Raw genomic sequence first — 110,535 nt, forward strand, 5'->3', positions numbered from 1 at the left:
GTTCTAAAAAATTTCCCTTTAAGAAGTTTTTCTACAGTGATTTCCTTGCAGTGAATCCCCTGGAAACTACATTCTCTTCCTCCAAAATCCTGTTCTTTTTCTGATATTCAAATTGATTGGTAGAAAAAGGATGCAAAACACTCTGTAAAAAACAAGTTGCCTGATGAGTTATTAAGTGCATTATGTTTGTGTTCTCTCTGGAGAGGAGCAAAGGAGGCTCCTAAATACTGAGCAGGGGCACCAGCACCCACCTCTTCTCAGGACTCTCTCAAGTGCATGGTTCTGCCTTTTTTCTGGACCGGGTGGCTTTTTTGTCCCTTTTTCTCCAGGTCTGTCCTGGAAACCCAAGTACAGCATGCAGGCTTAGCCCTCCAACCTCATCCAGCCCAGCCTCCTTTTCCTGACAGCTCTCCAAGTAAACCTGGTGTCACTGCCCTCTGCTTGTCTCCGATGGGCCTCAAACATAGGTTTACACCGCGGAAGGAAAATTGCAACCACCAAATAGGTTCTCACACTTGACTTTCAAAGGAACAAACTCAGAAGACTAGTAAATCAGATCAAACTTCAAAGTCAGCATTTAAACCTCTCCAGTTCCTGCCAGCTGGAAGCAGCAGAGCACATACCTTGACCCTCACGTAGTGTCCTTTGTACCAGCCTCTCCCTTCTGTCTATAATCCTGTCAGGACAAGCATTGTGGCAGGCAGGAATTTAGTAACTCCTTTGTGCCAAAGGATCTCTATGGGTTATGTTGCCATTGCCCAGCAATGATACGAACCAGGAGCTCATTCCCCCGTTTTCCCATTTTGCCCTGATGCCCCTAAAATGTGCCCTCCTAAGGCATTTTTATCTTTTGTATGTGTTGGGACACATGCAATGAACTGTTCTGGAATAACTTATCTCTATCCTCCTTCAAACTCTAGCTCAGTATTCAATTCTAAAGATGTATTGATCTCATTTACATGCATAGGAAAATGAAATGTGTCAATATACATGTACTAACAGCTCCTTAGTTGAGGAAGGCATATTGTGGGAGTCCATGAGGACACCAAACAACCCTAGCAGATAACTTCAGCCTTAAAAATATGTGGCCTACATGGCATTACTCCTAGGGGAGTGGTCAACAGGACACTCATGAAACCCCCATTCACAATCAATCTGAACATATCTAACTGGAAACAAAGAGGCTTAGCCACCTTTTGGACATTCTCTCAACAGGCAATGCACCACCTGAAATGGAAATACTGAAATCATAAACTCTTTCCAAATTCATGGCCTCTTTATGGAGATATGCTGTGATGCAGACATAAAACCAGCAGCTGCAGAACAGTCACAGGCAGATCAGCTGCCTACCCCAGATACCTCATAGGGCTGTTGTTCGCTGCGTGATTCACACTGACTGTATGCAGGCTAAGTATCTGTGCAGGCAGATGAGTCAACAGGTTTCCACTGTAGGATTTAGTTGTCTTTTACCTTAACCCACAATATGCTAATCTTCCAAGCATAGTTGCCACACTTGTATTATTGTTATTTTTCTTTATTAGGCTGGATTGCTATGATCTCCCTCAGGAAAAGATGAGAGACTGTGGCTTCTCTCTGAAATGCACCATTTTATGACCTTTCCTTCCATTGGTTTGCCCACACACCTAATTTACAAGCCAGTTCCCAGTGGATGAGGCAGATTGCTGCAAGCCACCTCCCTCATGCTGCTGATTGCACAGCTCGTGGTGCTCATCACTGGGGATGACTGTCTCCTAAAGGTGAGTACTTCTGTACCAGCAAGGTGTCAGCCCTCACTCACTTCTGCCTTCTTATGCACAGTTCAAAGGAGACAGAAGAAGAGAATCCCCTCAGAGCTAAACTACAAAAGGATGCTGAGACGACCAGGCTTGTAGCTTAGGTAGGCAGATGTTTTAGCAAATGTAGATCAGTAGATGTACATGCAGGCAGGTCCCTCTACATTTTTCCTCACTTGTACTCTTCATATGCTATATGTCTTTAGTTGAAGGCTTTTTTGAGGCAAATCTGTGCCTTCCTGTGAAAGAGCTCCAAGGAGCAGCTATTAGAGTATAAGAAACAGGATGTTTCATAAGCACTCTGGTACAAAAACTTAACAGATTCTGCATCTTATAAAAAGTTTTTACATTCTCCATTTCTTATGCACCATTTGAAGTCAGGGACACAGCTATGCCTGAGCATGAGCATATGCTAAAGTGCTTTGCTGCAGGAAAGTGCTTTGTGCATCACCGCCAAAATTTCAGCATTCCTGAGCTGGCTCTAAGCTGGCTGGCTCAACTGCTGATGGCAGGACTGCTGCTGCAGCAGGGTGCTCAGGGCAGGATGAAGGCCAGAAAGTCTAACCACCTTTTCAGATAGGTTTTGCAGCCTTCCCAGGCGCCCCTGTTATACGTGCAGCAGGTAATAAGGTTAAGTTAAGGCAGCTCAGTGACAGCATAGCTATAGCCAGTTACTGTGTTCCTTATGCATCGGTGATCAAGAGTAACAAAAGCTGCTATTGTGTCTTGCCCCAGGAGCCTGGGTGCAGCAGGGCTTGCTGTGAGCTGAGCATGTCAGATGCCTGCTGAAGGGTACATACTGCACTTTACTGTCTGCCGAGGACAGAGAAGGACAAATGCGAAATTTCAGGGAATTCCCTCCAAAAAACAGTAATCTACATTTCCTACATCTTAAAACATAGGTCTTCCAAAGAGAAAGGTGGCCGGCTAATAGAAGTAGAGGCTTCAGACAGCAGTTGCAATGAGGTGGAAATATTTATTAATATGAAATTTCCTTCTCTATGCAAAGGAGCAGGAATAGACACTAGCACAGACCCTCCTCTTGCACACTGAGCACTTGAAATCGCTACAGCACAAGGGGAAGTGGACTCCTACACTATTTGCTCAAAATAAACTCTAAAATATGCACAGTGTTTTTTTTTAAGTGCCAAAATATGTCACGTTTTGCAGTAGGATTTTATTGTTTTTATCCCACTGATTTCACACCGTAAACATACAAAATCCCAGAACACTCGATCTCCAAACCCTTTCCTTGTCGGTCGCTAATAGCTCTCTCCTTTTTGTAGAGCTACAGTGACCTCCTGTGGCCACTGTGAGCTTTTCACGTTTCTAAGCTAAGAAAGGGAAAAACTGCCCCGTATTATTATCTACGTGTGACAGATGGGTCTGGAAATGAAGACAGAAATTGAATCCATCTACTCTTGGGTCAAAGCTGAAGACTGAATATGTTGTCCCGAATTAAGTAGCAAGAAATAAGTTAAAAAAAAAAAAATATCTAGCCATTTCTTTAGCCTTTAATTAAACAAGGTATGTTTATCTACCCATAAATTCTTCCAGCAGCATCTCTTCCCTTAGAGTTTAGTGACAGATTTCATGTCCCTTATCAAAGACGAAAAGCATAAAAAACTGTCAAAATTCATCAAACTGTAAAATAGTGAAAATCAAAATTCAAGTTGAAGAATGTGCAGCTAATACATGGCAGAAGAATAATGCAGAAATGTCTACACTAAGCATCTTCAGATGCTTTATGATACTACAATTTAAAAATTGTTTTGTGTTTCAGATTCTGATGAGTGCAACAGGTGCTCAGGTGGTGAACCTTTTCATGATGTATTGAAGAGTTTTTTGTGGGAGAAGGAATACAACTGTGTAGTCCGTTATATAGACTGCTGTATGACAAACCCTATTCTGTTAACAGCCCCTGCCATTTAGAGTGACATTGGTGCACACACACCACAAAGCCTGTAGGTTCAACTACGCACACACCTGAGACATGAGGGAGTTCCTGGCTGAATAAAGCACTGAAGGACGAATGTAACAGAGGCAGCATCAAACTGGGAAGCTTCAGCAATATTACAAAGTTCCAAGTAGCAGCCTGCAAATTCCCAAAAGGCAGGTACTAAAGTTGCCCAAACCCTGACAGAGCCCACTACGTGCATTGGTTCCCTGCATGGCCAGAGAAGCCTGCCTTCTGAGAGGGAAGGACTACACACACCGCGGTGTTGCTCTGGATCTCTGTTGACACAAGGTGGCCCTGAACATGCAAAAGATGGCCCGATTCCCATTTCTTACTTCCCCACACTTCAGCACATTCACATGAGGATTGTATTTCACAGGAGAGCAGAGGCCATTAGTGGGTTGGAAGTAAATTTCTGGCTGAAGAGAGAGGCACCTGCCACTGTCAACCTGGATGGCAAGGAGCAGCAAAAGAGAGAGACATGAAGTCCAAACAGACAAGATCAAGTGAGACTTCTTGCACACCAAGGCAGGCATTGCCCTCCTGTTGTATAGAGTTCTCAGAATTATCCCTAGGGTAAAATGAGAATGTGGAATAGAGTTTTGGATTCAGCAGAGACACAAATGGCACTGTGTAACCCTGAGATACTACACCAAGTGTAGCTTTTGTCTGTGATAATTCGTTCTTAGGCATTGCACTCTGAAAAGTGTATCACATAGGATTCTGTTGTCAGAAAGAAAAGATAGTGTTAACAGCTCTTGATATGCTAAAGTGCTTACTTGGATTGAGATTACTTGTTGCTCAGGCAACACACCAGTTTGAGTGCCTGTGGGAACTTCATCATTTCAGGAAGACAAAGATAAGGAAACCTGAAAACAATAAAAACTGGGAAAAAAAAATAATATTAATTAAAAAAAAAAAAAAAGATGGTCGAAGGATCAGGACGGCTGAAGTGAAATAAGGATGTCTGGAGATATAAACAGTGAGAGAAAGTTTTCTGGGTAGTACACACCTCTGTCATGTGAAAATTAAACAAGTCACTTCTTGAAAAAAAAAAGAAGTGATTAGCTTCACACTTCCCTTTGAAGACCTGAAGTATTCAGATAAGAAAATTTCTTAGGAATCACAGTAGGAGAAAATATGCAGACTGAAGTTACTGTCTGCATCTAATGGAGCTTGCAGCCCTGCATGTGATACTAAGTTAATCAGCAATTGCCATATAACCAAAGCCTATATGTTATGCAGTGAAAGTCTCACAAACATTGCTTAGTAGTCAAAACACTTGTCTGTATGCTAGGAAAAAAACAGAGCTGTGTTGATATCAGGAGCATCAGCTGCCAAATGTACGTCAGGTTTCAAGGATGCTTTAACAACAGAGTTGTTGGTATCTGCATCTTTCTAGAACAGCCACAGCTTCAAGGGATGATCCTCATAAGCATAAGGAATTTGCATCTCCTGTGGTGACCTGGTACTTGGCCAGCCAACCCCAGCAGACTGAACTCTCTCTGATACCAGAGGCTTGTCTGAGAAGTGCTACACTGCCTGGAGATAAATCCTCTGGAAATAAATGCTAATTATCAAAATTGACCTATGCAGTAAATTCTTCTAAGGACTAAGAGAGATCTAACAGAAACACTTAGGTATATAAGAAGTACAGTTCTCCTATTTTAAATGCTCGACTTAAACATTACCTCCCTGCAATATTAGGTGCTTGCCTGAAGGAGCAAGCATAAATCCAGACCCTTCATTATTATTACTGAGACACCCCAGAAAATTAACAGAAAGGCAATGCCTCCAGCGATCTGCTGAATCTTCAGAAGCACTTAACATCTATGCTTCCATCTCTTCATTTATATTACACAAAACTTCCACACCTCAGCAATGATCTAGTCTGCTTAAATTAGGTATCTGCTTCTCCCACTGAAAGTAACAGAAAATGTCTCTTGATTCAGACTGGAAGTGGTGGCGCACAATTTTAAGTAAGTGCCTAGCAGCCACAGCACTTATTTGAGAAGATGGAGACTCAAGTTCAAGTTCTCTTCTCAACCTGGAGCTAGGAGGGAATGATTTCCAATTTGTTTTTGAGGCTGAACTTCTCCATATCCAGAAACAGAAGAGTCATAGGGCAGACCCCAAAGACCTAGGAGTCCCCAACCACTACAGGCTGTGAGGAAAAAAATATATATATTAAAAAAAAAAAAAAAAAATGAGGACCAAGTTCATTTGTGGGCAAAGGGTAGAAACAGAATTTCTGTGTTTGATGTTGATGTGAGACCAACAACTATAGATGTACCCGATTGTTGTTCTTCCTGACAAAATTGCAGATAATTCACAGATAACCTACACCTTTTCCATATAGGCAGTGTTGAGATTAAAAATGGGGATCCTTAAAAGGATCATTAAAACTCATTAAAAGGTAGATTTCTCTTCACAGATTGTGTCAGACACTTTTTCTTATATGATTTTTTGCTACTTGTATTATTCAACTGCTATAGCTACTAAAAGGGCTACCTATTATGAGTTCACTGAAAAATGGACAGTAGGCTGAAAACAAGTAGTGAATACTGCTGAGCTATTTTACATCATTCAGCCATAATTTCTATATAATTACTTATTTCTGCATCCTTTTGCACAGCTTGTCCAACACATTTCTTCACACTGCATTTTCCTAATTAGAATTAGCTGGGAATCTTCTGACAAAGCTGGCTTGCCATAAAGAACACCACTTTTGCAGAATGTCTGTTTCAGTGAATGCACTTTGAATTAACTACTCATTTACCTATTGCACTGCTAGGAGAAAAATATTTCAAAAGTTAAAGAGTACACCATGTCCAAAGTTTTTCAGCCACCTTTGCTACAGTACTGGGTACCAGCCATCATGGAAGACAGGATAGGGCTCCTCAGACATTCGCTGTTGTCACACAAATCCCAAATGACTAAGTGAACCTGTGAAGCTTTTCATCTTAATTCAGGCTAAAACACTTCCCAGAAGCTTACTTCCTTTGATGAAGGACCCCAGTCTGGAAGGGAGCAGGCTGTCCTTGTGGCATGTACTTTAGAATATTTTAAAGTCATCTATATCAGGCAGAAATGGACAAGAAATTGTTCCTTAAGATTACAGTCACTGTGGTCCTCTAAATCAGATTTGCCATCTACCTCCTTCTGTGTCCTCAAGTTGTAAATCAAAGCAGCACTGTCCAAGATTCAATAAACTGGCATGGAACCATGCAATTTTCTCACTTTTTACAGCAGCAGGATTTCACTCTCAGGGCATCAGGAGCATTTTCTGTGATTGCTCACTATTGTTCCCCACTTGGGGAACATTGCTAATATTTTTCTTTTGAGAGATCAGTAAAAGAAATCATGAGAAATCATGTGTTCCTAATAAAGATGGTCTAATCCAGTGTCCAGAAATCCATTCAGTAACCCAGATGTTGTCCTCATACTTCTTCCAATTAATACAAGAGTGCTAACGCTACTATAAGCTGATGGGCTGCTGGCAGGAAAACAGCCAATATCTAAAGATCATTTTATTCCACTGCAAAGGCTGAGCACCTCAGGAAGAAACAGTCACTGCCACACACATGGGTGTAATAATCACAGGCATAAAGAGAGTAACAGCCTTGTATGTTTTCATGAACTGTCTTCCAAACTGAAAGAAATGTGAGCAGAGTCAGTTGCACAAAGGACAGATGACCAATAGCTGATTAATAATAATAATAATAATAAATTGATAATATACAATTTGGGTAATCCAATAATGCAATAATCTAACACTAGAGATTAATCACTTTTAACAATCAGAGAGTAATGATCTGTAGAAAAGCCCTGTAGTTATGGACCTCTCAGACCATGAGAGCACAGAATTTCAGTGTGCTCAGACCTTATGTCTGGGTAGCTCCAAACAGTATGCAGGATCTCTTGTCTTGATTCACTTGTCTCTTAATTTCCAATTACTGTTCTTCCCCAGAGACAGTAATTGAGTCATGCTGGCATATTTTAGAGCCTTTTCTCCCAGATAAACAGCAAAAATGTGGTGTGGTGGCCAACGGGTCTTTAGGAAGGGCATGAAGAGAGGACAAGGGGATAGTCTCAGTGTACACAAGGAAGAGACACAACACCCCGCTAGGCTGAGAGAGCTGGGTTTGTTCAGCCTGAAGGGAAAATTAGGGCTGGGTCTAATGGCTATCCTGTACTACCTAACAAGAATGTTACAGAGAAGAAGCCAGAGGTACACTGCAAAAATGATCAGAGACAGCTACCAGATTCAGTAGGAGTAATTCCAGTTATATATATGAAAAAAAAAAAAAAAAAAAAAAAAAAAAAAAAAAAGAGGTAAGGAGGAAAGTATGGAAGGAAGGAAGGAAGGAAGGAAGGAAGGAAGGAAGGAAGGAAGGAAGGAAGGAAGGAAGGAAGGAAGGAAGGAAGGAAGGAAGGAAGGAAGGAAGGAAGGAAGGAAGGAAGGAAGGAAGGAAGGAAGGAAGGAAGGAATCATCCAACCCAAATAATTCTGGAATTCCACTGTAACCACTGCAGTCTGTGTTTGGTATTGTTGGGTGGCATAAGTACATGAAAGGGGAATCTGAAATTTTATATTAGCCTATTGCTGAGTGTTTATACTCACAGGGTTTTTTATTATTTATTTACAGAGTGGCATGGATATAATTTGTTAAGAAATAATAAAATGAATTTAAATTCGCTTTTATGTGAGTAAATTCTAACAAGAAAAAAGCAAAAGAAATATTATTTTCACTGTGAAAAAAAATATACTTTTGTACTCTGCTCTTCACTGTGACAGTGGTTAAATCACTTGACATTTAGCTCACTCCTCTCTTTGCTCTACACCTGTGTAGCAGTATTTCCCTTACGTCACAGAGCTATTATAAGAATGAACATATCAGTTTCTGAAGTACATCTATGGAGCAATGACATCTTGACAGCCTCTATCTTCCTTTCTCACTGAACTTATTTCAGATCACCTAATAGTTACCAGGGTAATATCAGTGGCTATGAGTGGAAAAAAAAACCCATGCCTTTCAAGCCTCCAAAGTTTGAAGGGTGTCAGCTGAATCTGGGTCTTCTAAACCCCATCCAGTTTTCCTGTGTTGTTTGGTTACCCTATGCAGTATTTCAGATGATTATGTCACATCTGCTGACATACCCAATTGATCTTTAATGCTGACCACCATTAAGGAGGACACGCATGGAAGCCACAGGCTTCTTTGCTCACCTAGCACTGACCAGTGATTGTACAACAGTTATCGTACAACTGTAGTCAATTGCCAGTTAACCCATGGGTAGTTGTTTGAATATTACTTGGTAGTTGTATTTTTTAGGCTGGGCCTCTCACTGCTTCAAAATGAAAAGGGTTTGCCCTGCCTATCTACACTGTCACTGGAGTGCTTTTTCTAATGTTTTTGTTGTTGTTGTTGTTGTTGTTGTTGTTTTCAGTGTCTATAGCTTTTTCTTACAGCTATCGTAAAAGGCAGAAGCCCAGATTAGTGGGTTTAATAATAAAAATGCAACTCAGAGTTGAAACATCACAATTCAACAAGACAGATACAAAAACTCATGGGAAAAAAAAAAAAAGTATGGAAAAAATACAATGTTGAAGATGTTGCTACTCTAATGTTGAGAAGCAAAAGGCATAAAAAATCTGTAAAAGACCTTGATGGAGTTGTTATATAACAAGCAGCAGAATAAATCCCTTTAATGTTTGTTTGTTGGTGTGTAAACAAAAACACCGGTATGCAAAATTTGTAGAGTTAGCATATAATTTATGGAAAACTTAACAAATACTAACAAGTGGATGACAAGTAGTTTAAATGCATTGTTGGTATTGTTGCTCCATAAGACACTGGTTGGAGTATGGAAAATCTGAGGAATTGATTGAACCCATCCAGTGAATCCCAATTTGTATCTTCAATTAACATAATTAAAACAACATTCTGTAATATACTGTAAAAGTGTAAGTTTATACAGCCTCTCTAGCATTACTCATAGGTGGAGCTTTGACTCACAAATTTAACCGACTTGTTTTTTCATCAGTCTTTCAGAAATTACAGATGCAAATACCATGTGCATTAGCAACATAATGCACTGAATGACAACTTGATTCATTTGAAATATTAGAACAAAGAGAAAATGATTATTAAAATTGTGACTGACTTTAGGAATCTGTAATACTTGACATTCAACTGAGAGCCCTGTTCTCAAAAAGCAGAAAAAGTCTCCCCAGGCAAATGCCACGTATAACCTCTACCACCCATTGGTCATGGCTAATAACCTGCCCATCATAACGGAGGACAAAAGGCTTCCACACAATAGAGCAGCCAGGCTCTAAAGCTTTCCCAGGAAGCCTCACGCAGCGTTGCTAGACAGACTTGTGAGAAAGAGAAGTAGCGTTAGGTTACACTAAATATCACCACGCTGTTGGGCCTAAAGAGCCCAGTTCTGAATTTGCTTTACAAACACAGCTCCTGTTGGCTTCAGCAGGAGCTCAGCAGGGAACAACCTGCAGACCAAAGAGAAGGGCTCATTGGCAGAACAGCTCTTTAAAAAGTGATCTCTTTACTACTTTGCTGGAATCTCTCTTTTCCTCTTGGTCTGCGTTGCTTTGTAGTTCACAAGCTATTTTCACTGGTGGATTTTGGTGCATGCAGAGCCTTCTTACTCTATCCATTCAATCCTAGTGCCAAACCATTTATCTATGAAATATTTGTAAACAGAGATGCCTTTTGGGATGCAAGGATTATAGTTTCAATTGCAGTGGATTTGATGGTTGCAAATGAATTGGGAGGGAAGGGGGTGGAGAAGAAATCTTGAAAAGGCAGATCCATGTTTGCTCACTCTTCATGTAAACTCTGAACTATTGGTGTTAACCAAAGTATGAAAAATATTATTTCTGTACTGTGTTTTTCTACAGCTGTAATGTACTAAAGACATAAGCTGAATAACATTTGTAAGTAGAGGCAATACCTTATACCAGCATATGTCATCTAATTTTCTAGCTATACTGGTTAATCTAATAAAAATTCTGCATCTACCTACAAACCTTGTCACATGAAATTAACAGAAAGGGACTGCAAAATTTCCATTGACAATTTCCAAGCCAAACTCTCAAACATGGTCTCCAAGAAGAAGAGCCAGAAAGTCAATGTTCTCTGCTTCCTTTCTTCTCGGTCTGCTGTCCTGTGCTCAGACACACTGATTGCTCCAGTACTATCACAGAGTCATCCTCTGCTGGCTCACAGAGGATGCCCCCTTAGAGTCAGTGGGCCCAGACTTTTTGAAGTCAGTCTCACTGTTGCAACCTCTTCTCTTTCTCTTTGTGCATCTCACCTTCTTCCTACAGCTACCTTTTCTCTACACTCCTCCCTCCACCTCCAGATCCCTCCCACCACTTTCTCTTCACCTCCTTTCAGATATAGGATCCTCAGCTCCCACTGGACCTATCTTGGAAGCTCAGACTCTCCTTTTTCACAGAATTTTCACAGAATTTCTAGGTTGGAAGAGACCTCAAGATCATCGAGTCCAACCTCTGACCTAACACTAACAGTCCCCACTAAACCATATCCCTAAGCTCTACATCTAAACGTCTTTTGAAGACTTCCAGGGATGGTGACTCCACCACCTCCCTGGGCAGCCTGTTCCAATGCCTCACAACCCTTTCAGTAAAGAAGCTCTTCCTAACATCTAACCTAAAACTCCCCTGGCGCAACTTTAGCCCGTTTTCCCTCGTCCTGTCACCAGGCACGTGGGAGAACAGGCCAACCCCCACCTCTCTACAGCCTCCTTTAAGGTATCTGTAGAGAACGATAAGGTCGCCCCCTGAGCCTCCTCTTCTCCAGGCTGAACAAGCCCAGCTCCCTCAGACGCTCCTCGTAGGACTTGTTCTCCAGGCCCCTCACCAGCTTCGTCGCCCTTCTTTGGACCCGCTCAAGCACCTCGATGTCCTTCTTGTAGCGAGGGGCCCAAAACTGAACACAGTACTCGAGGTGCGGCCTCACCAGAGCCGAGTACAGGGGGACGATCACCTCCCTAGCCCTGCTGGTCCACCTTTGTACCACCTTATGTTCAACAGTGGGAACCTTTGTCCCCAAAATCCAAATATTAGGCTGGGAGTAAGAGCACATTCCAGTTGTCACTCATTTATCACAGTTCTGCTCAGTACTTTTCTCCAGGCTTCAAAGTAAATAAATGACAAGTATCAGTCATGGGAAGAGTTACAAACACTAGTATGTTCTAGAAGTCACCATTAAAAAATGCTCACATTTAATATCAAAACACCTCAGGAGGAAGTACAAGAGGAGTTAAAAAGGTAGGCTGACTGCACACAGAGCCCTCATACTGCTGAAAGAATTGCTTGTTGCAGCAGAGGTGGTAAAGCTCTGCATGGATGTTACCACACAAGCTGGGCTTGCCTCTCTAGACAACAGGGGACTTGAAGTTTTTTCACAGACAATTACAAACTGAATCTGAAATTTTATGATGTCCAAAGAATCATTTTATTAATCTTCCCAAAAGAAAGCTATCTGACTGCCTTCAAGTATGTTAATCTGACCTCTAAAATCAGGAACACACTGTGCTGAGTGGTGAGGAGAAAATATTTTGTTTGACCTGACAAAAACCCCAAGTCTGCCTATGTCTCAGGCACACCATGTCACGCTGGTTTGGTTTTCTACCTCTACTCACCACCAGCCGGCACTGCAAAACACTTCTCTTGATGGCCACTGTCGTTTTTCCATTGTTCCCTGAGCCCCAGATAATGGTCTATTTTCAGAGGGGCAGACCTCCAAGAATTTCAGATGTTTGCAAAGGGGAGCTGTGGATACGACATACTATTCTTATTCAATACCTTTTTGCAAGCAACAAAACATTTAACTCCCTGTTGCCTCATGTGTGCAGCTGTCCGTTGAATAATCCCTGAATCTAAATATAAAGTGGAAAGGGAGGAAAGCATAATCATTAAATCAGAGTAACCAATATATTCTCTCATTTTATTATGACAGTATTTCTCCCATTTTTCCTTTTAGTTAACTTAATGTCCTGTAAAGGCTCTTTAAAGGAAGGATTTACACACTGTAGTGGGAATGAGGAAAGATGAGATTTAACACCACAACTTTTAAATACAAAACTTGAGACTGTGGTAAATCTTCAAATGATTGGTTGATCTTGTAAGACACCGTTCAAAGCTGCAATTGAAAGACATTGGAAATATTCATTACACATCCCACGGATATAATAGTGAGACTTGTGGCAGTTATTACTGCTGACAATTTAGCACATAAAAGTCAAGAAAGCATCAGAAATACATTTCTTCTGTGTATAAAACTAACAAGATGAATTTAGCAATTCTTTAGGGATGAAATCTGATATTTTAACTTTCTCTAAAAATATCATTCATGCAGGTACTGGCAGCTGCTAACATGGAAATTATTGAAAAGAGAACAAGCTACAGAAGAGCTGAGACTGTTGCCCCCATGTAACTCTTTTTCAGATTGACAGTTTGGAAGGTCTGACTTTCATCCTGCCTTTCCTCATTGCCTTATACAACGTGATGTTCAAACTAGGGAAATTAGAAAGCACCTCTAAGTCAAATAGTGTCTGAAATCTGCCCACAAATTGGTTCTCCTTGTCCAACCTAAATTTCATAGCCCACAGAATAACAGTGTCATCCTTGCACAAGTGATCAAAAGTTAGCAGGAGCTCATCCAGGAAGGGATGATGGTAAACTACATCAGCAGCCATAATGTAGTCAAAGTGACACGAAGCTCTGGGAAAGTTCTTTTCCAGATCAATGCCCCAAGACAACTCCTTCACACAAGGCCGGTGCTTGCTTTTCAGTTTTGTATTTTGGAGAACATTGTGCTGAAGGTTTCCCAGCAGTTCTGGCAAATCAGTGGCAGTCACAAGTGCACCTGTGAAAGGAAGAAAACAAATGTAATCTTTGAATATACTCCAATATTGAGTAAAAGCCCATTCTCAAAACACACAGCACGAGGAACTGATTTTAGTTGGTAGCTCTCACTGGGGGGAACAGAACACTGTAACAGCTCCCAGTAGCTCTTAGACATTGTGCTTAAAATAAATATTTGGTTTACAGTAGTTATACTCTACAGATTGCCATCTAAATGCAGCTGGGCATGGTTGTGGGGAAATCAAATACTATCTGTGTCTTGATATCATTTTGGTTAGAAGTACGGTGAGAGATTAGGGATTGAAGATTGCCAGTTACTAACTCCAGAAAGAACGAGATCTAGGTATTGCCTCAGGTTCTTTCCCTTCAACATATAAAGAAGCTTTCTCAGACTATTGAAAGCTAAAATTCAGTTAAAATGCAGGACTTGCTGATTTGGATTACTCTACAAAAAGGTCAGGCTGCTATGAGAGAAAATACAACAGTGTCTGTAGCAGAAAACTCAAGGATCAGTTGCTCAAAGGAATTGCTGAACACAAATGCAAAGGAAGTGAGCTGGCATCAAAGAGATGTTCGATCAATGGAAGGTGATGCATTGGTCATGCCTGCATCTGGCTTCATCCTGTTGCCTCTGACATCTTGTCAGGTCACTAATTTCTTATTTTGGTCTCCTGCTTGACATTGCTAATGGCAACATCATCTACAGGGACCTGCTTTTACTGCACCCATGAATTTACAGTTTTACAGCCGAAAATAACAGAACAGGTTTCCAAGCAACCCTGCTGGAATTCACTTTTTCTTTCTCTTAGATTTCAAACAATTGTATTTTAGAGGAACTGAGCCCTCCAGTATTCGTATTAGAGGTGTTTCCAAGAGCTGAGGAGCAATGGTATATACTCACCCAATAAACTGGCTACTACGGAGACCAACCCAGTTCCAGCTCCAATTTCAATCACATTTTTGTCAACCAAATTGTATTGTTTAGAATTGGTTTCCAAAAAATAACACAGAACAAGAGCCTGCAGGGGAGGGAATCCATGAATATACTGAACAAATAAATGAAATAAAAACCTTCACTAAATATGCACAGTAATTTATAAGCATGCAAAAAATGTTTTGTAATTTCATGCCTTCTCAAATGAGCAATATTCATTCAAACCTTGTCCTGAAAGGATCACGACTCACTATGATCTTTGAGCTCTATAGGCTGACAAAATAAATGCTACTACATGCTTCAATATAGGCTTGCAAAGCATTACAGCCAGAAGGAATGACTGCAATTATCTAATCTGTCACGCTGCATAACATGAGCTGTAAAATTCCAGTCAGCAATTCCTGCTTATAACTGCACTTACTTCTGGTTGAGTTAAAATGTGTCCTTCACAAAGACTTCTTGATATAAGTACTGCTTGTGAGAGAAAATCCACAAGTCTTGATAGACTTTTCCAATAGGTAATTATTACTAACAATAATTAATTACCATAATGATTCAAAAGGGGCCAATAGATTTACCCCTATGCTTTCAGTTCAGTTTTAATGTGTGCTTTGTTAAGCATAACAAATCTTTCTAGCAAACAAAACCACTTAGCACTCTACAGCTGATTCCTTACATATGCATTCATAAACTGTGACTAAGAAGCTTCTCCAGCTTTTCTGTCCTGTCTCACACTGACCAGTGTAGAAATACTAATCACTACTTTCATTCCTCTCACAAAGATAGTTTCCAGCTTCTCCCACTTCTTGTTTCCTACACTTGGAAAAGTGTTCTCCATTGACAAATATGTGTTTTGGTTGCCACATCATCTGGCAGTACAGATGACCTCTTGGGAAGACAACTATAAGTGGTTCAGTTTGGTACTCCAAAATTAAGCTCTTAAACAGAATATTTCTTATTCTTTAACAGAATAAGAAATAGAAGGAAAGCAGCAGAAGGAATATTGATTCAGTAAGTGTTAGAAATTCAAACTTTTTGCTTTCTGCCTCAACTCAGACCAAAAATCAATGTCTTTTATATGAACTTGCAGATATCTCGTAATCAGCAAAGCTGTGAAATAAACTTGTGAGCACAAGGTTCCTACAAATTGTATCTGATGATTGCCTGACTTTCTAAAACACATCCTATTAAGATTTCTTGTTAGTTCCATATATTAGGAGTACCATTTTTTCTCTCAGTGTCTTGCCATATTCTGCTGTTACAGAACCTATGTAACCCAACTTCCTTTCCATGAATCATGCAGAAGCTTTATTTTCCTTAAAGTTTCTGCCTTCTTGACAAATCTGGTTGACATTTTTCAGATTTCAAATAGTTCAGGATGGAAGAGGAAGGGAGAATTTGAAGAGACAGAGAGGGATTGCCTTCCTTCCACAGCAAAACTAACTAAACTTTCACAGAAAAAAATAAAATAAAAAATAAAATAAAAATAAACATAAAACATGCTTTTCAGTACAGCCCTTGAGAGGCTGTACTGAATGAGAATGTTTGACAGTCAGCCAACCTTGCCTTGAAGACATGCACTGAGGCTGCTAAGAGATACTGTGTAAATGACTTGTCCAGTTCTGCTAAGAGAAGGAAAAGTGTTTGGAATTCAAAGCAGCAGTTTATGCTAACTCTTTGGCTGAATTATGGCCATACTTCTCAAACATAGTACTGTGTCACAGGCTGATACTGTAGGGACATCAATGAAGCCTCTTGGGTTTTAGTCCCCTCCATCCTATAGGAGCTCCCAGAGATCCTTCCCATTTCAGAGTTCTCTGACTACTACAAGTGTCAATAGTGTATCATGGCACCTCCCTGGCTGCAGCAGTTTTTTCACTCTTAATTCTTTTAAATTAGCTATTCAAAGACTATTAGCTCTATTGCACATGTTCAAAACCTTAGAGAATGTTCTTTCTGTGGTAGATATGTTGATAGTTCTTATATCTTTAAGGTCCCCTCCAAACTAAATCATTCTACAATTCTATGATATCAAGAGCCATGAGTGATATTTCCTGAAGACAAGGGTTCACTCCCACACAGATGTCTTGCTGTTTATGAAACTGGAAGCTCTGAGTGAATCTCTTCCCATGGCCGCCTATTCACAGGGTAAATTTCTTTTTCACGTGAGTAGGTCAAATAACTTGTGTAAGTGTTAATACCTTGTGAGCTCACATCACAACTGTTTCTGCAACCTAGATCTGCTTGCTATATAGCCAAATATTTAAGAAATGTTCAGAAATGTAATTATCTCAAGACCACCATATTTCCTTCAAAGTTTGCTTCTAATTGGCCAGTGGGATCAAAAGTTTTTGGCAGAAGAGGGAAGGGACATCAGAGCACACATCTAATGTGACAGGGGCACAACCAAGAAATAATCTTTTAAGCTTTGAGAACCAAGAATACACAGGAAACCAAGAATACATGGGAAACAAGGCTAAATTCAGGTTTGGGGGTTGCAGAATGGAGACAGAGAAAGCTTAAAATCTTTTCCTTGGTTTCACGACATGCAACAAAACATTTATCATGAAAAATAAATAAATAAATAAATAGTACTAGAATACTCCAAAACTGAAAAATAACAATACAATGTAAATTTTGTACCGATGGCCAGACAACTGCCCCGTAACAGTCAGTGGCTTCTGTAATCCTTATCTCATGGCCAGCAAAGTAAAAGCCTTCCCAGGCCTTATGAGTTATAACAGTAGGAAAAAAACGTCTTCTCATGATTTCTGCAACTATCTGTTCATCTTCTTTTTCTCCTGGAAGCACAAATACAAAAGGTCAAATGGACTGAGAGGGCTGATAATGAAACTACCAATTTATATTTAAAAGCTGATCTGGAAGCAGGAATTTGAATTATGTTCGTGAATAAAAATGCATTGTACCATTAATGTTTAACATGATACATGGGAAGTCTCCTGAATTCCAATTGAAGTTTACAGTTTATGACTACATAAAGCAATTTTTTCCTGTTTTGCTGAAGAAGCCAAGTTCAGAAAAAGTGAAGAAAAGAAGTGGAATGTTACCATATATTGCTTTGCAATTCAGCAATCCAACAGAAATTCTTTTAACTTTTTTCCACTTTAAGAGCAGCCAGCAGTCTGAGTATTTATTATCATGGTCTCATGTGCTTGCATTTTATTATTATTATTTTCCATATCCCTTTATTGTTCATTTTCCCCACATTATGGTTCTTTTGACAGTAAACAAAAGGAACCACAATATCATTTAAAAGTCTGTCACAAGATCCTAGCAACACAAATTATGACAGACAGGAGAGAACGCACTACTGTTGTCAGGAAAGCTTATCCACCCACCCCAAACGGAGCCTTGTAAAAGGGATTCTTTCCAGTTGGCTTGATATCCTGAATGCCATCCTTGTTGCTATGTGAAGGATATTTATGATAGCTAACATAATCCAGGACAACTCTTTTACAGGAGAGGATTCATTCGTTTTTAGCTAAATACCAAGCCAGCTTCAGTTTTGCCATCATTCCACAAAGTCACACCACCACAATGTTGTAAATAACATGTAAATGAAGCTCTCCAAAGCATTTTCTTAACAAAGTATAGAATCGTTCCAAGTTTTCATAGTAAATTTGCTTTCACAGCCAAATACGATCTCTTGGCAAATTAGCTAAAGCAAAACATGTTTACAAGCTGCACCTCCTAGAAAGCATGCTAGAGATTTGACAACTGGGTTACCATCTTTTCCAAACCAGAGTTCCTTTATCAAGCCCCCAGTTACCATCCAAATTAGAGATACCAACATCTAGATAACGTAGCACAGAAACAGCAGACACACTGGCTATTAAAATTAAAACATTTGATTTATCATCAGCATAAAAAGCCTTGGTCTATCATCCATCAGAAAATTTATAGAAACCACTCAGTATGGCATGGATGGCAGCTGTTGGCACTACAGATGATTCCACTCATTTTCTTCCCCCTCAAATCACTGTAGTCATGAGACATAATGGCCTTCAGTGCTGTCATTTGCTCTGCCATATGTTTTGGTATTTTTATTGCCATAACCATTGAAGAGAGACAACTCTCTCTCTCACCCTCTTTCCTGGAAGTTTTGGGCTTTTTTGTGTATCTTTGTTTGTTTTTGTTTTTAATAAATAAATAAAGAGATGGTATTCCAATAAATGACTGGGAAAAAATACTAGTCATGGGATACAGCAAAATTAAAAATAAGATTATATATATACTACTAGAAAGAATGTTATACAATACAATTTTATAAAGGTAACGTAAATAACCTTAACATTGAAACTATGATATTTTAAGATGTCTGGAACTAAGTAGTATGTGGCCAGCACATTAGATCTTCTGCAAGCCTTTAATGTTGAGAGAAAGTGCATATGTCATTGTGCCTGCCAGCAGGAAACTATACAAACATGAGTGAAGTGCCAGAGAAATGCTGCTCTGGGGCCAAATTCATCTTTTCTTATGAAAAAATAATATGAGGTTTTCTTATTACAAATATCATAAGTGTATTTAATTTACCATCCTGTGTCTAGGCATACTAGATCTAGACTGCTTTTAATCTTCTCTGACTGCTTAGAGCAGTCTGATCTTGTTCTGTGATCAGCACTAGCTATGAAAGTAAAAAGCTATTTCTTCTCTTACCTCTCAATTTTATTTTTTTTTTTTTGATTCTTCTTCCATTCACATCTGTTTTGGATTCAGTTTTGTTGAGAAACCCTAACTTATTAAGCCTCAACTTACAAAACTCCTGCCAAAAGATCTATAAAACTTTAGAATTATTACAGCTACCCCTCCAGTGTTCAATAAATATTTCCCGTTTATTTTTTTTTTATACTGTCAGTAATCTTTCTACTTAAGGTTTCCACAGCACTTACACTATTAAGAGTTTGTAAGCCACTGCTCCCTACCCAGGATAAGCTATCCACACTCCCATAAGAAGACTCCCAAATCCACAAATTAATAGCATCACTTAAATCTTTGGTCACCTTAGTTCTTTTGTATTTCCACAGGTGAGATATCTGGAGAAGTTTATGTAACAGTTACAATTCCTCCTCCCGTATTCCCCCTCCCTTTTTTTTTTTTTTCCTTCCCTTCAGGAAGATATTACAAGAAGGGCTGAAAAAGGAGGACCCAGGAAACTACAGGCCTTGTTTGTCTGACCTCAGTGTCAGGGAAGCTCATGGAGCAGATGATCCTGCGTGCCATTATGCAGCACTTCCAGGGCAACCAGGTGATCAGGCTCAGTCAGCATGGGTTTATCAAAAGCAGGTCCTGCTTGTTGAACCTGATCTCCTTCTGTGACAAGATGACATCTCAGTGGATGAGGGAAAGGCTGTGGATGTGGTCTACCTAGACTTCAATACGGCTTTTGACACCATTTCACACAGCATTCTCCTTGAGAAACTGGCTGCTCATGGCTTGGACTGGCGTATGCTTCGTTGGGTTAAAAACTGGATAGCCAGGCCCAAGGAGTCGTGGTGAATGGAGTTAAATGCAGTTGGAAGCCGGTCACCATGGTGTCCCCTGGGCTCATATTTGAACCAGTTCTCTTCAGTATCTGTATCAATGATCTGGACAAGGGGATTGAGTGCACCCTCAGTAAGCTTGCACACAACACCAAGTTAGGCACAAGGGTTGATATGCTTGAGGGTAAGAAGGCTCTGCAGAGGGATGTGGATGGGCTGGACTGATTGGCTGAGGTCAACTGCATGAGGTTCAACAAGGCCTAGTACAAGGTCCTGCACTTGGGGCACAACAACCCCAGGCAATGATGCAGGCTGTAAAGCTGCCCAGCAGAAAGGAACCTGGGTATATTGGTCAACAGTCAGATGAGTATGAGCCAGCAGTGTGCTCAGGTAGCCAAGAAGGCCAACAGCATCCTGGCTTGTATCAGAAATAACATGGCCAGCAGGACTATTGACCAACCGATGTCATCTACCTGGACTTCTCTAAGGCCTTTGACATGGTTCCACATGACATCCTGGTCTCCAGATTGGAGAGATACGGATTTCATGGGTGGACCATTCAGTGGATAAGGATTTGGCTTGAAGATCGCACACAGAGAGTGGCAATCAATGGCTCTATGTCCAAGTGGAGGCTGGTGATGAGTGGTGTCCCTCAGGTGTCTGTCCTGGGACCAGTACTGTTTAATATTTTTATCAATGATGTAGACAGTGGAATTGAGTGCACCCTCAGCAAGTTCACAGATGAAACCAAGCTGAGTGGTGTGGTTGATAAAGAAGGAAGGGATGCCATCCAAAGGGACCTGGGCAAGCTTGAGAATTGGGCCCACGTGAACCTAATGAGGCTCAACAAGTCTAAATGCAGGGTGCTGCACCTGGGCAAGGGCAATCCCAGACATGAGCACAGACTGGAGAAGAACTCATTGAGAGCAGCCCTGCAGAGAAGGACTTGGGGGTGCTGGTAGACGAAAAGCTCGACGTGAGTTGGTAGTGCACGCTTGCAGCATGGAAGGCCAACTGCATTCTGGGCTGCATCAACAGAGGAGTGGTCAGCAGGGCGAGGGAAGCGATTGTTCCCCTCTACTCTGCCCTTGTGAGGCCTCATTTGGGAATAATGTGTCCAGGTCTGGAGGTCCCAGCACAAGAAGGATGTGGAGCTGTTAGAATGGGCCCAGAGGAGGGCCACAAAGATGATCAAGAGGCTGGAGCACCTCTCCTATGAAGAAAGGCTGAGAGAGTTAGTGACATGCAACCTACAGAAGAGAAGGCTCCAGGGTGACCTCTCTGCGGCTTTTCAGTACTTAAAGGGGACTTAAAATAAAAACATGGAGAGCAACTCTTTGCTCAATCAGATAGTGACAGGAAAAAAGGGAACGTTTTTAAACTAAAAGTAGGGAGATTTAGATTAAAGGTTAGGAGGAAATTCTTCACTGTGAGAGTGGTGAGGCGCTGTAACAGGTTCCCCAGAGAAGTTGTGGATGCCCCACCCCTAGAGATGTTCAAAGCCAGGTTAGAAGAGGTCCTGAACAACCCGATCTAGTGGGTGGCATCCCTGCTTATGGCAGGGGGGTTGGAACTAGATGATCTTTAAGGTCCCTTCCAACCTGAGCCATTCTATGATTCGATGACAAGGGAAATGTTTGTCCCCCTATAGTCAGCTCTGGTAGGACCTTACCTCAAATACTGTGCTTAGTTTTGGGCCCCTCACTATGAGAAGCACATTGAGGTGCTGGAGTGTGTCTAAAGAAGGGCAATGAAGCTGGTGAAGTGTCTACAGAACAAGTCTTATGAGGAGTGGCTGGGAGCTGGGGTTGTATAGCTTGGATAAGAGAAGTCTCAGGGGAAACATTATTGTACTCCAAAGCTACCTTAAATGAAGTTGTAGAGAGGTGGGAACTGGGATCTTCTCCCAAGCACCAAGTGATAAAATGAGAGGCAACGTTTTCAAGTGGCACCAGGGGAGGTTTAGGTTGGATATTAGGAGAAATTTCTCCACGGAAAGGGCTGTTAGGCATTGGAATAGGCTGCCCAGGGAAGTGGTTGAGTCACCACCCCTGGAGGTTTTCAAGAAACTTAGATTTAGAAGCTTAGATTTAGAACTTAGTGGCATTGTTTAATGGTAGACTTTAGTACTAGGTTAAAGGTTGGACTAGATGATCTTAGAGGCCTTTTCCAACCTGAATAATTCCACAATACTATTCTGGAAAATTAAAAAGAGTATTTGTTTCATCAGAGACATATGTAAGACAGGCCCTCATGAGAAATTTAATCAGGACCAGGAGACTAATTACAAAATCTTTAGTCGGATTTGGTTACTTCCACGTAAGTCTCCCTTCACACTCCAAAACGAATTCTTATATTTTCTGCATTTTTTGTATAACTGCTTGCAGAGCGGTCATAACAGAAAAATAACAAACTAGCAGAACATGTTTTGTGAAAGAAGAAAATTGTTATCAGTGTGGGCAGAATCCAAGTACAATGAAGTCCTTTAACACCTGTAAACATTGAGAAAGTTCTGCCGGTTCTACTTTGACCAAACTTGGTACTAGATGTAAATAGCAGATAGGAAGTTACTCTCCTGGAATTGTTCATCTGTGTTAGTCCTTATTCACTTGTTCAGGAAGGTAACTACCTGGAGTTATGACTCAATGATTTTAATGATATTTAAAGATTGCAAGAGCTGAGTCATCAGTAGAAAAGGTCAGATGAGAAAAGGAGCCTTTTCTGACCCAGCTCCCAATTTCCAGCAATATTACTCGAGCACCCATAACAAAATGTTGGAATATAAAAGTCAGCTAGGACTGGTCCCTTCCTTCTTCATTTACCTGGATTTGAGTGGGTTGCCCTCACTCTTCCATTGTGATTTGGAGAGGCACGGTGTTTATAGAGGCACTGTATAAACATAGAATGATTTTCTTCAGTCTATTCATCTCTTTGCTTATGAATATAAGCACAGAAACCACTGGAATTCCACGTACTATGAACCTATTTACATTTAGAAGAGACAGTTTGACCCTATTCGTTTAACACAGGGAGACTCAGATAATTTTTGTTAATGAAACAAATAGCACACCTCTGGCCTTGAATTGTTCAATTGTTCTTGTTCACAAAGAAATTCCTGTCTATAGATGCCCCAAATCCTTCTTGAAACAGGATCTGAACTTCGCAGTTTCATAAGACTTTCTGCCTAATAGGTTAATGATTTAGAGATTCCTTTAAAATATTTCAGGTATGTTTATCATAAAAGTCTAATGTCTTTGGAGCATGTTCTTTGAACACCCTTGATTTTCAGTTGATATGAGGGCAGAAGGAGAGTCTCATACTGTTGACATACAATCTTGCGCTACATCAAAGACACCATTAAGAAAACAGTGTAAACATCATTCTCAAAGGCAAAGCAATCATCATTATTATAACTGAAATGTGAACGTAGCTTTCCAAAGAGACATAATAAATCATGTGGAAGACGGGAGTTCTCAAGTTAGTGGCAGGTTGGTTACAGAAATGCGTGACAAGCCTCAGAATCTCATGCAGGGAACCAGAGAATTTTGCTGACACATTCAAATGTCAGACAAAATGTTTCATACTTGCAGAAAAACTAAAGAAAGAAAAGGACATGAATTTTGCTGAAACTGAGATGGAGAAGCAGGGAAGGGAATGCAGAGAGAGACAACAAAAGTGTAGTCTAGGTCAGAATGAAACAAGCTGCAAATTACAGCATCTTTTTCTTTATCAATGAAGGAAATTACAAGAATGGGCCTTAGGCTAACTTTATCTGAACACTGTTTGCTTGGAATGAGTAGAAATAGTACTTGTTTAGAAATATGGTACATAATCATCTATTCTGTTTACACCACTTTTACATAAAAATTGTACTTGGGTAGTACACAGCTCCATTAGGAAACAGTAATCTTAAAATTCAGTTTACAAATGGTACCCTCCATCAATTATTGGCATACGTTAAATCTCCGCATAAAGAATGATACTTAATTTAATGCATTCTGCACTGAATAAAAAGGAAGCAAAGACAACACCATTAAATGGTACTTAAAATGCAGGAAAAGCAGCAAAGACAAAGGGGCCGAATTAGAATTAAATATATATTGATACCATTTATCTAGATATCTGAATTACAATGTGGCTTTAAACAAATGGAAGTAAAATGACATTTCCATATGGAAGCTGTGAAGACTATACTAGCAGTCAATATCTCAATTTTCCAACTCACTCACAAATAGTGCACAGAGCATCAAAACATCCTCTGAGTACTTTGTTAATGGATTAGGACAGCATTAATCTGTAAACGAATAGTTTCTCCCAGTGAGACACCAAAAACAATTTATAGAGGGGAAAAATCATAGATTAGTTTATTTTAAGTGCCGGCCTGACCCTATTTACTTTCTTAAGGTCAAATGGTGTCACAGCCCAAGGTGGTAAGTGTGTATGCAAAGGAAATAAGACCCAACCATCTTCTGCTTCTCTCCTGCTGGCAAAAGGAATGAAATCCAAGCCTTCAGCATGAACTTGACCTGACAAAGTTCAGCCCTACAGCAACACATTCTCCCCCTCTTCAGAAGCAATATACTCTCACCTGTAGAGCTTAGATTTAAGATTTAGCATTTTGAACTGTATTTAACGAGTATCTTGACGACCTTGTATCAACAGCTGCGATTAACCACATACATGGTTACTCTAAGACTTCTCAGCAATTGTCTCTGAGTTTGATGAACACAGGAGGATACCTGCACTGACACACCTGGTACAAAGTACCAGGAATTCATGGTAGCCAGGCTTTCTAAGAACTCTCCAGCATGGACACACACAGCTGGAGACATCCAAAGTAAAAATTCCAGATATATTTCATATATATAGCATATACATTACATGTGTGTGTGCACATATATGTTACATGAATATATAAAAATATAAAATAGCCATCTATATATCCCAGTGCCAAGAAGACACCTACAGAAAGATCAGTAAGAGCAGAACTGCAACTAGTTCCACAACTGTAAGAGATGACTGGAGAAGAGTAACCTCATTATAATGATGGGAAACCTCAAAATGTAGCCCTGTGATCTGGGTATTTCCAATGGCTCAGAAGAACTTTACCCCAAATGTACACTAGCTCCCACATCTAAGGGGCTCTGAAGCCTCCTATTTTTTACTGAGCTACTGATATCTCAGGATCAAAGCCCTGGAGCCCTGGTCTCATAAACATTACAGATAGCTCCATGGAAACATACACAGTCCTGAATCACAGAACAGTCCCCAAATTCCAGGTGACAGCACTTAAGTATCTTCATTTCCTTCCATCTATTTCACTCCATTCCATTGAAGCCTAAGGACCCTTAAAGGAAAGAGACAGGAGGGAAATTTAACCATGCCCTTGACTTTTCATAAGTCAGATGTAACCTTGACCTTTCTAAGAACATAAAGCAAAGTACTGTTCAGAAGATTCACTTATCTAAACTACATTATTATTTTTTTCCTGTTTTCATCCCTACTTACAAAGACAGCGATGATCAGGTAACTGAGTATAGGTATTCCAGTACGTTCATTCCATGCTCAACCTGCTGAAGTGATGGCAATGACAAGGTATATTATATCGATTAATCTGAGGTATTACATCAGTGTAATATAATGCTTGAAACTTCATACTTTGAAATGCAGAAATACAAAACTGCCACCCACGGGCAGCCTCATCTCAGCCAAGAGAGAAAATGCACTTTGCACATGGAGACAAGAACAGGAGAGGGGTATACTCTCTAGGAGCCAGTCTATGTATTTATCCAGGTTTGAGAGGTGCCTTTTCAACATGAAATTTACACCACTGATATCCCAGCCTCATGTAAGTCACAGGACATCTAAAGCCATTAGAAGGCTGCAAACAGAAGTACTGAAGGCAGACTCATGAACACATAATGAATTCAAATGTGCTGAGTACTTCCCTTATTACTTAACCGTGTTTGTCCATCATCAAAAACATCTTCAGGTCTATGGTCAGCAGCTATTTAATTGACAAAGATAAGTAAATGATTTCCCTTTGACTACAGAAGCAGGCTGTTTTCTTAAGTTGCATGGTTTAACATACATTATAAAAGGCTGACAATTTCCTAATAGGTAGGAAGGATCTGGATGAGTAATTTAGATACCATAAACTGTTGTCTAACCTAACCTTCCACATCTCTTACCTTGCCTTTTCAAAATGGCTTTGTGCAGTTGGAGTTCCTATTTTCTTCCAAAAACATGCCAGAAGACTCCATATACCATGGACAATGGAAGAGAAAGGACTACAGCAAAATACCTGCCAATTTTCCCCAGCAATAACTTTGGGTTTCTAAAAAATTTCTTTGAAGAAAGAGCTGAAAGTAACCTAAAAACATCAATCCATGAAAACATATGACATTTTTGTGAGGTAGTTGAGAAATACTTTGTTTATTGTTGAAACACAACTACTATTAAGGGGAAATATGTGAAAACCAAAGATGGGCACATGGCTGAGAGGGAAGAATATATTACAGATTTTTCTAAACAGTTGATTCATGCTTTGATTACTTGAGCGTTGCCACCAACTTCTGTTCTACCCACAGACGTGAAAGTTTCTGTTAAAGTTTACTAATGCCTTCATTATAAACAGGTTTACTTGCTGGGGGAAAAGAAAAGGAACAGAGAAGTTTTAAATCAAATTACTATATCTCGTGTTTACTGTACTATGTGAATGCTGTTACTTTCAGACAAAAGAGCTTAGAGGCAAGTTTCTGCAAGATAGCAAAAGTGTGAATTTAGTGAAAAGGTATTTTTAACATCATAGAATCATTGAATATCCCAAGTTGGAAGGGACCCACAAGAATCATTGAGTCCAACTCCTGAGTCCCCAAAGGACCACCCAAAAAAATCAGACCATGTGTCTGAAAGCGTTGTCCAAACTGAACTCCGCCAGGCTTGGTGCTGTGACCACTGTCCTGGGAAGCCTGTTTCAGTGCCCAACCACCCTCTTGGTGAAGAACCTTTTCTGATATACATCCTGACCCTCCCCTGTCCCAGCTCCATGCCGTTCCCTCAGGTCCTGTCGCTGTCCCCAGAGAGCAGAGCTCAGCGCCTGCCCCTCTGCTCCCCTCATGAGGGAAATGCAGGCCACCATGAGGCCTCCCCTCATCCTGCTCTGCTCTGGACTGAACAAACCAAGGGATTTCAGCTGCTCTTCATACACCTTGCCCTCTAGACCCTTCACCATCTTTGTAGACCTCCTTTGGACACTCTCTAACAATTTTATGCCTTTCTTATACTGGAGCACACAAAACTGCACACAGAACTTGAGGTGAGACCACACCAGCAGAGCAGAGAGGGACAATCCCTTCCCTCGACAGGCTAGCAATGCCGTGTTTGATGCACCCCAGGATGTGGCTGGCCCTCATGGCTGCCAGGGCATTCTGCTGGCTCATAAAAAAGAAAAAAAATTGTTAACTAATGGCGTTACTTCCAAACAGACTACACACACATATATATATACATATATATAAATGTTTTTTGATATTAGAATTAGAGATTTTGTTTGTTTGTTCAATACAGATATATAGTTTAAAGCTAAAAAAGAGGGAGATGAAAGAAGGGAAGGTAGGTAGTAGTAAAAGAGTCCTTAAACATAATATAAATAGGCTGACTTTTTAACCAGCACTGTTAATTGCAAAGTCCTCTATATAAAGAATGGTTTAGCATTTGAAGCACTCAAAAAAAAAAAAAAAAAAAAAAAGAGAGAGAAATTGAGTTTTGGGCCTTCTTCAGAAGGATTCAAATTCACACCTGGCTACCCTGCAGAATCAGGTGGATCCCCTTCCTTCCACCACCATTAAAGGTGGGCCATAACGAAAAGAAGACTGCAAGATTCATGGACAGAAGGACCACAAACAAGAAAAAGCCCAGCTACAAACTGGACACTCAGCTTTGAAAAGGCAGGCTTGGGCTCTGTGCTCTGGTCTTAGAATGTTTCTCCTATTTCATAGCAAAGTCTTTGAAGTCGGTGGAAAATGGTCAGCAAAAGTGGAAGAGAAAGTGTCCTTAGAAGTAACCCAGGAAGTGGGAACAAGACACTAAGTCACTCCCTCTTCCCAGCTGAATATCTTAACTTCTAAGTTACAGGGTTAAGCTGCTTCTCACTTGCCTCAGTTCCAACCATGTCCCATTTAAGGCATCTTTCTGGACTTTACCCAGAGACTTGAACTGATGGCAGGAATTGCCATCAATGAGGACATCTGTCAGGCAGGGGGAGGAGAGGGAGCATGTCTTTTATAAAACGCTGGAAGATATGTGAAGGTTACCAGGTCAGCATTTTCTCAGATATTTATGGATTAAAAACTGGGCCCCAGCCAAGTGAAGTGAGACGAAGTGTCAAGGACAAGTACGCCTTGCAAACTCTCTCTCCTCCTTTTGTCTCAGATATAAAATTATTCTGGGGTGAATGTGAATAATACAACTGTTGCAAAGTAATTCAGGTTCCCAAGAAATGAAGGAGGCAATGGTAGAATCTGATCTCAGAAAAGTTTAGCCAAGGAGAGTAAAAGCTAGTGATCTCAAGAGAAATTGTGAGAGGAATGAAGAGAAAAGAGGCATCTAATGATGTAGGTGTGATGAAGAACAGACTGGATAAAGGCACCAGGAAAGATCAGACTGGGTGAGGACCTATCTGTAAATTGGGAACTGGTAGTATTAGGAACCATGTGCAGGAATAAGGAATTTTAACCTAAAGAACTTGTGACAACCCAATTGAGATAACAGAAGATGGGTGGGAAGGGCAGTGAATAAAAAGGAGGTAGGGATATAGCAAATACAAAGAGCTCAGACTCCGAACATGCAGAGAAAGTGAACAAGAATCACAAAAAAAAAAAAAAATAGAGATTAAGACTGGATAGGTTAAGTTAATAAAATGGAAATGGAGAATGTGGAAGAGGAAAAGGAGGAAAACAAGGAAGGCACAGGCTGAATGACTGAACAGGTAAGTGTCCATGCAGCAGGTTCAACACATTTCCCTCCAACACCTGAAATGGAATTTAATATGCCAAAGCCTGGTGTCAGATTAAACTGTGAAACTGAAAAAATGTCCCATTTTCCACTGATGTCTCCTCATTTTCTTCAACTTTTGAACTTTTGTTAAACAAAGAAGAGAACAACCTGCTATTGCTATCAACAGTTACTGATGGCTGAACAGAATACGTTTCTGCATTTGATCTAAAGATTCTGTGCTACCAACTGATTTTGCGTGCATTGATCTGATATCCCCTAACTCAAGTTATTTTAATAATTCAACAGCTTAAGAAATGACATGCAGACTCACTTCTCCCTGTCCTAAATCCTGCATGAAGGAAGTATCAATACAACAATTCTGAAAGCCAAGCATGCAGAAGCATAGCAATACCTGTGCAACTTTAACTCAGCCTCTTGTGTACTATAGAATACGTAATGGCAGTCATCAATATTTCAGTCTTTAATAGTTTGGCCTTAAATATTTATACCTCTAGATATTTATTCCCCCAGCAATCATGCCTCATTGCATAGGATCAGCTTGAGCATTTCGTTCAAGTCAGGATAACACAATAGCAAGGGGAATTGCATTAAAAAATTATCCAGAGTAAGGCACTTGAACAAGGCTTTGTGTAACTGCAATCCATACCAAACCCTATCAGCCACCTTCTTGTGTGAAGTCAGCTTTCCAGAGAATGTCACAATCAGGGAGACTTAATTTTCTTAGCACTTCAGTCATAAGATGTGTAAAGACTCAGGAAAAAGCAAGCAGAAAGCCCTGCAGACAACAACAGAAACTTTCTGGAAGAAAGGACTTCCCTTGCCAGTGTACGTGAAAGAGTAGTTCTGGAAAAAGTAACATTTTTAGAGCAATTTTTTTTTTTAAATTGCAAATCAGTTCAATCAACTCTCTTCTACTATTTTTTTTAATCATTTCAAGACTTACAGCACATGACAGTTACACTTTCTAAATACAGTGGGCTTATTCAGAGTATACGTATTAAATTCAAATTTGCCTCTTAACATTATAAGAATTTCAAATTAGAATGATGTTCCTTCCCTACATTTTTTCTTTAGAAGCATGAGTTTCACCTTTATTTGTATTATCTTCTCAGGTCTCCAATGACATACTGCTCTGCTAAAAAATTTTTTAAATTTTGTTTACAGTCAACAGGATCAATGTTTTCATTTTTCAAAGCTTAGTTTTCCCTATTTTATAGGCACATTAACCATTATGAAATACGGAAATATCTTAACATGTGTTTTTGTGTTTAATTCTATTCAATTCAGAATATATTCATTTTTTAGTACTTTTACTATTCAAAAGTAAATACGTCTAGGTAAACTAGAATTCATGTGTTGCTCTTCAAAAAACAAACCAACTTTAATTTCAGTAAGCAAATAACTAGTTCTAAGCACCGCAGTTAGGCCCCAAATTTCTTTTTTCTCTGCCTGAAGGAAATTAAATATATATGAATAGAAGTCCTCTTTCAAGGAATCAACACTTTTCAAAAAAGTTACTACTTGTTCTTAATATTTGAAGACCAAAGAGCAAAAGCCAGATCACTCAGGTTTAGAAAGAGCAACTTTTTTGTTGGCAGGGGAAATGAGGGGGGTCACAGAGGAAATAGTGAGGGTCATCACTACAACACTGTCTCTGAAGGCCCCCAGGACCACCTTGCTTCGCTGAATAGCTAAGCCCCAAAAGCTTAGCTCTACTTGACCAGGAAACAGCTGAGATCTTAATAATAATTAAAAAAAAAAAAAAAAAAGAACAAATAAACCCTTCTTTGGCATTCAGCTGTAGCATGACTAGATCCCATCCCAAAACAATACACTCTTGCCCTAAATGTTTTCTAATCCTGGTCACCCCTAAGGATGCGATTACTCGTGGTGCTTCAGCATCTTCAAAATATGCAGCCATGAACTCACTTAAGAAAAAAGCTGCTAACTGTCCCTGAAGTTATTTGAAGATTAGCCTTGAGGCTGTCAAGATGGAAACTGAACTTGTAATAACTGATTCCACCTAACTGCCACTCCACAAACAAACCTCTTCTGAATAGCCTGATCGTAGCCACAGCTTCATTCCCTGGAACTAGTCATGGGCAAATAGCTGGGGCAAGTTGCCAGTCACTGATAGAAACTGCCAGGACCAGAGCATGCTGGCACAGCAGATATTTACTACATAGCTAGAATACTACAACAGCGCTATCTATTGCATTTTCTGTACAAGTGCCATAAACACAATTCTTCAGGAAAAATGAATGAGAAGATAGCTTGTCAGCAAGATGCCTTGTTCCTTCTACGTAGCTAAGTATACCAAGAAAATATAGTGAAGTAATAATGACTTTACCTGCTTGTCTTTCTATTTTTCTTATTATTTCATTATGTAGATTATGTTGTGATGTCGTCAAATCCATAATATGCCACAAGACATGGGACAGAAAAACAGAAGCCTGCCTACCTGGCAAAAATGAATTAAAATATTTTACTTTTTTTTTTTCCCCACATACCACTTCACACACACAGTTTATATTTGTTATGCTATAATTTGCTTATATTAACATATAGAAATATAAATATCTGTATTCAAAGCATAAAAGAGCCAGAAGTTGCAAACAAGTTTAACTGCTCTCCCCTTAGAGAGGGGGAAAAAGTGAGTAAATTCAGAGGGGGATTGCATGCTTTGATAAAACTGTTTTTATGAGATTTTAACATTAGAACTAAATTAAGTCAAGTTAGTAAGCTTATAATTGTTTGAATGGGAAGGTAGCAACAAATACTTGAAGAAGAAAAATTACACTGATCTTGAATTAACTAGCCTGGAAGGGAAGGAAACAAACAGTTAATAAAAGTGGCACATGAAAATAAGTAGGAAGCAGGAGCTGTTAGCAACATGAAAAACAGAATGCATATGTGCCTGTGTATAAATAGATGCAAGACTTACATACTCAGTAGAAAAAAAAAATAATAGGGAAAAAATGTCACAAGGCAAAACTTAAGAAGTTGCAATACATTATGATAGCAAAAAAGAACAATGTAATTTACAGTATGTGCAGAACAGCAAAAAAAAAAAAAGCCTCAAATTCTTGACATTTTACTACCACAAAAACACAGTTTACAGAAAAACAAGAGCAAAAAAAAGGTGCTCTGAAAATTTTTAAGTCCTACACTATAATATGGAAATTTGACTGATTTTTGCAGGACTGGTTACAGGGAGAATACAGTTAATAGTACAAAGATACAAGTAAATAAGGCAAACGGTCAATGATTATATACAGAATAAATAAAAATTAATATATTTATATATATATATAAAATAAATAAAATAGTAAAAACATAGGCTGAATATCAAGGACACTTTCTCACAGTGCAAAGCCTTAGATAGACCTACCTCTCAAATCACGGGATGAAAGTGAACAGTAGAGAACAACCCTGTCTTGTTAGGGAGGTCACACGATATTCTGTTGACTTTACCCTACAAAAGGCATCCAGGTTTCACCTTATCACTGTAGTGCCAGCAGTCATTAACCTATCTGAAGGTGAAAAAATAACTTATCTGGTTTCTACACATTACTATAGCATGTAAAACAAACATACTCCTATTGTATTTAAGTCCATCTATGAACTTAACAATAGCAACAATATTATGTGGGAAAAAGACAAATTCGGTAGAATTCAAAATCCTTGTATCCATATTAAGAATAGCAAATAGCATTAGAAACCAGTGGAACATAAAGCAGTAAATGTTACAGGCATTCATCAGCTTGTCATCTACCTTGGAACTATATAAAATCAAATTTTCTTCCCATTAGAAGATAAAAATAAAGGGTTAATAATCAGTCCCTTTGTATTCCGAAGTACAAGCAATGTTAACAGTATAAAATCACCTTTAAAGGAACACCTTTGTTTTTGATGGGTTCTATAGATTTTTTTTTTCCCTTTCTAAAATTACCCTTTAAGGTACACTCAAGTACACAACCTGTCTGCCTTAGCATATTAATTCAGGAGCACTGCCAGCAACTAAAAGCCCACAGGTACAGAAGAGCTCAGTTACTGACTTATACAAAGGTAAAATATTACAAAGTAATTTAGAGCCAAAAGAACAAGGCAAGTCACATCTACTGTATTTCAGTCAACACTACCTGAATCTCTTCCACTAGCTTTCCAATGATGGCACTCAAAACAAACCAAAAACCAAAAATCCTTACTTGCCAGGTAGTTTCCTTCCCAGTTAGCTGCCAGGCAGTCCCTGATAGAAAAGCTCTAAAGCGTGTGTTACATACTGCCAACATCCCCACACCAGTAGCAGTAATAAATCCTGACAGCTGCAGCAGGAACACAAAGTGGGCACAGGGCACCATGGCTCTCTGACGTAAGGGGACAGAAGATTTCATAACAGCAACAGGTATCTAGTCAAGGGAGCTCCAACCAATAAAGTAACCAACTTCCACTTGATTTTTTTTTTTTTTTTTTTTTGTGAAAACAAGACAGTAGCACAGTGTTAGTAACCTCTCATTGCCACTAAAAAGTAACTGAAGAGCAAAAAGTAATTCTTCAGAGACAAAGGCTTCTTCAAAGCACAAAAGGGCAACTTACCAACCAGCCGGGTGGGAATCTGTGGATACATAACCAGGCACTCTCAAAAGAATCTGAAACTGCAACAAGGTACAAAACCTGAAAAGTTGTAGTCCACTTTAAAGCCAAATATTTGATGTATAGACAGCTGTCAATGTACATAAATACGCATGCATCACTCCTCTCTTGTATATACAAGATGTAGATTTGCTCAACAGATTGCAGCCAGTTACTGCCACTAGAACAGAGGTGTCCTTAAGACCTCTCTTATTTTAGATTGTCATATCAATACAGGACAGGAGCTCTCTTACTTTACCAGTTTTTTTAGTAAAATTGGACTCCAACATCAACTAGGGTTTCTAGGTGCCATTGAAAAATTATTATTGTACAAGAATACTGAACAAGACTTAGAGAACTGAAGGTCTCTGTATTTTATCACACTCACCAAAAGAAAATAATGGGAGCTCTTCCACGTTTAGAAGCTATCAAACAAACCACCAAGGCCTGCTCTACCTTTTAAAGTAACATTCAGCAATGCCTGAGTGATCTGCAAAACAATGCTGTAAATCAGTTGTCCAGACAAAGAAATCACTTCAAATGTGATCATTTTTTTACAAAAGTGCTATCAAAAGGGATATTTTGGATAAAAGAGATATTCTGGGCCTAACAAATTGTTTCTCTCACAAATGAATCCGACATGAGTGCTGCAGCCAGTGGATCTGTATGCCGGGTTCTTGAAGCACAAGCAAGATGAATGTTTCCCAGGAAGCAGCCCCCGCACTGTTATTACAAACCTCCTCACTGATGAAACTGAAGCGAGGGTGGGAAGGGAAGGAAAGTTGGCAGTGTTGGGGCAGACTGGCAGAATCCAGCTGCATGGAGACGCAAAGTGAACAAAGAAAAATTCTGGCTTTCATTCAGACACTGACACAGCAGATCAACAGAAAGAGCAACTGATAAGACAAAGGGGTTAAGCAGGAAAGCAAAATGAAAGAAAGATCATTTCACAGGTTATGCCCAGTGATGAATGCTCTAAGGTGAAATCTAAAGGACTTAAAAACCTCCATGCTACCTCTGAGCATCACTTTTGGAAACAAATTCTGTCTTTGGACATCCCCACGTAACTCCAAGTTTCAAAACATGTCATTTACATTCAGAATATAAGCAATTATTGTTATAATTATGGATCATAAGAATTTACTGTACTATTTTTCATGACATACTATGAGGGCTTAGATATAGGAATAGATATTATTTTTTAGCTTAATTTTATAACCTCAGAACAGAAAAAACATATCAAGTCCAGCTTGAGTAATTGTGCTGAAAGAATTCTTTTTTCCATTGTTTAAAATCCCTCCTATTTAAATTCCAGACACAAAACAATACATGACAATTGCAGATGAATAATTTATTTTTTTACATTCAAATTCATTAGAATACTTACAGAGTTTAAGTGATAAAAAACACATACACAGTCTATCTTTAAGACTTTTTTTCTTTAAGGCTTTTTCTTTTTTTTTCCTCTCTTATTCCGTGGTTTCTGTTTTCTGCCCTCAAACACAGATTTGGCAGTCACCATGATCAGGTTTCCCAGTTCTTCATCCTCACCACTTGAGCTACTGTACCCTTTTTTCTCTTTATGGTCTGTTGTCTCTACTTCAGAGGTAATTTTCCTCCTTTTGCTCTCATCTAAATCTCTGCTTTCCAATTCCTCTGCTGAGGAGTCACTAGAAGTTTCTGAGAGATGCAAATTCCCAACAAAACCGCCTCCATATAAAGGTTCCTTTCTGAAATCTGAACGCTTCCTTCTCTTTCCACTTTGGATTTCTGTTGCCATGGCTTGATGATTTGAGCAGCCTGAAGTACTTCCCCCTTTCCTTTTCTCATGCTGTTTAAGTTCTTTCTCCATAACAGCAGTAGCTTCCCGAATTTCATCAGCTTCTTCTTCTTTTTCCTTTCTCTTCAGACAAGTCACAGCTCTGCGTAGTCTCTGACTTTTAATAGCTTGTTTTTCATGCTGTGCTTGTCTGAAGAATGAATCAATCCGAAGCTGAGTCTAACAAAAATAAAACAGTGAAGCAGCTTTGGATGTTTTGTGACAGGAATTCAGTTGTTATCTAAGACATACCATAAAGCATCATAAATTAAAGCAGGACAAATGACTAATGAAATCAGTAATGCATGTGGGTAAGATGTATTATTATAGTAATACTTGTACTTTTATAATAAATTATGCAATAAGAACCTTCATAGGAACTATGGGCAAACTCCAGTGAAATTTTTATTAACATTGTGTATGTGATTATGGTTAGATATACATTGCTATTTTCAACCCTAATGCAGAGAATCTTTGCAGTACATCCTTGCAAACACATCCTTAAATGCAAGCTGTTAAAACAACACAACATTTACTAACAAATACTGCTAACACTTCACATCTGCATATGTCAGTACAACAAAATGCTGCCGTTGGACTTGAACTCATTCTAACACATGCTGCTACAGTAGAGAGATTGAGAGTAGAACTAGAAGCAGTTGCACACAATGGATCTGGTTTCTCAGCTACAGCCAGGCTTGCTGTATAGACTATACCAGTCCTCTACCATTCCCTAAAATCAGCTAAGGAGACAGACACTTCCAAAGGTTGTTCCAGTCAACCTAAAAATGTATGGATCTAATGACAGTGTTGTGGTACCTTTCAAGCCTCTGACTAGAGACAGCCTAGGGGACTTGTGTAGGCTACATCTTGTTGGTAGCAAAAGGAGAAAAGAATCCTAGCTTAGTTAATCAGTTCTGCAAATAACTTTTAGAGTTGCACAGTACGCACCACTTTTAAGTTGTATGAAAGCTGACAGTATATTTATTTGTAAAGTTGAGTAATATTATAAGTGGGCTCTCGGCCAATGGTTTAGTCTGTATTTCTCCTTAAAGGATTGGTATGGTACCCAATGGTCCATTTCACTTTACCAAAGTCTTAGGGGCATTTTTATAAATCATTTTAAGAGACAACACACAGTCTTTTAAAGCACAAAAGGTACTTGAGGTACTTGTAGTTCCAGCTATATCTGGAGCAAACAGCAACTTGGACTTGAAGAAGCTGCTTGATAGATTACCGATTTGTAAACCAACTACTACAATTACAGCCTCTGAAATTACATAGAGTGCCTCACAGTACACCAAAATCATTAAGAAACAAAGTCTAGAGAACTGTTTACTGGTTTATATATATATAATCTATATTTATATATATTTACAAAAAGATAAAAATATGGTCAAATTCCAGCTTCCAATAAATGTATTTTATAGATTAAAGCCTTGCTGTTCGTTTTAAAATGCATCTCTTCCAATTTTCCAACTAGGCTTAAGCTATACAGAGTTCTATACTTTACCTGCTGCAAGTTCAGCTGTTTCATCACAGGCAAAAGGACTTCATCTATCTTTGTCCTAGTCCAGCCAAAGTGATCTTTACAGAATGTGCAGAAAGTTAAGGAACATTAAAAATGGCTTTTGCTGCTGTTTTGTAAACACAAAATAAAAATTCCTCGATTAACCCATGTCTGGAGGAAGGCTACTCTATGTCAATATTTTTACTACTACAAAAACAAAGAAAATGCCTCAAGTTATTAAGCCCAACTTATGTGGATGATTCTAATATTATGTGATGTGTGTTCATCATGCCATTACATCTCTGTTTGTCATCAGTGTTTATTAGCACTACCAAAAGTGTGCCTCCAGGAATAAAAAGCTCATTTTGGCTATGCAGTACTGCCATAAAATACGATACCTGTAAATAAACTACTTGTACATTTGCACACCCTGAAATTCTCATTTACTGTTTAAAACATTATTAGTTCTGCACACATTGCCATCTACTTTTCAACAATTCACTGCAGCTCAAGCCGCGACCAGTGCAAGAAATAGACATTACTGCAAGGAATGCAATAAATAACTAGGTTTTGAAACTCACGTGTGAAAGACGGACAGTTACAGAAGCGTAATGTCACAACAAGCTGCTCAGCCCCGCTATGAGACCGGATTCAAAGTGAAGCAGGAGGGCAGTGCAGCCTCAAATGCCATACATGTATAGCTACATTCTTTTCAATTCCAAAGATGGTATCAGTGTATGAGAGCACACACAGCGGGGGCAAGGAGGCCCATCACACCAATGAGATGTTAAGAATTTGGCACACTGCTAACGAGTCACTACCTATCCCTATGAACTTTAATCTGGATACTTTTAGCTAACAATTCTTGTCTTATAGTAAAAGGATATTCTCTGATCTGCTCTACATCAGGCTTCCCCCAGGTGAACGAACCCCTTCTTTCATCCACCACAGGCTTCAGGTATGCTTCTGCCACTGCTGGATTTGGGAAACCTGAAGAAAGCTGTAGATCCCGCAACTTCTTCTTGACTTTGGTATCATGTGGATTAGATCTCATTTTTTTATTTTTTTGAGCCTCCTGCCACCATTCACTGAAAAACAGAGGAAAACATTCATTTATCCCCATAAAATGTAGCTTGGAATGTCAAGAGCATCCATGCTAACTTAAATGGCTTTAATCAGACTCCCTACTTCAGTTACTACATGACATGAGGTAGGTAATTTTCTAATAAAAATGGCCAAAGGGACATATATCTGAAAGCAGAAAGGAAAAAACATATACAACCAATAGAGCCACTGCCAGCCAGTGTAGCAAACATCACCTGGATTCCCCCTAAGCAGCTAAACAGAAGGGCTCAAATTCAGCCTGATTTGGGAAGGACATACCACATGTTACAATCATTTTTGGATTTTTTTGGAAAAAATACAAATAAAAAGGACTTCTAATCATCTTCATGATTGCCAATACAGTTGGCTTGTCAGTCTTCAAACCTTGTTCTTCCCCACAGCCTACCTGTCTGTCTCTTTCCAGGTCATCCATTCCTCACTCATCAAGTCTCTTTTCTCTATGAGCAAGCTACAGCACCTTCTCACATACTCAGGGAGAAACAACCTCCACTCCACTAGGGATCCAGCTCTGCAATGAACTCAGAGGCAGTTGCGCAGTTCTAAAGCTGTTCTATTATCTTCATTAGTCTTGTGGTAACTGCTGTATCAATATATTTTATTTACCTGCCATTTCAAATACCGATACAAGGAGTCACATATTTTATAGTTAACTTAGCATCCTTAACGATGCTCATATGTTTTGCTGAATGCTTAAGCAGCAGCAAAGTGTATTTACTAACATTAATTTTACAGAAAGACATGAAAAAAATAAAACAAAGCATACGCGAATTTTAGGAGAGGTTCCAATCCACGCCCAGGAAATTCATTTAAAATCTCCATCGCTGTTACAAAGCCAACATTTGGGATGCCCTCAGTGTAGTCACTTCCAAGCAAGTACGCCAGATTAATTAACTTGTTTCGATCCAACCCTGTGAAAGACAGTAAACCAAATATAACCAGTGCATGCTGCATCCATTCTCTTCCAGAATTATTTTTTTTTAATTTGTAAGACAAACAACAAAAGAAATACAGATGCATTAACATCAGGATTTGCTAAATTATATTCTGGAGCAGTGTCAATATGCTACTGCAAGCTCAGGCACCATAGTTGTATTTGCTAGCTTAGCATAGTTTAGCACATCTTGCCAAAATCAATGCATTACAGTGCAGAAATCCAGATTTCCCCTATGGTATTCAAGAGCTAAGGGGTAATATTTTACTTATATTTCTCCAGTCACTGTCCTGTTCTCATCTAGTGCCGACCTGAATTTAGCAACTCCTGAATCAGCAATAAAAACATTAAAATCCTCAGTTTTGAATTCTAGTCTACAATATTAACACCTCTGCTTCTTGAAAGTGCTCCCAAACTGGAAGTCATTTGCTCTATGCTACTGCAGTTACTCCAACAGACCAAAAGAGCCTCAGAAACAGCTAGAAAGAAGGAAGAACTCAGTTGACCTCTTCTTCTTGGTACATTATAAGATCTGAGGCAACCAGACTAATTCGCAGTGACTAGCTTCAGGAGTTTACATCAAAAATAAATATTGCTATGGAGAAAAGAAGGAACGTGTGTCTAAGCTCCCATCAGAATGCCAGTCAGAATACTCACTAACTGTCAGGCAAGAACTGTTTAATGCATAGAAAAGGAATAGTAGCAAAAGACTGCAGAGGAATGTGACATGAAGACAGATGATGACTGTTTTTCAATAAATAACATCTCTGGTTTCTAACATTAGTAGCAGCTAAAAATCATATGTGCTTCTGCAGAACTTCTTTCCAAGTAAACTACAGTGCCATACCTAAAATAAGTAGGGAAAGTTTCATTCAGTTTGCTGGGAAAATAAATCAAAAACATTTTTCACCACATAAAAAATGAGCTGAAGGCATTACATGCTGAAGGCATTAAAATATTATCTCAAAGACCATATCCCAAAAATGTCAAAGCTGAATTTGAGTCCTGCTTAAACAAGACATAAAAAAAAAATGCAAAAGTTGGCTCATATTTTCCTCAATCTACTTTGTGCAACACTGAAGTTTAACAGTTCAATATAATTAGCAGCAATTTGATCAGATAGGTACAAGTACAATCAGAAGAAAAAACTGTCAATACTAACTAAAAAAAAAAAAACTTTTCACAGAGCATATAATTACACTGGAGCCTTTTTTAATCGTTACATGTCAGTATGCCCAAAATAAACTTCCCTTTGCAGAATATTACAAATCCGATGACATCAGAATACAATTTTCCCACATGAGAAAAGTCATACTGACATTTACTCAGAACCTGGCACTGTAGTTCGCGCCTCCAGCCTTGACTGATCATGACACTAATTCACTGTATTGAATGCAGGTGTACCAGGCAGCTGCAGATTCAGAGGGGTCAACTGAATTTGCATCATGCATTAGAAACAGCAACCCAATTGAATTTCTTTAGAGCCTTTCTAAAGAACAGGCATTTTATACAACTGTTATGTAGGAATTTCAACATTGGGAATTCAACTTCAAAAAGATACGTGGCAAAGCTGTCCTATCAAAGACTGTATCTAACAGATGAATTGCTGAGCCTTACCTAGCTGGTTCTGAAAATCAATGTACTGATAATATTCCACATATTTGTTTTGACTGAAGAAATTTTTATAAACATGCCGTGCACCAAATAACCAAACATCACTATCATCAGTGATTGTCCCAGAGGTCTGGTCAGTGAGGTCCAGTATTGCACACTGTGCCTCCGCTTCCATTGGAGCTTCGATGTATGGAATGCCAAACAGACGGAGGAGCTCCTGTAAGGAGGCAAAGCAGTTAATATTTCATCTGAAAAATGAAATTTTAATGTTTTTCTACATGACTCAAAACTGCTAGATTCACACTTGGGAGGTATTTAATATTTCACAGCAAATCTTAATTTCAACAAAAGAGCACTATGTACGGTTAAGTTGAAGCAGAAATCCCACTTACTCATCTGAGGAAGATAGTGCACCACTTGATCAAACTATTGCTGCAGAATTTGAGAATCTCCTGTATTAATTACACAAACAAGCTCAAGTGTTGTACTTTCCACAACCCCTACTTTGCCATGGAGAAAAGTCCACGCATTAGCAGTTACGTGGACTCCAAGAGGAAAGATGGAGGTAAAAATAATATAAAATAAAATAAAATTAGTCATCACCTTAGCTCAGAAAATAGCTGGAAGGCCTATGAGAAATACATCTATCTGCTAACTAACAGCAGGCAGACTAGTCATCCTCTGGAGGGTGGTTTGATACACATGTATTTTGATACATTTTACACAATCTGCTATTATGGAATACATTGTATAACCTCAGTTAAGTATCTCATACAAAGGATGTAGTAGACTAGTAGACTAATACTAGTCAACTGAATTACAGCTGCATTAACTTACACTGTATTTCAAGTAGTTCTTCCAGCAGACTGGATTGTCTTTTCTATGTTAATACTCTAACAGAGGTTACAAGCTTACACAGGTATTACTGGTGAGATTCCTTAAAAAGATCAATCTGGCACAACCTTAAAAAGCTGATCTTTAAAAATATATTGATCTACTCATAACCTTAATATTATTTTATGGTGTTATAGTATTTATTTAAAATTGTTGGAATTGAAGTTTAATCTCCGTATTTCCAATATTTAAAATCAAGCAGATGGAAGAAAACAAGCTTCTAGGAGTAAGAAAAGGTGACCCATAACTAAATAAACAACGCACAGCTTTTAAGAAAATATTCAACTGCGAATCTTTTTGATACATCATATCAAAATGATTCAACAAATACTACCTGGCTTTCCAAGAACATCTGCCCTGTTACAGAAGAAGCAACACGCTCCTGCTGCTGTTTTTGAGCTTGAAGCACATCCTGCTCAACAGAAAGGTCATCTTCTAATTCTTCTAGTTCTTCCTGAAAAACAAAACAAGATTTTGGACATTTCAACAATTTAGTACTTTACTACGTACTTTGCCTAAGGACACCTAAGTCCACAGTTATCATTATTCTAATACCATAGATGTATGCTCCATTAATTCATACTAGGAAGTTGTCAGTTTCTCTAATGCAGTAAGTTACAAGACCATAGATAAGGCTTCTTCTTATCAGAGTGCTAAAACCTTACAGTTTCCCTCCAATTTCAGAGAGATTATGGTTAACTGTAATCTTTAAGCAAAAATCAGCCCCCATAAAATTAAAATGAATATATGAAAGTAATGAAACAGTAAAGAGTTGCCCAATGGTTTTTCCTTAAAAAGTATTTGGGGACAGAGCACTTCATTGCCAGCTCAAAACAAATAACGAGGAGTTACCAAACTGATGTCTTGCCACTCATCTGCTGCATCTTTACCATCATTTTCTTGTTCAGCATTCTGACTGTTTGTCAGCTGCGCTCCATCAGATTCCTGCAAGTTCTGTGTGACAACATCTTGTTTGTCCTTCTCCATTTCTGAAAGTGCTGGTTTTTCACCCAGACTCTCATCATATTTAGCAGGTGAATCACCCTCATTACTGATTTCAGCATCCACTTCAATAAAGCTTCCTATAAAAGGAAAATAAACTCCTTGGTTTTGTTTTGCTAAATGCAATAAACAGAAATAAGGATTGCAAAACTATGGAAACCAAATAGTTGACCATTCCGTACACCAGTTAATTACGTTCAAGGTACAGAACAGCATGCTGTCCTCCTTCTCCATATTGTATACTCAGGTTTCAACAAAACAGCATAAGACCAAGGGAAAAATATAGCTCAGATTTTTTTTCTCCAATCCATACACATCCAGGAATGGATGTGTTTTAAACCATTTGTTAAAAGAGAAGTTTAAACTGACTTCATATAAAACAAGGTCATATTTTCTTATCTTTTTATATGATTAAAAAACACATACCATCAGAATCGCTGTCTTCAGACTGTGATATCCCTTCTCTTTCCTCTTTAGGACCTTCTGCTGCTGGAAAAAAAATTATTTCCTTTTGTACCTCAGATACATTCTCTCCTGTTTGTAAAATTACTTCCTCTATATTTTTAGAAGTTTTCAAGTTTTCCTCAGTTTCAGAAAGGTCTGCTGTTTCATTGTGAATCAAAGACCCTATACTATTTTCTGCAGGGGAATAGCTTGGCTTCTGAATGCACAAGTTTGTATCCTTGTTTTCCAAAGAATTTAAGTCCATTTTTGAATCACTTTCTTCTTTGTCTTCTTTTTCTTTTCTAGCATCATCAACACAGGAATAATTTTCAGCTGTGGATATACTGGTGCCCTTGTGTGTAATTTGATTTTTTTCCAACTCCTGACTCTTTTGTCCAAATTCAGCATCTTGCATAATCACTTGGGTTGATGAATGAATTGCAGACATAGGTGTTTCTTTATCCTCCCGTACTTCAGGGACCTGATCTTCCTCATCGGAGCTACTAAGCAGAAAATCCTTCATTTCTGACCTTTCTGTTAGCACTCTATCAGTTCTAACAGTAACAACTTCCTCCTCTTCATCATCATCATCATTCAGAGCTTGCTGAATTGCCTGTAATGTTCTTGGAGACACACTACCTTCCTCTGTTATAGATGGGACAACGTTCAAGCGTCCTTCATCTTTGTATCCCAGTTCTTCTTCTGAGCTGCTTTCTGCCATAGCTGCCTGGATAGCAAGCAAAGTCCGGGGAGAGGGTGGTGCTGTTACTACATTTTTATCTTTCTCTGTCTGCAACTTGTCAGATGCAACTACTTCTGCATTTGCAGAAGATTCATTAATTTTATTCAACTTTGTAAATTCAGGCTTTTTTGATGAGGGTCCTGCAGTAGTTTCCAAGTCTCTACTAGTAGCTTCTTTTGCTTGAATACCTGAAAAGAAACATTTTTGTAAAAGACTGCATTCCATCTTACATAAGGAAAAAGTTCATTTGAAAGTTAATAAACCATAAGGAAAAAGTTCATTTGAAAGTTAACAAACTAATTTTCTACATTTGCTGATCACAATTAAGATCACGATTATAGCTAACAGTACTGCAAATTTCATACATACACATGTAAACAATATTCAGTGTTTTTCTTAAAATTAACAGCTGCAGACTGCACACAGGAAATAAGAGATTTTATAAAATGAAGACCTGACATACCTTTTATTAAGATATAGTGAGAAGTGTCTTCAGAAATTACCCTTCTAGATTCCACTTCTTTCACAAAACCACCTTCATTTTCATACTGTTCTTGGATTTGACCAGAGTGCTGTTGATTCAATTCTTTTTCTACAATTTCTATGCACCGATTGAGGTTGCTTTTCTTAAGCAAACCCCTAAGCTGGTACTGGGAAAAGTCACTGGACTCCTTAAAAATAATAATAATAATCCAAGTAAATTTAAATATAATGCCACCAGCTGTACCTTTATGCAAGCGCACTTACCATGCTCAGGAGAGCCTTTTAATAGAAATATTTTCCTATTTGCTTTACACAGATAACATTTGTCTTTTGTCGACTGCTGCACTCTCAAGCAACAGTGCTATTAGCATCATAACACACATTAGAAGTCTAAAAGGTAAATAGTTTTGAATACTGGCTAAACACAATAAGACATAAGTGGTGTGACCAACAAATGTTAGCTGGCTAATGGGCCTGGTCCCCATCTTAAAGCAACACAATTTTCACAGAATCCATACGTGGTTGGTTTTAAGATGTTGCCCACCACTAGATGCTCCTTAGCGTACACTTAGGCACAAGCTATCATTTCATCTGACAGTTACTGGACTTTAAAAAAAAAAATAACTGTGCTCTGAATAGCTGATCTAGAAGTAAGCACTGTAGGGTTCTCTGTCTCTGAACGGCTTTAGTATCACATCTGCCTGAGTTACAGCTATGAAGGTCTTTTCCCAGCTGCCAGCTTCCCTAACAACCTGAGGGTTTGGAATTCAAACTGTGTTCATTCTGCTTGATTTATCCACATTAGTAATTTGTTCTTGCACTTGGAACGTTGGGAGTAATGCTGCTGAGGCATGAGGCACAGCATGATTTATTCATTCTTGCCAAACTGAATTAGCTCTGCCAATTTTAGTAGAAATCAAGAGATAGGACACTGAATGCACACATGGGAAGGATGTGTTAGGAGTTATTACCTCGTTGTTTTTCTTTCTCCCTCAACATAACATCTCTCATTAAATAGGCTTGGGAATAAAGCTCTGCAGTTGTGATACACTTATGCAGTCTTCATCTGCATTAATGGCAATAGCTCCATTCTAATGACTTAAAACTATTCTAAAAATACTCTAAAAAGTATCACCTCCGGCATTGCTTCAAACAATGTTCTTTTTCGTTTTGTAAATTCTTTCATATCAGTCAAGATCTCATGTTTTATTTCTGGAGGCAGCTTGTTAAAATCTTCTGATTCAATATCTACAGAATGAGGGTTTTCAAATAATTCTTCCTATAAAAATGGAAAAAGAAACATATTTATTTATGGGTGTTAATTCAAAATAACACCAAATACTTACCTAATTATTGACATACACTCCATAGGTTACAACTTAAAAGCTTGGCTTTGTTCTTTTTATAGGAAGATATTTAGTATGAATCACATAAACAAGTATTACAGCCTCAGCAAGTCTGATTTTATCATTCCAAAGAGGTTTTCTTTTTTGCAAACTACTTCAAACATTAACCATATTCACAAAAGAATTTTTTATTTTTGTTTTCTATTTGGATGAAAGAAAAATAATGTCACTGATGATTATGCATTCTGCTTAAATGATGTATTTCTTTTCACCTGTTCCCCTGAGATCAATGCATCAGAAAGGAATACAGAATTTATCTGTGAAAACTCAAAGACCAGTGTTTCAACATCAATTCATACCAGAAGTATGCAAATTCTGCTAAGTATTCTGTCTTATTTCATTTGCACACATTTCATGAAATGTACACATTCCATTTTTGTCATTACAAAAAAAAAATCTTCTTCACATACCCAGAAAACACATTAAAAAATCCTATTCTGCTGTATTCTAGAGAAGAAAATTTCATTTGCATTTTCTGATTAGCAGGAAAACAAGGCATCCTTAAAATTAACTCGTGTGCTTTATCAGTAATGCTTTAATAAGACCTCCAAACCCAAACACTTTTTTTTTTTTTTTTTAAACAGAGCATGTAAATACAGGATAGCTGTCAATAACAAAGGAATCAGAATGCATTTACCTGCAATATCTTTTTTTGGCTCATTCTCACTTCCCATTCTTTTTCGTCTTCCTCCTCTGAGCTGAAAATCACAAAAGAAATGTAGATATTTCCCTAGGTAAATGAAATACTTATAAGAGGCCATTAGTCTTCCCTTCACTGACACATAGAAAAATGCACACACAACAGCAAACTATACACATGCAAACAAATATAAATATAAATATAAATAAAGTTCAAAAAGATACAAACAGAAGGCAAGAAGGCAGACTTCTCTCAGTTAAAAAGCAAAAATTATGTTAGTCTGGATTTAAATAATTAACTGATTCTTATTTGGTCAGCATTTAAATTATATGAAAGTATATAAGGAATACACAAACTGTGCAAAGAGTAATCTAATGGATAAGTTTCCACTTAGACTTATTTAAGATGTCACAAATTTGACAAGTACATACAAAGTCTAATTTTGCTCAACACGTCTACACTACTAAATGAGGGGACACAGACCAGAACCCGGCTGCCACACACGAGCTACCCCAACTTGAACAGTTGGGTTCATTTAGTCACATAGAAGTAGTCACTGAAAGTGAGATAGCACTTTCAGCCCTAAACATGAATTCCAAGAAGAAAACTAATCTGCGGGCTGAAAGCCTGTTCTGTTAGTTATTTTCTAACAAATAATTAGAAGGTTTCTGAATCCAGAGTTAAAATCCTATTTATCCAAAAAGAAACTGAAATAAAACATAAATATTCTTTATATATTATGGAATCACATGGGTCAAAGGTCTTTCAGCAACACTTCTATACTCTTATCTCAGTTTATTTTAACCATTTTATCTATTTTTCTTAGTTCTACCTACCTGTTCTTCTCTTCATTCTCTAAAGAAGGCAATACATATATATCATCAATTTCTTCTCTCCGAACTTGTGTTATACTGGGCAAAACTTCACTGCTTAGAGGAAAAACAAAAAAAAACAAGCAATTAATAGATACATAAAATTTACCAGCCACTTCTAAACAAAAGGAAAAAACAACTGTCAGAGGGAAACATAACCCCCATTTTTAAAAGGGAAAAAAGGAATACCCATGGAACTACAGGCCAGCTGGTCTCTCCTCTGTGCCCAGCAAGATCATGGAGCAGATTCTCCTGGAAACTAAGCTAAGGCACATGGAAAGGTATAGAAATATACCTTGGAAATTTGTACCTTGGAAATACCTTTCTATACCTTAGAAAGGTATAGAAAGGACCTTCCAGTACCTAAAGGGGGCTACAAGAAAGCTGGGGAGGGACTCTTTGTCAGGGACTGTAGTGATGGGACAAGGGGGAATGGCTTTAAACTAAAAGAGGGTAGATTTAGATTACATAGAAGGAAGAAATTCCTTACTATGAAGGTGGCAAGGCACTGGCACAGGCTGCCCAGAGAAGCTGTGGATGCTCCATCCCTGGAGGTGCTCAAAGCCAGGCTGGATGGGGCTTTGGGCAACCTGGTCTGGTGGGAGGTGTCCCTGCCCATGGCAAGGGGGTTGGAATTAGATGATCTTTAAGGCCCCTTCCAGCCCAAACCATTCTGGGAATTTTTTATTCCTACCTTTTGCCTGTAAGAGCAGTTTTGATAGCTTGTCTCTTCAAAAATGTTTTCAAGAGTTTCTCTGTAGTTGTCCTGGAATCACGCACAGCCACATCCTTCCTGTATCTTCGCTTAGCCTGTGAACATGAAATTAACATAATTTTGCGCAATGCCACAGACACACATCAAGCAAATTACTCTATAAATTTTGCACGCTAAGCCTAAGAGCAACTCCTAACTCACTCTACACCAATGGAGACACAGCCTTCAGATCCTATAAATCCTTCTGGGTTGGTGTCCTCTGTGGGACTCAGGAGTCGTTTTCAGCTTCTGGGTGTAAATGTTTTTAAGGTCAGATCCATTCTGAAGCAAGACACAGGCTTTATGCCATGATCTATTTCTCTGCAATCTGGTTTCTATGCAAATCAAACCTGAATAAGTATCTATCAAAAGGGAACAAGTGGCAAGCTCCAAGAGATGACCAAAACTGGGACTGCAAAAAACATCTGCACAGCAGTGTAATTCAAGCCTTTCCATCCTCATGGCTTAGAAGCATAAGCAGAACTCAAGGGATTTGAACATTCTACTCATTAGCAACAGACACACATCCTACTTTGCATTGCAATGACCCCGCACAGGTACATACCAAGGTCTGTCTCTTCAGAAGCGGTGCCTCTCCATCAAAAACAAAGACAGGCCGAATTCGGAAAAACAGTAACTTGCAGAGCCGATTAAACAGAGTGAGAAGGTGAGCATTTTGTATGGAATTACCATGACGATCTCTGGCTCCCTTTATTGCTTGGTTTAACCAAATACTAATATCTTAAAGAATGGTTAAGAAGAAATAATGTACAATCCTACACATATATCAGATTAACAGTTTCTGTAAAGCCCACATACTTGACTGAGTGGCTTTTGCTCGCTGTTCCAGGCTTGGCCTATTGAAGCCGTGGTTATCCAAATACTCGTGAACTTTGGAAAAAAATAAATTCTTGCCTCTGCCACCTGGACAAAGAGCAAAGTTGAAACTCCTCCACAGCAAGTAGTATCTCCTCAGTTATGTTTACAAATAAATGAAAGGTTACTTCATCTGCATGTTTCTAACATTTTTTCAGCATTTAATCAAGAGAAGCTTACACAAAAGGATTTTAATTTTGTTCATCTTCTAGTCCTAACTAGTGGCACATTTATTTATTAACAAACATCCTGCATTTGTGTAAAAGACTTGTTGAAAAGTCTTACTTTTAAAAAAATATAAACAAGCATAAAGGTCTTAGTATCCACATATTATAAAACATAAAAACTACTCATCAAAATATTGTCACAATTTAATATGAAAATTTTAAAAAGCTAAACACAATAGACCACATAGAAGTAAGTGCCATAGTGCTCACAAATTTGGCTCCTTAGCCTTACTTTCAAAGGATACCAACAGCAAGAATTTTTCCTTCTAGTGTTTCTGGGTTTATAGGTCTTCCAGTGCATTCAAGCAGTTTCCAAAGTCCTTGAACTCCCATTGTTCTTTCTTAGCTACTTTAAGAGAGAAGAATCTATGAGGAATAAATAAAAGTATAATTGAAAGGTTGTCTGAACCATTTACACTTTATTAATGAAAACCCAGACCACTATTACTGTAAATAGAAATAATAAAGAAATAAAAACAAAAATCCCACATCAAGAGCATCACAACTAAAGTGGGGCTTTACTAAAAATCATCTACTGAAGCAACCTGCCAGTCACATAATTGCAAGCTAAGGTCTCTGCTGAAATTATCTCACATTCAAATGTGAGATTTAAAATAACAGAAGTCTGATTTGTTGTGCTACAAAGTGAGAAACATGGTAAAATGTATTCCCTTCGTAACAGGTCAAATTTTGGTCACAGAATCCCAGAATCATTAAGGCTGGAAAAGCCCTCCAAAATCATTTGGTTCAGCCACCCCCCTACCACCAATGTCACCCACCAAACCACGTCCCCAAGCACCACGTCCAACCCCTCCTCTTGAACACCCCCAGGGACGGTGACACCACCACCTCCCTGGGCAATCCGTCCCAGTGCCTGGCTGCTCTTTCTAAGGAGAAATGTCTCATTGTTCACAGTTGTAGAAAACCACTCGCATCTCAAAAACTGCTCAAGGCAGATGATCTTTCATATTCCTTTCAAGAGGTGTATCACGGTTATAAAGAGAATAAAGAAAGAAAGAAAGAAAACAAAGAGAAAGAAAACAGAACAACTAAGAGATGATGAGTATAAACTGAGTTATGTAAAATATCGCCCTTGCTGAACTAGGTTACGAAATCTGTTGGGCAAGGGGGGTGTTCTTTCCTGCCCTTGCCTGCCAAATACTGGCGAATAAGCAGCATTTAATCGCTGGGGTCGAGGAGAAGCACTGCCAGCAGATGCTCCCTGTACCAGGGTCTGCTACGGGGGATACGCCGCCCTCCAGCCGGCGACCCTTTCCCCGAAACCGCCCCGCCGAAGCCCGTCACGGTCCCGAGGACCCCTCCGGGCTAGAGGGGAACGCCGCCACCCCCTCAGCCGGCCGCTCCCCGGCCCCTCAGCGCCCCGGCGAGGCGATGACCGTTGGGGCGGGGACAACCGTTAGGGGCGCGCGCAAGGCTCACCTGAGGGGGGAGGCGGCCGCGTTACGCCGAGAACCCCCCTCGCAGCGCGAGTTGCGCATGCGCGCCCACCGCGCTGCCCGGCGGGAAGTGTGGTTCGCGAGGCGGGGCCCGGCGCCATGATGGGAGGGGCGGCGCGGGGCGGGGCAGGGCGGAGCACAAAATGGCGGAGGCGGCGGGGGCCCCCTGGTGGGCAAGGGGCGGGCGACACCACTCCAGAAACGACCAAAAGACAAAGTAGAAAACAAATTTTATTGAATGAGCAAAAGTCTGAAAGTACCCCGTTTTTGGTTTAACAAAAGCAGCGACCTACAAAAACCCTGCGCTCCATGAGAAATCAGTTTGAGTCAAAGAAACAAATCCTTGTGCAGGCACAGACACCCACACGCACAGGGGCACCCGGGCTGAGATGGGTCTGGGCGAACACCTGAAGGAACTCCAAACCGGGGAGGGAAAAAAAAAAAGGGACTGCACATGGACACATGGAAAAACTTGAATCGTTTGCTGGCCCTCTAGAGGTACTGCAGAACATTAGGGATCGGAAGGGACCTTGAAAGATCGTCCAGTCCAACCCCCCTCCTGGCGTGCAGGCAGGTTTTGAGAGTGTCCAGAGAAGGAGACTCCACAACCCCCTGGGCAACCTGTTCCAGTGCTCTGCCACCCTCACCGTGAAGTTTTGTCTCATATTTAAGCAGAATCTCCCATGCTCCAACTTGCACCCATTGCCCCTTGTCCTGTCATTGGGTATCACTGAGAAGAGGCTGGCTCCATCCTCCTGACACTTGCTCTTTACATACTTATAAACGTTAATAAGGTCACCCCTCAGTCTCCTCCAAGCTAGAGACCCAGCTCCCTCAGCCTTTCCTCATATGGGAGATGCTCCACTCCCTCAGTCACCCTCTTGGCTCTGCGCAGAGCTCTCTCAAGCAGTTCCCCGTCCTTCCTGAACTGAGGGGCCCAGAACTGGATGCAATATTCCAGATGTGGTCTCACCAGGGCAGAGTAGAGGGGGAGGAGAACCTCTCTCAACCTACTAACCACACTGCTTCTGATACACCCCAGGGTGCCACTGGCCTTCTTGGCCACAAGGGCACAGTGCTGGCTCATTATCACCCTGCTGCCCACCAGGACCCCCAGTATATCAGAAGGACTGCCAGCAGTTTTCGGCACCTGCATTACCATCATACAAAATTAAAAGAGCAGCACAAAAACAACAGTTTTAAGACTGAACATGGAAAAGAACTGCCAAGAGAATGCTGTGTTCAGCCAGCTTGTTGGGCTAATGGGAAAGGCAGCTTTATAAAACTGAATTTCCCAAGCTTGTGTTATGCAAGTCAGTGCTCTCGAGCTCCCAGGATAAGAAATCAGCTACTGTACCCACAGAGCAAAAGCAGCAAAGAATGTCCCATCCCTGCCACCAGTGATTCCCCTCAGTCTAAAACAGGCATCCAGATAAGGGAAAAGGAACTGGGACCTACTTGACAGAATATGATTATCTGACTGACAGAACTCTACTGGGAACTAGACTGAGAACATACATTCACTTTGTAAATCTGACAAGTTTTTTTTTCCAACCTGTGTGATTTTTCTTTGCACTGGATATCAGCAGCCTTAGTAAAATGGACTGTTGAAAAGAAAGGCAACTAATTTACTTTTATCCTTACACCATATGCAGAATAACCCTTTTTTATGAAGTCATATTACATTTTCATGCTTTTGAGTATTAAGTATTTTCAATTAAGTCTGATTATTACATTGACTGATTTCAATCTGCTCTTTTGTTTTCACAGCTCAGGATATAGTACAATTATTTCAAAAGAAGAGATTGTTTTTTCTGTCATATTTGCTTTTGATTACAAAAAGTACAACAGTCTGTGCTTATGTGTCAGTTTATGTATCAGATCTCATCCATAGCAACCATATAACCAGATTTATTCAATAATTATGAAGCTGTATCTTAAACAATAATTTTTATTCGTACATAACCTAGGACTAATAAATCCCTACCATGTCTTGATTAAAACTAACTTTGATATATCAACTCTACTATCTGAAGTTAATTTTAATCATTTCCATCATAATCATTATAGCTCTGATACCCACTGTTCCTCCTCTCATGAAGATTAGATTTTTTCCACGTAGATTCTTGATGGAAACCAGCACTGAAAGACCGACCCAGTCGTCCGTGCTGCTTTTTAGAGATATTGTCTTCACTCTCAGATTTGGCAATACCTTGTCCTTGTGTTTGGGATTGTTTATCCTGTCTGACATTTCCAAATGGAAAATTCCAAGGACCAAATCTTTGCCAGTTAAGTCTCTGAAAGGCAATGATGCAATGAAGATTTCCTCCAACCTAATCGAAGTAAAAAGGTTATTCATTAAATGCAGATAGACACTTTTGTAACATAAGCAGATATTTGAAATAAAGTTCCTTCAGGGTAACAGAATTCTTAAAACAGGGAAAAAAAAAACAAAAAAAAAAAACACTACAACCACAACACCACCGTACCCACAAACAAACAAACAAAAAACTTCTATTCAATCCATTTTGATCAATTTCTAGATTCCACTACTGTCTTTCTCATCTTTTTAAGTTATCTATTTCATCTTTCATGGGCTAGTATAACCTATCTTCTGCTAGTCTTTTCACTCTCCAGCTATCTTCATGCAAATTATTTGCTCCGGTCCCTTCTCATGTTACTGACACGATCTTCCATAATGTCTCCACATTTGAAATCATCTCTTCAGCCTCATAGAATGAAGATCTGGATTTCTCACAGACTTTTAATCTGGAAGTTAAATACAACCCTTACCCACAAGATATGGGCCTAGCTATTGGAAAGACAGCTGTATGTATTACCAGTAAATAAAAAAGAACAGATGCACATGCATTCTTCTAGATTTGATCCTACCCTACCGTATTTTCTTTCCAGATTACACACAGCTGGAAAGTCGTGCATCAAGAAGATGAGTCCATAATTTATCTGTAGAATATTTCAATACTCGCTGAAGATGTATTTTAAGCCAACAAGATTAAATACTGTGACCAAATATATGGTATTCAAAGACATCCTGGTTTACCCTAGCATATGCCAGGCTACTGCTATATCCTATCTTGTCCTGCAAGTAAATATAAATGACTGGTATTTGAGTATCCACATTTGACTTGTCTTCTGCAGTACTTAACACTTTTTTTTTTTTTTTTTTAGTAAAGTTATCTTACACTGCTTAAGTACGAATAGGTTTCCCAAACTCTACCATGAATTTTCCTCCCACCTTGGTTAACTTTACCTTACCTTCTTTGTTTTTCGATGCTGCAATCCTCTCTCTAGGTGTCGAATATCTAGATATTCTGGATTTTGGGTATTTAGGTCAGTGACAATATCTGTCCACCTGCAGAATAAGATTATTACTACTTGGCTAACAATATGAAGCCTCAACACCACTAAGACTGGTGTACACACATGTAAACAGAGAGCCGAGTCTTTAACAGTGATTTAAAGATAAACAACTGTATAAAGAATTAAAAAGTGTCTCAGTATTGGATATCAAGCTAGATATAAAAGCGCCACTTTTAATCAAAGTTTTCAGGTGATTATTACTGCTCTTGGCAAACAGCTTCCAAAATGAGTAAGAATATCGAGAGTCATTAGTTGCATTGCTTAGCAAATCACCAGCTTGTTAAAGGGTGCAAAGCATTTTAGGCAAGGAGAAACGTTCCTTTTACTGTATTTAATCCTCTTGCTGTTTTGTAGTATTTCATTGGAACCCATATTTTGCTCATCCACTGTGTTCACCAGACAGCTCTCACCGTAACTTAGGTTCCATTCTATTCAAGTCTCATTTGTAATAAACTACCCTGTTTACTCAGATCTTCTAGCTTTCATAGGTCCTTCTAGTCTAACTGAAAGAAATATCCCCACATTCTACACATCTGTAAGCCTTCACATCACCTTTCCAGTTCTTTCAATGTCTAAATACTTGTTTCTCTTTAACATAACCTTCCAAGTTCAGAAAATAGATTTTCATCCCAACCTTTTTCCCCTCCTACCTGAAACACAACTTTTTGCGAGCTTTTGGTGGGACTACAGCAGGAAGACAAATGTCTCCATGATCAAAAATAATATTACAGACTTTGTATTATGTATTCAAAAAGCTTTTGCTGTGCCATCTGTAGCTCATACACCACAGGACATATATCTATCAGCAGGATGCATAGTATTTTGTTTTTCAACACAGCAACCAGTGCATAATATGTTTCTTATTTTGTTGCACTCAATCTCAGGAGTCCAAAATATGCAGGTATTTACAGCTGTGAATATAGTCAGGTCACCAAGGAAAATTAAGTTTTAGGTACTGGGATCGATTTGACTGGCTATGAAACCAGATCAGATAAGCACTTTCAAAAATTTTTTTCAACACAACTGGGAAAATAAAGAGGAAACGAAACAAGTTTTGTGTGCTTCTTCTTTCTCCAAACAGCTCTTTTCCCAATGCAGCAACAACTACAAAAAATCACTCCAGCATTACCTTCTGTGCATAGTGAAGAATTTATTTGGTAAAACTGGAACTGGTTTCCTGAGCAACAGAATTCTTTTGTACTGGTCCCTCCTTCCAGGAATTAGTATTAAGCATTATGAACCAGCATGTCAAGTAAAACTGAGAAAACTGTTCAATTAATTTATCATGACAAATATAATCAATGAGAATTTTATCTAGAACCCTCTAGCTCTGCGTGTGTGTCTAATTTAGTCATCAACTTCTTAGGAAACAGACTTCATCATGAATATAAGGGAACAATGCAGCAGGTTACAGGTTGTACCTACACCTACGCTAGGAGATGTTGAGATATCCAGTGCACCCCCAACATGCAGCCAAGTACTTCATCAGTTGCAGCATAAACTCATCCAAGGTTCACATGGCCTATAAATCACAATTGGCATGATTGCAGGCACCCTGCGTGTCTTTTCTGTCTGACTAATACAAGCTCTGTCACACTCAAGAGAAACAGGCTTTGGCTTTCAGCAACCAACACGTGTCCTGCCGCATGATCTAAAACTGCCAAGCTAGCCTTGAGGTCAAAAAGAAGTTTCTCATTAAAGCACCTGTTTCTCTTAAAACTACAGTATATTTGTTCTTTTGAACAAGTAAGTCAGTCAGTAGCTCCGAGCAGATACATACAAATTGTTCTTAAAGAAAGAACATTTAGAATTCCTACCAAGTAACATACCTTTTACAGTGTATCGTTGGATGTTTTCTGCTTGGCTCTCCAATTAAGATCCAATATTCTACTTCTTGCTGCAAGACACGACCTCTGTTCAATAGAGGATACAATCCCAGTAAGATTTATTGTGCATACTAAAGAAAAAAGAGATTAACATCCTATACATACATGTACTCTTTTTTTTTTTTTTTTCTTTAATGATTATCTGTGTTGTTTTTTTTTCTCACCCAAACTAAAAACAGCTCCTCTAGCATTTTCAATTGCCTACAGGGAAGCTTTCTGTTTCACAAAGATTGAAAGCAAGACAGAAGAGCTATTGCTTATTATTTGGGAGAAAGACAAATCTTCTTCAAAAACAGTGTTACTCAGTTAGCCGGTCTAATATAATATAAAACATATGCAAAAAAATGCAAATAGGAGTTGTGGAAAGCCACATGAGGGAGAACAAACTTCTTCCCCAGTTCTGACTTCTACCAGAGCTACGGAAGAGCCCCTTCCACTCTTTGCAAACTACACCCCACTTAATAATTATTACTAAAAGCCACAGGGTAACCTGGATGAAAATAACTGGTAACTTCAACCGCTTCCTCCTAAGCATCCAACGCAGTAAAAAACAAAACCCTCAACTGATACTGATTCAAGTTAGTTAATTTCAAGAAACTTAAAGGCTGTAGTAGCTGGTTCAGGGAAAATTCATGACAGACCTAAGGGCAGACTGATGAGATACGGAGGCTTGTTCTGTGACTTCCCGTGTGTAATTATCCTGTGAAAAACTAATTTATTTTCAGCCATGACAAAACCTAAGAATTTTCTGCAATAGTCATTAGGCAGCATACATATGGCCTTACCATGTGCAACAATTTGTTTACTTGCTCTTAAAATTCCCTGTAAAATAACAATGTATGCCATCATTCTACAGGCAGGAAACCAAGACGCAGGATAGATTAATTGACTTACCTAAAGTCACACTGGAAGTCTGTGGTTGAACTGGGAACTGAACCCAGGTCTCCCGAGTCCAAATCCAGCAACCTAAGATCATACAGGAAGTCTGTGGGTGACCTAAGAACTGTCTACTAAGCTCAGCCTAGCAGCCTATCTACCCATTTCTTTTTAACCTTAAATGTTCTTAGTTTTATTTTCAAATAAAAACTTCTTACAACTAGAATGCAAAAACAGGTAAGCAAGAACTGCTACAGAATCTATTGACTGTGCTTCTGGAATCTAAACATAATTATTCCCAGTAAGATATCAGAAGATACAAAGAGAACAGGATGGTTCACTAGTTTGAACTCAAGCCTAAAAGAAGAGTATATAAGCTCGAACTCATTACTTCATGTTACGTTTTTAGGAGAGAAAACCTTTTTTATGGGGAAAAAAAAAAAATCCAGTACTGACTTAAAAATAACATCACTAGTGACTGACAGTACATCTCCAAATCATTTCTCTTGTTCATTTCTAACCAATATAAATTCAAACTAGATACATAAGGCATCTTAAGCTTCCACACATTGGACCACACTACTTCTCTAACTGCACTTTCAATCTAGTACACCTTTTTTTTTTTTTTTTTTTTTTTTAAACTCCTTTTCTCTCCCAGTGCACAGTCTTAGTAAGTGATGGAGTAAGCAAGTCATGAACCTTTTGGTAAACTTAAGCAGATTGATGTGTTGGACTTCTATCTGGGGCACGTTTTCTTAACTCTTGTCAAATTGCATGCCAGTGTCAATGAATGGAATCGTAATTAAAAAGCCCACACCTTCTGTATTCTTTTGTTCATATACTAAAAGCTTTCATTAACCCCTTGGTCACAGCCTCATGCTGGGAACAAATGAGATTCATATGATTATGCTTTATTGCCTCCACATAAATACCACTCTGAACTTTAGAAGCCAAGCTAGCATTCTTCATTCCTTGATGTGACACTACAGCTTTCAACACAGAAAAACACAGACTGCTTGGTAAGCAAAATGCAAGAATGAGGCTCGTCTTGCATCAGCAACTATTCTCTTCATTGCTTAGTACTCCATGCTATTCGTATCTGCTAATTTTGTCAGAGATTTTCTTATGCTTATTGATAATACTACTAAATATTGACCAACAGGTGAACCTTGAGACCGCAACACAAACCTGCAGCACATACTGTGCTTGCAAGCACTTTGAGACAGGAAAAACAATTTAATTGTATATGATTCTGTGAACGATGCAAAACTTATTAATAGTAGTACTATTATCATCATTGTTGTTATTATTATTTTCCTGTCTTAATAAACTGTCTTTATCTCAACTCACGGGCTTTACTTTCCCGTTTCTCTCCCCCATCCCAGAGAGAGAGGGGGGGAGGGAGACCGAACGGCCATGTGGTGTTTAGCTGCCAGCTGGGTTAAACCACTGCAAAACTACACTCAGCGTATCATACAGCAGCAAGAAGAATGCCTTACAAAATCTCAGATAAAATTTGCTAAGGCTGAAAATGTTCAAAATCTTGAGACAATCTGTGCTTGTTTTTGTTTTTTAAATCAAGGATATCCCCTAAATTCAGTATGAATACCAATGATATTACCCTTGTTTTAAACCTGTATCAATTCTCCCATTATTTTACCCTGAGTAATCCTGTCACCCTGACAAATCTGAAATTATTCAAGTTGTCATATTTTCATTCTAAAACAATTGGCAAATAAAGTTTCTCCTGGTCTTTCAAAACTACTTCCTCATTGGAAGAGTTGTTTAAGAGCCAAACATCCTATGACAGTTCAGAGATCCCTTCAAGCTTCTCCCTCTCCCTCTTTTCAAGATTCTTGGTAACAAATTGTTCAGTTAGCTTTATTTTCCTAAACCTTAAATTCCCGTTTTACCATCATCATCTTTCTTAGTCAACACTGGAAAAAAAAAAAAAAAAAGGTACATGATCACCATACTGTTGGCTGTACTACAAGATCCTGTTCTCCCCATCTACAACCATTTGTTTCTGCAGTTACAGATTTCATATTTACTTCACAATGGATTAATATCACTGCTAGGCTTTTTGCTTCTCATTTATAGAGAAAGTCACACACAAACTCACCTGCAGTCACCTTACTTTTTCCAGTATACAAGGTTGTATTTTTCAGGCTAGCTTTCTTCATTTGCCCTTCAGGTGGATAACTTACACATCTTTTAGCATCATCTTAGTACCCTTACAGTTTTCTGTTTAAATTCTCTCAATCTAGCTTGTTCAGTTGTGTTTAGTTTTGTTAAGTCAATCCTTTCAAACTACAGCAGTGTTTTGCTATTTCAAACATAAATACTTTTACAACATACAATGAAATGTTATTTTAGGGTAAAAAATGCTATCAACTTCACAGGAAATTCTTTTTGTACATTTTTCCCCTAAGATAAGCATAAGCATATCATCTTACCTATACGCTTTACTAGCTTTTACTGGGGTTGCTTCAAATCCGATTGGACAAAAATAATGGTTCTGGCAATGGTAGATGTAGGCCATTGATTCCTCTTTCAGTCCACGTGTTAGCTTTGCGAGGGCTCCCAAGGCTACAAAAGAAAGTTAATGTTACAATCCACGGTGCTTTGGATCCTCCATATCATATTTAGAAAAAGCGACTTATTTCCTAATATAAAATAGTTACACCTGCTTTTTGTTTTTTTTTTTTTTGTTCGTTTGTTTTCCAATTAAAGGACATGATCTCACAGCGCACACAAAATACAGTGCTCATTTAAAACTTGTAATCTAGTTTGTGTCCTGCCTAGCAGAAAAAAAAAGTTAAGATCTGTCCCACAGTCTTTTCTAGAGAAATTGAATATACAGTATGCATCATATTTAGATCAAAAACATATTAAAAATTACTTTTTTCTCAAAAAAAAAAAAAAAAAAAAAAAAAAGCAAAAGTATCCCAACTTAGGAAACACACATTGCAACATAAGGCAATCCCACTGCTCTAGTCAGACGAAGTCAGATAGCAATGACACTACTGAAACACCTGAAAGCTTTCAAACACTTAGGTGTCATGAGCTCCTTAAGAGTCTCAGAATCACCTCCCATATTGAGGATACCATATTCTGTAACATAACTACAAGACTCAGTTTCAGGGAATGTGAGAAAAAACACTGAAACATGGTATCCCATTTAAGAATTTCAAAAAAATAGCTGAACACACAACAATTGATAAGTGAAGAACAGTTTGCTGGGATTCTCATTTTAATAATCTGCCCCATAACTTTTTTCATCATGGTTTTATCCTTTTAAACTACCCTTCCAGTTAGAAGACAAACAGCCAAACTGAGCCAAAGGCTAATAAACTGTATATAAAACCCTAACTTCTCTTTAGATAGCACACTTAAAAGCATGCATAAAAATGCAGCTTGAGCAGCAACTTAAAAGTAATTACCTAACATTTAGAGTCAAATGCTAGCTAATGGCAGGTATAACAAATGAGTGCACTAACTTAAATGTGTATTTTTAGAAATACAAAACATTTAATAAAGGTATTGCAGTAATACTTTGGTGCTGTATATTCTAAATTTTTATACAGAGATTTCCAAAACATTGAAATAAAAATGTGCTGCTCCCCTGGCATTACAGCAAATACCTCTTCTAGGAAAACTGGATACCTTAAAATTCCATCTTTGTGATTGAAACCACACAGAATCAGAGAATGCATCTTATTTTTTAAAGATTACGGATGAAAGTATTAGCAAAATAAGGGAAAAAGTAAAATTAGAAAAATTAGGCAATTTGGAGTTATTTGATACACGAAACTGGAAACAATAGTAACAATTTATCCTGTCAAATGCTGCACATTGTGGGACTTTTCACTTTATATACTGTAAGATGAATGTTTTAAGATTAGCTGCTTACCAGTTTCTCCAGCTGTCTTGTTCTTCCCATGAGGTTTATACAGAACATATGAGCATCCCTTGATATGGAAGTGATCATTTATTTGCCTAAACCATCTGAAACAATAAGCTTAAAGATTGTAGTAACTCAGTAGTTATTAAATGCAATTTTCTTTTCTCACACTTCTCTCTGCTGGGCAGTTTAGAAAACAAGCCTCAGTGTATTACTAAGCACCTGCCACACTAGTATACAAATTGCAGATGACCAGGGTACATAATACAAACAGATCATTCTATGAAGGTAAATAAATATTCATAACCTTTCCTTTCACTTTGCTTTTCCAGACCTGATACAGAACCATAATAAACAAAGGGCTAGATTTAGAAATGTTGGTCCTATTCTGCAGAATTCAGTCACATCTAACTTTCAATTACTCAGCCTTTAGAAAGGCTCTCAAATTATTAAGTGCTAAGCTTTAGCCATGATTTGTAAGGTGTACAACAGGAATTTTCTAAGACATTAGAAGGCAGGAGACTTCAGTGGGACATTCTGCATATCATGTTGGGCTTCTGTCATATAATTTTTACATTCCCAAAGCATTACAGAAGTCCAGTACCACAACTCCTAACAGCAGAAAGTGACAGCAGATCTGACAAGAGGATTTTGTCTCAGATATTTACTTCACAGCATTACAAGATTCAAATTCACCTCCCCAAAGATAGTACCTCAGTCATAAAACTATGTTATGATGGGTTTGTCTCTTCAGTCCTCCTGTTTTCCAGTCTGCCAAATGCTTAAAATGATTTGACCAGCAAGAAAAACAAATAGATAAATGAGGGTAACTTTTCTGCAGCACATAGAGCACTCAGCAGGGAACAGAAAGAAGGATGCCAGGTATTACTTTTTGCAATACAGACTGTTGGCATAAAGAGACAGAATATTCTGTCGACTTGTTCTATAACGGCTGACATACTCCTAAGAGATGCAAAATCTGTATCTGAGTCTTCTAAGGCACAGAAGGAAGTTTTCATGACAGTCTTCAATGATCTAGACAGTATGCTACTATTTAAGAACAGACTGCTCCCACATTTTCAATCCAGTGCCCACATTCTGTGCCAAAACATATATATTACATTCAAAAAATACTAACTAGATCAAATGTGATTCACAAGGCTAGTACAAAACTGCAAGATTTTTGAATCTCATAAATGGGTAACACACCAAAGCCTTTTTAAGATGTTCAAACCTCGAGGCTCTGTTTAATTCTAAAAGTTTTCTGAGTTTAGTAAAACATGGAATGGACAAAGATTTTAGACCTAACTCGTCAAAATCAGGAAGCAGCAGAGCAGAAAGGAAATAATTTGAAAGTTCAAGCCTTCTGTAATTCCAGGATGAGATGTCTGGGTGAATATGGGTCTAAATAGCTCCTTTGCTCAATGAACTCATTATCTCATTTTTTTATTATTATTATTTTTTTTTATTTTTTTTTTTTTTACACAAAGCTACTAATGTATGAAGAGCCATTTCAGGCTATTTTAATGACAATAACAGGCATTTAACAAAGACAAGAAAATGAGGGTAAAGAACAAAACGAAGGTAAAGAACAAATTTCCTAACCACGAGATGGATTCATTGGAGTATTATACAACCATTAATCAAAATTGAAAGAAAAAAAATTAATACAATTTCATGTTCTCATGATCTAACAACACCTGCACCATACGTAACAGCTAGTGTAAAAACCCTTTGAAAAGTTGCATTGGATACTGTCAGAGCACCCAGATATGCTCTGCTATTTTAAAACTTAAGACAACTATTTTTTTTAAATAGATTAATCACTACCGTGTCTTTAGAGATTGTATGATCTAGTTTTTATCATGACAGTTTTGCATATATTAACTATTTGGCTGCATCAAAAGAATCAACCATACCTCATTAAAGTTGTATTTCCAGTAAATGGACCAAACCTAATGTCTTCAAATGGGGGTTGAAAACCCAGTATGTGTAAAGCTTCTTCTTGAGTAATAGGTGGCAAACTGGAAATAAAGATGTTTAATAAAGAAATTAACACCACATTTTAGACTCTTTAGAGGAAAAAAGTAAGTGTGACTTACCTGCCAGCTCCCAGCGTACTATATAAGAAATTCCAGCAAGATACTAATGAAGAAATTCCACAAGAAGTTTTATACTGAGGTCGGCTAATACAATACCTAAAACAACAAGAACAACAAACACATCAGTAAGAATTCTTTACTTGGTTACTTGAGCAACCTGAACTTCTTTTCTTTGTGTCATGCCCCTGAGGTGCCAAGCTCTACTACAAGGTTTCACTCTGATTGTATAAAAGAATGCATACTTAAAACAAACAGACAAAAAGGAGCAAACATACTAATACATTTCTTTATGCTTGTCAGATATCATATCTCACTATCATACAAACAGGTCAAATTTCTAACAGCACCATAAGAGTTCTGTACAAACGATCCTGTAGGAAAAACGGTTCTACACTAATACAACATAGTTTGATCCTGTCTCTTCTAACATATGATCTTCTAGTAAACTGAGTTTGTGACAATCTAACAAAGAATGCTGTCTGGGCTGCAGATTCTCTAGTCTAACTTCCTAACGTCACAGACATACAATAAGAACCAGAGGAGTTCATTAAACTAAGTGAACTATGTTCATATGATATACATTGAGAGAACTGACAGGTTCTGATCTAGTATTTCCAACTTAAAACAAAAATCAGGAGTAATATATGTATCAGCTCGACACTTAATTTTTGCATGACCGTGCTTGTGAGCTTGCAACTTTTTTAAACACTGAACCCTCACGTAATTTTTTTCCACATTGAAAGGAGAAGTTATTTAAAAACAAAAATGTTTTTAGAATTTCAGAAGATGGGAGGGAAGCTCTTCTTCTTTCTTTACTTTAGAAAGTAAGAGATTTAGTGTGTGTATGTTTAACACGCCCATAGAGTAGATCTATTAAAAATGATTAAGATATAACTCGGGAGTCTTAAATAAAAGAACCAGCAATGGTGTCTATCTATAAATTTTACAGGGATAACCTTAAATGTATTTCATAAATACTACCATCTCCGGAGGTCCAACACTTTCCTCTCCTTCACATCCTCAAGAGCAGAGCGCTGAGGACACTCCCTGTGTTGTTTGCTTTTTTTTTCCACAGATTTTTTCTTTGTTGCTTGTTTCTTCATGTTGCCTGCAAAGCAGATTTCAGAATAAATGAGGAATCCTGTTTACCTTTTACATCTTTCTCCATACATACTTTTAGTAATAGTATGCACCTCAAATAACAGATGATGGCTGTGTTAGTACGCGCAAACTGGGACTAAACATTAATTGATGGATAAAGTAACCATTTGGGTTATTGGTTATTTGGGATTTGTAAAATCCCAAAGCACCCATTAGGTATATAAACAATGGCATGTTTCTCTGGAAAGAATAAATGATAATCTGCTCAACTGTTCAGAGAAGGCAGTCAATCTGAAAACTTCCTGATGAGTTTTATCAGCTGTCCCAGAAACACATTCTGTGAAGATCCTAAAAGGCTGAAAATATGTTGCCAGACTAGAGAGACCAACATGAACAGAACATTACAGAACATTACATCCAGAACATTAAATGCATGGAAAAATATAATTGAACATTTGCTTTTCAAAGCCAAGCTGTGTGACCAGCTACTTTCTGAAAAACTTAAAACTTATACACCCATTCAGTAAGAATAATACACCCCTAAAGCCACTGAGGCAGTGAAAAAACAAAGAGTTCGGTCATGTGTTAGAGTAGAAATATTTGTTCACTTATGAAGTCTTCATATCCAAATAAAATATAATACATTTTAGAGAAACTGACCATCCTGGAAGATGTTATCATTGCTTCTTATATTTAAGGACGCTACCTGTACACATGAAAAAAACAATGGCAATTTTCCAAATTCCTATTTAAGTTTTGCTAGACTGGTCTCACAATAAGATACATAAAACCGCAATTTGACTAGCTAGCCAACACATTAAGGAAAAAAAAAAAAAAAAAAGCTGTAAGTAGATGTAGATAAGCAAAGAATTACAAAACAAAACCATGTGTGTATGTGAGCGTGATTCACACCAGCAGTCTGAGAAAGCACATAGGAGGCAGCAAAGCCAACCGTAACGAAATGGGCCCCCTAATAGCGTAAACATACAGCAAATGAAAATATACACAACTTCATTAGAGAAACCAACTGCTTTCCTAGATAATTAATAATTTAATTTACTTCTTGTCATGAATAAAGCACACCTTTATTTTCAAAACATATCTATGAAGTATCCTCAAACACTTCTGCAAGTGACAATACTGTACTTAACAGGTAGAAGTAATCATTGCATAACACTTCTACTACAGAAGTTTTTAAAAGCCACCAAAACAAACAAAAAAAAAAAACAATCCACACAGTAAAGTACAAGCAAGCCTTGTTTTAGAGCCACTTATCCAGGCAGCTACATTTGGCTTTCATTCCTCCTACCTCACTCTCTCCTTTGCTGATGAGCAAGTTGTTTGAAATGATGTGCAGGCTCTCCTACAGCACTCAAGCAATGTGAGTTGCTGACCTTCCCTCTCCAAAAGCAAACTCTGAAATGAATCCTTTCTCTAACACAACATCCAACGTCCACCACCTCACCTGCTTTGTTCTTATGGTTTGTGGTCACGCTGTTGAATTCTGACTTGTCTATTTCCCATGCCAGTGGAAGCTTTCCAAGACTGCCAGACAAGTCTTCCAAGTTAGCATCTTCACCGTAGATTATGTCTGAAGCACCAGTTTGAACACCCAGCAAGCTAGGTGTGTTATTTCCAACGTTTAAGGCAGCACTGCTTGACAGGCAGGCACTAACTGAAGCACTTGGGCTTTTACAAATAGATGTTACTCTGTTTAAAAAAGCATAGTCTGAGCAAATGGTATAAAATTTCTCTCGTGTATGAGTCACAGGACATCCCCATGGGTAATGCCCATCTCCCCTAGACACCAGCGATGCAGTGGAGGTATCTGACATGCAGTATGGCTTTACGGGATCATGAAGAGAAGCTTCTGGGGATTCTTTTCCAGGTTTCTTTCCAGTGTTTCCATTGTTTCCAGAACCATTCTCCTTTTCCTCTTCCGAAATGTTAGGCATTGAATTGTATTGAAAGAGTATTGTACAGCTATGAATATTTTGGTTTATGTGGTGATTAGCACACAGTTTGCATCATTGCCTCCATTGCCACTGCAAGCTATCGATGAGGTACCTGAAAGGAAGTGAGATGTTAGTACTGGTGCCTTAGTCAACCTAAAAATACACACGAAGAAATATAAATTTCTGAGCCTGCATACTAATACACCGAAAGACCTTTCAAAATATATCAAAACACACATCTAAGCGTCTCTAGAATTCTATAAACAGCACTTTTTATTATTTCTGAAGTGCCAACCACCACAGCGATACTGCAATGGGAACATCATGAGCAAATACCCCCATAAACCTGCACAGGAGCTCAACACGGATTGTAACAGCTCCCTGCGCTTACATAATTGTGGTTGATTACTCCTGCCCCCTTAAGGTCACAATACCTTGCTCAGATAAAGCATAAAATAATTTATACAAGACAACAGACCGCTAAACCGCTTAATTTTGAAGCAGCCTGCACGCTTCTGCCGCAGGCAAAGTTCAAGCGGGCAGAAAATGGCAGTAACCCTCATCCCTGCTCACTGCAAATCAGACAGCAACGCCCGGCAGCAGCCCCGGGGTCCGGCCACCATCCACCAAGGCCCCTCACAGGCCGGGGGGGGGGGCTCCGGAGGTAACGGCCGCGGGGGGGGGGGGGGGGGGGGGTGTTGAGGGCTCCGCTCCGCCGCCCCCGGCCCCTGCCCGTTACCTGCGCGCCTCCCCGCGGCGGCGGAGCGGGAACGAGCGCGCGCCGGAAACGGACGCGGCGCGCGATGGCGGGCGGAGGGAGGGAGGGGGGCGCCTGACGCGGTTGCTGCTCAGTGTCTCAGTGTTCCCCCCCCCCCCCGCTGGTCCCTCATGGTCTCGTCCGGCGGGCCGGGCCTTGCGGGGGGATGTGGGGGAGGCGGGCGGGAGAGGCAACGGGGAAGGAGCGCGGGGGGGGACGGGGGGGGTTACCTGCATGGTGGCTGCCGTGTGGAGGGGCGGGGCTGTGTGGGAGGGGAGCGCTCTCACAAGCCCTCAGCAACCTGGCGCAGGGAGCCCGCGCTCTCTCGGTGTCCGTGGGGCCGCGGCACAAGCGCAGCGAGGATGCTTCAGGAAAACTGTATGAGGAGACAAAAGGTTATTTCAGAAAACGGCGTGTAGAGGTGCAGGAAATGTTTTCTTGCCTCATCCTTGCACTGGTATTTTCAACGTCGGCAAGTACGGTGATTGAAGACGTGAGTGGAGCGCTTTGGGCACAGCCACAATTAATTAAAATGTATTTATATTAAAATAATCCGATTTGTAACATTAAATAATCATTTATATGGCTCACTGTGGTTATTCCAGAATTTTTAAAAAAAAAAAAAGTGAAAAACTTGAAGTGTGTTGCTGAAAGCAGATTCAGCATTAGTACAACATAGTGCCCTCAAACACATGCCCTAATCCAAGCAAGTTTCTGTGAACAGTGCTTCAAATAATGGCAATAAGCGTTTAGATCTCCTCAAAACTCCTCATTAAATCTCCTCAAACACTGGAGGTGGTTGGTAGTTTTCAGTGATGAGGTTGAGCAAAGCGGCAAAAGCTCTATAGGGCTCATTGGCAGGTCAAAGTTTGCCATCCCATGCCCATAAATATGACAAGCCCTATATCAATTTCAGGATTTTGTGTGGCTTCATCCTAAAGCAACCTTCCTCTTGGATGGAGAACAGAACCCCTCCTGCCTTTGCCAGCTGGAAGCCTGTTGAGCCTTAGTCGGCCAACAGCCTTTGAAGTAATTAAACAATTCTGCCTCCAAAGCATTTTTCACTGAGCCAAATTACGAACATTAGGGTAGCAACAATGTTGGCTTTGCCAGCCAGAACTAAAATTAGGTTGTGTGATTTATTTTACAGCTTGTTTGGGTGCTGACAAATAGTGCCAAATCTGTACACAGACTCCCCAAGCTGTATTTATGTGGGGGAAGGAAAACTGGAGGAGAAAGACAGGAGGGTTGAAATGTGTCACCTTTATTTCATCACTGTTGCGTTTTCCTTCATGTGTCAGTGCCCCCCTACTAGGAAGAGCTAGTACACGCTTGGATTTCTACAAGTATGAAATTTATTTTTAAGCAAAAAAAAAATCTAATTAAAGTTCTATTAAAGGAGGCTAGCTTGTTTCAAACAGCAAAGCATAAGCTGAGAAGGAGTGTGATTTCACCTTGTAAAATTCATCCAGAAAGTAAAGATGGGGGAGAGAGAGGAGCTAAAGGATCACAGATATAAAATATGGCCTGCATAATTTTTTAGATTGGAAATTGGAAGTCTTATAACTTCCATACTAGTGGAATGCAGTCCTGAAAAATCATGCCAATAAGAACAGCAGGAGACAAAAAATACATTTTTAAAAGTTGGAACTTGACAATTTTTTAAGGCATTTTGTGATGAGGTTGCTCATTGGAAAAGACTAAATTTATGGGCCCATTTGGCCCTTGCTCAGCCTGAGATTTTCTCAAAGCCATTGATTTCTTGTGTGCTTTTTATAAATACATTTGCAGTATTTCAAAATGCAAAATCCCTTCAAAATTCAAGATTCTTTGATGATGATGTTCAATGTTTCTGTATTGTTTGCCTTAAAGAGAGAAAAACAACAAAGGAAAATTGGAAGTATCTCATGGAACTGAAGTTCTCCCACAAAGAAGCTTTAATTTTGAGAAGGTTTACATAGCTATATGACAAAGAAAAGCATTTGGGTATGTGTACATATGCATTTAAGAACAGCATCCGTGTCTGACACAGTTTCTGCATTTGCTCTTCTGTGTGATAGGAGTTGCAGTGCTTTCAGTCTGGTAATAGCCATGATCAATTTCAAGAAACTGAGGGTTCGTTTTAAACCTCTGTCCCTCAAGTCTTTAAAAAAAAAAAAAAAAAAAAAATCTCTGATTGATAGGATAAATACTCTGGTATTTTCCATGTTGTCTTCCTAATTTGGAAATCCAGATCTTCCTTGTTCAATGTTTCTTAAGAAATTTTCATAAGAAAACTACTGATGCTACCAGATGAGGGGAATATGACAAGCCCTCTCCATTTAGCTCTTAGCAAACCCGTGGGTCTAGCTCTTAGGAGGATGTAATTAACAGTACACACTACACCCACAATGCTGATGAAACCCAAGTGGTCATGCAGGAGCCACCAGGATCTCATTTGTTCCAGACACACCTGCTGCACTGCCTGTGCCTCATTACTGCGTTATGAAGCACAGGGCAGCTGCTGAGGACTTTCCCTAGCATGGCTGTCCTTATCCATGCTAGTTGTACACAGGTCCCATGCCTGGACGTTTGGTGCCTCACCAGCACTCGCAGCTCTGCAGTGCCATCCCACCAATGCACACCTTGTGTAGTGTGCCAGCTCATCAACCCAGAGCATTTCCTATTTCTTCTCTGCAGTTCAGGGTCTTTGGTGGTCTTTGAACTTCCTTGAAGCCAATCCTGAAGGTTTCTGATGCAAGAGAGGCTCCAGGATTTGCACAGAGCTGCAAAAACAACTTGTTAATCTGGATTTCTTTCCACCTCTGCTGTGCGTTATATCCCCGTTCAGAAAAGGTGATTCACTCTAGTTTTTACAATTTCACCCCATTTAAGACAAACAAACAAACAAACAAACAAAAGATGTATGTATATATCTATTCATTCAGAAAAGCAGAACTTTATAGCCAAATTCAAACCTTGTAGAGAAAAAAAAATGTAGAAACACATAGATGCATAATTGCCATTTGTCCACCTTAAATTGCCTTGTCTCACTAGCTTCTTGATAACGTAGAAATTCCAGAGTTTTCTGGAGCAAATGCTGAAATATGGAAACGCTGGATAGTTAGTAGGAGCAAAATCAGCATATTTATGTGTGAACTGCTTCAGTAAACCTTGTGTCTTTTTACCCTTTTTATCTGTTCACTAGGTCTGGGGATTTGGACTGTTTTATGGATGAAGACCTGAATGTACAAAAGCGGGGACTGGTTATCGCAGTGGGCATGGAGCCTCCCTCGGGACTGCGGTGATGAAGGTGGCATCCCAAACGGCGATGCTTCTGGAGAGATTCAGGACCATGACCTCAGTCACAGGACTCTGAGTGGGGAGGATTCTACACACGTATTTTCCTGACCGTAAACTCATTTCCCACACCGCTGTTACACGGGCGGTGCCAAGCACTGAGGGGACTTCGACTCGTGACATGGCTGCACGATAAAATAAATAAATAAATAAAATAATAATAATAAAAAAATAGACGGACCAAGCCGGCTTTGCCGAGCTTCTTTCACTGAGGTGGTCCCGGGGGCTGGGGGTCTTTGGGGCAACGGCCAGCAACGGCCGCCAACGGCCAGCAACGGCCGCCAACGGCCAGCAACGGTCGCCAACGGCCAGCAACATCCATTGCTGAGAGGACTACATCTCCCAGCAGCGCCGCGGCCGCGGGAAGTGCGGCACCGCCCGCCCCTCGGGCAGCCGCCGGTGCCCGCTGCGCTCCGCTCGCCCCGGTCGCTGCGGGGATGGCGCCGTGAGGGGCCGAGGCAGGTCCCGGCGGCTTTGTCCCGGTCGCGGCTGAGCCGCCGCCGCCTTGCCGGGCGGTGTCCCCCCGCGGGGGGAGGCGCCGTCAATGCGTAGCCTGTGGCTGCTCGGCTTCGCGCTGGGGGTCGCCGCGGCGGGCGGCGCGGAGGGCGGCGGGGGCCGGGTGAGCGCGGAGCTCAGCGCCGTGTGGGGGCCCGGGCTGCGGGCGGCCGCCGTCCTGCCCGCCCGCTACTTCTTCGTGCTGGCCCTGGACGCGCAGGGCCGCAGGTAAGGACGGCGGCGGCCCCCTCCGGCACTTGGCAGGGCGAGGGGGACGGGGAAAGGGGGTGGTGGTGGTCTCCGTGCGTTAGTCTCTAAAGAGACTAACTGGCGAAGAAGCCAGTTAGTCTCTTTAGAGGTACCAAATACTGTGCAATGGGATGAGAGGAGAAAATAAAGAATCCGAAAACGACAAACAGTAAAGTGTGTATTGGTCTAATCAACAGTATATGATTTTTTTTCTGCTGTGTCAAATACTTAAGAGTAACTAATTTATGATATATCTGTTTGAGTGTCCCACCTGTTTCTGCTATCAGGAATATCAGCATTTCAAACAGGTAGGCACCAGATCAGTAGAGTCAATTAGTGTGTACTCTGTAGACTTCTAGGTAAACTTTGTAGGAATTAAATAGGTAAACTTAGTTTTTACAAGAAACTCATGGCTTTCGATTTCATCAGCTTGCCTTCTCATTTCTTCCCTAATCAGGTTTGTGTGGCTCTATTCAGGTATCCTTACAGGAATGGACTCCATGTTATCCATTATTCATAGCCTGTGGTGATTTCTCCAGGGTTAGGGAGCATTTCCCACTTCCTAGGTCCAGGTAGATGCCTCAGCCACATCTCAACCCACTGTTAGGATGCAACAGGGTTCTCCACATCTCTTCTGCAGTTTTCTCCAGGAAAGAAATTCTGACCTTACAACTAGTTAGGATGTGCTTGCAGTGCTCCAACCAGGTTGTCCAGATTAGATGCGCTGTGGCACATGCAAGTCTGGCAGGTGCCAGTTCAGCTTATCTTGGGCAGTAAATATCTCCTGTATTTTCTGACAGCTCTCCAGTATGTCTGGACATTGAATTACACAATCCTACTATAATATTTTTTCCCTACCAAAACATGAGCATTTGTAATAACCCTTTTTTTTTTTTTTTTCCTCTGTATGAGATACCATAAAGATTAAGGACTGCAAACGTTATTAGAAGTTTAACTTCATTCTTCACTGCCATAAATAGTACCTGGGAAATAAAGTCAGCTGGAAATATTTTGCTTCCGTATATGTAAAATAACATTATTATTAAGCTTGTCAGATGGAGCTTATTATGTTTTGTTGTTGTTGCTTTTTTAATATATATATCCACCAACGTCCAGTTACTTGCATGCTCTCTACCTCCCCATCACTACACCTGGGAGCTCCAAGTATAAATAACCAAGAGCCCCACTGGATTTTTGAATGTGCTCTGCTCCCAAATAGTCAAAGCAAAGACTAAAACATTGTTCAACATACAGGACACCAAGTAATTTTCAAGGTGTGTTCATGAATATCTGAGTGGAAATGCCTTCATACTTAGTGCTTTTAAGAGCATGAGACATTTTAGGTAACCTGACAAATTTCTGTTTGGGATCATCATGCCTGCCTTGTGAACATTAGGATGTACTCATAAAGACCTAGCATGGCTTAGTGAAGTCACTGGAAATCTGTTCCATTTCAAATGAATGGATAAAACTAAGAAAACATTTGTGTGTTTACTTTTTAAGTCAGCTCCCACTTATTCTCTGGGTAGGTTCACTTCATCACCGGGTGAAAATACATTCCAGGTGAAGATCACTGCTCCTGATGAACAGTTCACTCGGGTTGGTGTGCAAGTATTAGACAGGAAAGATGGTTCCTTCATTGTGAGATACAGGATGTATGCAAGCTACAAAAGCCTGAAGATAGAAATCAAAACCAGAGATAAACATGTCGCAAAGTCTCCGTATATTTTAAAAGGTAAGAAGCAGCACTATGCACGAAACTCATAGCTTTCTGTCAGAAAGCACATCCTACAGTATTTTCAGGGAGTAGCATAGGATCATAGTAGCAGGACCTCAGTACTTCTCTGGAAATGCTGAGGACTTTCAAATCCCATGGAATTACAGACTATTTGTAAGTGTCCTGCAGGTACTATTCAATAGAGTAAAAAGGAGTGAAGTGCTATGAAGCTAATGCCAAGCAAGCAAGCAAAGGGCTTGCACAGAAGTTGATGTAGCTTGGCGTGATGCCATTGGACTCAAAAAACAAACAAAATACCACTACCAAATAAAAGCTTGTCTGTTTAGAGTTGCTGAAGGTTTGGCCCTAGACAGTGAATGCTCAGTGCTTGACCCTCTTTACTGATCTCAGTGGCATAATAGTGTGGCTCATTAAAATAATGATTGCATTCCTAATAGGTCCTGTTTACCATGAAAACTGTGACTGCCCTCAGGAGGAGAGCAGCGCGTGGCTGGAAGAGATGAACTGCCCTCAGGTCATTCCACAGATTCAGAGAGACCTAGCAAATTTTCCCATTGTTGATCCAGATAAGATTGCGAAAGAAATCCCACAGAGGTTTGGACAAAGGCAGAGTTTGTGTCATTACACCATCAAAGATAACGAGGTACAGTATGGGTTGATCTGAAGTCCTTATGGAGATTTGGTGAAAAGCAATAGAATTTGGCCTCTTGGCTATTCCAGCTCAGAGGCTTCTTGTTGTCTGTTCTTTGAGAAACTTCTTTGTCTGGCTTCTGTCCTTGAAATTGAATACTTTGCAGTTTGTGTATGAGCTCAGTAATATCTGTCTTGCTTTGTAAACTGCTTTTTGTCCATGTTACAACCGAAGCAATTGCAGCACAGTGAAGGCACATTACTTTCCAAGCAATCAATATGAGTGTTGGGAACAGAATCCAGCCTCCAAAATGCTTGCTCAGTTTTCTGTTCACTGAGCAGTATTGCTGTGAAGTGTCACGATCTTCTAATTGTGACATGCATCAGTGCAACTACATTGTGCCTAAGGCTGAGGTGAAGAAATACCACTTAGCTCCACTGAGGATCAGAGCAATAATTCTCTGCAATAAAACTGTACAGACTTCAGTAGAGTCATATGGAAGTGGGAACAATGGAACACAATAGAGGCAACCAATTTCTGTTTCCATGAGACAGATCTAAAATGTCTACAAATGCAAGCAAAGCTTGTCTCCCACCACCCCTTTACTATAATGAACGAGAGATTTCTAAAGCTTCCCAACTAATTCATTAATCTATAGATAAAGCCATACAGTCTGACTAGTTACTGAGTTATTAAAAAACTCAAAATCGTGCCAGTTGTTCTTTGTTATGAAAACACCAGACCAGTAAACTATTTGGGTTATTTTCAGGTTTATATAAAGACGTATGGGGAACACGTTGGCTTCAGAATTTTCATGGACGCTATACTTCTTTCTTTGACAAGAAAAGTGAGTACATCTGTGTAGCCATTTATTCTGCGTGTCCTAACTTATAGAAGCCTGGGCTTAACAAATATGCCTCAGTGTATTTGTTGCTATTTCTGTTAAAAAGCTCTCGTTCTTTCATTCGTAATGGAAAGATGAGGTGTATTGTTCTTGATCGAAGTTGGGATGTTCTGGAATGCTATCTGATGCATGTATGGAGTGTCATTGTTTACCAGGCCTTTGTAGGAGAGCTTGATAGAGTTGGACAGAGTGTGGTTTTGTTTTTGTTTTTTCCTGAAGGCTAAATAAATCATCCTATAGCACCTAATAGGCAATTCTGTCTCTGCTGAAAAAAAATGGGGAATTTATATCTTTCTTCATTAAATTCCAAATGTTGAAAACAAGATGTAGAGGGTTGAGAAAGTGCCAAAAGCCCAACAGGTGGCTTTTGAGGGAACTGTCTGGATGTACAAGCAAAAAGCACTGCACAGACTTCTAGGGAACCTCTGGAAAAAAAAAGACATTATGCACATAGTGACAGAATATAGCAGAGCTGAAGTTTCAGCACATAGAAGTGTGATTGTTATGTAAAGAGAGTAGCAGCAGAAATATTAAGATATCCAAGTTAGGCAATATCTATTTTTTACTGTAAAAAGACAAAGCACTTATCTTTGAAAGAAAGAAGAGAGAGGAGCTACTAAAGTAGGGAGTTGATCACTTAAAAAGAATCATTGCAAATCTATTCGAAAATAATAAACACATTTTTGTATGCATCTGAAAGATAAGTCAATTGGTATGAAATACCATGGGTTTATCATCCAAAAATCAAGTTATATAGCAAGGTTCCTTCTATAACAAGATAATAGGCTTCAGGAATCTTAATTTTTGTTAGGCTTTTGAGGGTAGGACTCATAAGTTTCTCACAACCAAAATAAGAGCACTTTGTCTACAATAAAATTTCTAGTCTAGTTTTTGTGAAGAAGGAACTGCTGTAAACTGCTTGGCAAACCTTGCTTAAAGAGTAGTTGCCAATATTTACAGAGAGGTGAAAGGCGTAACAAACATATTCTTTGTCTTGGGCTCAGTCCCCATTTGGTAACCTAGTTATGTTTTAACTCAGTGATGGACTACAGAATATGCCTACTGAACTTTCAGACAACAAAAATGAAAGAACCCGAAAGCCTCTCGCAGAACAGTATCAGGATTATAATTACCAAGTAATTATTGTATGGAAAAAAAAGGATAACGTGACAAAGGATACTACACAAAATGAATCATATAGTTACAGTACTTATCTAAAATAGGGAGTGGGTGGCTATTTCTGCAGAAAGTGTGAAGGTTATAGCATCACAAATTTAAAAGGAGTCAATGGTGGCACGCTGTTGGAAAAAAGAAACAAAAACAAAACAAAACAAAAAATACATTAACAGAATAACAGAATAAACACATGAAAGAAATGTCAAGTTACTTTTCCACTATACCCAGGATTAGTAATGTCTCAGTTATGCTATTGTGTCTAACTTTGGGCATCATGCTTCGAAAAGGATTGTTCAATTATTGACATTACATGGGAAAATGTTAGGAGAGGCCAGGCATACAGTCAAGCGGGGGTTACATGTATTTCGAGTAATGAAGTCTAAGGGAAGACATAAATGTAGCTTCAATTATATTAAAGGTTGCTCTATGGAAGTTGGAAGTAAGCCTTTCAGCAGCATTGGACAAGAAAGAACAGAAAAAAATCTATCAGAGGGATTTAGATTAAGCTACAAAGGCAGAATCTGTTTGCAGTTTTAGAAAACACAATTAGCCTCATCCCCATTAAGAATCCTCACAGGAATTTCTGTTAGTGTCATTGAGAGACAATAGATCTGTTGGGTTGGCTGTCACTGCAGATGTAGATAAAATACAATGTATAGCTTTCCTATGTCCATTATAACCATTAGATGGCACTCTACTAATAAAGTTAAGCGCTGAAGATCAGAAGGTGTAGCCAAACCCCCTCTGAGAGGAAGGGACGCAGTGAAACCGTTTCTGTCTGCGTGCATACTGAAGACCAAAAGTACTGCTCTGGGTCTCTGTCTTTAGAATTTCTGGGTGTTTCTGCCAAAGGTTTTCCTAAATCATCAGGTTAGAGAAAAATGTCTTCAAGCATTTAGGAAAGCATTTGGTAGTCAGCAAATGATTAATTTCTTTGTCCATAAATTAAATTAGAAACTTAATGAAAACCTATTTGGGCCACAGAAGAATCCTGGAGAATGTTAGACTGCCCAGCCATTCATACGTGAAGAGTAAGGGGGGGGGGGAGTCAGAAGTATGCTTAAGTATGGTGGGGAGTCAGAAGTAGGCTTTACATATTTTTACATGTATATGCATATTTTAATTTGGGAATTATTAATATATTCAGAAGTGTACTTTCTTCAGAGAAGGTAATTTTCATACAGTCAACAAGGTGGTCCAACTTACCTTGGAGTTATACAGTTGCTTACTTAGGTCCCAGTGCTAGCCTGGAACAAGGACTATACGGCCAATCATCTAAAGTATAACAAGCAACTGTTTTCTAAACTGGGAGGGAGACCTCCTAGGTGATTTTGTGACATTCTTATAAATAAATAAATAATCTTACAGACCACTCAATGTTTCTAACTTTACGTATTACAGGTACATTGAATATTACTACAGAACAGGCTTTTTTTTTTCTCTCTTGGTGATGTTGTTCTCAAATTGCAAGTTTCCACCAAAAGAATGCTGCGTCATATTGAAAAGCGTTTGTGCCTCCTTTGCTTCTGTTTAGGTGAAAATGCCAGATGTAGAATTTTTTGTTAACTTGGGGGACTGGCCGCTGGAGAAAAAGAAACCTCCGCAGAACCTGCACCCTATCTTCTCATGGTGTGGGTCCAGTGAATCAAAAGACATCGTCATGCCAACATATGACTTAACAGACTCGGTTCTGGAGACTATGGGACGGTAAGAGATCTTTTATTTTTTTCACAAAGTTCATAGTAAGTGTTCTTCCAAAAAGGTATTTACGTTATCAGTACATTAACTTTTATTTATTCATTGAGACATTGATACAGTATAGGTAGCCAATAATTATTTAATTGGCATCATAGCATGAACCGATTTGTACATTCTACAAGTTACATGTATGAAAACATACTCCACTATTCTATTTCAAAAATCAGAATTTATCTAAATGCAGTCACTGAAAAAAGCACACGGAGTTAAACACTACAAGAGTAGGTGTTTTGTTTGTGTGCTCTGCTTCATCACGATGAACGTGCTGACAGCTGGCCAGGACTCTCTCTTCCTGTGTTTCCTAGAACATTTAAAGGCCTTTGAAGCCAGAGTGCTCAGCTGAGGACCTACCATCTCTCGCTTTGATTACTGGTACCTGGCCACGGTAACAGCCCTGCTGCTGTCTTGGAACAATACAAATACAGCTTCTAAGATATCTTCATTACTCATTTTGAACCCATATATCATTTCACTGCATTACATTCACGTTTCTAGCTTTTATTATCAAGACTTTTCCTAAATTTGCTCTGCTTGCCCACAGCTTCTGTGCTTTAATTTAGCAGGTTTCTGAGGAAGTAAATTATGCTCTGTTAAGCCACTTACATTCCAACCTTGCTTTGGACTATTTGTGGCTGCCTCATCACCATTTTCAATTATTCCTTTACCCTGCATCACCCATGGCAACCATACCCACTTTTAGCTGCTTTTTACACAACTGACAGATCCTCTTTCCACACACAGTTCTCTCTTGCCACAGGTCTGTGGATTTGACGTTCCCTATCTCTTTTTATCATTGCAAAAATACTGATACAATACATATACAGGTATAATCATGACTCACCCTCATCTTTGGTATTTTCCTATTAGTACTATAAATTATTTCAAGTAATCACACTTAAATAAATCCAAATCACATGTAAAAAAAAATCCAGTGGGCATCACAAATAAATCACTACTTTCTCCTGCAGGGTTAGTCTGGATATGATGTCAGTTCAAGCAAACACCGGCCCATCATGGGAAGACAAGAATACCACGGCATTCTGGAGAGGACGTGACAGCCGCAAAGAGAGGCTTGAACTTGTAAAGCTCAGTAGAAAATATCCGGAGATCATAGATGCTGCTTTCACAAACTTTTTTTTTTTTAAACACGATGAAAGCCTCTATGGACCCATTGTTAAGCACATTTCGTTTTTTGATTTTTTTAAGGTAAGCCGCTAGTCATTTATATTTTGTAGAACTAGGTTCTCAGTGTTTTCCATTACCAAATAACTCTGTATATATTGTTTATAAGGAAGTGATTTTGGTTTTCCAGCACAGCAACGACAAGCATAAGTAGGCTTCTCTCCGCTGGGACTAACTGCTGTGCAGCTCTTAGACTGAGAATAAAGATGTCTGATTTACATCTAAAGGTTCTGCAGAACCTGGTGTAATCTAATAACTCCAAGTTCCTTTTTATTTCTTTTTCCTGGTTCAGTGATCAGGACTACTAACATAACTAACATAGTGGGAAGTCAGTGGATGAAGTGGCACATCAACCCTCACATCCCAGGATGAGCGTCTAAGAATGTCCGGAGAGCTTAACTGATGAAGAGGGCACCTGTGTACCCTGCACTGCGATGAATTCCAAACTAAATAACAAAAGCTACTTAAAAATTGATGCTTGCCTAGCCAATCCGACATTTCTCAATATCAGCAAGTCAGTAATACCGGTGCCCTCAGAATAACACGAGCTAACCAGGCTACTTGGGTCTTGTTTGTTAATAACCTCTGGTCGTTTTCTTCCCCAGTATAAATATCAAATTAACATTGATGGCACAGTGGCAGCATATAGATTGCCTTATCTACTAGCAGGAAACAGCGTTGTGCTAAAACAAGACTCCATCTACTATGAGCATTTTTATAATGAGCTGCAGCCATGGAAACACTATATTCCATTCAAAAGTGATCTGAGCGATCTCCTAGAAAAACTACAGTGGGCCAAAGAGCACGATGAAGAGGTAAATACGCATTTAGAAGTACTTGGCAATGTTTCTTGACAAATAAGAGTTTCTTGACAAACAGCTTTGTCTTGAGCAAAAAACACATTTCTTTAAAACAAAATCTGTTATTTCCTTCTGAAAGGACTTCAGAATGAGCATCATCAAGTGCATAAATAGAAGCAGTTTTTAAGAATACATAATGCTGCCCTTTGCTTGGCAATTAATAGGAATTTTGGAGACTATTTTCATAAGAATGCCTTACTTTTACAATTAATAATGCTTAAATTCCTAATCCCTTCCATGTATCAGTAAGAGATTTATGTTACTGTTTTATGGACAGTTCAGTGCTGGGACATGTAAACACTAGATAAAAATAAATGATGAACTATCTTAAACTATCAGCACCCTAGAATCAATAGTAGCATCCTGAAATAGCTACCATTTTTAGAGAATTTAAAACAAACAAACTCTTTCTTTTGCAGGCCAAAAATATTGCAAAATCTGGACAAGAATTTGCAAGAAACAATCTCATGGGAGATCACATTTTTTGTTACTACTTCAAACTTTTCCAGGTTAGTGTATTCTTAACTACTCCCACAAAAATAGAAATCCCATAGAGAGAATTCAGGACAACACAGCTGCTGGAAATTGGCCAATCTGGCACTTGAAGCCACAAAGCAAGTGGCAGCAATTAGGAAATTCAGTTGGTTTATAAACACTGCATGCTGTTGTTTCCTGTGAAACCCCGTAAGACTCTGAGGGTGGTTTGAGAGCAGCAATCAGATCCCGTAGATCTTGACTTAATCTGCAAGGATACGTTGCTCACAATGATCAAAGAACTCCCCATCAGACACACACCCTGTGAACCACAGCTGAAAATATCTCTGCATTAGCACCAGGATATTGAAACTCCAGTGAGGCACCCGAAGGGGCTCCTGTCAACAGTTGGGTATCTGTTTACCCTTTCTGTGGCACAGCGTGGACAGAGTAGAAAACTGTGTAGTCCTGGAGTTTTTACAGAATTATTCAGCTGAGTTGTTGCAGGATTTACAACATAACGAGCTTATGAATTAACACCACCTTTCTTTTTTTAAAACTAGGAATATGCCAGTTTGCAAGTGAATGAGCCAAAAATCAGAGAAGGCATGGAGAAAGTGCAGCAGCCTGATGATGACCTCTTTCCATGTACTTGCCACAGAAAAAAGGTACAATATATATGGTGTTAAATGTAAAGTGCTCAATGTCTGCAGTTTGTATTCAACCAAATTGAAACAACTGTTGCTCAATACCACATACTCTGTCACCAGACTATTAGTGGCTTAAAAACATTTATTGGTGTGTTTGCAGGACTAGACTATTGAAAATTGAGTTTCCAATTAACTGAAAAATTTTTCTTCTTTCTCTGTTACAGACCAAAGATGAACTTTGACAGAAAGAAATAAAATATTTTTTTTGGATATTTACCTACATTCAGAATCACTTCTTCAGGACATAAGGAAACCTTGAATTAAAAATTAAACAGTTATTTTGAAGTTTACTCTATCATGATCTACATACAGAAGACAACCAACCATTGCCTGTTTCCTTTTTATCATGGAGCAGTCACAGAGCCTTGTTCAACACACATTTTATAACTTTTTTTTTTTTAAATAAAAAACACGTTTCTATCAGTTACTTGGTACTGTCCTGAGATACTTTTCAAATGCAGGTACTTTTTACTCAGACAAGGTGCCTGGGATACTGAGTCTAGCATGTTCAGCAAAAACAGCCAGGTAAGAATCGTATACCTGCTCCCTGGCATGCCTGTCAAAAGCAATCATTCTCAGACCATAATTTTGTTCCTTCTGAGACAGTCAATATTCTCAAAGACAATGATGTGGGGCTTGTATTCTTTAACCTGAAGGAAAAACAAAACTCTATTGGACACGTATCTTAGATAAAAACTGATTTTTCACAGATGCTTTCTCTGTGAAACTCAGTCCCTTCGGAAATATAAAAAGAATTAAGTGGCACTGAGCAGTGACTATTGATAATAAACCAATAATTCTTCTACAATTTGATTCTGCTCTTAAAATACCTATTTTCCACTGGTGTTAAGTAACTCAGCTGCTACTTTCTGAGCATATCATCATCATCACAAAATGCTACACTGGTAGATGTCAAGGCTAAATTCATCACATTCTAAAGTTTGAACACACCTCCCCAGTCAAAAGTGGGGATTTATTTTCTCTGTAAAACAGTGAACTTAAAGAAAATAGCCACACAGATTTTATGTGCCTTTTGAAATTGGCTGTGAGCATCTAGATGCGTCCCATGCTTACTAAACAACACTACTGATGGGCAATCAGCATTCTTGAGGTGCCTTGTAAGAAATGACAATATTATATCTGATTTTTCATTTTCATCTGTCTATTGTTTATTTTTTGCTATAGTAAAAGCAAGCTTAGAGTAGTTTGTTCAATCACTTGATAAGCTGTATAATTTAACTGCAATAAACTAGTCATGAATAATTGTTTTTTTTACAGTAATCACCTGACCTTTTACAGTACAGCACCAAAACAAAGCTAGCAGATGCAGTCACCTGACCAAATCCTCAGAGAAATCCTCTGAGCTCACCACAGCTGACTCAGTGCATTTAAGCAGTTCTGTGCTGCCACACACAGCAGTCACTCCCCAGAACCACCTCCAGGCTAGAACGGGGAACTGATGACACTGCAGCAGTGAGCTGCAAGCTGTAATGATGCAGTACAACCAGAGGAGGCTGTAGGAAACTCTTGGCAGTGGAGATGAGCCCAGTGTCTCAGAAGACAACATCAAGGTGTTTGTCTCAGGACCAACCGGCAGTTTCAACTCAGATTATCATGCAGCTGATACATGCTGATCATCGGCTGAAAGCAGTTAGCCCGTTGCTACAACCTGGTTATACCCACAGGTCTCTCAGTCCATAATGGGGAAGATAACACCTGCAGGCACCTATGAAGTATTTTATAATCTTAGAATTATTAAGGTTGCAGAAGGCCTTCAAGGTCATCTGGTCCAATCTTATCCAATCTACTCCCATCACAGTTCATGTAGCACAGCAGAATGCCCCAACAGGGCACCAAGACAGAACAGTAAAACCCTCGCTGTCCAGCCCTGGGAGATATGCTCGCAGAGTTTTACAGATCAGCATGTTTTAAGTTCAAACAAGGACAGTATCAGTAATAGACTCAAAAATGAAAACACATCTGAAGATTTGGAGTCCAAATATTTGAATATACTGAAAAAAAACAGTCAAAAACCATTTACTTGGTAATACAGAGCATTAAGTGTTGTGTATAGTTTTTGCATGGAAATACTAGAAACAATGCTGCTCAGACACTGAATATTTGATGTTTCCCATCTTTCTTTTAAAATGTTTTTATTGTTTTGCATATTTTTTTCCTTTCATTGAAAAAAAAGTTTTATTTACATTTACCCTTAGACTTATAAAATACTTGTTTTTAAAAATGTATGCCACAAACTGATTTGTTGCACTTAAGAAAAAGCTGATTGAAGATACTACTTAACCACTCACTGCAAGTCATTTGTGCTCCAGTTCAATATTCTCTCTAAGCCAAGAGAAAACTTGTGCGTTTATTTCTTCCATGACATCATCTTCTGCTCGTCCTTTAACTGCCATCCCATGGTTTGCTTTATCAATCCAATGGATTTTTTTAGGGGCTTTCATTTTGCTTGCCACACCTTCTAACAATTGCTACAGAGAAAATAAGAAGGGGAAAGTTAGATAATTAGCTGCTACAAATTGTCTAACACACAGACCTCTCTCACTTTGCCTATGTAACACATAATAGGAAATGTTTAAAAACAAAAATGGATTGGCATTTACATTAAAGAGACAGTAACAGAAAAGATGTGATAATACTGTATTCAGTAATATAATTTACTCAAACACTAGCCCTCAGTATCAGTCACTCACTCGTACATCTAAAAGTAGAAATGTAGAACTTCATAACCTTGTGAAGGCTCCTTGCCCACACTCAGACAGAACGCGCTCCTACTGCAAGAGGGGGTACAGCACTGAAATGGCAGAACTATACTCAGATGTGTCTACAGTGCCAGAGTATCAGCACAACCCTCTGGAGACTAGTGCTCTGTTCAGCTGTCTCCAAAGTGGAACCAGCTCACAAGGGCTTAAAGATCTTCCCCCTTTAGGAAGGCACTCCAGGTATTTGCCGGTTGCTAACCACACTAATTTCAGTGACAACTCCTCGTGAAAGCGTTCTGACTCCTTAGAAACTGTCCAAGCATGGAAAATGGTAACTGCATACATACCATCCCAAACTGAAGCCAAACAGTTCAAGAACTACGGATAACTGCTTTGTAAGAAAACAGTAGAAAAACATTGTATTCTGATCACTGCACACCTGTTCTTCATGTCAACAAAAATGCTGCTATCAAAAAAGCTTAACTTCTGGGTAGAACTGCTTTGCTAGAAGAATGTTATGAAAATTTGACAAACGTGGACTAGTAGCATAGCAGTACTTAGGTTTTCTAACTTGAGCTGGTGAAAACAGAAGAGCAAATAACTTGCTCCTTCTACACGTCACTTAATTCATAAAAATCTTTGCTATCAAAAGACCAAAAAAAAAGTAATTAAAAGCTGGATTATTTATTTGCCAAAAGATAAGTTTCCCAAAGCAGTTGATCAAACAGTATCCAAGCATGTGAAAAAGCATAAGAAATCAACCCAGGATTCCCTAAATCTGATGAAGTTTCCTACCCAAATCTTCCTTCAGAAGATTTATATTTGTATTTATATTTACATTCCTATTTAGAGAAGGCTGTTAATCAAAGTCACTGCTGTGGATACCGGTACAAACACCACTCAGACTCATTCCTATTCCTCCATGCTGCCCTTTGACAGAAGGATTTACGAAGATACTCACTTTTTCACACATCTCATCTGCTGATCCTGAGACAAACAGCACTGGACACCTGATAAATAATAAATCTTCATCCCGGAGCTTGGACTGCAGTTTTGGTCGATGAAGCGGGTAAGATAAACACACTAGACCTTGAATGAAGTCATCATTGTCATCATCCTCGCTGAGCTGACGTATCACAGAGGCAGCAGCTCGTGAGCCCATGGAACGGCCTTTCTCCCACGTTAAAATAAAGGAAAAAAGTATATCCGCAATCACCTCACCTGCATTCTTAGCATGCTCAACTCCTAAATACATTCATATGGCTTGTTTTTAAGTGTATATGTAGTACAAAATGCTAGGTATACTTTTATTCATTTTTCTGCTACGATAATTGTATGGTTATAGTATGTTTCCACATACCCAATTAAAAAAGAAAAAGAAAAAAGAGAAACTGACAAGGATCCTTTGCAATACTGGAAGGACCAAGAGCTCATCCTATTGAAGGGGTTGAGTGAGGGAGAGAGAGGACAGGTCCTGCCTGCACTACAGATCCCTGCAATTCCAAACAGATCCTTAAACTCTGAAATAATGCAATTAACTTGCATTTGTTCTTTCATGCAGCCTTAATCTGCTCATAGTAAAAACCAACATTTTAAGCTCCTTACTCCCCACACAAATCCAGCAAGCGTTTATGTACACATAAATTTTCAGCTTAAAAAATCACAGAATCACAGAATTTCTAGGTTGGAAGAGACCTCAAGATCATCGAGTCCAACCTCTGACCTAACGCTAACAGTCCCCACTAAACCATATAAATAGGGAAAAAAAATAAAGAGTGAACATGCAGCATGAGGTCGGTTAGTAACAGCAAGGGGATATCAAAATGCCTCCTCAAAGAAGCAGCATATGAGCTGACAATGCTCTATAATTGAGTGTTAGAAGTAGTTGATTCCAGTGGGATTAACTTGCCTCAGGGCAGATCTGGTTTCGCTTAGTTGGACAACATTTTTAAGTTTCCAGTATCAAGTTGTTCCTAGTTACCCCCATCTATTTCCCTTCTCACAGAATGTAACTGATTTTCTATCTGCCACTAGGTTTATGTACCAAATCCTGCTTTGGCAAAATGGCTGTTTACCAGAAACCAGAATTCAAGACTTTTAATTAAAAGGTACACAAGGACTATCAGAGAACTTGTACCCTGTCACAAACCAGGCAGGTTTTCTCCCCAAGTCGGAGCTAAATCATGGTCTATTGCTCTTTCTTTCATCCTTCTAAAAGATCTACAGCACCAAGAGGACAACGAATAGATCCAGATGCTTCCAAAATAATTCTGTGAACACATCAGGCTAGATATTCCGACTTGAAATCCAAGAAGCAGAGCTGAGCTATACGCCCACCTGGCTCATCCCTCAGCTACACAGCTTGTTGGATTCAGCTCCAGGTTAAGACACACAAATGCAGATCTGCAAATGAGCTCGGCACCTACGTTCTCATTGCAATCTGTGGGCTTCTAGTCAATTTATGAAGATTAGAGAGCATTCAACACTCTGGAAAGAAGACTCTCCTAGCTTACAGCTGAATTGCTGTCATGAAGCAGTAATGACCAGTGGGATTTTTTCAGCTTGTTCCCACCCAGGACAGTGAGCTTTTAGTGCATGCCACCAACTGAAACCTGTCATCCACATCTAGTGTTTCACTTCTTACCAAAGCAGGACGGACTGTAAAAAACTGAGTAATTAGAGATTGCTATCATTACAGCCAGAATGAGAGGGAAAACTATAAATAATAAAAACTGTACCTGCAAGGAAGACACCTGAAAGTTTATAATCATCAGAAAGCTTTAAGTATTCCTAAAGAAATAAGAGAAGAGAGAAACATTACAAGCCAGAATTGTGACAGCTGACAGGCTGACGATTTTTTTTTGGAGCTGCTAACCACAACATGGGAAGCTCTTTCAGCACTGCAGGTTAAACAAAGACCACATACATAAGAGTTGCTTTTTTTCCCCACACAAATCAGCTCATCATATTTTGCAGCAAAAATGTAATAAAGAAACAATTTCACATTAGTTCTCATCACATCTAAAATTTCAGACACACCATCAATTTACTAAAATATTAACTGATTATGTGTATCAACTTAGTTATAGTAACAGACCATGCACACAGCCTATCAAAATACTGAATAAATTAGTACAAATATCCTTCACTGAGTAACGTCTGACAGAACAGATAAAATTCAGCGACAACTTTTTCAGTTCTTAGGAGGTAACTAATTAGATGCTATCTTAATAGGGGCCTTTAAATCACCTTTACACCACAGCACATTAATGTAAGCTCACCGACAACACCGTGTTTCTTCAAAAAAGAATGGAGAATAGACCCACATTAAAGCTACCAAAGACTGACCTAAAAGTAACATACATCTAATAAAACCACAGTATCGTGCATATGAATTCTTTAAGACCTCAGCCTGATGCAAAGTGCTCATGCTACCTTTTATATTTTGATTCCTTCCTGCACACTCCAGAACAAAAAGAGTCTAAAATGGCATTATTATAGCAAAACATTGTTCATTTTAACAAAATTTAGGTATAGACAAACATTTTAAATACTGTATCAGCAGAAATAGATAAACACAAGCATATAATAAAGTGGTTTTGAAATCAAAGCCTATTCATATTCTAGGGCTCTCCTATACTACACCCAATCTCTTTTGCCTTAGATCTTCCTGCATCCCAGTCTCCTGCACTTTACCTAAGGTCTTGTTCTCTTGGCCCCAAACCTTGACATTCAGCACAATTCCCACCTAAGCTTCCTTCCTCTGAAAACCCCTCCTGAAGCCATAGCCCTTATTCCCCTTTTCCTCACCAAGCCTTCCCAGAACACCAACCTCTCATTTCCACCCCAACTGAATTCTTTACATTTTCCCAGCTATAAATTTCCTGGAAGAACATCCATGCTCTCTTCAAATCCTTTTCTCAAGCTTTTCTTTCTCTCCCTGAATTCAAAGCGACCCATTTACAGCAACTGTTCTAGCTATTGCCTATAGAAGAATTGTTCGTGCTCTTTTTGCGTATGGACACCACTCCGTTTAGCTAACCATCACTTCCAATTTTCTCATTGCAGCTTGACTAATCTCTGCTGGTAATATAGGAAATCCAGAAGCAGACAGAAGATAAATATATACGTTAAATCCTGCACATCCGTGGATATAAGCTTTGGCAATATCTGGTCACTTCTTACCACAACTGCTTTGTAAGCTTTAGTCCTATAAGCAATGTTAAGGCCTTTACAAGTAAACCGCAGGCACAGAATTCCATAGGATGCAAGATAGGTTGCCAAAGAAACTAAGTGAGGGAAATTCATATCTCCTCCGGCTCCATGGGTAAGAATCACTCCATATCTTAACTTCTTCTTTGGAACAGAAAAGATGGCATCAAGGTATTTGTTCCCAAAAGGTATTTTCACTTGAACCTAGAAATGAAACAGAAAAAAACAGTAAGAAGAAGATAAAATTTTCCAAGCTGCACATTATGATGAGGAAAAAAAATTACAAGTCCCATTCTATTCCCCTTGTTTAAGAGTACAAAGTGAGTAATTACCTCTGGCTCAAAGATCTTCCATGCGATAATGAGCAAGTTACCTTATCGCTCCTTATTTTCTCCATTAGAAAATGAAGCATCCCTAGCTTCAAATGATGCTTCAAGGCACAAAGTGAGCTGCTTCTTACATTCTCTATATGCCTATTTGAGAGCTAACTGCCGTAATTGATTTGAATATTAAGTCTTTCACTATAAGAAACACTAACATTTCTGTAAGACCTAAAAATAAATGAGATTAACAGGATATATAGGACTAAGAGAACTCCACCCAGGCAGCAACTGTTTAATCCTGTAGATGTAGCATCCATGTACAAACATGATTACACAGGGAAAAGACTGAAAGAGTATTATGAAAAATAGTTTTGAATACACTAGTTTTACATATAACAGGTAACTATAGGAAAATAACACAGGAGTGACTTTTTCATTAAGTATTCATAATAACTGGCAATGAATATCACAATATTTAATATGTTTTTATAATTGACATTCAGAGGTGAACCTAGGCACTTACACTACACTGACTAGCAGCCAAATCCACAGAAGTACAAAACCCAAAGATACATGTCAGCAAGTATTTCCAAATTACATGGCAGTAACCACGCACCAGAGTGGTGGCATTCCTATTGTCACAGGATGAATTTTCCCCAGAAAAAGATCAGACAGCACCATTGCAAGACAAAATCAGCACAACATTGGCAGAAGACCCCCCAGTCATAACAGATACTTGGACAAGCTGAAGGAGACACGAGGCCAGCTGATGTTGAGCTGAATAAAAGGGGACTGGAGTGCGTGTGTGCCACCATATATGCCAAAGCTCTTGAAAGCAAAGGAAAACAACCCAGTGCTGGGATGGAAGGTCTGTTCCACACCACCACATCTCAAGGAACATGCCAAGTCAGGCAGAATTTGGCTGGTCACCACTCATACTTCAAGTTTCACCTACAAAGGCAGAGGTAGCAGCACACATCTCAGAGCTTATGAGGCTCATAAGGATGGAGATGCAGTTGCCATGGACTGTAAATTTCTAAGTGTAAAATAGGAATATAAACCAAAATAGGTTGTTGCTAAGCCCTCAGCCACAGCTGTTAAATCACACTGAACACTCTGCAGTCTTCCTAATGAAATTACATTGCCTTCTTGGAGTACCAAGATGCCACCGCCCCCATGGGGAACTCAGGCATGTGCAGACGAGGTGACTTTTACAATACACAGTAAGACTGTGGCTACGGAGCTGAGACCAGACCTTACAAGTGCTTTGCTGGCCTACTACAGAGGACACCACCTCATTTTTTTGGTTTCAAAGTCAGCAACAAGTAAAAACGAATAAATAAAATTTTGGACTTCAGTACAAGTGTAAAAGCATTTTCCAATGCCTGTATGAATGCAGAGATGCCGTGTAGCAAATGCAGTGTTGTCTGAAATACTTCCTCTCCTGCAAGCACCTGATAAACTTAAAACCATGAACCAAATCTTGCCAGAAATTGCTCTGAGTTTCTTCTCAAGCCAACACCGAGCAGTTAAGGGAAGGCAGCTTGACAAAATGACAAATCCCCAAGCCGCTGCACGCCCTCACAGCTCTTGCACTACGGACAGCTCAAGCGCTGCCAACGCCAACCCCAGCTTTCTCCCCTCCTTTCAAAGGGCCGCAAACCGGACCCACCGCCGCCGGCCGAGGGCTGCCCGGCGCCGGAGCGGAGGAAGATGAGGAGGAAGGAGGCCGGCCATACCTCTGCGTGCCCGCTCATCGCCCCTGAGGGGCGGCGGCCCCGGGCTGCAGGCAGAGGCTCACTAAACCCGGAGAGGCGCCCGAGCCGGAGGAGGGGAGAGAAGGGGGAGCTCCGGCCCCTCAGCCGTCAGCCCCGGGCCGTTACCTCAGCCCAACAGCCGCACGCCTCAGGCCAACGGTGTCAGGCGGCGGCTGCGCATGCGCACGCGCGGCTCTCCCCTGAGAGATCCCGCCCCCCTCACCCCGGGACTCTGGTGAGTGACAGCCGCTCGGACCTATCTCCGACCAGATGTGCGGCTCTGCGCTGCTCGATTGGCCCGCACCTGGGCAAGGCCCCGCCCCGCAGCGCTGGTACCGGCACGGAGCCTGCCCCCGGGCTGTGCTTTGTGCTGTGACTAAAACCGAACCGAACCGAACCGAACCGAACCACACCACACCACACCACACCACACCACACCAGTCACGTACCATAAACACAGCTTTTGGGTAATGGACCATCAGCACGGATATTCTAACACAATGTTTGCAGTATTTATATGTTGGATGTTTCATAAGCTGTAAAATCACAGAATCATTAAGGTTAGAAAAGCCCTCCAAGATCACCTGGTCCAACCATCCCCTACCACCAGTGTCACCCACTAAGCCATGTCCCCAAGCACCAGGTCCATCCTTTCCTTGAGCACCCCCAGGGATGGTGACTCCACCGCCTCCCTGGGCAACCTGTCCCAGTGCCTGACTGCTCTTTCTGAGCAGAAATGGCTCCTCATTGCCAGCCTGAACCTCTCCTGGAGCAACTTGAGGCCGTTCCCTCCAGTCCTGTCACTAGTTACCTGTGAGAAAAGGCTGACCCCCAGCTCCCAGATATGCTCCAAAATGTTTTCATATTTTGTGTCAAGTCAGAGACTATCGATCTGTTTTCTGCCATTATCAGTGTATAAAATGCAGGTAAGTTAGGACACCCAATGTATTGCTCACTGATTCAAGGTGCCATCCCAAACGGAACAGGGCTTTTTCCACATTCATGTTCTGGAAGACAAAATGTGCTCTGCCCGGCATGCTCATTGTGTCACTGTCACACTGCTGGCTGGATTTCACCCAACGCCAATCGAAACCTTCAGGCCCTATGAGAGTTTCAGCTGTCATCAAGCTGGGAAAGGCAGGGAGCCTTCGTTGCCTAAACTTCTACTTGAGAAGTGCTTAAAATGCAAAGCAAGAGCAAGATGTGGAAGCATAAAACTGCAGGAAAGCCTCTGGCACAGCCTGCAAGGCTAACAACTGGTAGAGTCTCAAGAAATCAAAATGAGCGTGTGAGTGTACTGAGGAAGGAGAGATGCTGCTGTAGCCTCTGGTCCATGGAAATACAGTCAACCTAACTGGGTTTTGCCACACTTTTCCTGGAATTGCTTTTCTTCTGGAAGATAAGGTTCCTTTACTGTGACACACATACTGCTAATATTTCGAAGGCTAGGAACTTTAATTAGAAGTATATATATTAGATTGAAATTCATGGATATATTTTCATGATGGATACACTCTGGTATTATGAACTTCTGGATATGTAATGAAATATGTGGATTAGAATTACATTCAAATATAAAAAATTTAAGATTCTTTTTTTTTTTTAGTTTTGTGACATAATGCAACTCCGTCATATCTAGCTACTCAAAATCAGGTTTCAGTGGATTTAGGAGGCCATGTAAGTACACTGTGGTTAATTTTGAAGTGTGCTGAGTAACCCCTCTGAAAACCAAAATATTCACTGCCACGGGTCCTTAAAATCAGACTATTTTTCTTTGCATGCTTAAATATGAATTAAGAGTCTAACTGTAAGCTCTCACATTTGAAAATGTTGATTATAAACGTTTTCTGAACATCTGAAATAAAGTTTTTAATTAAACATCTAAGAAAACCTAGTTTGCATCATTTCATAACCTTAAACTTACATCAGTCCTGGAAATAGAAGTTTATTCTCAAAATAATATATGATACATAATAATCTAAATTTATCACCAAATATGACAATTATGAAAGATATGTGATTTGACATGCTTCGCAGAGAATGTATGTTGTGTGTTATAAAAACCTGTACACTGCTGTAGGCACCTCTGACAGATTTGATATGCCAAAGCCATCTGAATTTCAAGTGGCTCTTTATCAAAGAATGACATTATCCACAGTCTAATTTTTGCTAGTGCATCAATCCCTGCTCTTTTCCTTGGACTGTAAATACAGCTTTTCATGCCAGAGACTCAGATTTATATGCAATAGGAACAACAGAGATGATCTCCCATTTTTTCTGAATAGACTTGTCTAGAAAAAGTGTATAATTTTTGTTTGTTTGTTTGTATGTTTTCAGTGCAAAATAACTAAAGCTTGGAGGGCATGGTGTGTGTGCATGTCCTCAGAAACAGACCATTTGTGTCTTTTCTCAAGCTCCTGTTTTTTATGGTTTGGTTTGGACCATCAAAATGATTTTATTGGCTTGGTTTGGTTTAGGCTGAAGCTATATGTATATTTTTTAAATCTTCTGTTCTCATTCTAAATTACTGGGTGTACAGTAAGAAGAACCATTATAATGTGAACTCAAACAAAACAAACAAACGAAAAAAAGATTTTAGCGTGGCCTGTGTGGCCTCATTTCTTTACAGAATCCAGAGAACTTGGCCTCTTGCACTGGGTGACTTTCCCTGGGAAGGTGAAAGACCAAGACAGATGTTCAGAAGCTGTAGACACTGATGTCAGTCAGCAAGGTCAGCCAGCCGGCTTCGTGGTTAGAGCTACATTTGGGAGCTGACATTAATCAGAAGGTGAATTACTTCCAGCTGAACTCCAACCTTTTCCACCACTGTAATTCCATCTCATAATCTGTTGTTTTTACTGGATGGCTTGTTCATTTGACAGTGATAACAATGTCACTGTTTTATTGTTCTAGTTTTTGCTGTGATCTCATTTTATGAAACCATGACATGCAAAGGGATCCAGTTTCTTTTGTAATGTTACTTTGGTCACAAACTCCAAGAGCACAGATAATGCCAGGTAACAAAAGTGCAATGCACAAAACCTTTCTCTCCCTTTCAAACTGCACAAGACTCTTTGGAAAGATTCTTGGCTTTGCAGTTGTGGTGCTAAATGGAAGTTCCATGCTTTAATTAAGGAAGGTGTCATCATAATGCATGTCTCTGGATGGTGACTTTTGGATGCTATGCATTTCTCCCGGTCTTTGACAGGGATTTTGTATTCCCTCATTGTTTTTGATAAATGCAAACACTTCATTTCCAAGGAGCAGCTGCTACAATTCATTACTACGTTGTGCTGGGGGCTGCTGGCAGGAGAGAGTTGTGGCTATTCTCTCCCCTTGGCTGTCAGTGAAGTGACCCGGCTGGGAGCCAGTGGAACAAAGCTTTCTGCTCCCACTGCTGCACCAGAAGAATTAATACTTTTGGCATGCTCCTATAATCTGTGAATGCTAAACTCAGTTCCATATATGCTTTCACTCTGAAGTTTCACTCCATTTCTATCTATTGCTTCTTCATCAGACAGATGAGCATATTTAGGGGTGGTAACCAGCACTACTGTCACTGCTAGGATTACCTTTATTCAAACTAAGAACATTGTGTTAAGATATGAGGCCCTTTAACATTTAATTCTCAGTCCAAAAAACTGATACCTTCTGCAGATATGTCATCGGTCACCCAAGTGCATTACTTATCTGGAGATTATTGCTATTTATAATTACAAACAACATGTTACAGCCCCTAAACATGAGAACTCAGTACATTTTGCTTCTCAATTGCCGTTGTTCCTAGGTCATTTTCATTTCCATTATTAAATTGATTTTCTGCATTTAGATAAATCTAAGATGCAGAAAATGACATTGCACCTCTCTACCTTTAACTCACACAAAATCCCACAGATGAGAAAATGAGGTCCTTTTTTTTATTCATAAATTGTCAGAGCACAGGCAACTGCCCTGTAATCCTGAACACTCTACAAGTGTCTATCGTATCTTCCTTATCATTTCTCCAGGTAATTTATTTCATTTATGAAAACCTTTGCCTTCTAACCCTGATCTCTGAAGTACTCTATCCGTCCCTCTCAGTATCTAAGTATCATGTCACCTGTGCTTTTAAGAACTACGTTGTCTACTCCATAATTTAGGATATTTCTAAATGTAGTGCGTTCCAGATAAGAAACCACAAAACCCTGTTTGTTTTATTCCTCTGTTCTGTTAGAATATCACTCATATCACTGAAAAGTATTTTCTGCCTTCACATGTGTGCTGTTGGAAGTTTATATTATGACTTTCTAGTCTGATAGAAAGAAAGAGCATCAAATTTTCCTAAAGTCAACATATGCTGCTTTTCACAAAATCTGCTGCTACAGGGGTAGAAGGAAAAACAGTTTGGTTTAATACAACTTAGAAAATACCTTCTGGATATTAAGCACTTTTAAATAGATTTAAGAGTACTTGAGATTTAAGAGTGTATTTGCTTTAGTAGTATCTAGGGACTGAAGTTAAAGCAAAAGATCTAAATGTTAATATATCCTTATTTTTCTTGTTTAGCTTACACATTGTCATAAATTTACATATGGAACAGAATCTACTTTGCTACCAACTGCATACTTCTGAGTATAAGCATCCACATTCATACATACCCACATGCACACTAAAAGCATTATCAAGCAAGGAAACATGCCTGTAAATATCTGAAAACTGATTGACAGATGAAGCTATGGATGGCCCCAGACATAATTTTTAAAAAATCTGGTACTTCTAAGGTCCTTCTGGCTTGCAGTGTGCCCAAATGACAGTTCAGTCATGACCTAACTATATGTAACAAGTCTTAGGCTGCTAATTAGAGAGAAGTTCTTAGAGCCTGTAGTAGGTTTCTTCTGTGTGGAGACAGCAACAAGGATAAAAGAGAGCTTGCTCCAGTGATGGACTTCACAGTGGTGAAAGACTGCAGGTAAAATAAATCTGGGGTCTCATGATGCTGCACTTGAAATGCTTGCAGGCCTGTCCACCACATGTCTAGTGGCAAATGAAGTATGCAAAACACAGTGAACTGGTGAATTCCCTGCTGGGGGAATGCTTACATGACTAGCAAGAAGTGAGAAGAGGAGAGGGCAGGGCGCAGACAAGCACGTAGAGTATGATCGAAGTCTGCCTGCTTCAGCACTCTCTTAGAGCCATGAAACACAGCATCACTTGGGCTGGAAGCGACCCAGGAGGGCTCTACTCCAACCTCCTGCTCAGAGCAGGCCAGCTGTGAGACCAGGCCGGGTTGCTCAGGACTTTGTCTAGTCAGGTCTCAAAAAAACCACAGGGATAGAGCCTGCTCAACTTCCCTGGCCAAACTGTCCCAATGCTTGGTTACTCTCACCATGAAATTTTTTCCCTTTACATCTGCAGCCCTGTAACCTGTCAATTACACTGTGATTTCTTCTTGCATTGGGTCACAGGCTGTGTGCTAATCTACCAGCATAGGCTTCAAGACCTGCTAATCTCTTGTCGGTTCAGAGACACCATACATGTATACCTGCTTACAAAGTTCAAAATGGCACAAACTTCCTAGGAAACTGCCCACTGCCAGTTCCCATGTGATTGCTGGCATTAGAGAATTTCCAATATCCTTATGCCCGAGAGTATCCTTTTGGGATTAATTTTTCCTCATATTGTTGGTTTTAGGCCATTTTACTATACTTTTATGAATCCTCTTTAGCATTTCCTATTAACCACTGATATAAACCACAGAGATATTGTTGGCCACATCTCCCAAGTTAGTGGAGATTTTAGATAAAGCTGGGCCTCAAAGCAGTTTCCCTGATACACCACTGAATGTGCCCTGACCTATTTCTTTTCTGAGCTTATTGCTATGTGAGGTTAATCACGTCAGGTATTCTGACATCTACTTTAAGTTATGGGATGCCTGTCACAAAATCTGCCTTCCTTTTACAAGAACTTACTTAGTGCCAAGTGGAAAATCTTCCACGGGATGCTGCAGGGGCAACAAATTACTGGAGTCCACATGATAGCTTTTAGCCCCAGACGTGTCTGGCACTTGTTTTACTCAGCACTTGTAAATCAATAGATTATATGACATGAATGTTTAGAAGGAAGATGAAACACGGGACTTCATCCACAGTGAGCATGTCGAAGATCCTGTAGCATCACACGACTTTTATTTCTGAGGGACCAGTCATCCCAGTTTTAACCTCTGAACTTTTGGACGTGCGGCCTTGCCTTGATCAACTGGTTACGTCAGCAAGAAAAGCCCAGTCGTTTACTTTGGAGATTGTGTCCAAGATCACAGGTTCCTCACATGTCTGTTGTGCAATTAATCCCAATTAATTCCCAAAAAAAGTTCACTGCACTTTAGCCTTCTGGGAAAATGCTAAGGATAGTAACATTACCCTTAGAAGTTAAGAGAACACATTGCCATGGGGAATTTGTAAGTCTTTGCCAATGGCAGCGAATCAGAGGATGTCTGAGCAGTGACATCAGGCACACTGTGCCTGGAGTCAAGAGGCAAGCCGGAGATAAAATCAGAAGGAGGCAGGCTTGGCAAACCGCATCATGCATAAGCCAGCTTGGTCTGGTGCACGCAGCAAGGTTTTGGCCTTGTGCTTGATAGGATGATGGACAGGAGCAGAACTAATGAAAGGGTGCTGAAAAGGGGACCTGGGGAAAGACCATCTGCAGGTTGGAATTTATGGTGCTATTTGTTTTGTGGTTTAATTGCTGCTTTCAGTCATTCCAATTTTATACACTCCAAAGGGAGATTTTTTTCCCCCTCACTTTCTGAAATAAATGACTGAAAGTTTTCTGGGCAGTGAGTTTACAATTTTGCTCCTGAAGAAATTAATCGCTTCCAGATTAAGGGAGATCTCTTAGTCCTCAGTTTGGATCAGGGTCAGAGTCAGTCCAGTTGTACCATGGCAAAATCAGTTTTAGGATCCAGTCGTGGCAGACTGTGCTTGTAAACTTGTCCTTCTCTTGAATGCTAGCTTGTCTTTGAGATCTTGGTCCCATCCAGATGCTGGGCTGAGATTACAGACCCCCACATAGTCTGTACCCTGTCTGAATCAGAAGATGGGCATGAATTTGTGTCAGCACAGAGGGAGGTCAGGTCAGTCAATTGGTGAGATTGGTCTTTTGAGTTGTCAGAGAAGAGCTGAAAAAAACTAGTGCTTTTGCATCAATTTTTCATCAATGCACCAATCTATTAAATTTTTAATATTTTTCTTTCAGTCTGTTTTAGTGGAATCCAACAGAAGAAGATGCAGAAAAAATACATCTCAGAAAGTTCTTTGACATCACAGCAGTTAAGCATGTTGTAGGTGGTAGGGCATTTTCCTAGATCCACAGAGTCAGAAGCCAGGTAGGTCATGTAGTCCTATCCCTGCAAGTGCAGCATTGGCCCATTTCAGCTCTGAATATTTGAAAGCCTACTATTTCCAGCACTAAGTTTGTAAATTTTAATTGTTAATATCACTTCTACAGCACATTACCAGATCTTGTTTGTGGTAATCATGTTGACCTGCCTTGGCCATCCCTCTCCTTCGCTGCGGTGTGCTGCTGGCATCTGTGTTTTTCAAAGACGGTCAAAATTGCACTTTCCACAGTGCAAGAGCTCTTGTCAGAGAGCTGTGACATTATTAGCTGTGAATATCCTGCAGACTACACATATAAATCCTAAATACGAATGCGTGTTTTCACCCAGTGCTAAACATAACAGCGTATCAGATGTGGCGCATTCCATGACTGCTTCCTTTGTACCATTCACTCTTTCCCATAGTCAGACTGGGCTCAGCACTTCTCTCTGGAAAGTATTTGCATGCCCCTTTTTGTCACTTTCCTGGGCAGCAAAGGCCCACCAGGATTTGCTGCACAGATGTGTGTGGCATTGGGGAGAGGTGAGTGCAGAGAATCACCTCGGTACAATGCAAGCAAGAATGCAGAGAGGACCCCAGGAGAAAAGCAGTGGGACCGTGGCCTTTTATATCAGAGAATAGTGTCATGCATCAACCCTGCGTGCATTCTAGTTGCATCCATTGTGAATTTCCTGTGTTATGAAGACTGACAGGAGCTGTCTCCTTCTTTCTTGGGCAGAAGATCACAAATGCTGATCAACTCCTTACCAGGACAGAGTATAATCCTCTCTACCAGTAGCAGGATCGTTTGGTGTCAAAGCACACATCTTAAACTGAAGGAAAATTTGAAGCTCCACACTGACTTCAAACCATGCTGTACTATGGCATGCTTGTTCACTCCTGCACTGATCAAATCCACTTGCTATTTTTGCAGTGGATAATGAGAACATGTGCTGTAAGTACATTTAGCTGCAGAGTCATAAACATACCATTTCCCAAATAAAGTCACGACAGAATTGCTTCTCCTTTTAAATGAAACAGATGAATAATTAAGTGTTTTGACTCTGACCATAGCACATGGTGCCAATATAGCACAGAGAATTTTAATCACAGAAATCCATGCAATTGCTCTGTTAAAATACCTCCCTATATCCTGGGCTGTATCTTTATCAGTGAATAAGACAGTACCAGGGCATACCCTCAGGCTGATGACCATCCATACCATTTAACTGTTGGTGTGATCCCTGGTTCAGTTTTAGCTGATGCCAACTAACTTTCTCCCAGCCATACCTTGGGCCATAGCATGAGGATGTGGTTACCTTGTTTTTTATAGAGAAAAATGGATGAATGCCATGCTTGCTGTCCACACCATGACACTTGTCTTTTGAACCAAAGCACAAGTACAAACAAGCCTTTTGTTTACGAGAATGGACATAATTACTGATGAGATCATTTCTATTCTGTTCATGTATGGCATTCACACTAGTAGCTGTAGAGAACAAGACTACATGATGACAGCACTCATCGTGTTTGCAGAAGCGCAGCCCCAGACAGGGGAAGGAAAAGGCCGTGCCAGTACAAACACACTAGGTAATCTGTTAAGTCCTTCCAGCCCTCTCCCACCAGTAAGCTTATACCTATATTAAAGAATATCATTAACATGATGTTTGTTCTCTCAGCCTGTGCCAAGAGGAAATGTGCAGCTTGCTATCTTCTTTGGAAACAGATTGCTCATTTTCTAGTTGCACACACAGTGCAAGTTAATACGTATTTATTTCCAGGTTTGTATGATAAAGTATTTGTATCTGCCAAGTCCATTAACAGGGCTTGCCTGTGTAATACCAAATAATGTCTAATAATGTGCAATGCTGACCTGCAGTTACAGTTATGTACTGTGTTTATTCAGCCACTCCCAAGAACATTTTTACTTTCTTTTGGCAGGGCAGGCAAACTTTTTGCGGGCTGGTCCAGATGGTGGGCACACCAAGTGGCTTGGGCTGAGCAGATTGTGCTGAGTGGGTACCAAGCAGGGTTCTCAGATAAACTGATGAAGAAGAAGTTGAAGGACATCACGTGCCATGTTGGGGCCTTCTCTTTCCAGGGCTGACCTCTCTCTGCCCCTCTGTCTGTCCTCTTTCTGATTTGTTTCACTGGAGGACTGTAGAGAATAATTTGTTTTCTGTGACTATACCATTCTTACCATTCATACCATTTTTGCCAATTTAAATGGAGCAGTAAAAATAAGACCACATCTTTGGAAGAAACATGTACATTTTTTACACCTTTTATATGACAGCAGGTCTCTCAATAATCTGCAGGGAACTGCTGAAAGGATTTTCCAAGTAAAAGGAGTGGTTAGATCATCCCAAGCATCACAGGACTACAGAAATCATTGGTAATGTTTTCTACCCTGTGCAGTGTGGTACAGATGGAGACTTGCAATACATACCCATTGATGGGCACTATGTTTGCAGTCACAGAGGTTCCCATTCCTCGTTTAGAGTGCTAATGTCCTGCTTATTGGAGACAACAAAATTTAGCAGGAAACAAACAAACAAACAAAAACAAACAGCCCTTCTCATGCTTATATTTATACTATTTAAATTTTGGCCAAAAACTTCATGGGGTGCATTTTCATCACATGGGGATACACACAGATATATGCACATATATTTATGCACATATAAAACACATTTTTTTTTTTTTCTTATACAACACTTGCTTTCAAGTTCATACATGTTAAGCCTGTGGGATGAGATTAACTTCCCTTTGGAAAGTCTAGCACAAACTCAGCCTTTAAGCCTTGTTAAAGCCCTATTTTCAGAGCTTAAATAGTATTAAATGTTGCAGGAGCCTCATGCCACGTCTCTGCAAGGGGATCGGGCAGAGTTTGTTCACTGTGAAGTAATGTTTGTGTTAATAGTTACAGGTGGGGTGACTGGGAATCCATGCCTGGAAAGCCTGTGATCTTGCTGATTTCCGTGCCCTCTCTGGAATGCTGTGAAAAATCTCACATGACGGCTTTGAGGGTTGCTGGATCTCTCACCGGTCAGCTGCCCATTTTAGAAAATTATTCTTTGGATATTCCCTGGATGGCAGAAAAAACCATCACAACAGCATTTAGAAGGGGAAGAGCAGAGGAACTGCAAAAGCAGACAAAGGTATGTATATAGTGCCTCCATTTCAGATAAACCCATCAAAAAACACTTTTAGGCTAGTAGATAAAAACAGCAAAACTCTGGGGCATGGAGCTCATCTTGAGCTGTTTCTTCATTTGTTTCTGGAATAGGTTTTGAAATCTAAATTGAACCCTTGCTGCAATGGGTAGTTAGCCAACAGTGCTTAGCATAATGAGCTTAAAGGTGTGTCTATAGGGCAGAAACATATCTCTCTCACATCCCCGTCCTTTGGGATCAATCTGTCACCAGTATATACATGTATATATATATATATATATATACATATATATATATACATATATATATATATAAGTCTTTGTGCAAGAGACAAAACATTTACAAAAGGCATCTAAGCGTGAGGCTTAGGTAAAATGTGTGTAAACGCAACCACAGAGCATCCTCTCATGCACTGCAAAGTTTGCAAGTAACCTCAGAAAATGCCTGTATCTTGGCAGGGCTACATGTGTCCTAGCTTTCAGCATTCAGAAGATGCAATGTAATTCAGAAGATAAAGTAATGTCCGCAGGGAACATGTTTTTTTAGAGGTACCCCTCAGATCCTGCTGAATATACAGTCAGTAGGCAGTCGTGCAACAGCTTGAGCTTGGAGGAGCAAGGGCTAGGCAGAGCAAGGAGCTTGCTGTCTTGATTTGAGACCGTATCTGAGGCCATATTTGAGGTAAGAGCAGTCTAGGTGTAGCACAAAGCTCTTCTGTGCCCTCAAGGCCTACTTCCCTAACCGCTTGCAATGTCAAACTGCAGAGGAGCCTCCCACACTGTTGTCCCTATGTCCCAAACTATAATTTGAGGGTGCCTGGCCCAGTATAATGGTTGACTTCAAAATAATGCCAGAATATGATCAAGAAATTGCAGGAAGGGGAAGAAAAGCAGAGCTGGGTGTGGCCGTGAAGGAGTGAGGTGACCTTGCTCAGAGCTGTCCCCAGGCCACAGAGAGGGATCCACAGAAGCCCACCTGGATCATGTCCCGTAGACACAGTTCCCTGGCTGCACTCTCCTTCCCTGGGCAATCGAGCACCCGCCATCATGTCCACATCAGCCCCAAGTGCTGTTACTGGTAGGCCTGGAGCCTGGACAGGCCTTTGTCACTTGGCAGGTAATTTTAATGACCAGTCCGGCACCTGCACTTTCTTTCTTTTTTCCTTTCTAATGTATCTAGAAAAAGTTCTTTGCTGTGTGCAAAGTCTGAATAGGGTCAGAGGGCTTCCAGATGGCCCCTGCAATCGAGCTGTTTCTTAATCACAGTAAGGCATGTGTAAAACTTTTTGCTTCTGTAGAGATCTGACAGGGCAGGGCTGGACTCCCACTGATGAAACCATCCTTCAAAAGTTCATTTCCTTCTATTTTCTTCTGACTTCCAGAAGCAGAAAGCATGTGTTTCAGCTGAGACGAGATGTCCATGTCACACTGGAAGGTGGAAATGTGAGGTGATAATCCTTCAGCTTGCCTGCCTGTCTAAATGTCTGCCGGGGCCTCCTCCCACTTTCTTATGTATTTCTTAAATCACAGACTCACAGAATCATCTAGGTTGGAAGAGACCTCCAAGATCACCTAGTCCAACCTCTGATCTATCAGTCCTCCACTAAACCATACCACTAAGCTATATCACTGTTTTGCTTTAAGACATTCCTGTACAAAGTCTTGCTGAATTCAGGGAACTGAATGGACAAAAAGCTAGAGAAAAGTGTATATATATTTTTGTCTCTGTAGGTCAAGTTTTATGCCCCCTTTGTTTTCTGCATCAGCTTGCTGTGGGGTCACAGGTGCAGGAGGGAGCAGTGGGAGCAGCCTGACCTCTCACATGACAGTGAACTCTGGCGCCAAAACTTAGTGAGTCACAAATGTTGAACAAGACAGTTTTAGCTTTCGATAGCACTTTAATTTCCCCATTCTCATTCATTAGCAAAATCTGTGCATAATGCCCCTTGTACTTTGGAAGAATATCTGCACATTAAAAGAACACCTTGTTTCCAGTTTAATGGAAACACATCTCACAGTAATTTCATTTATATCATAGTTGACAAAAAGAACCCCTCTCCCAGGAACAAAAGTCTGTCAGGATAACAGGAGGGTAGCATTTGCTTTTCCCTTGGTTGCAAAGCTCATTTTTTCCTGTAATTGGATGTTAGCACCTCTGACACTATGACAGATATCACAGACGATGTCCTGGCACCATCCCAACTGATCCACAGTGCAGGCTACAGCAGTGCTGTAACTTGTGCTCCTAACTTCAGGTTTCAGTTTCCCAAGGAAGGACCATGCCAGAGTATTTCCTCTTTCTTCTGAGGTGTGGAGAGAAGAATCAGAGGATTGTTGGCCTGATGGTCTCTGGCTGAGACAGATGGCCTTTTGCATATTTCCCAGTGCCATGGGGATCCAGCTACAGACTTAGAGATCTACATCAGTTTGGGGCATCCTGAAGTGAGCTTGAATATTCACCTGCATTTGAAAATCACTGCACGTTTTGGATGTATGACAATTGCTTTTCAAAGTTTGTGTTTGTTGGTTTGTTTTAAAGAAATGTGTGTCTGCATGTACATGTGTATGTAGAGCCCATGTACACACTTACGAGTATACATATTTCAACCTAAACTTAACTTCTCTTAGGCATATGTATAGAGAGAAAGGTTGACTGGGATATTGGGGCTATTCCAGGAGGGTGATACACCTTACGTGCATTAGCACAATGAAGATTAACCCCAGTGTTTCAGGATCCTTCTGTACAGTAAAGTCAAAAGATTTTAGAAAAAGCTGCTCAGGAAGGCAGTAATAATGGTAGATGTAAGCTTGTAAAGTGTTTCAACCTCTGACAGAAATAAACATTCCCATGTTCTTTTAAAATTAGAAGTAATCATATATGTGGAGTGCCCCCTAACAACACCTGCAGCTAGTAAACAGCTGCTTTCCAGGTGATACTGACCTGAATAAAGTATTTCTCACAACTAGATCACATCCACATCAGATCTCAAGGAGTTTGCTTCTGGAGATCAAGGTCAAACATAAGCTCTTAAGCACTTCCATCACTTCAGCATGCCATGTGTTATTTGATGCTTACAGCTACACATGCTCAAGTGATAAGCCACATCTATGACACCATGAACTTTACTAAATTAAAATTTGTGGTGCTGCACTAGTGAAATAAAACCATTGACTCAGTAGGCCCAGTTTTTATAGTAACTTTTTTTTTTAATTTATTTCTAGCAAGACTGTGTTTCCATTCTGACATGATTGGGTCCTATTACACTGGCCTGCTTTGAATCAGAAAGATTATGCTGCCTGTATAGTAAATTCTGGCGTTCAATGGATTTATCACCTCTCTATTCTCCTTCCCTCTTTCTGAAGAGGGCAATGAAATCCCCATCCTGATGGGACATCTGCACCTGCATGAGATGAAAAGACACCCTGCCAGCCTTCCTGGCACAAAGAACCCTCCCATCACAGTGACACTTGTCCTAATGTTTTCTGGAGCAGGGGAAAAACACAGCAACAACTCAATGAATGTGCTCAGTACAGTTTCTATATGTTCGTTTTTGGTTACCAGGTATCAGAAGTGAAACTGGAGCTTTTATCCTGTCTAAGGGGGTGAGGTGGAGTACCTGATTTTTACCTAAACAGCTGTCCAGAACTGGGGGTAGGTAGATACCCTGTGCTGCACCATCAAAAGCTGCTGTGCAGGTTGAGCCCAAGGGAGCCTGTAAAGCTTCCTTGAGGTAACAGCTGCAGGTGTGAATTATTGTTGGGATTGCTATTATGGTATAATAGCATAATTGATATATATATACATATATATATATATTTTTTTTTTACTGTCCAGTGCCTAAGAACAATAGCATGAACAATAGTCTGTTATCTGCATTTTGTTCATAGATGATGCACTGTGAGTTGTTTTATCAAGTTTTGTTGGAGTGGTTTCAGCACCTAGTATGTTGGTGGTCTCCAGCCCTTGGTTCACATCCAGACTGCTGTACACAGTGCCTTCTGAAAGTACTTGTGGGGACAGAAACGTAAAAAAAATAAAACCAGAGCCAAGTAGAGAGTATTCAGAGTACCACTTGTTACTGATACTACGAACCATGGAAAGATCACTATGCTAAGTGCTTTACAGGCAAATAGATATGACTGAGTCAACAGTATACTTAAGTCAATAAGAGAAAGTAACTGAGTGGAAAGATAAAAATAAATAAAGCAATTGCTTAGGTATCAATTCATCAGGCTTGGAAGGGCCAGTCTCTCATCTGCTAAGGCCATGCTGCATTGTACATGCAGGAAGTAGTGCACTTGGGCATCTCTTACATGTTTAAGTTAAATTTTGGCTGATTTTTGGTTGTGACTTTCCATACCAACTTCCTGCTCAGTGTAGGGAACTGATTATGGTGGCTGCACTCTCACACCACCTGACATAGGTGCTTGGGTTAGGTGTTGTGACTGCATCTCTCCATGGGTTGTATGAGAAGCTTTGGTCCAGCAGGAAAGGCAACTTGAATTATTTACTGCCCTGTTGAACTAAAAATGCAGTAATAACCATAATAACTAAAAAGGCACTTGGTCTGAGGTCTAAATTCAGGTCTTTAAAGCAGGGAGAAGACAAGATTAGAAAATCTATTTATTTGAATGAAGTATTTTCTGGAGCAGAAATACACCAGTGGGCTTTTGTAGCCAACAAGTGAAGGGGGATATTCTGGAAACACAGCAGGCTAAGGGGGAGGATGAGGAAAATGGGTGAAGGAGAACACGTCTCTATATCTCTATTACTCCCTAATATGAATAACCTGGATCCAGGTACTCCTAAACCTGCTTGGAGAAGGGGTGCTGCAGCACTCCTGCAGAAGACAAATGAGGCCCTCAAAACCCAGGCTCCATTCCCGGTGCACGAATACCCCACTGATTTGATTTAAATGAGTCAGCTGCAGGACTCTTGGCAGGGCTGGAGCATGCGTGCTGGCACAGGGCGGTAAATGGTTGTGGGAAATGGCAGGGGAGATGTGGTTGAAGCTGCACTGTTGGACATGGGAGGGTCTCAGGGTTCAGTCAGGACTAGGCCTGAGCTAATTAGGCCTTGAAGACTGCAGGCCAGAAAGATCTTGTCTGGCTTTGGGTGATGGGCCCTGAGACCAGGGTCAGGAAAACTTGCTTATCCTGCTTCTGTGCTTTGGCAGCTGCTCAATGGGCACAGGCTGCTAAATTTGTGCTGGGCTACTCAAAACCCACCCAGGTATCTCCCTGTCTGACCCCAGCTTGTCTGCGGAGGGATGTCAGAGAAAGGATTTTTGCTTTGCTGAAAGGCCTGGACTCCTGTCACTGTTTTTTCAGGGTAATAACCAGAGCAGGTTCTCCTGACACATGCTGGGCACCCTTTGGTTTAACCCCATGCGCTAAGCCAAGTTCAGCTCTGGAAGCAAGGCTGGGGCATGCGAGGGTCCTCATGCCATCCCTTCTGTCACCAGTGGGCACACAAACCTGGGCAGCTCCCGGCCCACTTCTGTGCTGCCTTTGATCAGTTCTGCTGAGCCCAAGTTGCAATGAAGTGACCTTTCTGCAGACACCAGACATTTAAATGCTTCCATTAAATGGGTAATAATTGGTACTCGTAATGAAAAAATTGAATACTGCATTGGTATTCAGAGACTGGAGAAATGGAACAAGCACAGAAACTTTATTCTTAAATGGCCTGTTGGCCCAGTGTTATAATCAGCATTACATATAGCATAAAATACCTTATATATAACAATATACCATATAAATAAGTATTATATATCACTATTATGTTTTATGATAAAAATATTGTTATTTCCCTCTTATATTTACCAGGTAGTTTCTGATTTTTCCCCTTCTGGCTGAGGCAGACTGTTGCTATCATGCTATCTTTATGATTTCTAACTTGGCTTCTGCAAATGAAATCAAAAACCAGTCCTCACTTCACAAACATGTGGTCATGCTTCTTAAATGAAACAGTGTGATGCTTAGAGTATTAAGGCTGTAATTCAAGTTGCTGATCACAAAGTGCCCAAGTCATTTTTCTTTCAGGATATTGCCTTGCACTGAACTTGAAGATTGACTTACAATTTGTTGGGCCATCCAGGATATCTGTTACTGTTAGGAAGAGTGATTAGGAAACACTGGCAAGGCATCCTCCTAAGTAATATGTCACTATCGGTAATTTTAAATAAAAAGATATTACAAGCTAACAACTTAGCTGGATGCATGTTTTTCCTCTGCTGTTATGTTAACTATTACTTCATAGCAAATGAGAATTTTAATGTTCTGTTAGCTGTAATTTAAGACCAACAAATCAAAGAACCTGGTTCAAGGAGGTTTCTGAGCATTGAAGCAAATTTTCTCTATTCAGAGCCGTACAGGCAGATGTTAAATTAGAAGTGCGGAAGTAAACCTTTAAAACTCTGTCACTTAAGAAGTATGTTTGCAGAAACTGACCCCTTCAACAGAGGCTATTTTTATTTCATCAATCATTAAAGAAAAAATTGAAAGTGGTGTATTTCGAAAAGGGCTTCGTGCTGCTTTTGCTACTTCCAGTTGACTCTGGTAGCCTTACTGATTGCCATCCTGGTTGCAGGTAGCAGATAGCTGAAGAGAGCCGTGCTACAATGCTCAAAACAGTTGTGCCAGCATTGCTTTTTGAAGATGCATTTTATCACCAAGAACTAAAGCAGTCCCAAATTCTTCTGTCAGTAGAGCAGCAGGGAAACATTTTTCTGGGCAGATGACATAAACCAGTGATATGGAGAAGGGGTCTCAGTGGCCAGAGAATGCTCTCAGAGGAGCCGTTTTTTTCTTTTACAAGTGTACTACAACAGATCCAACCTGTTAGATGGTAGCCTTTAGAAAAGGGCACTTTGTGGTTTGGTGTTGAAGGGGAGGGCTTGAAATGATGGAATAACTTGAATGTGCCTAGGGGAATTGATGAGAGGGAGTAGAGGCAACCTAACCCTTATTAGCAACTTCTTAAACCACAGAGAATGTCCTTTCTCATGTTTCCTGCACAGATGCTGGAGATAATTCTGAGTCTATAAAACTTTTCTGGATATAGTACTGTTTGCAGGGGCTCATTCCAAGTTGAGGAGTGAGCACATTCTTTTCCGGTCTTCAGAGTGCTGCAGTTTGGAAAAAAACACTACATGCCAAAGCAAAGTTTCCCTCCATGTTGTCCTTGGTCAGCATGAATGTCTGAAACAGTGGGTGACATAAACACTTCTTAGTTTAGAAATAGGTTACTGTTTTGAAACACAGAGGGAGATGGGACAAGAGTAGAATATCTGTTTACCAATATTATTTGTCCCATTTAAATTAACATTTTACATGTAATATTACTAAGAAGCACAGTGCAGAGGACACTCAACACTTACTGTCCACTGTGAAATTTGTTGGTTTATAAAGTTAGTATAAGGTTTATAAAGTGTTGGAATGACTTGCCCTGTAAGTTTGGGTCTGGCAAGGCACCCAGTGATGTGGTAAGGTGGTGAGTTATCCCAGCTCATGATCAAACGCATCTGCAGTTGCTGTCATTCAGCAGGGTGTTTACATATATTTTCCAATTTAATCCTATTGCATTTAATGAAATTTGGAATACCCTTAGTTATTGTGCTACACTTGAGTGATCTTCTGATGTAGAGCTTCATCCAGAGGCTGTATGACACCTTGCAAATCTGATCTGACCCTTGGACCCAGGTCCTACACCTGTAATCCACTTTTTATTGTGGATCCCAGTAAAATGAGGAATGAATCCCATTGGTGGTCCTGAAGGGCAGGTTAGACAAAGCTCTGCCAGGCATGGTTTAGGTATGGTTGCTTCTGCCTTGGGCTGGAAGAGCGTCCTTCTACAGGCAGTTGTAGCCCAATTTTCTGTGGCTTCTGGGAAATTTTGCCATGTAATGGTTAGACTGTTACATGAATGATAAATACAGCTACTAGCTAGTAGTCATAATTAAAAACAATGACACTTATTATGCAGATTTTTCTGTAGCTCTTCCAAAGTTTACCCAGGTATCTTCACAAAGAGAACACTGGAGGCAAGAGCATGCTTTCATGCTAGAAAGAAAATCCTTTTTAACTTAATGATTGAGAGAACATGCTTTCCACCCAATTTTACCTGTTATTTCCCCCAAGGGAGACAGAAGAAATGTCTAAATCACAAATGGCCATTTTAAGTCCCACTTGGGCAGCTAAATCCAAACCATACAACCTGTAAATTGTACTTCAAACCACCACTCGACTCTGGCAAAATCTACCCTGTAACTCACTTTCCACGTGTAAACGTGTCTCTGCCTCATCAGTTGCTGGCCATAGTTACAATTAATCAAATACAAATGCTTCTGTCCAAAAACATGACCCAGTGGTTTTCCTAAAAAGAATGCTTTATTTTTTTTCTTTTCTATTTCACACTTGAAGTTGAAGACCTAAGTTTAAATCTAACCCTCTTCATGTCATTGCTGCTGCTGTCTGGTTGAAGGCAGCTTACAGGGGATGCTCAAGCCTCTTTATACCAAGGGGGTTCAGTTACTACAAGACAGAGTGTGAAAAGCTGACTTAAAAATAACCAACATGAAAAATAAAAATAATCAACATGAAAGCTGGACCACTGTTTTGAGAGATATGGAAAGATGGTACAGAGGCAGCTGCACCCATAAATCTTCTAACTGTGGGTAAAAAGGAGTTTTCAGCGCCACAGATCTCATGATCTTGCCTGTGACATCTACTGCAGGTGGTTAGGCTACCTTCCCTAAAAATTACCTTTAATCTCTCTTAAATCATTGCTGTTATTATGATTAGTGGACATTGGTTGACACAGTCAAGGGAGCCTGGAGGATGACTCAGATGCCCTACCAGCGCGGATGGTTGTCGGTTCTCCTAACATTGGCTCCTTGGTGCTATTTGATACTCCAGGGCTGATGAGACATCTGCACTGGGTGGCAGATATGATGCAAGGGCAAGGAAGCCCATGTTCTGTTTGGTGCAGCAACAGGATGCCAACCAGGGTAATTCCACGACACCTAAAATAGCATCAGACATCTGCTTTTAGGCAACTGAATCATGGTTTTAGGAATGGTTCCTAGCTGAATTGGTTATGCAGAATGTATCTTCATGGAGTAGAGTGAAGCTAAACCCCCCCAGATTTAAGTGTTCTCAGCTGGAATTGAATCTTGTCCCTGGAAGAACTGAGTGGCCTAAATATGGTACCTGGTGTAAGGCTGCTGGGTGCCCCACCTGGGTGCCAGCCACTGCTGCAGGAGGCTGTGGGTCAGCACACTTTGTGTCAGGGCAGCCCAAATGTCTCCGGGATGGGAAGAGGGACTCTTGTCCTGTACCGAAGTACTGCTTTTGTGCAGAAGTATTTTGTGACACCTGTCTCTCCATGATGATTTTGTGCTGTAAATACCACTTTCTGCCTTAAAAAGCATATTGACGCTGAAATTTCCATTTTCCATGGTACGGTTCCTTGTCCTAGTGATCCTGATAAAGTAACGTTATCAACTGCAACAACAGGAGCCTAGGATTTAACATTCATATTTAGCTGGAGAGAGATATCTCAGGTCTCCTTTTCAGTCAAACAGGTCAAACAGGAGAGATTTGTGTCTTTTACTTTGTGATATATTCAGTGTTTTGAGATTCTGTTTTGATATCAGCATAGACTTTTCAGAGCAGCACCATGTGTCCTGATAACTGAGTAACTCCGATACAATTTGTCATTCAAGAACTTGTCTCTTTCTGTTGGGCTTTTTGGGTGAGAGCAAACTTTGGCTCCTGTGCACAGCAGTAACAGGGCAGGGAGAGCAGGCAGTGAGAAGGATCCTGCCCTGTACTGGGGTGATATTAACCAACATAATGAAGATCCCCCTAGGAGAGGGGGGAGAGCATGAATGTCTTGCCATAGGTAATTTCTACTTATGGCATCTTTGCCAACTTAATGATGAGATTTACTTGGCAAATACACAGTTATCTTTGCATGCAAGTGCTCTCATATACTCTTGCTTGTGAGTTTGTCTTTCCATTGTGAGAGACTAACTCACATAGCTCTGATCTCTTATTTTGTCTCACCGAGCAGGTGTGAGGATGACAAACTCACTTCCAGCAACCCCCTTAATGCCACGCTGCCATTTCATGTCAGGCAAGGAGTAGAGGGGATAAAAGCCGATCTCAGTGCTGAGATGATGAAAACTTTCCATTGTCAGTTCCAAGCACAACCATGTGAGCAATACAGGGTTGTAAAGACAACAACTGAAGTCAGACTGGTTTGGGCAAACCTGTTATTTGAGACCCCTGAGCCCCATCCCAGCTGTTTCAAAAATGGAAGCTTTCAATTAACAGTTCACACCGTGACAGGCAGCAGACACGACAAGTATTTTCCTGCTTGCAGATAAAAGTGAACCTATCTTTTGTATCATGAAAAATAATCATTTAAGTTAAAGGAATAAATTCCACCACCTTTCAATCGCAACACACTATATTTAAGCAAGGGGCTCTGTGACATCAAAATTCAGAAGCATCATTTTAAAACAAACAAACAAACAAACAACAAAAAACAGTTTCAGTACAAACTAGGAGGCTACAACCACAAAAACACCCTGCACATATACATGGTTTCTGTTTACAGCAGGTTGTTTTTCCCTTGTACTTGGTTCAGTTAAACCAAACCACGAGTTATCACTGGCACAGGGAATGAACAAGTAGCAACTCCTTTAGACAAAAATTCCTTAATTGAGTGTCTCAGAAATTTTTTTGCAGCTATAGTGGGATTTTTTTAAAGGATCCCTCCCCCTTCAAGTTGTAGAAAGACTGAAGGGTTTACACATGGCTCGCTTAGGGTGGGAGTGCTTCCCAAAGCTGGACCATATTAATTACTGCTGTGAGTGCTTCCTTTACTCAGAAAAAAGCTGCTTATTTTGGCCAGGCTTTGCTGAAGGTGAAGCTGCTGAAGGACGACAACTGCCT

At 39.9% G+C, this 110,535-nt stretch overlaps 5 protein-coding genes across 26 annotated transcripts; 1 reads left to right on the top strand and 4 right to left on the bottom strand.

Annotated features, from left to right (window-relative positions):
- Positions 1–12,722: 12,722 nt before the first annotated feature.
- LOC101800810 (putative methyltransferase-like protein 21E) lies at positions 12,723–33,680 on the bottom strand. 6 transcript variants are annotated; one of them, XM_021269083.4, is made up of 6 exons: positions 33,331–33,680; positions 32,514–32,597; positions 31,473–31,579; positions 17,247–17,404; positions 14,571–14,688; positions 12,723–13,670 (listed from the first exon to the last, which is right to left on the bottom strand). In XM_021269083.4, the coding sequence occupies exons 3-6, from the start codon at positions 31,537–31,539 to the stop codon at positions 13,246–13,248; spliced, it is 768 nt and encodes a 255-aa protein (XP_021124758.2). In that variant the 5' UTR covers positions 31,540–31,579; positions 32,514–32,597; positions 33,331–33,680; the 3' UTR covers positions 12,723–13,245. The 6 variants fall into 6 exon arrangements, with proteins under 6 accessions (XP_021124758.2, XP_071888353.1, XP_012950604.2 ...); XM_072032252.1 differs by having other exon boundaries at positions 32,510–32,597; XM_013095150.5 differs by having other exon boundaries at positions 32,514–32,655.
- Positions 33,681–35,090: 1,410 nt separating this feature from the next.
- Positions 35,091–50,665, bottom strand: ERCC5 (ERCC excision repair 5, endonuclease). 9 transcript variants are annotated; one of them, XM_072032171.1, is made up of 16 exons: positions 50,534–50,665; positions 49,339–49,459; positions 48,556–48,731; positions 47,931–48,046; positions 47,201–47,290; positions 46,362–46,422; positions 45,454–45,597; positions 44,299–44,506; positions 43,076–44,023; positions 42,500–42,729; positions 41,982–42,101; positions 40,757–40,970; positions 38,972–39,116; positions 37,969–38,171; positions 37,087–37,169; positions 35,091–35,753 (listed from the first exon to the last, which is right to left on the bottom strand). In XM_072032171.1, the coding sequence occupies exons 2-16, from the start codon at positions 49,424–49,426 to the stop codon at positions 35,196–35,198; spliced, it is 3,384 nt and encodes a 1,127-aa protein (XP_071888272.1). In that variant the 5' UTR covers positions 49,427–49,459; positions 50,534–50,665; the 3' UTR covers positions 35,091–35,195. The 9 variants fall into 9 exon arrangements, with proteins under 9 accessions (XP_071888272.1, XP_027299641.2, XP_071888275.1 ...); XM_027443840.3 differs by having other exon boundaries at positions 37,087–37,171; positions 37,971–38,171; positions 47,201–47,293; positions 50,534–50,655; XM_072032174.1 differs by having other exon boundaries at positions 49,339–49,439; positions 50,534–50,647.
- A 98-nt stretch (positions 50,666–50,763) lies between these two features.
- BIVM (basic, immunoglobulin-like variable motif containing) lies at positions 50,764–66,891 on the bottom strand. Of its 7 annotated transcripts, none has more exons than XM_027443905.3 (11): positions 66,743–66,891; positions 65,266–65,867; positions 63,681–63,807; positions 62,700–62,795; positions 62,517–62,621; positions 60,607–60,701; positions 59,150–59,282; positions 56,712–56,783; positions 55,761–55,844; positions 53,827–53,923; positions 50,764–52,883 (listed from the first exon to the last, which is right to left on the bottom strand). In XM_027443905.3, the coding sequence occupies exons 2-11, from the start codon at positions 65,753–65,755 to the stop codon at positions 52,593–52,595; spliced, it is 1,590 nt and encodes a 529-aa protein (XP_027299706.1). In that variant the 5' UTR covers positions 65,756–65,867; positions 66,743–66,891; the 3' UTR covers positions 50,764–52,592. The 7 variants fall into 7 exon arrangements, with proteins under 7 accessions (XP_027299706.1, XP_027299684.1, XP_012950596.1 ...); XM_027443883.3 differs by lacking the exon at positions 66,743–66,891 and adding an exon at positions 66,495–66,650; XM_013095142.5 differs by lacking the exon at positions 66,743–66,891 and adding an exon at positions 66,329–66,451.
- Positions 66,892–70,219: 3,328 nt separating this feature from the next.
- On the top strand, positions 70,220–80,451 carry POGLUT2 (protein O-glucosyltransferase 2). 2 transcript variants are annotated; one of them, XM_027443913.3, is made up of 10 exons: positions 70,220–70,574; positions 72,125–72,330; positions 72,771–72,976; positions 73,734–73,811; positions 76,579–76,751; positions 77,771–78,008; positions 78,590–78,799; positions 79,264–79,353; positions 79,882–79,986; positions 80,193–80,451. In XM_027443913.3, exons 1-10 carry the CDS (start codon positions 70,396–70,398, stop codon positions 80,208–80,210), a joined length of 1,503 nt encoding a protein of 500 aa, XP_027299714.1. In that variant the 5' UTR covers positions 70,220–70,395; the 3' UTR covers positions 80,211–80,451. The 2 variants fall into 2 exon arrangements, with proteins under 2 accessions (XP_027299714.1, XP_071888334.1); XM_072032233.1 differs by having other exon boundaries at positions 70,441–70,574; positions 72,159–72,330.
- TEX30 (testis expressed 30) lies at positions 78,587–89,284 on the bottom strand. 2 transcript variants are annotated; one of them, XM_013095137.5, is made up of 5 exons: positions 89,167–89,284; positions 86,934–87,164; positions 85,487–85,538; positions 83,710–83,918; positions 78,587–82,517 (listed from the first exon to the last, which is right to left on the bottom strand). In XM_013095137.5, the coding sequence occupies exons 2-5, from the start codon at positions 87,054–87,056 to the stop codon at positions 82,344–82,346; spliced, it is 558 nt and encodes a 185-aa protein (XP_012950591.2). In that variant the 5' UTR covers positions 87,057–87,164; positions 89,167–89,284; the 3' UTR covers positions 78,587–82,343. The 2 variants fall into 2 exon arrangements, with proteins under 2 accessions (XP_012950591.2, XP_012950590.2); XM_013095136.5 differs by having other exon boundaries at positions 89,023–89,248.
- Positions 89,285–110,535: the final 21,251 nt, after the last annotated feature.

This window comes from Anas platyrhynchos, chromosome 1, assembly GCF_047663525.1.
Source record: "Anas platyrhynchos isolate ZD024472 breed Pekin duck chromosome 1, IASCAAS_PekinDuck_T2T, whole genome shotgun sequence".
Lineage (NCBI taxonomy): Eukaryota > Metazoa > Chordata > Aves > Anseriformes > Anatidae > Anas > Anas platyrhynchos.

What these genes read in the sequence shown, in the direction of transcription:
- BIVM (XM_027443905.3), bottom strand. Translation starts at nt 65,755, where the DNA reads ATGCCTAACATTTCGGAAGAGGAAAAGGAGAATGGTTCTGGAAACAAT. An exon ending in GGAAATACAACTTTAATGAG is followed by an intron (nt 60,702 to 62,516) that starts GTATGGTTGATT and finishes TTATTGTTTCAG; the next exon opens with ATGGTTTAGGCAAATAAATG. An exon ending in AAAGCTAGTAAAGCGTATAG is followed by an intron (nt 56,784 to 59,149) that starts GTAAGATGATAT and finishes GTATGATCTTAG; the next exon opens with GTTGCTGGATTTGGACTCGG.
- TEX30 (XM_013095136.5), bottom strand. An exon ending in AAGCTTACAAAGCAGTTGTG is followed by an intron (nt 85,539 to 86,933) that starts GTAAGAAGTGAC and finishes TTATTTCTTTAG; the next exon opens with GAATACTTAAAGCTTTCTGA. An exon ending in CAGATGAGATGTGTGAAAAA is followed by an intron (nt 82,518 to 83,709) that starts GTGAGTATCTTC and finishes TTTTCTCTGTAG; the next exon opens with CAATTGTTAGAAGGTGTGGC.
- ERCC5 (XM_027443840.3), bottom strand. Translation starts at nt 49,426, where the DNA reads ATGGGAGTTCAAGGACTTTGGAAACTGCTTGAATGCACTGGAAGACCT. An exon ending in GCCAAAAAAAGATATTGCAG is followed by an intron (nt 45,598 to 46,361) that starts GTAAATGCATTC and finishes CCATTTTTATAG; the next exon opens with GAAGAATTATTTGAAAACCC. An exon ending in TGATTTTCAGAACCAGCTAG is followed by an intron (nt 39,117 to 40,756) that starts GTAAGGCTCAGC and finishes TGTCTTTCACAG; the next exon opens with GGTTGGATCGAAACAAGTTA.
- LOC101800810 (XM_021269083.4), bottom strand. Translation starts at nt 31,539, where the DNA reads ATGGATTTGACGACATCACAACATAATCTACATAATGAAATAATAAGA. An exon ending in AAAAATAGAAAGACAAGCAG is followed by an intron (nt 17,405 to 31,472) that starts GTAAAGTCATTA and finishes TTGTGCTTCCAG; the next exon opens with GAGAAAAAGAAGATGAACAG. An exon ending in GGGCAGTTGTCTGGCCATCG is followed by an intron (nt 14,689 to 17,246) that starts GTACAAAATTTA and finishes CCTCCCCTGCAG; the next exon opens with GCTCTTGTTCTGTGTTATTT.
- POGLUT2 (XM_027443913.3), top strand. Translation starts at nt 70,396, where the DNA reads ATGCGTAGCCTGTGGCTGCTCGGCTTCGCGCTGGGGGTCGCCGCGGCG. An exon ending in CCAAAGAGCACGATGAAGAG is followed by an intron (nt 78,800 to 79,263) that starts GTAAATACGCAT and finishes TTTCTTTTGCAG; the next exon opens with GCCAAAAATATTGCAAAATC. An exon ending in ACTACTTCAAACTTTTCCAG is followed by an intron (nt 79,354 to 79,881) that starts GTTAGTGTATTC and finishes TTTTAAAACTAG; the next exon opens with GAATATGCCAGTTTGCAAGT.